At 45.0% G+C, this 144,179-nt stretch overlaps 2 protein-coding genes across 3 annotated transcripts; both read right to left on the bottom strand.

The window, feature by feature from the left end:
• Positions 1-5,947: 5,947 nt before the first annotated feature.
• On the bottom strand, positions 5,948-67,074 carry BTAF1 (B-TFIID TATA-box binding protein associated factor 1). Of its 2 annotated transcripts, none has more exons than XM_066601004.1 (38): positions 66,725-67,074; positions 45,217-45,340; positions 45,017-45,131; positions 44,290-44,436; positions 42,139-42,293; positions 41,867-42,003; positions 38,705-38,834; positions 36,516-36,584; positions 36,332-36,421; positions 35,055-35,150; positions 33,605-33,781; positions 33,314-33,454; positions 31,757-31,881; positions 31,517-31,637; positions 31,288-31,392; positions 31,034-31,183; positions 30,390-30,532; positions 28,967-29,141; positions 28,150-28,353; positions 27,396-27,822; positions 25,104-25,294; positions 20,861-21,008; positions 20,566-20,675; positions 19,749-19,950; positions 18,619-18,767; positions 17,200-17,352; positions 16,892-17,013; positions 16,641-16,808; positions 14,783-14,860; positions 14,376-14,505; positions 13,843-13,984; positions 13,636-13,766; positions 12,354-12,479; positions 12,101-12,253; positions 9,745-9,956; positions 8,678-8,837; positions 7,941-8,111; positions 5,948-7,056 (listed from the first exon to the last, which is right to left on the bottom strand). In XM_066601004.1, exons 1-38 carry the CDS (start codon positions 66,736-66,738, stop codon positions 6,910-6,912), a joined length of 5,538 nt encoding a protein of 1,845 aa, XP_066457101.1. In that variant the 5' UTR covers positions 66,739-67,074; the 3' UTR covers positions 5,948-6,909. The 2 variants fall into 2 exon arrangements, with proteins under 2 accessions (XP_066457101.1, XP_066457100.1); XM_066601003.1 differs by having other exon boundaries at positions 42,139-42,296.
• A 22,496-nt stretch (positions 67,075-89,570) lies between these two features.
• On the bottom strand, positions 89,571-120,605 carry LOC136626180 (uncharacterized). The gene is made up of 10 exons (XM_066601005.1): positions 120,306-120,605; positions 103,343-103,418; positions 102,054-102,185; positions 101,567-101,690; positions 100,604-100,664; positions 99,834-99,880; positions 99,664-99,739; positions 98,302-98,382; positions 94,990-96,528; positions 89,571-90,266 (listed from the first exon to the last, which is right to left on the bottom strand). Exons 1-10 carry the CDS (start codon positions 120,332-120,334, stop codon positions 90,071-90,073), a joined length of 2,361 nt encoding a protein of 786 aa, XP_066457102.1. The 5' UTR covers positions 120,335-120,605; the 3' UTR covers positions 89,571-90,070.
• Between the last annotated feature and the right edge of the window lie 23,574 nt (positions 120,606-144,179).

Here is a 144,179-nt window from a genome sequence, read left to right on the forward strand (position 1 = left end):
ACAATGGTGTGGCAGTGATGAAAATGGTTGGTTATGTTAAGTGATTGAGACAATGTAATGAACAATTGGGCAATAAAAAAAAAAAAAAAAAAGAGTGAAACAGAAAAACATTTTATTGAGCAGAATTTTTCTTTTCCATTATATGTTTTTTGAAATAAAGAACTTGTGGTCTTCCTACATTCTGATTGAAGCTTGTACAGCTCCAATGTCAGAAGACATCTGACAGGGTATTCTTACCGTCTATTGCCAGCCACTCCGCTATCGGAGCCTCTCTGGTGCACACACACTGGCTTTAGCCAGCAGATGGCACCATTGCATAACAGCAAAAAGAGAAAGCCTTTTCGGAAACCCTGAATCCAAAAATGGATTGGAAAGGGTTAAATACAGAGTCTCAAAAGTTTGAAAGAGTTTGGCAGCCCGATTATCCAATTTTGCATACAAGCTTCGGGGTAAGGTTGAAACCTGTTAGGCCATGTGACCAACATAACAGCCATTTTGAATTACATCATCTTGGATTCAGTATTTTTTTCAATAGGAAGGTAGGTGGTTTTTGTTGTTTTTTTTAAATCCTGGAAACCCCCTTTTAAAGGAGTTCTTCCACTTCTGCTATGGACAAGCTATCCTGAGAAATAGATCATGAATAGTTAGTTTAGAGAGGGTCTGCCACTAGGGACCTTCTGGTGATCAGCTGTTCTCCTGAGTCATTGAAGTTCAAGGGACTCTCTGCAGTTGCCTGAGTTGGTACTACAGGCTGATCACAATGTATGGAGCAGTCTGCTTCTGGTAAAACCAACCAAAAAAAAAACAAAAACCAGATCCGTACACACAGACGTCAACTTGGGGGAACAACTGATCACCAGGGATTTCGAATCGCTATTGATGATCCATCCTTAAGATGATAGGTTGGCAATAGCTAGAAGTGAGACATCCTAGAAAAAAAAAATCACTGAAAAGCAGCCATACTTGGTGTTTGCACCTGCCCCTGGACCCTTGTATCAGTAAGTATGGTTGCTTGGTTGCTTTTCGGTGTTTTTTTTTTTTTGTGTGTGTGTAGATTTTATCCCTTTCAGTGAATTGTTGCAAGTAGGACAATCCCTTTTTAATTTGTGTGGCTTTTGGCTGCTGTGCGTGGGCAGGGTTTGGCAATGTGTGGCCAGGGGACTAAAATTTGTTGCCTAGGTAAGGGTAAGAATACAGATTGTTAAAACTACTTGGATTATAGGAGGCCCCCAGGTTAAGGCCCCCGTGTCCAAGGGCGTTGCGGTATTCCGCGGCAGATCTCCACTGCCCCGTGAGCAGGAGACGGCAGACGGATCTCCGCTGGCAGGCTGACCGTGGGGAATCGTGGCAATTCGCAGCATGCTGCACATTGACGGCTGCCAGCGGAGAATCGCAACGAGTCTCTACTCGTGGACAGCGCTTTCCATAGCAATGCTATGGAAAGCTTCAGACGGCGTGATTCGCCGGCGATTTACCACCAGCGAAATGACACCCGTGTACAGGGGGTCTTAGACTGCATAAGTAAGGGAAAAAGTGTTCAAACTAGTTTTACTTTGTGGTCTAAGAAAGTGAAGGGGTTAATCTAGTTCAAGGTAGTGCCTGCATTCTTGGTGTGCTAGGGTAGGAAAAAATATTAACAACCTCATTCCATCACAGTGCTGCCTCTATACCTGTCCTCTTGAATATAAAGTGTGTGATTTAACCCTTTCCAATCCAATTTGTATCCTGGTTTTCCTAGGGGGCTTACGCTTTCTGCCGTTATACAATGGCGTAATCTGCTGGCTAAAGCCAGTACTGCATGAGGTGACACATTGGATAGGCTTCAACAGCAGAGAGGCTGGCAATATACAGTAAGAGAACCCTGACGAACGTCTTCCAACATCGGAGCTGTACAGCCTTAAATCATGTCTTTAGATGTCAGACAGTGGATTGGAAAGGGTTAAAGCAATCCTCCAGTTTTGGGACAACATTCTATTCCGGGGCTGGAAGTTTATTAGCCGCAGTTGTTTATTTTTGCCATCGCTACGATTCCAGGTCCAGTGTTTGGTCTAATATCGCTACTGCAAATTTTTTTTTTTAACTACCTAAAGCACTTTTGGCACCGCTGTTTGATTGTCAGGAGCTGCTCCCATGATCAGCCTTGACCAGAGTACAGGTATAATGCAGTTGGCCATCTTGAACAGCTGATCAGGGCAATAGAGAAGAACTTCAGGTAATACTTCTTTACCTCCCTCTGACCCCCAGCTCAGTGTCTTCTCCAGAAACCAAGGTATTGCCTTAAGGAGCTATTAGGATGCTGCAGTGTGGCTATCACACGAGATGTGAGGGTGCAAACTGTGGTACGATTCAGAGGAAGGCATTGTGGTGGCATTTACTGTCAAGCCCCAAAAGACCATGAGCCTGGTAGGGCAGGTCTGGCGGAGCTGCGGCTGTAGGCAGCTGAAATTAGGAAACAATTTTTACAGTCCGTTGGCTCTAACTTGGGCCTCTCACTCTCTGCTCGCCAACCTCCCGAGCACGCTTGGAGGAGAAGGTAGTTACTTGAGATGAGGGAGGCTTGCTCGAGTAACTGACCTTACCAAGCGTGCTCGCTCATCTCTATAGGAAATCCTACCGTCAAAGCCCTAAACTAAGTCCTAGCTGCAGGAAAAAAAAAAAATACAACTTAGAGGCACTGTCAGCCCCAGTGTCTTCCTCCCTGGCACTGGTCTTCATCATCTCTTCTGGCCGGGGATTGCAAAAATCCCCGCATCGTGGAAGCGCTGCCTTTGATTGGCCAAGTCCTGTGATGCTTAGCCCATCAGAGCCAATGCTCGAATCTTTGAATGGCTGTCACTGGTTCATTGAGCGCTGGCTCGGATTGGATAAGTATCACAGAACTCAGCCAATCAAAGGCAGCGCTTCTAGCAGGCGGGGATTGGTTTTTTTTTTCTTTTTTCAAGAAGAGATAACCAGTGTCGGGGTCTGGGAAGAAGACTCAGGAAGAGCCTGACAGTGCTTCTAGGTGTTTTTTTTTTTCATGCAGCTAGGGCTCATATTTCAAGCCCATGACTTTATAGGACTGCAAAATTGCAGCCCTGCAATGATATTGCAGACTACTGATGCGATTTTCTTGTAGTGATATCGTGTCCTCTGTGTGAAGGAGGCCTACTTCTTTGATCCTCCACCTGGGTTTTGCTTCAGCACCCACATCAAAATACTTGATCAAAACCTGCATGTGTGAATGTGCCCATACCGCCTACGATGTATATTCTCTTCTGGACTGGTTTACCCCTAGGATGGCTGGTTCTTAAGCAGTGTTCATCACACGTTTGGAGTTATCTTACAGTAGATTTCCATATGACAAAAAAAAATGGTGCCATTGGGTGTGAAGTAAAAAGCAAAAATGTATTTTGACATACATTTGGATGTGTTGTGCCAAGAGGCACTCTTTGGGACGTTGCATGCCTGGGGCTACATTCAGCATATGCACAGACTATCAACCAACAGTGATGTGAACACAACCTTGAAGTGACTCTCAGGTTCTGGACAAAGAAAGAAAGATGACCAAATAGCTTTGCTGACTACCCTAAGGGTTTCCCAAAGTCCAGTCCTCCAGGCCATCAGCTAGATCAGTGTGTTGGACGAACCCTTTAGTGTGTAGACCTCTTCTCTCCACTCTCAAATGTTCTTAGCAAATTTAGGCCCACAACACACACAAAAAAAATTCTGTAAAAGATTATAATTCTGTGAACCACCTAAGGCAATAGAGAAAGTTGCCAATAAGAGTGGTTTTAAAAAAAAAAAGTTCTAAACCCACTCCAGAGATGGGAGTAAAACTGTAACCCACCATTAGGTGGCAGCACCACTCCTTATAAGTGTTCCCGTTACTGCATGCATATTGCTATATGGCAAAATTGTCAAATTTGTAAGCCAAATATCTCCCACTTGTGTCCTCTTGTTTAGTGCAGCATATGGTCATAATTCATACACATTAATTTCTGTAAGCCTTTCCTAATTGGTTTTGTTCCCGAGATCATCCACCATTTTTGTAGCTCATCTTTAGACTCATTCTATTTTATCAAATGCTTTTCGGTAGACGAGAGTATTCCGGATGTGATCTAACCTGAGCTCCATGAAGCAGGATCACAATCTACCGTGTTTCCCTGAAAATAAGAACCTGTGCCTCTAAGGGCAAAAAAATTTTTGTAAAAGTTTATTTGGGGGGGTGGGGGGGGGGGGGCTGCAGGCTTCCCTGTACTCCTGAATGCCAACAGAGCGTTTCTTCTTGGTAGCGGGGCTTGAATACCCAGCCTCCAGCAAGCCATTGCTCTGATTAGATCACAGTTCCTGACCCTGGCTCTTCCATCCCCCCCCCCCCCCCTTGCACCCGAGGACAACGTATATCGGCACGGCGTGAAAACAGAGCCGATATACGTTCGTGTGAATGCACCCTGACTGTGGGCTGATTAAGTTGCTGGATTTTAATTGGTCAAATAGCCTCTTTAAATGAAGAGTTTCCATTATTTTCACTAACTATTACCGCTGTCACCGGCCTGTAGTTCCTGCCTTCTTCTCTACTATTCTTCCAGATTGGCCAATGTTTTAACAGAGGAGATTCCTAATTGGAGAAAGGTAAAAAGGGTCTGGTTAAAAAGGTTTTTTTCCAGGGAAATGCGATTGATGACTTATCAGGATAGCTCATCAGTAGTTGATCGGCTGGGGTTCATTGCTCGGACCGACAGATCAGTTGAGTGGGAACATGCTGTTAGCACTGCAAATACACAGAGGTCGGCGCGGAAGCCTATGCGCCGACCTCTCTGTAGTGGTCGGTGCTTGTAATTACAGGCTGGGGTCTCATTGAAATCAATGGGAGCCCTGCACCACGCTTGCCCAGAGATCAACCCCTTCCTGACAGTTACTGTGTGTGCGTAGTTAAATACATTTTATGTATGTAGTCATCTACAAGATATGCAGTGCATGGAGTGGGCTCAGGAGCTGAGCCTGCTCCATACATGGCAGGTATTGGCTGGTCTTTGACAGCCAACACCTACCCACAACAGCTGCAATTGGAGAGAACTCCAATCACGCCTGTCATCAATTTTGACAGTGGCATTTAAATGTTTTTTGCATTTAGAAGGTCTCAATTGAGCAGGATTTTAAATGTCCGGAACCACCAAACCACTATAAGATTGTGGGAGTGTTCTCCAGGGGTCATGGCAGCCTGGGGGCTTCTGATTCATTGCCTATTAAAATGTGCCACCTGCTAATACAGACTTGTAATACTATGGTATTCCATTATACTAAGCTCCCCATTGGGAATACAAAAAAAAAAAAAGTAAAATAAAAGGACCACATTACAAGAAAAAAAAAAGTTGAAAACTTTTCCAGTTAACATTAATTTTAATTTATGCAAGACTGGTATTGCTGCATCTGTAATGGTCTAATTAAAGATCACATTATTAATCCCACATAGCGAACAGTCAGGGCGACCAAAGACAATTCTGGCATTGCGTATTCGTTTTTTTCTATCTCCAAGAAAAAGAATGGATCAAGTCCTCACACCGCTCTATCGATGGATGGAAAGATAAAAGTAAAAAGGGGGGAGGGGGGTTCAAAAATTCTGCTTTTCAAAAATAGTTTTATTTAGTACTACATAGATAAAGCAAACTGTAAATTTGGTATTGCAGTCATTATATTGACGCCTTGTCTTTATTCTATACAGTGACCGCTGCTCCTTGTACTGCAGATCCGTCACGCAGGAGGATTGTAGGTTCTCTGTGCTACAATGTGATCTCTGTTGCAGAGATAGTCAAGTGCGAAAATGTATATCCAATACGTTTGGGCCGCAGCCTCAGTGGGTATACGGCCCAATATATATGAATGCACAACGTGCCATGACACAGCCGAGAGCTCTTCTAAATGTAAACACTAGAAAACACTTGACAGATAAAAAGCGACAACTGAGTGAAAATAAAGACAAGTTAGTTTTTATTTTCGGTTTACATGGAATGATAATTCGTTACAGCACGCCACGGATAAAAGTTGTGACAGGTAATTATTAGGACTGCGATCTCTATATATTACAACGGGGGAGGTCATTTTTCTTTCCCACTCTTCTCTCAGCAAACGCTTGGATCCGGTCACCGTACGGCCAATGCTGAAGGCTGAGCGTTATCTGATGTTTACAACATGAACTACATATACACAGGGTAAGAATCCTTTCTGACATAGTACACATAGCAAGTCTATATGTGCAAGGGACAGGTCATCTATTAAAACATGACAAGCACATCCGTTGGCCTCTTCCAGAGGATAGAATCCTAGATCTGCAGGCAGCTGACGTAGATTAGCAGAACATGTGCATAGCGCTAGATAAACTCCAGAAAACCAAAGTTCATTGAAGTTCAGACTATTAATCCCCAACCAAAAAAAGCAAAATAAGATCAAAATTTGTTAAAATGTACAACCTTAAAAAAAAAAAGGAAAAAACTATACCGCCACATTCATGCCAGCAGCTGAGGGCATAAAACTCAATCTTTAAAATGTGGCTTGTGATCACTGCCATATGTCTACCAAGTGCGCCACAGCCGGTCTATGAGGACTCTGTACGGTGGGGCCATTTATCTAGTGAGGAGTCACAGGTCAAAAAAAAAAATTTCTCCATACAAAAATAGGACATTACATGTTGGGCCAGCCGCCGGCAGTGCAGGACGGCCGCAGCTGTAATGCGCCAAGCTTCAGGGCTCCATCTTTTAAGACTGTATATCGTGTGACACGTTCTCTCCCACTTCTAGTCCCTCCGCCGATTCCATCGGAAATCGAACCAGCCTGGTAAAAATGACACCAATACCCATTGTACCATCTTCCACTCTTGCTGAATATCAGCAAAACAAAAAGGACGACGTAGCAGCAGCCGCATTGGTGGGTTTACTTCAAAGAGTGCATAAAATTGTCAAGACTGAACTCGGAATCGTACTGCTCCTGGTTCCATAGTTCTCCCAGGTTGTCCAGAATCGCCTTCATGGAACTCTTTCCCATGCTTTCTGATGTGTCCATTTTTTCACCCTTTCCGTCCTAAAAACAAAGATAATTCGGAACAGATATTACGACCGCAAAAACACCTAGAAAAACAGAGGAGCTTGAAGACGGGAAGTTTCTGTCTACTAAAAGCGACCATTCAGGCCTGGAGAAAGAAAGATGGCCGCACCGCTCCTGACAACCTGATGCATACTGTGTATTAGTATGCATTATTAATCTAAGGCCTCATGTCCACGGGCATGCACGGATTCTGAGTGTGGAATCCCGCAGCGGATTCCACCCGTGCCTGCAGACACGAGCCAAAAAAGACATTTACTCCTCTTTCCAGATGCGGTGCGAGTCTCCTCTGTCACGGACGGATCTTCTTTCTTCTGCATGGCGGATGTGCTTGGCGTGCCACAAGCATGGTTTTTTGTTTTTTTTAAAAATCCCCTGCCTTCATGCGGCACCGCTACAGTGTCAGTTGTGGGCGTGCCGTGGATCGAACAAGCGGCTTCCATTTAAGTCAGAAAGATGGAGCATGCTGCGTTGATTTGCACGCCGGGAAAAACAAATCTATGGGCATATTGAACCCACATGGATTCAGCAATTCAATTATGCCCATGGACATGAGGCCCAAGACACTAAACCTTCTTCGGTTGTCCACATTAGCAGCGCCGGCCGCTGAAAGCAGCATGTAGTGTGTTAGTATGCATCTGTAGGCTATCAGGTAGTCAGAAGCAGTGCAGCCATCTTTGTTGCTGCAGGCCAGGAGGGTCGCTTTAAATTGAAGACCATTTTTTGCATACAAGGGTTTGTAGGGGGTTCCAGAGTAAGTTCAGGTGAAACAATACCAGATACATCCTCGTAAGTGCAAAGCTTGTTAATGTAGTATATTTTACCGTATCATGCTGGTAAAGAGTAGAGTGCTCCGTGCTCACCTTGTCAAGTGTAAACAGGTCCAGCAGCTGGTCAGTGCCCATACTTTGTAAGCTGGCATTTTCCTGGCTAATTACGGTATTCGCAATACTCATTTTGAACTTCTGCAGCCCCATAATCTTCTCCTCCAGAGTCCCTCTTGTAATAAGTCGGTACACATTTACTACACGTTTCTGCAACAAAACAGAAGGAAATACAGTTTATGGATGCGCAAAGAGACCTTTCTGGTAGAGGAAGCATTGGGCACTTTTACACGGCAGTTTGATGAGCACGGATCAAGACTGGCTCATTTAACTGGATTTCACGTTTCCCTTTTAGGGTTCTATTCATACTGGTTTCTGCTGCATCATGGATCCTACGACATCGGTGCAAACAGAGTCCAAGACCGATTTGCTGAATGGGATACAAGGAGCAGCTCTTTAATAGCTTTACGATTTAAAGCAACATCTGTATAAGGTGGGTAGGAGATGAAGTTTGTGCTTCTCCCCCTCATGCATGGCCATATAGGCCGGAAACTGTCACCGAGTATCCACGCTCCGAAAGGTTACCTTGACATTAATTTAAAATGTTCAGTATCAGAAAACAAAAAGGTGGTTAAACAGATTGCAGTCTTCATCCAGAAGAGTCTTCTCACATTCAGTCTCTCCGACACGCAGCAGTTTACATATATTCTGGATGCAGCAGTTCACAGTCTAAGAATTTTCTAGAGGAACTGAATCCTCGGACATTATGATCTTACCTGGCCAATACGGTGCGCTCTGTCCATGGCCTGAAGATCTCTCATTGGATTCCAGTCGTGTTCAACAAACACTACAGTGTCGGCACCGGTCAGGTTCAGACCCAAACCACCCACGTGGGTGGTCAGCAGCAACACGTCTATAGATGGGTCATTATTAAACCTGCAAGAAATTTTTTTTTGCCACATTAATCATTCATGTCATACCCGCCGTACATGTGGCAGAGGTCACTGTATAGAGCAGGCATCCGAATTGGAGTCAAGCGCGGACGTTGACTCTTTATATAGGTCACTTTAAAAATGACCAATATAGAGAGAGGGAGCTTCCTCTACCACCTGAATACCTGCAACAAGACTGGGCAACCTGCCACTATTGGGAAGACTCCCAAGGCCTGCATGTATCTCTCCCTATTAAGCTGTCCAGATGGCAGGTTTAATAAAGTGCCTTAAGAAATGCTATATACTGCAATACTGAAGTATATTGTACAAGTTCTGTTTGTTGTGAATGCAGGGGGGCGGGCCAGAACGATGCCGGGCCTGCTTTGTCTCCAGTCACTGAGCAATGATCATTCCTGTGTAAAAAGCGCTAAGACTGCGCCTTATGCGGCCTTTTTACATAAGATGACCTAACCCCTTAGCTATATATGAGGGAGTGTGGCACATGTACAGGGAGCATAGAGCTGGCTGCTTTACATGGCTAACACCCGCTGGGAACGGAGGTAATGCTGATCCTAACAGTTTAACCATTTCAGATGCCAGTCACTACTGACTGGGGCATTGCGTTAGAGAAAGCTCCCTCCCTTCATTATCCCAAATCACACACCCTTGTTTTTTGTTCTTCCAAAAACAAGCCCTCCTAGCGGAATCAATATGTGGAAAATTGTATTGTTTCTTGGGGAAGGGGTTGTCAAAAAATACATTTTAATACTAAAAAGCCAACTATATAAATTATCTCCACACCAAAAAAAAAAAAAAGAAATGAACCTATGACTAGGCAGATTACATTAACCAAATGTAATTCCATTCCTAAAACGGTGAGGCATCTCCTCCCATGTGGCCCCTAAACTCACCTGGACACAATGGAATGTCTCTGACCAGCAGGTATACTACCATCCAACCGTAAATATGTAACAGAGGGCAAGTGAGGTTTGAAAAGGTCGTGCTCCACGATATCCAGCATGCTCTTTAGCTGACAGAAGATCAATACTCTGTGCTGGGCTACGACGGCTTCGGTGCCGCTCTCCGGAGTGCCGGCATTACCCAGACCGCAGTCCAACAACAACTGCAGGGAAGAAAAAAAGGTAACACCAAATTTATTTAGGATGCCACACATTCTTGGCTGGGATTTGTGCTTTAATATAAATTCTCTCTTCCCCTTGAATAAAATAGATCTCTTTTAATGCACTTAATTAAAATGACACAACAGTAATGCCAGCGATACTCCATCATCTCCACTCTTATGTCATTTTAAATTATGCAGCGAGACACTTTATTCAAGCAGAAGTGCAGGGAAAAAACACTTCATAATGGAGTCATCTGATAGTCTTCCTAGTACCTATGTGAACACAAGCTCAACTTCTATGTATAAAGGGTTTAAGATCGGACCTCCTGGCGACCTACTTATCCCTTGAACGAAGGATAAGGGCTTCCCAAGTTCCAGCAGTGTCCCTCCTAGCACTCGCCTGCCTTTGAGGAGGTAGGGAGTGCCCAGAAAATAAGGTGAGACACCATGGCTGGAGGGTCACGTTCAGGTTAGAGATTGAACGTGCCTCCTTTTTCTTCTGAGGACAGGGCAGACAACAGAACTGTTAATTCTGTTCACCCTCCTTTGTGGGGTAACAGGGAGAGTCCTGCCTTCCTGTATTCCCCAAATCCAATGGTAGATGAAGACCAGCAATAACTTGTCTGCATCCTACAGACATAAAGCTAAAACTGATTAGCTTGGTGCCTGCAGGGGGTATAGCTAACAGGAGGAGCCAACACTTTCTGCTTTTTGCCTGCCTCCTAGTGGCGGTACCTACGGTCTTCAGCTGTGTCCCCCAATGATTTGGACAAGCAAAAGGATTTAGGATAGTGAGCACCAACTACAACATTTGCAAAATGTTTGCTGCATTATGTGCATGAGCCATGAGGTAGAGCAAAAATGTGCTAAATACCCCTAGAGAGCCAATGTATTTATCATAGCAAGTCAGACAGAATTTCTTTTGGATTACGCCCTAGACCCCACCCACCCACCCCGTTCCAAGTGAGATCACGTTACAATTTAATTTTGGGGTTTGAGCCAAGCGCAGAACTTTTTCTTCATATACCTTCCTTTGATATTTGTCCAAGATCTTAGTGCCTCAGAATTCTTTCTACATTTGCTCTCCTTTGGATGTCTTCTGGACAGGGTCTGCCATAATATCGAAGTGTTTGCCCCCTTGAACCCAAGGCTAACCCTTCTAGGTTGTGCCGCACACACCAGGTGAGTTAAATATCTTTTATTTCCTACATTCCATTATTTCCTTGCAGATGTGCTGTCCTGCTTCCTTTTATGATTGGAAGGGACCTTCTGCCCTCTGCTTGGGATCCCCACCAATCAGCCAATTCCTGGCACAACTGTTAATGCAGTCAGAGCTGGAAGCAGATCAAGAGTACAGTGGCCCGAAATGGTACATGTACAGTTCCCACTGAGTTCAATGGGAGCTGTGCCTGAAGTACCAATCAAACTAGGCAGTTGCAATAAGGACTGTGCAATCTGCTTCTAGAGTTGTCTGTACTGGCAGCGGTGCCGGAAAACAGCTGACTGACGGAAATTCTTAGCAGCAGACGCTCACCGATCAACTAATGATTAGCTATCCTGAGGATAGGTCATCAATAGAAGAACTCTGGACAACCTCCTTATTACTGAGGGGCTATCCTTAGAATAGGCTATGGATATCCCCAAAAATAAGTATATTAAAAATATAGCTTCAACACCTGGTGAACCCTCTGATCAGATGATTGCAGGACCTCAGGGTTTACCAGGACCTCAGGGTCTACAGTAGTATTGCAGCTTTGTTCCACTTACTTGAATGGAACTGAGCTGCAGTATCAGGCACAGCCACTTCAAAATGTACAGAGGTATGACTGGTAGACCCGTGTGAAAGGTCTCCAAGTGAACTGAACAGAGGGAGCGCCAGATTCAGCCCTCATCGATCCAGTATGCATGGGCTTTCTCAAGCATAGGCCATCAATATTAAAGTTTCAAACCCTTTACGCTCTTCATAAAGCTGCTAAAGATTGTGGAAAAGCTGCCGCGGAGAGATGTTGGTTCACGTAAACATGATTGCTTCATTTAACCTTACTTTGTGTACAACTTAAGCCAACTTACCATTTATGTTACCATGTAACTGAACCCGAGGGTTTCTTTTATGTTTTAATGTGCATCTCTTTAGATATACGTACTTGTTTTAATGCCGACAGTTTGGGGGCATGCTGAATATCCCGCAGATTCGAGTTCTGGGTCGCAAGCTGATCTGTGACCTTCTTGTGCTCTGGATGCTGAACGGTTAAAACCAACGCCGGATGGTTGCATAGCTTCCGCAGATATTGCAGTGCCTAAGGAGGCATTATACAATAAAGGTTACTCCAGTGCATGGGAAGTCATACTACATTCTCCATCTTTTAAATCTACATTGTAGAAAATGCACACAGTTACCTGAAACACATGTCCTGTGGCTTTGAGCTTTGGCTTTTCAGTCTGTTCTGCCAGTGAAGTTGCTGAAACGGATTCATCCACATCAGTCTTTGCACGAGACTTTGCAAAATCTTCATATAACTGAACCTGAGAATTAGTGCAATTCAGAAATGTACAGTGAATACAAGTGACATTTACAAGGTAGAAGCAAATAAGAGGTGTTGGTACAACGAAGAGTTCTACTACTTTTCCAAAAACTTCTGTATTGCAGCATCAGCACTATTCTATCATAGGGTCCACAGAGTACTAAAATTAAAGATCTGGGGATTCCACTAAGCCTTTGTCTATTACAACCTTTAGGCACACTACAAAGGGAATGAAGGCATGGCTGATGGGGTTTAGGGATGGAATCTTCTCTAACTGCTTAGATGCCACAGTCACTACTATCCGAGGCATCTACCCCATTTCCCTGAAAATAAGACATACCCTGAAAATAAGACATAGCATGATTTTCCAGAATTTTTGAGGATGCAAAATGATTTTTCAGGCTTTTTGAGGATGCTTGCAATATAAGCCCTACTCCAAAATTAAGCCCTGCTAACAGTTAATTAAAAAAGTCAATTTAAATAGTATCCAGACAGCTCTACATGTAAAAAAGTTAAACCTTTTTGAACAAAAAAAATTAATACAAGACACGGTCTTATTTTCAGGGAAACACGGTATATGGTCAAACTGTTTTAATTAGTGTTCCCTCCATTCCCAGTGAGCGTCAGCTGTATAAAGCAGCCAGCACCTACTGCTTATGGAGGAGGCTGGTTCAGCTCCAGATGCCACTCTGTACACACGACATACACCCCCACACATAGCAGATGCCGGACAGGTAGACCCAGCGATAATAGTTCCTGTGCTTTTACACGGGAGCGATTACCGCTCAGTGACTGGAGACGAAGCAGGACCGGGATCTTTCTGGCCTGCCTGCCTCCATTCACAAGCAGACAGTTGCTCATAAGTGAAAAGATGCCTGTTTGAATATTCCGATCCGTCCTCAAATTTTCTGCTTGCAGAAACTAAATGACGAATGAGAAGCAAATGAATTCTCATTCATCGCTCAGTGGGGGCATTCATTTACACTGAGCGATAGTAGTTTAGATTCTTGCTGGATGTGGAAATCCCAACGATTTATCGGCCCATGGAAAAGGGCCCTTAGATCATCTCCTCTAACTTGATTACATTGGTTTTGCAGAAAATCATTTCCACAAAGCCTTAGATCACTGAGAAAAAGCACAACCTTTTGAATATTTACCTGCAAAGGACTCAAGGAACAGTAGTAATCTTGAATAATCTTGGGAGGAAGATCCTGCAATACATCCTCCTTCATTCTGCGGAGCAAAAATGGTAAAACTTGCCGATGTAATGCCTCCATTGCAAGAACACCTGTTAAAAATTAGTAAGATAAGTAGACAGAAAAAGATGAATCTTGCACAAAACTAAGCCGGTGCGCATTCCTTACCAGCTTCCTGTTCACGAGAAGAACTTTTAGCATCTCTACTTGCTAAAATAGGTTTCCCGTATCTTGCAGCAAATTGCCGTTCTGTGCCTAAAAAGCCCGGCATGAGGAAATCAAACAGTGACCAGAGCTCCAAAACATTGTTCTGTGGAAATAAGAGAAGGCAGGTTGACATAGAATGGCTTTACTAAATGGCAGGTGGTTGCTCTAGGTCAAGATCACTGAAGTGGTCAAGCCGAGTATGCAAGTCACCAAATCAATTCACACTTCCCAACGGAGGATTCTGATGCATGCTATTGAAGAGCCGTATGTTGCAGATATACTGCATTGTGCTTTTTTTCCCCCTCTCTAAACTAGTCTACTTCCATGCAGCGGGGATGGGGTGTTGTATACCGATGGACGTCATCCTGCAGGAGATCAAAAGGATACTCCTGGCTTCCACCAGGGAGTAAATGGGGGCCTATGGCTACATACAGAGCCTCCCTGGAACAGTCACTGTGTATGCAGACTAGGCCTCACACTACGCCTAAACATACCTGAATTGGCGTTCCAGACAAGATTATTCTATAGTTTGCGGTTAACTGCTTAACAGCTTTTGACAATTTGGTCTTTCCATTCTTAATGATATGACCTTCATCCAGAATACAGTAATTAAACTTCATGTTCCTGAAATAAAGTATTACAAGGTTAAAGTAAACATTGCGGCATCACAGCAACGTCTTCTGTACAGAAGTGGTAAAGCGTCATTTGTATAGCAAGAGAAGAACCGATTCGATGCTCATCCACTGTAGGATTGGATTAAAGTGCCAAATTCTAGTCCACTTTTAAAGCTACGCATGATAAATCTAGACAGTTTAAGTCATAAACCCAAAAAAGAATGGAGAACAGCTATAATCAGAAGAGTGGTAACCGATGGTAACTTAGGACCAGTACAAAGACTTACCTGAAGAAGTCGATATCATTCCTAACCACGTCATAAGAAGCTACAATCAGATTGTGTCTCTTCACTTGGTGTTGCAACCTGTAAAATGGGAAGGATAGACTGGTATAAGTAGATTGCACAAGGAATCCCACACCCCTCCCCCACAAAGTAGACTTCCCACTGTATCAGCACAAGACTTTGCAGCCAAAAGAATATTTCTTCCATTTTATAAAATTGCTTATAAAAATGTTAATTTATTTTAACATGTAATTTTGGATGCGTGAAAGTAACAAGTAAACTTGGGAAACCAGCAGCTGCGGTAAATGGAAGCTGTATAAGGCCCCTTCAGCCTGTCATCCTCCCTTCTGCTCTTTACAGTAGCCATGATGGAACCATTTGGATCAAAATACACCACGATCCCCCCCCCCCCTCGACTTGCAAGTGTGTCAGTTTTTTTTTTTTTTTAAAGGGACGTTTATTGGGCATTTTATACATCGCAATACAAAAACATAAAGGAAGCTGCATTTGTCATATTTCACAGTATTAGGCCATTATACTTCCATCAATCCTTTAAGAAAAAGAATGCATTGTAAATCTAACTAAAATACCAAAAAAAACACACAAGTAAGAACATCACAACTCAAGAAAAAAGGAAGAACTCTAAATTTCCCTAAAGGAATTAGGCATGTAGTAGTTTGTATAGGGTGCGGAAAGGGTGAGGTTTACATTATTTCTTCTTACTGGATAGAATAGTAAAGTTACGCTGTTCTGGCCAGCATCACCGACGGAAAACTGGCAGAAAATAATGCAAATGAGCAGAGCTTAAAACAGTTTTCAGTAAAGCGCCCCCTAGTGGTAGCTTCAGTCAGAATCTTTTAAGCTCCACAGCTACAGCAAATAGGGGATTTGGAGCTTTGTAAAGACAAAAAGCTCCATTCCCTAGAGTTAGGATATCAGATGAGAACTCTGAAAGGGAGAGGATATATTTTAAACTTTTCATTCTTCTTTAAGAGGCAAAGATAAGAAAATTGGCTACATATTTTTGAGGCTGGGTTCACACAGGGCGGATTTGCCGCGCGGAATTTGGCCGCAGCAAATCCGCCCGCGGTCGCTAATCTCGGGATTAGCCAGCCATGTGGACGAGATCTCTCAGAAATCTCGTCCACACGGGACGGCCAATCCGCTGTGGTAAGTCCGGCTGAAACAGTGGCTGCGGCCGCCGCAGCCGCGGTTTCAGAAGATGCAGCATGTCTATTTACTTTTCTTTTTTGTTTATTTTCGTCGCGGCCGCGCTCTCCTCTATGGAGCACCAGCCGCAACGGAAAAATGAGCGGCCGGGCCGCTTCAAAGCAGCCGCGGCTTAAACTGCGGCGGTTCTCCCGGCAGAAATCTCGCAGTTTTTGCTGCAGCCAAACCGCGAGATTTCCGACGGGAATACGCCCCGTGTGAACCCAGCCTTAGGATGTCCCAGAAAACCCCTAAGTTTAGGCTATCAATAGATGATCAGAAAGGATCTGCCACCTTGTATCCCCACCGATCAGCTGTCTGAAGAGGCTGCAGCTTTGACTGTGGTCTATCTTCAGGCGTATGATGTTACCATTTATCAAAAGCCCCCGGTGCATCTCCGTCCCATTTATGTGCACAAGCCTGAGGAGCAATAGCAGGCAAAGCCACTAAACAATGTACAGCGATGTGCCTAGTATGGACTGAAGCGGCCGTGGTGTCCACCCAAGTGCCGCTGCCCCTTCAAATCAGCTGATTGATGGGGATCTCAAGCAGTGGATCCTGCTCCTCAGAACAGGTCAATAGTTTAGTCCCAGAAAACCCCTTAAATATCAAGAAAAGTTACTGCAGCCTTGATATGTGGACAATTACTTGCCTGGCTCGCTCTGTCGGAGGACCGGTGTAATGTAACGGGTTGAGATATTCTTTAGAGCAGAATTTTCCCACTTCATCCACCCAGTGCCCAGTTAAGGTTGGAGGACATACAACCAGTGAAGGGAGAGGTATGCAGTCGGCCGACTTACTCCTGCTATACTCTTGAGATCTGTAATGTATATAGAGTGAGACTTAGAATAGTCAATCACCGTACATCAATGTAGAAAAGATACAATAGCGTACAAGTTTTACCTAAGGCAGTGGTCCCCTGCAAGAATACATATAGACTGCAAGGTCTTTCCCAGACCCATATCATCACACAGGATCCCATGGAGTTTGTATTTATTTAGAAAGGCCAGCCAATTGACACCATCCTTCAGGAAACGATAAGAAAAACACCAATCAGCGAGTATAATTAGGTCTTATGGAAACAGAAAAAGTTAGAAGTGTGTGTGAAAGTTAGAAGTGTGTGTGAAACATTTGACGCATACTACAATGATTAAGGTACCGTATTTTCAGGCAGGTTGCAGCAGAAAAAAAAAAATGGTTTGGCATGTTACCTGCTGATATTTCCTCAGCTCAGCTTTTATTGGAACAGGAATTGTATAATTTTCCAATTTCTTTCCGTCCAGCAGTTGTTCCAAGAAGTTGCGCTCCCTGGCTTTTAGTTTAATTAACTCCTCGGACATATTGGGAGGATCTGGGATTCCAGCCTAAAACCGAACACCAAGGTGATCCAAAGAGTAATACAACTTAAGAGGAAGAGACAAAACCTGGATCTTTACCAACATTAATATACCATAATGTATCACGCTTTACAAGAAAGGAACGTGTGAAGCCTAAGTACTTACAGAAACAGATCCTGGCACGCTACCACAAATATGGCTTACAATAATATCCTGCGCTTACATCCGTTATTCCAGCCTCATAACTAATTGTTGAGAGGAACCGAGACTGGAAGCTGGCTTCAGGAATAATGGATGATCTGGCAGGCAGACGTACTGCAGGATCATAGAACAGGGAAAGCCAGCATCCATCTACCCCACTTACTGACAAATCACTATCTGGCCTTGAATACTGAGATAAGTCGGGCATCGTCCAAAGAGTTGTCAAATGCCCATGTGCTGAAGAGGTTTTTGTTAATGTTTATAGCAGCAGTCATTGTGCTACCCTCTGTGGCACCATCCATGTGCATGTGGCAGTGTCTGGTATTACAGCTGAAGCATCAGGCACCGCTACACGAATTAGTGACGCTTGCCACGTACTTCAGAGAGGCCACATCCCCTCTGCACTCGCCTGTGTGAATAACATCTACCACTGATCAGAACTATTTCAGTCAATCCAAAACTGCTTAAAATCGTACCAGTAGACGGCACGCCATGTTTTTTCTCCATCACACACATTGATTTCAATGGCTTTACTTTATGCCGGAATTTAAAACTGCCTGTGTGAATAAGTCTGTAGTCAGACGCTCGCACCTCAGACAAGACAACAACGTTCACCTGGTTAACATCCAAGGGTACTTTTATATGGGACGACTGATCGGGAGTTTAGGCGTCTGACACAGGAGCGATGACTCCAGTCGCCCGTCTCCCTTCACTGGATAGGTGAATGACTACTTGTTTAACAACGATGACTTTCTTTTAGGGTAGCTAAAAACCAAGCAACTCCGACAAGTGAGTGATTCATGCTCACATGGGACAATAGTTGCCCTTTGGAGAAATTACTCTGGTGATCATCTGCTTGCATAGAAAGTATCCCAAAGTTAAACACTGGATTTATTCTAATAGTCACCATCTATGTGGAAGGCCATAACAGAACTGGGTTGAGCCGCTACCTACAATCTATAGCCGGTTACAAAACCAACAGACTAATGTGCGCCTCAGACTCCCGAACATGTTGGTATAGGGCGCAGGACTGAGGCCAGACCTCTGCTGATATAGAAGACAGTGTTCTAGTAGAACACAATACAAACTTACTTCCAGTGGCATTAGCCTGATAAGTGTTGCAAAGCACTGTGTTGCCATGAAGCGCACGCTGTCGGTCTGATCGCTCATTCTTCCCAGAACTGGCACCACCAAGAGGACAATGTAAGGGACGATGCCCACATCCAGCTGCTCCATGACACCTTGTGTTTCAGAGTTAAGGTATAACAAATGATATGTTTTTGCACATGCAGTCAGTAAGACCCATCAATGAACACAGGTCTGATTCCAAATCGGCCTCAGTTCTACCGATACACCAAATGATGGCTGCGGCAAAAATTAAAGACGTAAAGTCAAGTATTTCGCCCAAAATGGATACAACCACACAAACCTTACAAAAAAAAAAAAGGAATGTCATTAGGAAGTGTTTACATCTATTGTGTAAATCATGTTTTTGGTTTAAACATAAGAATTGTTTTTAGTAGCCGATTACAGTAAGTTTATGCAGTTTTAATACCGACCACCAAGCCGTCTCTTATGCTGCATTTAAATGGAACGACTGTCGCTCAAACAAGCGAAAGTGAAGAATCCGTTTAAGACGCGAGGCAACGACAGACGAGAATGAGAACGGTGCGCTTCGCGGTCGTCGTTCAGTTTCAGCTAGCCCAAAAATCAGTGCCGGCTCGTGCAGTTTAAAGACTGATCGTTCACATTGGGAATGTGAAACACTGAACAATTAGTGAAGGAGAACTTAATGATTCCCAAGAATCGTGCAATCTAAACGCTCTGCCGGAGCGCAGACCAGTTTGTGATGAGGAGGTCACCGCCCCGTTTACTCGGGCAAAGAATAGTTTATTGTCCAGTGTAAAAGGGCCCTAACTGTTCTGTAGAGAAAACCTCGGGTCATCTCATATCAGTGAGGATTCCAAAAGAAAGGCAACACCTATCAACACAGAATCCACCATTCACAATAGGCGATCTCACAGCTCATCATCCACCCCCTCCTACCCACACAGTGAACTCCGCATCAAAAACCCATGAATATATTCCCTAACTCAGAACTACAATGCTCAGGCTTCTGGTTTGCATGGTAACATTTACATCAGTGTGTTCTACATGTTAATTTGTATCGTTAAGAGTGCTGAACATTTTCTACACAAGCGTTACAATGAAAGGAAGGATACAAGCCAGCGCTTCAATGGCCCCCTCCTGTTTCGTGTTATCATCAATAGCGCCGAGCCACGGCAAAACTTTTTCCAAAAATCCATTCATGGTTTCCATGGTAGCGATGCGGCTCATAACTCCTACACAACGAGAGGCCATATGCCGCACTGATGTGTAAGGATGTTGCAGACACGTGAATAGATGAGGAAGATGTTGAAGCAGCTGGAAACAAAAAAAAATAAAAATAAATCACTCGATAATCAGTTAAAAACAGCTTTTCTAGATTGAAACGCACTAATATGTGGCATCAAGGTTTTCTCGTTGGTCACATTACTGATGCCTGACATTATATTGCAGTTACATTCTCATAGGGATAGCTGGATCACAGCTAATTAATGAAAAAATATTTTAAGGGAACCTACCACCACAGAACAAGTTTATGGGCTCAGAGCAAGTGCCATACTTACCTGGCCCCTAACCCCTCGGCACAGGAAGCCGCCTGGTGCATTGAGCGGGCTTCATCTCTGCAGTCAGAGCACATGCACTAAAAGTCTGCTCAATGTGCCAAGCAATAGCTCCTGGGCCGACAGCGCAAAGGGAGCCAAGTACACCCTCAGACTCCATGGCACCTGCTCTATGGGCCCATTAAAATAGAAAAGGGAAAAAAAAAAAAAAAAGTTTAATGGCGCTCATAAGACAAGATAAGTTCCCTTTAAAAATGATTGTCGCCATGCTTTTTTTTTTTTTAGGTTAAAAAGCTGCCAGCAATACAAGGAAAGTCTAATATTGCAATATGCAAACTTCCATCTGCTATTTAGATTTTAAGTCCTGACTTACCAGGGGGTGAAGACTGGGATCCATGGATGAGGCCGTGACCTCAAACACTTGCAGGCTGTAGACCAGTTCCTGGGCGTGCTCCTCTCCTTTTTCCAAGAGAAGCTTGCCATCTACAACAGCATCAAAACATTCTGTTTTACCTTCATAAGTCATTTGAGGAATTGGCAATCTCACCTTTTTAAAAAGCTACTGGCTGCATGACAAGCATTAATACACCAACAGTTACACTTCAGATCCTTCCTCGGTGACATGAGCATGCATTAAAAACAAAAAACACTGAAAACTGGACACTTACCAAAGTTGTCAATGTTATTTCTTAGAGGTCCAACCATGGACTCCCAAAGATGTGGCAGGCCTGTGGCTAAATTACATGCAAAGTGTTTTGCAATAGTAGCAAGAGTGAATTCTGCCCCTCGTCTCTGGATTAAGTGTTGCTTATGATTCTAGGGGGGAAAAAAATAAATAAATTATATATATAAAAAAATTAGAACAGGTTAATAGGTGTAACAGATCTATTGTCAATAGACACCGCCGAGCTGTACTGCATGTCAAACAAGTGATTGTGGATGGTGAACCTCGGCCAATCAGCTATGGATGACTCAAATTATTTCTGCAACTGAATACCCATTTTATGCATTTGAAAAAAAAGTGTTTGTTGCACGAGCCGCATCTCTCACTGTTGGCCACTTTTCTCCAGAAAATGCAGAAAATCCTACAGACTGATTAATATGGGCAAGATTTCCTGCTTTTTGGATTAAAAGAAAAAAAATGTGCAGTACAAGCAGATGTAAGGATTTTTTCCACTCTGCATGAATGGACTTTTGTAAAGCCTTATTTATGACAAAATCAGCACGGAGTAGCGGCTATAAATCCACATCTATAGAGAAAGGAGGGGGGGTCGGAAGGTAATCTGTCCAAATGTTACCAAAAACTCTGGTAGGAGCCTCTGTTGCAGATTCCTTCAATAGTGACAGTAAATATGCTTGCAGCGCCATTATCCCAATTAAAATGGCATGCCCCACTGTAAATCAATGGAGTCTTCCGGGATACGAGAGCAGCTCAATGTTGTGTCCGTTTATAATGAAAAACGTGATGCAAAAGGAGCTCAAGAAAGACATCCGTGCAAAGCTTTGTGATATCTTCTATATTTATGCCTTGTATGGTGCAAACTGATAAGGCAGCAGAATGCAGTCCTAAGCTCTCACTCCCAACCTGAAGGAGGGGGGGGGGGTAATAAGTTACCTGAAAACGCTGTGGAATAAGATGGCGCTATACAAATATTAAGTCCCTTCCCCTTTATGCCAACTTCACATGCAAATTTCCCCACTGATGCACTTTAAGTAGCAAGCCTACGAAAAGAGGGAAGAGTATCTCATAGGATTTCCTATTGTTTTCAATGGGAAACCTTGCATTGCACTCGTATGCACCTAGCACGGAGACGCAATGCGATGCTGTGAGGGCATGCTGCAATTTCTCCTCATGCATCGCAGTGTGATCTGGGGAGGACAAAAATAAATTTAAAAAATAAATAAATCAGCTCATGTGTAGGACCCCGTTCAAAAGGAGTGGTTCATAATCATGGGAGATGTGCGTCTCGCCTGTGTGAAGCCGGCCTTAGTTCGTTTGTATTTTTTTTTTTCTAAAAACCTATAACTCATCCTACCCCATCCCTTGGACTTACAGTATTTCAGCTGATAGAAAGCGAAGTAGTGGGAACAAAATACAGACTAGAAGGAGCTCACATAATTAATAACCGCTTCTGCCCATGTCAGGGTACTCAGCAGCCAGGAAAGTGTTGCATGACATGATAGGCTCAGGTCCACTCAGGTGGGCATATGAACATGAGCAGGGGTTGTGTCTTCATACGGCAGCCTAGGTCTGCCTCTTATGGACACCAAGCTAAAACAGATTCAGCCAAGTGCCTACATGAGGACATAGCTGATGGGAGAAACTAGCTTTTTGTATGTAGTGTCATCTCCTAGTGGCAGCAGCTATACCCCAAGGTCTGTGTCTCTTACAGACATGGATAAGAAATGTACTATCACATAAGTGTTGGGCAATCGACCTTTTATGGGAAACTTACAACATACAAGATTGTTGTGAATCAAAAATGGAGAAGGGAAACAAGACAAAGAAGAGCGAGCCAACATGACAATGTTATCAGTAGGATTGAAGTCTGAGGACTCTGCGAGGAACGCATGTTTACATGTCACTGGAATGCAAGCTTCATATGTAAAAGTGAAAAACATCCAACATACAATTAGCAGCTATAACAACGTGTCTGGAGATTCAAGTGAATTAGGGGAATGAGAGCCTATGTATTAGCTGATGCAACCATCACACCCACTGGAGAGGGGAGGCAATTGTAAACAAAAAGAAAAAAAAAAAAGTTTGCCTTGCAGCGGAGATTAATGTGTTCCATTTCACAGATACATTCACAAAGAGGTTTTGGTGTGGATCCACAGTTGATTTCACCCTTTCAGTTGAAGGGGTTAACTCTGCTGCAGATTGTCAAAAATCCACACCGGGATGTTTTTAATGTTATAGATCTTTTTTAGTCAGAGAAATTTTAATGCAACATCTGATAATCCAGCGTCAGACCAGAAAGTCTCCAATACAGAAACTGCAATATGTGGAATATCACTGCATCTGATAATCCAGCACCCAATTTTATGGACGATATATTAACCCCTTAATGATGCAGCCATTTTTCTTTTTCCATTTTTCCTCCCCCCCTTAAAAAAAAAAATCGTAACTCCCTTATTTATCCATCGATGTTGCTGTATGAGGGCTTGTTTTTTGCGGGGCGAGTTGTATTTTTCAATGGTGTTATTTAATGTACCATATAATGTACTGAAAAACTTTTAAAAAATTCTAAGTGGCGTAAAATGAAAAAAAAAACAAAACGACATTTCGCCATCTTTTAGTGCGTCTTGCTTCTACAGCGCACAAACGGCAACAAAAACGACATAAGTTTATTCTATGGGTCGGTACGATTACTACGATACCAAACTTGTATAGTTTTGTTTTTACTATACTCTTTTTTTTCAAAGTCAAAGTTTTTTCAATTATTTTCTGACGTCATTTTGTGCGCGCGATAACTTTTTTATTGTTCGGTCGACGTAGTTGAGCAAGGTCTCATTTTTTGCGGGATGTCCTGTAGTTTCTGATAGTACCATTTTGGAATACATATGACTTTTTGATCGCTTTTTATTGCGTTTTTTCTGGGAGACAGGGTAACTAAAAAAGTGCATTTCTGGCGCTCATTTTTTTTTTCCGGACGACGTTCATCGTGCGGGAAAAATAATGCGCTACTTTGATAGTTCGGACTTTAATGGATGCGGCGATACCAAATACATATTAATTTATTATTTAGATTTTTTAATAATAGATATGGCAAAAAGGGGGTGATTTAAACTTTTACAATTTTTTTTTTTTTTTTTCCATTAAAAATTTTATAGATTTTTTTTTTTTTACATTACTTTGAAGTCCCCCTGGGGGACTTTAAGATGCGATGCTTTGATCGCTCCTGCAGTATGACGTAATGCTATAGCATTACATCATACTGCTTTTTGACAGGCAGTCTATCAAGCCACCCTGTGTGGATGGCTTGATAGGCAGTCTGTTAAGGCAGCCCTGGGGCCTTTCATTAGGCCCCCAGCTGCCATGACACCTGCACGGCTCCCCCGATATCACCGCGGGGGGGGCCGTGCGGGACCCCCAAACATCGTTCGGGGGATTTAAATGCCACTGTCAGAATTAACAGCGGCATTTAAATGGTTAATAGCCGCGGTCTATTGCCCACGGGTGTCAGCTGTTATAAACAGCTGACGCCCGCACTGTATGAAGAGAGGTTGCATCGCAACCTCTTTTCATACATACCCCGCGGCCACAGGACGTAAATGTACGTCCTTGGTTGTGAAGGGGTTCAAGGATATTAACTATATGGTGATTGGAGAAAAAAAAAAAAAAGAACAATCCACATCCGTAGTGCAGGTTGTGACAGTTTGGTACGATTATACGCTACAGAAAATCTGCACCAATTCCGCTACGTCATGTAGAAGATACGCAGCTTCTTACAGTAGAAGCAGTGAAATCTCATTCTTACACACTGCAAAAAAAAAAAATATATAAAAGTGTGAAAGCACCGTAAATCTGCAGCATATGGACTATAATAAATTCACAGTATGTCAATTGTGGATTTTCAGTTTGGATGTCCCCCCTTTGCAATGCAGTCATCAACCCCGACAAGGTAGACCCTCCTTGAGGTCGCAACAGATTGTGGCATCAGAAAGGTTAAACCGCTGGGATCAGTTTCTTCCATTTCAGTAGCGGCTGCGGGGCGATCACAGAGGCACAACCGCTTTGCCCAAACAATTCCAATGCTATCAATGTGTAGACTTATGATGGGAAGGTGTTAGAGGTTCTGTAGTAGTGACGGACGCCCACAGAGAACACTGTACTATTCCTGGAGTATGGAGCGTACACAACTCTTCCATCTGAACTAGAAACCGCAAAACATGAGTGGTTATAAATACCTCGTCTGACTCCGCAGGCGTGTGTCCGCCGCTTCCTGTGGGCAGGTCCGCCACCTGGGACCGTGAAGCTTTTGGAGTTGGGCCTCGTCTGCTAGTAAGTGCAAAAGCAGCTTGCTGATGTCTGTACAGGGTAATGATTCCTCTGTGTTTTGTGACCGTGTGACAAGCGCCATCTTTTTCAGAATTGAATCCTGTATGTGAAATAAAGTCAGTTAGAACACAATGTGGAGCACAGAAGCTACAGCTCTACAGACGCCTACCCAGGCCTTTCCTTATACGGATTTCCAGATTTCCATGTTTAAATAGGAGTATTCATAGTATCTCTATTATACACATTTCCAATTCTTCATAAGATTAAAGACCTTGGCCTTCAGTTAGTGATCAGAAAGACTTAGGGTGGCTTCACATGGATGTATGCGCAATTGCACACATGTATTTGCTCCGTGAACAAGGTTTTGTGCGCTTATCGCATATTTTACTGGACTTTTTGCACACAAGACAACCACACCCCGATTTAATTGGCTATTCAGCCTAATAAGTTCCAGATGGTTTTCTGCAGAATTGTGCATCTCCTTGCACATTTGCACACCCCCTATTCACTAACTGGACCTTTGGCGTACAAACAAAAGTAGAACATGCTGCATTTTTTGTGTGCCCTGCAGAAATGTTAATGTGAACAAACCCATTGACAATGGGTTCTATTCTCTGCATATGGCATGTGTAAAATACACCCCTGTGAAGCTGCCCTTGGGATACCTTTACACTGAGCAACTATCATTTAGATTAAATGTCAAACTGAAGGTCCACTGGCCAAATCCGACCCAGCAAGCTATTTTATGTGGCTCTCGACAAGGTACTGATGCAGAATGACCGGCTTCTCCACTTTCCCGGAGGATGAGGTCAGGGTTTGGCAGAGCGAGTGGTGCTCGCACGGGGAGCAGATTCCATCTTGGATTCTGAGCTCTGCTGCGCCTCCCCACCACTCAGTTCAACAACTTACAGGTTATGGCACAGCCCTGACAGCGTTGGGGGCAGATCCAATGTCATTACAGGTAGTCTGTTGAAGTCATGTGATACATGGAAGATCTCCTAGGTTTCTAGTTACGGACGCTTGGAATAGTAGACACGCATGAAAAAGGAAATTGGCTAGACATGTAGTCATGAAGGGGAAACCGCCGGAGTAACGTATATTGTATGGCCCCCATTTGGGAGTACACTTTATTGTATGTGAGAAATGTCATTATGCATTTGTAGCCTCTTTGGGGTATTTTTTGTAAGTTTTAAAAAAGGGATTGGTGGAAGGTTTTTGTAGGTGGTTATACAGTTAAATATTATGGACTGTCTAAACCATGCACCAATGCTTGAAAGAGGTTAAGAGGAACTGAAACGGTGCTTTTTTTATTATACGTTGTTGGGATTCAATTAGGTATCCACTGGACATGCTGGCATTGTTGCAGTGATTGAAGCAGGAAGCAGACTAGGAAGGATCATCCTGGTATTTTGATGCCCTGTTGCATTCCTCAGGAATTGCATATAAGCGCTAAGGGGACATCTGGTGATGTTCATGCATAAGATTATTGGAGTCAGTCCCTTTAACCCTTCGTGACGAAGCCCCAGTTGCACCTTAATGACATTAGCAGTCTGGCTGTCTGTATGTTGAAGGATAAGTGGTGTATATATGTCTGCACTCTTGTACCAGTATATTAGTGAGTATATGGCTGCCTTCTGTCTGCACCTTCACGACAAAGTAATTTTTTAGGTTTTTTAGTCACATTCCAGAAGCCATCATTTTTTGATTTTATTAATATTTTATACTTTAACTTTTTATTTTTGTCCCAATAAGGGACTAGATTATCAGCACCTTTTTCCATTCTTCTAATATACTACTATACATCAATATAGCAGTGCATTAGAAAGCCTATGAGGTCAGCCAGATACTGAGCCTCATACGTCACTGTTCCTGGCAGACCCCTTTGCTCTAGTCAAAACGCCGGGTGCCAAAGCAACCCATCGGGACCCCGTGATTGCAGGGATTCGATGGGTGACAGGTGTGACCGCGGTGTGTAAAAGGGTTAAATAGTGGGAACTGAAGGTCTTTTCTGTCCCAGCTATTAGAGCAAGTACCCGACTGTCATTCGACAGCCAAGCACATGTGCCCCTCCAACATGGGAGACCTGCGATGAGACTTTTGACAGTGGTGCATAATAAAGCCCCTTAACCGCCATCAAGATGCATTAAGGGGTTAAATGCAGGCTACAAGTGTTACATCCAAATGTGATAACTTCACTGTACCTTTTAGATGATCCGTGTTGTTGAAGGTTGGAGTAGGGCAGCTCACGGAAGGTGTGATACTGGAATCCACACATACTGAACTACAAAGGTTTTTAAGAATTTTAGGGTTTGGACAAGGAGTCCTTGAGATACATTGCTGAAGCAGTTTAGCAATACATGAAGCTGCATAGTTCTGCACTACCGAATTCTCTTCTTTTTTCACAGCCTCCATTAATGGCTTGATGATTGGATTAAGTTTCTCTGGGAGTTGCATGAGGCTGACTATTGCACATGCAGCAAATGTGTGTACTCTCAGCTGCAGGACTTGCCATTCCTGATTGGTTTCTGATACAGTCATCTGTACTTGCTGTCTTTTTCCATCCAGCTGCTGGTAAACTTTAGCACTGGCCCGTAGCGGTGCTGCTGCTTCATTGAAAACGGTCGTTACCTAGGAACACAAACATTGATTTGTTTGGTTGAACAGAAGTGCATTGTGATAAGCGCAAGCTTTAATCTCCTGCCAGTGGAGACAATCCATTAGTATGGTGCTCCGAGTGTACCAGACACACTGCAAGAGAAGAGGGCCAAAATCAAAACCCTGTAGGAATCAGTGGATGTGTAGCTGTAAAGGCATGCAGCCCATTCTGCTGGTCAGATACATGGCTGGTCCTCCGAAAGAACCTCTGAAGAACCGGAGACTGATTTTAAATGACTATTGCAATCATGATGACTATAGAGCCTTTAACCCTATTTGGCAACCCGAAAACACACTCACCAGTTCATTAGCTTGGTCTATTGTAAATACACTGCAGTTTACTTTGCTGCGAATGTCTACGTCTGCATCTGCAAGGGAGGAAATTAGTTGCTTGCACTCGTTCTGCATCCGGGTGAAGGGTATCGCTATTTCATCATAATACAAGTGTTCAGACAAAACCGCAAGCAGACGTGGTTGGACCGCATGGGCTACAGTTTTGCATTCCTGTTTATAAAAACAAAACAAAAGTTGGATATATATGCTCTTCCTTTACGACATCTAACGTACCTAGACATCTGTCCCATAGTAGTACAATTCTATCAGGGTAAGAAAAATTAAATTTTCTGCCATCTTCTGACAGCCATAACACTTATTTTCCTGCTGACCGTTGTGTGTAGGCTCTTTTTTTTGTGGGACATCCTGTAGTTTCTATTTTTTGAAAATCGTAATACGATTTTTTGATCCCTTCTTAAATTTGGGCGTTTAGATGCTTAAAGGGTTAACCGCCACAATCCATATGAGTGGGTGTCAGCTATCAAGGACAGCTAACACCAGTATTTGTATGGAGCAAAATTGACCCTTGATCCCACTCCAAACCTCCATAATGTAACTGTACATTACAGAGCGTTAGGGGTTAAGCATCGGTATTAGCAATCAAACTGGAATTATGTAAGATCCCAGCTATAAGTATTATTAGAGTGCAGAGGATTTCCAGGTCTGTACAATGCGGTCAGGAAATGGTTCTTGAAAAGTTTTCTGATGTACACATTTTGCAATGCAAGAATCCATGGAAGTTTTATTTGTAAATTACAATGATTTAACAAATAAAACACATTACCTTCTGCAATGAAGCCCACTCGCAGATGACCAGGGCTACACTAATCCTTTGTAATGCCGACTTGGAGTTCAGATGGAAGAGCAGCAATTGAGCTAATGATTCGGCAGGCTTTATTTCCTGAGAGGCAGTATTGACACAGGGATCACATATACAGCAGCATAATGATCCCAGCAATCTGGAAGTGAAGAGATGGAAAAGCAGCTTATTGATATGAGCCACAGCAGGACTAAACCGTGCAATCTTGTGGTCAAGCAATGCAGTATTCCTCACTGACTTAAGAGCTGACTGTATACAATAAAGGGTACAACACATTAAATCGCACATATTGCTTTAACGTGGCAAGTTAGGGACTCTCAATAGGACCAAGGAAATTCAGCTCTTCACATTCTTGTGAAAGTGCACATCCAGTAGGTTTTCTGGCACTTCTCCGTTAAAATACCACAAAGATGCATTCAGCCAAATAAGACAAACCCCAACTAAAACCCGACCTGGAAGGCCTTGTTCACATCTTACTGCAAGTGTCAGAAAATATGTCATATAAACAAAGCCCAAGAGGACTTTGATATAGGCCAACAGTCACCAGAGTAAGCACTCGGAAGAGCGATCATGGCCAACTGCTGACACAAACACTAGACTTGACAGGGCAAGGGAATGTGAATAGCTCACTTGTTTGATCCCTTACTTTTAGCTCACCTAAAAACAAAGTGACTGTCAGCCCGCTTAAACCATGGAAGCCGGTGGCTGGAAGATCTTCCCTATGCACTCTGCCTCCATTCAGAGAATGATTATTGCTCGGATGACTGTGGGAAGCTTAAAGGGGTTGTCCCGCGCCGAAACGGGTTTTTTTTTTTTTCAACCCCCCCCCCGTTCGGCGCGAGACAACCCCGATGCAGGGAGGTAAAGAAAGCTCACCGGAGCGCTTACCTTAATCCCCGCGCTCCGGTGACTTCTCTACTCACCGCTGAAGATGGCCTCTTCCTCCGTGGACCGCAGCTCTTCTGTGCGGTCCACTGCCGATTCCAGCCTCCTGATTGGCTGGAATCGGCACGTGACGGGGCGGAGCTACACGGAGCTACACGGAGCCCCATAGAAGACTGCAGAAGACCCGGACTGCGCAAGCGCGGCTAATTTGGCCATCGGAGGCCAAAAATTAGTCGGCTCCATGGAGACGAGGACGCTAGCAACGGAGCAGGTAAGTATAAAACTTTTTATAACTTCTGTATGGCTCATAATTAATGCACAATGTACATTACAAAGTGCATTATTATGGCCATACAGAAGTGTATAGACCCACTTGCTTTCATGGGACATCTCCTTTAAGCGCCTGACAGCCATCATGTGTAAGAATACCCCACCACCATCTAGACAATTTCCGCACTACAATCTGCATATCAAAATGAAAATAGTTAAGTGCTGTACTGACTTTGAAGCAGCCATACGAGCCCGGGTCACCAAGTAATCCCTGGTGGCAACATCTTCAGTCACGCTGTCGGAGCCAGCAATATATTCCTGTGTAACCTCTTTTATTTGGCTTTGGCCTTGACGGAGCTTTCCAACAGCCCTTTCCTAGAATAAAAGTAAAATTAAATTAAAGTCTAGTAACAATCTTCCATCAAAGCCTTAAAAATTAAAACCGTTCCATGCCCTTATGGTAGAAAGAAAAACAAACAAAAAAACAAAAACCAAAAACAGGACATCCCCAGTCAACAAGTATTCCAAACTGTTAATCCCATCTATAAACTAGGCTGGAGAGAAGCTGAAAAAAAAAAAAAAAATTTGATCTCAGCATAGATAACATGATGGAATCCTTTATAGCCACAGTCACTTACTGAACTTAATGTGAACTATTGTAATACATTTTCACTGTGGCAAGAGATAGTGATGAGCCCACAGCTTCTGCTGACTACTACGGGGGATTTCTGAAGATTAAGACATTAGCATCACAGATGAAGTAACTCAAAACACTGAGAAAGCTTTAAAACCAAATGTGCAAGCAATATTTACGTGTGTAGATAATACACTACCAACACTACTTGAACAAAGGTAGATCAATATTTAATAGCTCACCTTTGATTTGGGCTTCACTTCTATCAGCATGTTTAAATCAATCGGCAGATGAGCAGGCTGCATCATTAAGCAGAGCCAGGCTCCCATCCAAGGACACGCAGCAGCCACGACATATTGCACAGAGGCTTTGTGTATTAGCTCCTGCCACACCTGAGGAACAGAATAGCATAATGCAGTACAAGCAAGCTGAAATGGGGAAGAGGCAAGAGGAAAAAGAAATGCCCACACAGGAGCATATATCAAATAGATCCTACCTTGTGGATAAGGTCAAGAATTTCCTGGTTACTCTCCAAAATGCAGATCTGAAATATATGCCGCAGCATGTCCTGCAAGATAGGGGTCAGCCAACCTGAACAGTTCTGGAACAGAGAAACATTTTTTTGCCTTTTACACCAAGCTTGTCAGATGGGTTTCAAAGCCGTAGTACCCAAAATAAAAAAAAAGATGAAGAAGTGTGAAAAAAGTTTAATAGCAATTGCCAACCTGATCCTGTGTGGATAATAAAGTGCATAATGTTTCCAGGGCTGCCCTTCGAACGGATGATATAGTATGACGCAGGAAAGGCCATACCCGTGGCACCAATATAGTAAGTGATTGTTGAATACTGTGAAAATAATATTTTATACTGTTTGAGACAGATGTAGAAATTGAATAAAGTCATATCAGTGAAATGCTTGCATAAAGCCCATAGAAATCTGTCATGAAAAACTCTTATGCACTTACTTGCACTGCTGAACCTGAGAATACATTAAGAGAGAAGAAAGGAGGGTCATGATACTATTGGTAGAAGCTGTTAGGTCATCTAATTCCAGAAGAGCATCCCATAAAGTGCTAAGAATGAAGGGAACCTAAAACGTAAAATGTTACAGCATTAAATTATGTTGTACATCATCAGCATATACCAAAGCGTGTTAACAGTAATGTTGGTACCAACACATTGCAACAAGTAAGGTCTGCAAGGAGAATCCACATTCAAGGGAAGCACTGTGGGCTTCATTCACCTGATGGAGGTGAAGAATGTCTTTTTAGACATGGTCAATCCCCCTTCCCTCTGGTGGACACTATGTGATGAGGTATTACCGTGGTTGATTAGGAGTAGGTGCTATACTAAGGGTTATTTAACCCCTTCATGGATCCCGATGTGTCATCACCATCTACCTGCAGGAGCTGCATACTGATACCTGTTGAGTACCTGATGTGTTAAATGTGTAATTAGTCTGACTCCACACATGCTAATTTTTTTATTGTTATGTGTTTTGTATATATGTGTGTTACAATGTCTATGTGACTAGGCTTGAGAAAGGCTTCAGGCGAAGCCGAAACGTCGCCAGTCTCTTATTATGGAGGAATAAAAAGCTTTTTACTTTTTACAATACATCACATGCTGCCTGGCTCCACTTTATATATTGATCTACTTTGCTGGGTCTTGATCCGGAGCTTGCTGGGCTACTGCATTATTTACTTCTTACTGAAGTTTAACCCAGGTTGGTGAACCCTGTATTGAGTGCTGCGCTGCTATACGTTTACTATGGTCAATCCAGTAAAACATTAAGCTTATGTTTTATTGATGTAAAGGAAAGAGCAGCAGACTGCACTCCTCATACATACAGGGCTACTGCAAAGAAGGGAGGGGAGAATTCTACCACAGGCTTTACGTTTTTGATATTCTTTTCAAATGGGACCCTATACACAGGTTGGCAGTATACAAGTATACGCCTGTGTAGTTGTATGGAACACTGTGCACTGAGCCTTATACGGACAAAGTTATTTTCCAGTTTCTACCAGAAGTGGGTAACCACAGGAAATTTAAATGCCTCTTACAGCCTACTTGCCAGCCAATCAGGGCACTTAGGCCTGTGCTTCATCCATAAGCTCTAACCTGCAGTAAAATAGCATAAAATGTAGTTGTCCGGGACTTTTAGGATTTTTTTCTATTGATGTGAATGCAATGGAAGCTTCGCCTGCAATACTAACTCAGGCTGCTGCGCGATGGTCAATGGGATCTGCTTCCTGCACAATTTGTAGAAATAGTGGCGCAAAAAAAAATATTTCAATTTGCAGGGATACTAAATCATCTATTGTTGATTTATCCCAAGGATACATCATCAATAGAAGAGGGGGGGGAGGTCCAAAAGTTCAGAACCCCTTTAAATATAGCCTGCCGACAGGATTTCACGGCAGTTCGAAAATTACAGGATTAACTATTCTAGGCAGCATACACGTTTTACAGCCACATACAAGCATATAGGTAGAGGGACACACGAAAAATGTAGCCTTTACCTGCTTGAACTGCAGCTTCACTAGACTGTCCACAACAGGCACTAAAGATGCTGCAGCTACAGCTCGCACATCATCATCAAGGTCTTGAAGACCTTCAATTATTGCTGGAAGTGCTTTAGGTAATAAAGTCTTAATTAAATCCTGCAAAGCAACCACAACGAAATACCAAGTCATTTAAAAAAGTGATGGAGTGAAAGACACAAAGCAGGAAGCCAACTTAAAAGGCAACAAAAAAAATAAAAAAATTTGACAATATACAAAGAATTACAAAACAAAATAGCTGGACAATACCTGACGTATAGCTAGGGCATACTTTATTCCCAGCAGGCCCCCATGTCTAACTTCCCACTGTTCTTGGGTAAGTAAGCGCAGCAGGATTTTGACTGTACTGTGGACTCCACTTTCATTCATGTGCTTCAGAACTACTCCCAGCGTCTGAGCACATGTTTCCCGTACTGGGGCAACCACCTATATGTTAAAAACAGTAATAAGTGCCAACGTAATAGTTAATGTAAACAAAGCACTAATAAAATGGAAGTTTTATTGTAACAGATCAGTTTACAGCACACAGCCAGGGAGCAGAACCAAAGCACTTTACATGAATGCATCATAAAACTTAATTCATGAAACGAAAACTGGTTTTGATGGGGGAGTGGGGTTCCTATAACAGAAAAATACTTCATTTCCCTGAAGGCTGCCATGTCAGAGGCATACACTTCCCGCATGGTCTGTATAGGAAAGTGTGCAGGTGTGCACAGCAACTGCAATGAAAGGGAGTTCATGGTCAGAAGAGTCTCCATAGGCTAATACAGTCTCCAGGGAGAGATGAAGTACAGCCCCTTGCCAGGAGAGAAAGGAGCCAACGGAACCTGCATATAGCTGACCCATCTTAAACTGCCTGCAGCAGTAAGGCCACTCAGACTTTTTTTTTTTTTCTTACAGTGTTTGAACCGCCTGCTGAAGCCACTGTACTGAGCCTCCATCAATTTCAATGGGGCTTCTCAGACGAGTGTTTTAATGAGGTGTTTCTAACACATGCTAAATCGAACACCATGTTCTATTTTTTCGGCGCTGCAGTGCTTTTTAAACGCGCCACATCACCCATTGCAATGATGGGGTGTGTTAAAAACACTGTAAAAACGGCACGTTTTTAAATGTTGCGTTTTACAAGCGCCTGTGTGACAGGCCTAAGACAATTGCAAGCAAACAAAAATGGACTTTTCCAGGGAAGTCCTATTCTCACTATAGGTCATCAATAGTTCAGTGGCTGAGGTCCACAGCTCGTGACACCAGATGATCAGACGCCTGCCGTCAGCGCCGCTATACAAAGCAGGCGCAGCTCTCATTAAAATTAATGTACTGAATGGAAGCTTTGACACTAGAGATGAGCGAACGTCCTCGGTAAGACCGATTTCGCAATCGAGCACCGCGATTTTCGAGTACTTCACTACTCGGGTGAAAAGTACTCGGGGGCGTGGCGTGGTGGAGCGGGGGGTAGCAGCAGGGAACAGGGGGGAGTCCTCTCTCTCTCTACCTCCCCCCCCCCCACTCCCCTCTGCAACCCCCCGCTCACGCACAGCGCCCCCGAGTACTTTTCACCCAAGTAGTGAAGTACTCGAAAATCGCGGTGCTCGATTGCGAAATCGGCCTTACCGAGTACGTTCGCTCACCTCTATTTGACACAGATAAGAAGGGGGTTTAAGAACCAAGTGGAAACTGACTTATTGGCAAACAAGCTTACTTCATCGGAAACAAAGTCCCCAAACCGATCCAAAGCAAAGACGCACAGAAGACGAATAGCCAAATCTTCAAGCCATTCTTGATGCTGCTGTTCCATCTAAAATAATCACAATATGGAGGGTGAGGGGGAACAAAATAAAAGGACTGAGTTTTCATTTACATAAAAAATAAGAATTTATATATCGTTATACAGCTGCATATGGTCATCCACTGACTCACTGAAAGGAGCAGGGGAAAAAAAACAAAAAACATTGAGAACAAAAAGTTCTCTCTCTTTTTGGCAGCATTTAATAATATTGAAAAGATCATACAATGCTGTTCAATAAATAAGGAGAAGGGGGTGAAGAACACACCTCACAGATGCCGCCAAATGTATTCCAAGATGTCAGCGGAGATGATTGTTATACAAAAAGTATGTCAATGTACATTTTGGCATACATGTTGGGAAGTGAAATTTACTTGAATGAAGTTGTGCAGCTTTGCCCAGCGGGTGACTGGGAGCAGGGATTCAATAAGTCAATTTTCCCCATAAGCAAAAGGTTATGGAATAGTCTACTGAAAACCTGACATTTTCTAGTATGTTTGTATGGTCTTTTCAATTCTCCATCTAATGAAATCAATATAGAACTGGAGGAGATGTAGATTTTCAAAGGGTTACATACACAGCAAAAGTTCTCTGCCATGCCTGTACTCAAGTCCACAAGAAATAAGAAAGCTGCCTTCTTCACCCTCACCGATGTATTAGATGCACGCCCCGCCAGGACTGGATTCAAATCCAAATGTCATTCCAGGAAAAAGCAGCAATGCAGGACAGCAAACTGGTGCAAGAGCTGGTATTAAAACATCCAAAGATGTGTCTCTATTGGATCACATATCATTAAAAGATAGCGACGTTTCGGCTACCCGCTGCAGCCTTTGTCAAGCTCAAGGGTAGCCAAAACGTCACTATCCTTTTAATGATATGCGAGCCAATAAAGACACATCTTTGGATGTTTTAATACCAGCTCTTGCACCAGTTTGCTGTCCTGCATTGCTGCTTATGCCTGTACTCAACTGTGACCATTTCCAAAGACTTGACAAAGATATGTCAAACGTTTTTGGAAATGACGGTTACATGAACCCTTCTAGTGCATATAACCTACAAAGATACATATCCGTGTCTTTGGAGTTAGACGTGTTTGTTTTGCAACAATTCATTAATTTCTACTCCTCCTGTATAACCGTCAAATGCTAGATTTCTTCCAAAAATGATGAAACTCCATAAACATAGCATTTTACCTCTTCAAGTGTACTATCAGCAATTTTGCCACCACATCTACCATGGGCTTTGAGTATTTCCCTGAGACCAGTACCTGCACCATGACGGACCTTAAGAGAAATGATAAATGCACAAGTGTAAAAAGAAGCAAAAATCATTCTTAAATGCAAAAATGTAAAGAACTGCTTTCTAGCATGTCCTCACCTCCCAGGATGGATTAAACAGCTCATTACAAAGTTCATCACAAAAGCTCTCCAGAGGCCACTCGTTTGTCTAAAGAAAACAAATATATATAGTAAAGATCTCTGCCATCACAGTAATTTACACACGTGTGGAGCTGCATTCATATGCTATGGACACAGCTCAAAATGTATTCCAATATAAGGGGAATAAGGGTTGCTACCAGAAACACACCATCTAGCCAGAACATGAATATCAGAAAAGGGGTGTTTACACCATCTTATAGCACACCAGTGAAGACATAACTGAAATTACCCAGTTACGCTTTATGAAACAAATAGACCAAAGCACTTAAAATGGTGTCATAAGACACTAACAAAGGAGGTCAGAAAGGGGCAGGTAAAACGAACTGGAATAAAAAAAAATAAAGTATTTCCTGTATATATGGTCTATTTTAAGCTTGATTAGATCTGCAGGAACTTAAGCTGCCTAGACCACCACAAAAATAATTTGGCAACACTGATCCAGGAGAGCCAATTATGAAAGCAATGCAAATTAACTCTTCAAGGAGGAACAAAGAAGTTTATAGGCAGCTGCAAGAAATGGTCTACTTTGAACTGCAAGATTCAAGGACAACAAGACAGACTGCATTCGGAAAATTACTGGCAGTAATCTTTAGGCTACACATGGAATGGAAACCCCATAAGGCACAGAGACGGACAGTTTTAAAAGGGGTTATCCACGAAAAAACATACTCACATCCACAGGATTGGGACTAAGTATCTGAGCAGTAGACTTCGAACAATCATGAAAATGGGGGTTCCAAAGGTGCTCAAATGAGAAAAGTGGTGGTCGTGTGTGCACTACTGCTTCAAGTGTACAAGTGCTAGGGCTTGTGTGCACAGGTTACTACCGCTCCATTCAATTGAGCATTTTCAGGATCCCTACTCTGGTGAACAATAAAGAAAATATCTTGGAATATTCTAAATATTCTGCTCACCAGAGCAATCACAATAAGCTGATATTTCCTCATAAAGACAATCAGCTACCCTGCGTTCCAGGTAGAGAATAGTTCCTGTACCTAAAACGTAACCCCAAATATCCAGATGGGATCTTGTGAACCCAGCCCATCCTTGTACTACACAGATGGCCATTCATTTGAATGGTCAGTATGCAACACTACACTTCCTACAGCAGTATCTGCTTACACTGCTGATATATGCTGTTTGATGGGGATTTCACAGCCAAGACCTGTGGCGATCAGCTAATCCCCAGGACTGCTCAAAGTTAAACAAATAAGTTTCCTCGAGTTGACAAGCCCTTTAAACTGTCTGGGGATGTCTATAGACCAGTGCCAGATTGAATGGGGAATCACTGCGGCATTTCAGAAGCAAGCATATTTTGAAGAACCACTTTAAACAGAGCTCAAGTCATTGGGGTGATGCCATGCTGCCCTCTCCCCACCCACATGTAGCGTGATAGCCCTTTCCCTATATTCAAACAGGATACCACTCTAGGAGGGCAAAGGCCAATGTGACACCACCATGACTTGGAGCTCTGTTCACATAGGATCTTCAAAGTGAGTTAGTTCAAAAACACTGCAGAGTTTCAGTATAAGACATGCATGACAGCATTTACATACTAGTGCCAGGTTCGTGTAAGGTCTCATGTCCACAGGTGGGATTCCGTGGGCAGGAGCCCGCAGCGGAATCCCACCCTGCTCGAAGCTGAGGACATTGTTTTAACTGTTCCATGTTTATGCAGGTCTTCTGCGTCCCGGCCAGATCATCTTTCTTCTGCACGGCAGGTAGATCTGTTCCGGCATGCCGATGCGTAATGCGCCTTTTCCACGGAACGTCTGCAGGGTCAGCTGCTGGTGTGCCGCGGATCGGACATCTTCCATTGACTTCAATGGAAGCAGTCATGGCAGGATCCACAGAAAAAAAATGGAGCATGTAGCGATTTGTTTTCTGGACCAAAAGGTCAGCAAAACAAATCCGCATGCTTAATTTATTCTGCGGGCGCGCCCATGATTCCCTATGGGTGGCTTGATTTGCAGATCTCCTGCAAATCAAACCCGCCCGTGGACATGAGGCCTATCTCAAGGTTCAGGCAGCATGAACCTAGTGACAGGTTCCCTTTACAATGGGAACCACCAATTGTTTCATAACCCCATCTTACATAACCAATTAACAAGATGAAGTAAAGCATACCTCGTCAAACAAAGAAGAGTTGTCAGGGACATTATCAATTAACACTTTGGATTCTGTAGCTGGCTGAGGGATAATGACATTTGTCACCTTCCTTCTCTTTTCCTCTGGCTCACCATCTGTACTGTCACTGCTAAAACAGCAAAAAGAACAAACATTCAAGTAATTGAAAAAGGTAAAGTGCAGCCTTATTCACCCCAAGAACCCAAAGCTCCATTTAAACAAAGGTTATTGGTGAAAGGGATCTAGTCAGTCATTCTGGAAGTTACTTTTTTTTAGTTTTTTTTTCTTCATTAACCCCTTCGAGTCTACAATCTGCCCATTTAAGTCAGCAATTTGATGGCCGATAAGTTGAGCCCCTTAAACACCAGGGTGTTTTAGTCCTAAGGGATCCCACACTTGGGTAGTGATTTTACCTATTTGCTGGTTTTCCTGTCCTACTTTCTTTCCCCTTTGGCTACTAAAATTTAACTTTTGCAGCTTTTTTTCCTCATGCCACATGGGGCTTTTAATTTATTTTTCTTCAGTTTTTTTTTAGTTTTGTTAGGTAAAAAGCTTCAAAAGGGAAAAAATGTTTTTGAATTTGCAGTTTATTTTTAAAATTTGTATATTTATGATAAAATAAGAGTACAGGAATGGGTTACTCATTTTGATATATAAAATTTGTATAGTCTCAGAATACATATGGCGACCATTTAAGTTGGAGGTGGGTCATATACACATATATTAACACAAATGACTACCATGATGTCGTAAGACCTCTAGGTATCATTCACATTGTCTTTTAATTTCACACTTTTCCACTGTAGCTGGGGCATCCATTGGAGCCACAGTTACAGGGAAAAACATCCTCCAGTAGTGACAGTCACTAAGAGCTGAGCAGAGTCTGCAGGGACCTTGCAGCTCTGTCTTGGCAGGGCCCCCTGTGGTCACATGATTGCCAGGTTAAATAGCTGAAGTAACATTTCTCCTCTCTCTATACTACATAGCACTCATTGACCAACAGCCAAGGACTCAACCTGCTGCATTGTAAGAGCTTTAATCTTGTGCCGTACTTTTACTATTGGCCAGGTTAAAACACTGGATCAAGTGCCGTATATTTCGTGTGCCTGGTCCTTAAGGGGGTTAAAATAAATGTAAGTGTCCAGTTCCCAAGCAATTACTTTTCGCTTTTTAAGCAAAGAAACCACAAACATCCCAAAGCCCCTCACCTTCCTGTAAAAGTCACTCATTCACCATTCATTCTGGAGTAGAGATGCCCTGTAGGAATGCCCCAACTTGATGCAGAATGGAGGCTTCCTGAACCACAAAAATGAATCCCTTTTCTTACTTTTGCACTTGATGCCTTCCTACTATCTGCTTTTATTCTTAACCAAAAGAAAACTTGCACCAAACTGCTTTACCCCCCTGTACAAACGCCAGGTAAGGGAAAATGATCTTAAGGTTGCAAGCCTCTCACACATGCATTAACACTGCGCTAAACACTCTCAAACGCTATCATTGATTTCAATGGGGCTTCTCAGACATGCGCTAAAACGCAGCGCTTTTAACACTGCGTTTTACAAGTGTTTCAGCATTTTAAAACACAATGTGTCGCCCATTGAAATGAATGGGGAGCGTTTCCAGTGCTGCTGAAAGCATGGTAGAATGTGCTGACAAGAGTTTTTACACACAGGGTGACCAGCAGACTTTTTCTCAGCACATATACACTGACGCATGTGCGTGTCTCAGCAAGTCAGTCCGGAGAACACAGCCTTCAGCAGATTGTCGCAGGTGGGCACCGACATACGGCTGAAGGAGATAAACTTCTCCGGGTGCTGACGCAAATCTGAGTAGAGGCTTGAAGATGTAAAACCAGAGGATGAACCCAGAACCTCCGCTTCTTCCTTCTGGGCTCTTCCTCCGACATCGGATAGGGCTGAACTTTGGGATCAGCCACAACCCAGCCCAGAAGCACGTCATCCCAAGAAAAAAAAAAACAAAAAAAACACGACATCCTCTCAAGACCACAGCTAGCACTGAACTAAGCTCACTTATGGCCCCCGTGTGCTCATCTAACTGGGCTGGCCCAGTTCTGGCATTATCAGCTTGGTTGGATGCGTTTATAACTGTGCTGAAAATGCAGTCAAACACGTCAACGCGGCTGAAAACGCAGTCAACGCAGCAGATATTACAAGCGCATGTGTGACAGTGGCCTTAGGCTAATTTTGCATGGGCGTGTGCGATAGCAGGCCGGGAAACTCGACATTGCACTTGCCAACATGCGATGTCCCCGTGGATGCCAGGCATCTAGTGTTAAATACGAGTCAAATCACTTCAGGGAAGTAACTAAAAGCCGTGGTGGAGGATTGCAGATACTTTACTATTGTTTTCAATGGGAAATCTCGCATCACTCGTGTGCACCTAGCAAGTTGTGCAATGCTTTGCTGGCCCCACTGGGTTATATGATGCGTTCCAACAGAGAAAACATGCCACGATATTTTCCTGCGCCACATGAGCAATTCTCTAACATAGATCTTTGGTTTAAACAGTAATGTATGCATCAGCCCACAGGTAATGTCCATATATCTCATCTTTACACTCAAGAGAATATGTGGTATATTAAAGTGATTGTTCCCAGTAAGAGAAACCAAGTAATCCTGTAGATATGAAATCTTGTAATGGCTAACAAAAATAGATGTTATAGCGAACTTTCCAACCTACTTTGGGTTCTTCCTCAGGCACAAAACAAAGATTACTTGGTTTCTCCTACTGAGAGCAATCTCATTTTGCTTTACTGGCTAACACGGGACAGAATCTTTTTTTGCTTTACCGTGTGGTATATTATTTACACCAGATGAATTGGATAACAAGGGGAAAGAACGGAGGCCCATTCTCCCTAAAACTGCAGAAGAAAATAGAAAAGATAGTTCTTTTGATACTGTAAGAAAGGCCTAAATGTCCCCCCAAAAATCTCTATATCTATATGTATAACACACAGATACAGAGAAATAGATTTTTTGAAGAATTTAGGCCTTTCTTACGGTAGCAAAATAACGATCTTTTCAATTTGTCTATTTTCACAAAATTCTAATATAAATATATATTAATATTATGCACAATTTCAGAATGTCTTAACCCAAAATGCTTTAATGCCCATTGGAGTAAAGAGACCATGTCCAGCACCTCTTTTCATTGGTGTCGGTCACATCCCGGGATTTCTGTTTAGCAATCAGCTTTGCCATTCGCTTTGCTTTGTTTCTCTGTCTGTTACTCATTCCTGGGAGGAATTCTGTGTCTATAAACTCCGCTGCTTGAAGGGCCTGTAAAATAACACAATTAAATATAAATGTAGAATATATGATGATAAAGCAAATTAAACATTACACACAAAGCTCTTCCAATAGAAAAAAAAAAAATCTACAGAAGTTGTCCTCTTATATCAAAGTTTTACCTACAGGTTTGTTTACAGGTGTGTTGCTTGGCAGGTAGTCTAAATCCTCATCATTAAATAGCTCCTCGGTATTCATGCCTATGGCAGCTCCCATGTCGAGACCCAGTTTTCTCTGTAACAATTTCCTTTGCCGAGCTATTCTTTCCTTAGGGTCCACATCTCCTAGAAGGTAAGAGGTTGCACTATTTATACCGTTAGAACAGGGATGAACAAAATTCCTGCCAACTTCCAGAAAGTCGTTTAGCCGGTGGGGTTTTTATTTAAATTTGTTTATTTTTTTGAGTGGTAAAGCATATGAAAAACAAAAAAATTTATAATATCAAAGCTAACAGAAGACCTGAAGTCAGCAGCAAACAGGTTTATTGGATCCCTTGTCCAAAGACTTAACCATCCCTTCATTACGACAATAGAGTATTACACCCTGCTGGCCATTATAGGAGTTCTATATGTACTTCGCACCATTTTTGCTCCTCTGCAGCCTCCATCTCCCTAGTTATCTTTCCCTTATCTGGTAGGTGTAGACTAGCTGCTACGTCACCTCTTATGCCCCAGACAACTGCACGAGCGCCGATGTCACCGCTAAGGTAGTTAGCGCCCATGCAGAGGGTTTAGACAAGCAGAATTCACTGCTGGATCGCATTCTATGTGATGCGCTGCGCAGAAAGCATTTACACTGAGCGAGAATCCCGTGACCCAGCGATGTTTTTTGTGCTGACTGAAAGTCAGGGATAAGAAGTGAACGAATATTAAACTTTTTTATTTTGCATTTTTTACAGGACAATCATCGCTCAAAATTCGTTCCCTGTACAATAAGTTAGAACGAAGCAAGACCCCGCAGTGGATAGCACTGAGCTACATAAAGTGATCTGCACTTTTGTTAGTTATCACATAAGTACACGTCCCTTGACACATTATAGAAGAATTTGGGAGTACAAATTTAGAACACCACGTTTGACACTTTCAATAGAAGGCTAAATTCTTCAAGGCGATTCATGAGTGAATGGGAAGTATGCAAAATCTATAGCACACAACACTCTGGCCTGGTAACCCCCTAACACTAATTCAGAGACGAGACCATAATATAAAAAAAAACAAAAAAAAACAAACAACTTTTACATTTTTATCAGTGACTATTTAAGTATTTCTCTACTCATCCTGTTGCGGTAATCTTTTAAGTGCCAATTAATCACCTCCATCTCTGTGCCTTGTCATTCGTACCCATCTACCTATCTATGCATGCCTCTTCGGATCAATTTCATTAAGCATGAGGAAGAACCCTGAGTAGGTTGGAAAGCTCACTATATCATCATGTATTTTTGTTAGCCATTAAAAGATATATCTACAAGATTACTTGGTTTCTCTAGCTGGGAACAATCACATTTTGACAAGTTGGTGACCATTTAAATATTTTGCTTGGGAGACAGATTTACATTAACCAGATGCAATACTTTTCTCCTTACTGAACTGTATGGTGCCTATAAGAATTTATTTATCTAGAGGTAACACCCTGCCAGAGTTCACATATGTATCAGACATGAAATATCCTGGGGATATGCCATAAATGCTTGAGGTGGGAATATCTCTTTAAAGGTAGCCAGCTAAGCACCACATTTCATCTTCCAGCTACAGGCTTGCAAGAACAAAATGTTATAGCCAAGCATGAAACCTACAGGAGAATATAAAGAGTGCAGCATGTGCTCCATGCTATATCAGCAGTCTTATGCAGTAAGGCAACAAGACAGGCGGCTTTCTGAAGAAAGCAGATGACACATAAAGAGCAGTGATGGGGATCAGTGTCAACACATTAGTAAATACTCTGAGCCGCTGTGTCATAAGGCTACAGCCACCGCAGAGAGATAAAGGGAACAGACAGCTGCTTGCTGCATCTCCCAGAAGGATTGCGATATTACATGTTTATATAAATTTCATCATCTCAAACACCTCAGAAGACCATTAATCATCTTACTGCATGAAAGTCTGTCAAATCCTGCGATAGTGTGGAAATCATGTTTGTAGGCTCCTGTCACACATGCTGTAGTAGGTGGTAGCCTCCATGCAACACGATAGAACTCATGGTTATCCCGTCACATATATACATATGAAGCAAGAACACTGGTGTATCTTTTTTTTTTTATTACAAGTGATAAATATCTACCTGATTTATCATCCTGGACTTCAAACTCAACACCAGCAGAGCCAAGGAGCGAGGCACCGTGTTTTAATAACTTGGATATATCAAACCTTTCAAAGCTCAGCCTGTCTGATGCAGAAGACTCATCATTCGAACACTCGGATCCGGCTTCTAAAAACGAAATGAAATACATATTAGTTATAAACTTCTGTTTAAAAGCACATACATGCACCTTTGGTCTCACAGCTATTGCCTTTGGCAGCAAAAGAGTTAGGAACGGCTTTTTCATAAGGCGATCCTCCTCTAACATAATGCAAGTCTATGACAACTAAAGAGCATCCAAGAGACTTGTGGGACATTATCTGGCAACTAGGTACAGTAAGGGTGGGGGTGGGGTGATAAAACAATTAGCTTTCCAATTTCCTCATGGGAAACTATTAAATGGGAATACCTCTGTATGAGAAAGCCGGAAGTAGCCAACTAGTCTTCAGACTACCTCACCTCCATGGTGCATTGGTAGTGTTACACTATACCTGCTCTGATTGTCCAGTGCTACTTAGGTGATCAGCACCGGCCAGTCAGAGAGCCATGTACAATAAGCATTAGCTAGGCAGAAGGTTGCAGCAATCATCTTGACTGTTGAAAACCAGGACCAGCTGATGGGACAGGTGGCAGAGAACAATAAATACTCCCAACCTCGGAAGAACAGAATTTTGCCCAGAAACCAGAGGGTCCCTTTAATAACCCTTACCTTTTTTAATTCTAGCTGTTGGATTCCACTCTGGAACATTTTTTACAACGGCTTCAATAGCTTGCCCGGCTGCTATACGTGTATCCCAGTTAGGACTACGCAGGTAGATCAGAACCTGAAACGAAGCAAAGTGGGTATTAGTTGTAAATGCACGCATCGGTCCTCGATCTATCATATTGGACAAGAAATAACAGTCTAACCTTATTTAACAGGTTGCCGAGTTCATGGGGATGCAGTTTGACCACTTCTCCGAGCTGCTGTGCTGCCGCTTTTCTTGTTACCGGGGTCGTCCCAGTGTCCAGTAAGATAAAGAGACGGTCTAGTCTAAAAATGGACAAAAGTTGTTTTCTTGTTACTCGCATTGAGAAAATATAAAATCAGCACAGACTAACACAAGTCACTTTAGTAGAGGGGGCCATCGGTATGGAAGGCCTGCGGACTCATGTGCTCTTCTCCAGCCCTTCATCCGCATCTCGGAATACTGAAACAGATTCCACTAGGTAAGGAAGACTGTTTCCTCGGTGATGGGGCCCTTACTTTCCTCTAGTGGGATAAGTTGGCATGTTTGTCAGACAGACTACATCCCTGTTCACAAACCAGATTGAGATTCAGTGCAAGAATAGGCTGCCTGCTTCCTCAGCCTCCCTAAACTACAGGGCTACTACAAGTGACCTTCCCGATATGAAACACTCACCTCGTGTTAAACAACATTAAGATACATAAACCTGATATCAATGGAAACAGAAACCCCATTTGGTTGCACATCAAACATGTTTTCCACCTCAGGTGATCAGTGTGGCCCCCTTTGTTACTCCACATACATCGAACCTGTAGTCAAGTTCCTGCCATCCGCGTTGTGGCGTATGACGCTGACTGATGCGAAGACTCGCAGATCATGCATAGTGCGTGGTAAGAGGGGATGTAGACTTAACACTCCCCCACTGTAAGGTCCAGGGAACACAGAAACCAAGAAGACGACATTCACCATTGTCACGACCAAGCCATCTGTTTGGCAGTTGCCTATTGAGCTCACTTCGGATCCTTCAGCAGAGGCCTGAAGATTTTGCTAAAATGGACTGGTATTGGGAACGGTTCATAATTCCTCCTCACCTTGACTGACCAAAGCCCCAGTTCCAGCAGCAGAAGCCCCACACAATGCTGCACCAAACATACCTTTAGCAATTATGGCCAAAAAGTTCCCCCTCGGTCTCATCAGACATAACACGTTCTCCTACAGACTTTATGTAGGTTTTGGCAAAACATAGCCGGGCTTGGAGGTTTTTCTTTGTTAGAAAAAAGGCTTCTATCTTGCCACCCTACCCTCCAGCCAAGACATATGAAGAATGCGGGAGACAGTTGTCACATGCTCTACACCAGGGGTCTCCAACTCCAGTCCTCCGGGACCACCAACAGGTCATGTTGTCAGAATATCCTATGGTAAGAACACCTGTGGCAATGTCTGAGGCACCGACAATAATTACATCACCTGTGCAACACTGAGGAAATCCTGAAAACATGACCTGTTGGCGGTCCCTGAGGACTGGAGTTGGGGGAACACTGCTCTACACAACCAGAAATTCCTGCAGCTCCTTTACTGTGGCTGTAGGCCTTTTGGCCCCCCAGACCAATTTTCTTCCAGTCTTTTAATCAATTTTTGAGTGACGTCCAGTTTTTGGTAATGTCACTGTTGGGCCAAATGTAATCCACTTCTTGATGACCATCTTCACCGTGCTCCATAATATATGTAATGCCTTGGACATTTTTTGTTCCCCTTCTCCTGACTGGCGCCGTCCAACAATCAGATCCCTTTGAGGTCTTGTAAACTCTTTATGGACCAACTAAGAAATTCTTTTAGAAGAGCTGAACTTTACATGGGGAAAATCTGAATCCCTTTAAAACCACAGCGGAGCGCTCACTATTTATCTCGAGTTTAATATGATTGGCTGTGGAAATAATTCTGAAAGGATTTTTTTTTTAACACGACAACTTGGCATGTGAAGAGGGGTGTTTGGCGTTTTTATATCCACTGTATCCGAGTGTCATAGGAGGAGAGGTCAGAGTTTTTCATATCGGGAAGGTTTGTACTTTACTGGGTGTAGTCAGACGGATCTCAATACTGCTGTTCTATATTGAAACAATAGCATATTTGGCATAGAAAGGCATGGATGGGCTACACGATGGTACGACGCACAGACCCCTTGGGGCCCCAGAACCTGGACTACAACTTCTTGTTGTGGCCCTTGTAAGAGTGTAAAGCTCAATTGCAAAGTTAAATAGTATGTGAAAATAAGAAATCCGCTTTCCACGTCTCTAGGTCCCATGCGACAACCATTATGACCGAAGTAAGGAAAGCACTGGAAATGGCCTCCTTCTGCTACAATACAGGCATGAAGCCATTTGTCTACTGCTGAGGCCACCATTGCAGGACTGCGTTAAGGTCCTTTTACACGCCTGGCAGCTCGTGCCAGTGCCCTTATACAGGAGCGAGTATCGCAGGCATTGCTCACAGCGCTGGATCCGTCTGACTACCCCCTGTATAAAGGGACAGAACCATTTCAGAATTTACTGTATTTATTCATTTTAAGAAATACAGACAAGTGTTCAAATAGGAACCCCTCTCCACAAAAAAAAAAAAAAGTCCTGCATCGGCGGGTAAGACACACGTTTGCAAGCACCATATCAGGCCAAGTTTCTCAGCCCGTGCGAATGTAGCTCAACATTTCATTTAGTCTGCCATTCAACAGCCCTACAAATCTGACAGAGCTCAATGTCTTACAACAGGTTCCTCCTAAATTTGGGTGCTGCCACTCCTCAGCACATCGGACGCAAGATCACAGGGGGGTGGACATAAAATCCAAAAGATCTCACTAAAGCCAATAGCTTAGGAGTACTAAAGGGGAGGTGTACTAACTTCCACGAGGACCTTCCTGAGCCCTAGAGGGATGAACTGCAAGGCTGGGCTCACATGGGATGGATTTGGCGCAGAAATTCTGTGAGGCAAATCCACCCGCGACTCCTAATCCCAGGATTAGCCAGCCATGTGTACGAGATTTTGCAAAAATCCCGTCCACACAGGGCTGCCAATCTGTAGCGGCAAAGCCGGGCGGAACCAGCGATGCAGAGCGGAATTGACAGCCGCAACATGTCAATTTTTTTTTTCCGTTGCGGCCTCACTCCTCTTCATGGGGAGACAAAGCCACATCGGAATGCCATCAGCCGAACCGCTACAAAACCCGCGGGTTTTGAAGCTACGGCTTTTCAGTGCAGCCAAGCCGACAAAATCGCGGCTGTGTGAATAGGAATATCCCCTTTAATGGGGTTGTCCCACGAAAGCAAGTGGGGTTCAGCACTTCTGTATGGCCATATTAATGCACTTTGTAATATACATCGTGCATTAAATATTGGCCATACAGAAGTTATTCACTTACCCCCTCCGGTGTTGGCGTCCCCGTCTCCATGCGCAAAAGACCTGTGCGGTGCGAGCACGCCGGAGCGAGCCCCATTCAACAGAACAGAAGAGCAGACTGCGCAAGCACGTCTAATCGAGGGAGAAGGCGGCTTCGGTCGGCGCCATGGAGACGGGGACGCCAACACCGGGGGGGGTGGGGGAGGGGATATATCACCTAGAAGTGCTGTTTGGGCTCCGCCGCAGCTTCTTCCCAGTCCCTGGCACTGATGATCTCTTCTGGCCGGGGATTGAAAAATACCCACCTCCTGGAAGCACTGACTGTGATTGGCTGACTCTTAGCCAATCACAGCCAGCACTGGAATGGCTGCGATTGGTCCATCGAGATGGAGAAACAGTGCTGGGGACCAAGAGGAAGCTGCAGCAGTGTTGGATGTATACTTTGTTCCTGCAGCTAGGGTTTAGTTTAGGCTTTGACAGTAGGATTTCCTACTGTCAAAGTTGCATCGTACGAAAATCGCGTTTTTCCGCGATGCAACAGACAGGAAGGCTCCACAGGGAAACATGGGCTACAAAACCTCGCTAGTTACGGGCATAGCGCCAGGCTTACAAGGTTTGTGTGTCGGGTTGTTGCACACTACAAAATATCATACATGTGAATTAACCCATAGGAAACCATGGGCTTCACATACATGCGGTTGGTAGCATTGTTGCAACGCTACAAAATCGCGCGACTTGGTTGCGTGTGTGAAGGAAGCCTTATACAGTGTGCCACAACCTACTATACACATCCAGGGCCCCCCCTTCGCAGTATAAGGCCAGATTCACATAGCAATGTGAGCGTTGCACTTAAGAAACCTGAGCGCAATTTGCGATAGACCGCACACGGACATAACGAAGACCAGATTAGATGTGCTGCGTTACACTTTTTCCTGGGCGAGGTCATTGGTCTGCAGCAGAGACTCCTACCAAAACCTCTGTTGCCAATATGAAGGAGGCCATAAGTTACGTCCATGTTTGTATTGGAGGCTCCACTTAGGGTTTATGATGCATATCCGGTCCAAGATCGTGCAGCCACTTCACCCTGGAAAGTTCGCTGCAATTTCCTGTATTTTAGCGTTTGGCTGCAAGAACAGAGCCGAACACTGGAAGAGACAATGGAGCCAGGGTGCAAGTGTGAAGGAGCCAGGTGGAAATGCCGCAGTGCACTTCTCAGGCCGGGCTCACACAACCGTATGCGTAAAACCCTGTGAGAGTCATGCAGCGTTTTACCGACGGAGTCGGCCTATCGCTGTGATATTGTACTGCGCATGACCGTCTCTCACGCACGCTGTCACGCGCAGTCTTCCATTTTTCTTTTCTGGGTTTACATTTTTTGCGCTGTCGCTTCGCAATAGTGAGTATATACGTTGCCCATATGCAACGTAAATGGGTAGGGGCAGAGTGGATTACACACCCATAGAGAACAATGTGATCTCTAGTGTGTAAAACAAAGCAAAATGGAGCAAAACAGCCAGCGCATTATCACGCATGCCGTGTAATCTTACACTCATGTGAGCCTGGTCACAGCACGGAATAGCGAGCTGTATGGTAAAATGCAGTATTTACTAGACTATGGCCTTATGCCCACGGCACGCGGGGATTCAACCTGTGCCCACAACCCTGCATATCTGTCTGTCTTCTTCTGTACTGCTGATGTGTGCGTATGTGCCAGCCGTCACATGTGTAGTACAGAATTTTAATTTTTTTTTCTAAATCTCCCGCTCTTCTCGTGGAATCCGAGGCCCGTCTGCCATTGGGTCGGATGCTTCCATTGACTTAGTCAGGCTTAATGAAACCAATTTGGATAGGATCTATCCATCTATACACACGTATAAATGCAGAGAAGACACCCCTCTTAAAGTAACTGCTGTGTGCAATTGGAACAAGTCTTGTTGCCATTTGAAAAATTATCGGTTGCATTGAGAGGCATTAGGTTCGCCATCTAGAACCCTATGTAAAGTCATGATAGTTCCTGATCTGGAGGCAATCAGGCTTTTTTCTTCAGCTCCTGTAAGATAGCGCTTGGGTTTCTGTCAGTCAGAACTATTAGCCATCACCTGCCTGATGCAGACGCATATACATCTACCGTACTTCAGCATTTTCACCAATTGCATCAGACCACCACGAAAGGCTTCACATTTTATGCTTTGGAAGGAGTCCCATAAGGCTGGGTTCACATGGGGCGTATTCCCGTCGGAAATCTCGCGGTTTGGCCGCAGCAAAAACCGCGAGACTTCCGCCGGGAGAACCGCCGCGGTTTAAGCCGCGGCGGCTTTGAAGCGGCCCGGCCGCTTGCTTTTCCGTTGCGACCGGCGCTCCCATAGAGGAGAGCGTGGCCGCGACGTAAATAAACAAAGAAGAAAAGGTAAACAGACATGCTGCTTCTTTTGAAACCGCGGCTGCGGCGGCCGCAGCTACGATTTCAGCCGGATTTACCGCAGCGGATTAGCCGTCTCGTGTGGACGAGATATTTGAGAAATCTCGTCCACATGGCTGGCTAATAACGGGATTAGCGGCTGCGGGCGGATCTGCAGCAGCAAAACCGCCCTGTGTGAACCCAGCCTAAGGGGTGCAGGCCACAGGGGGGCTTTAGTAAATACAGAAGCAAGATGGATTGCAGAGACCCACATGGAGCAAACCAAAGGTGCGCTATCCGCCGGCGTTACTGGACAATAACCCTTCACACGTGTTTGGTACATCCGGCTTTAGAGCGATTCGGATTGGTGTATTGAATAGCCCATGTGACGGGGTGCTCCTCCTTATATACCCTGCATGTCATTGATAGACCTGGTTCAGTCAGAAACATGTTTTGTATACAAGTCCGTACCACCGGATCATCAGTTGTTAGCCAGTTTTGGAATAAAGTTTATCATTTTATCGGACTATTAGTGCCAGATATTTTGCAGCCATCGATGGTCTCACAACACACAACGTTTGGAGAGGTTGCATCCAAATACGGAGAAGCAGCAATCCATATGGGGAAAAAAACAAGACGCAAACCACACAAACATATTAGCATTCATTTATACTTAGTTTTTTTCTCCTCATGCACTCCATTTTCATAAGTTCTGAAATAGTGTTGCTAGCATATATGGAGGTTTAAAAAAAAAAAAAATTGCAGCTGAACTGTGCAGAAATCACTCTACTTCACCCTCTGGGAGCTGACACTATAGCCCTTCTGAGTTCCTCTATAGATGGGGTTTTCTCTACCATGTACTGCAGAGGCTCCTCCTCCTGACAAGCAGGGCAGAGTACTATGACTTGCACTCTAAGCATGTCAGTCCATTTAACCCCTTAAGAGATGTGGCAATTTCCCCCCCACCCCCCTTCCTTTTATTTCTCCTCCAATGATACCGTAGTATTTACTGTGCACTATATTGTAGACCATCTAAGTAATATGAAATGGAAAGGGGTGTCCCAAAAAAACCAAAAAACAAACAAAAACACCCCCCCCCAAAAAAAACGCATTTCTGGCAATCTATTTTTTTTTTATGACGATGTTCATCGTGCGGGGTAAAAAAAAAAATCTAAAAATACGGCAAAAGGTTTTTTTTTTACTTTTATGGTTTTTAATTAGTAAAACTTTGTTCTTTACTTTTTTTTAGTCCCCAGAGAGGACAATAACTTACGATGCTTTGATCGCTCCTGCAGTATGATGTAATGCGATAGCATTACATCATACTGTGATCGGGCAGGCATTCTATCAAGCCTCATACCAGAGGGAAGGGCAGTATGGGACGTTTGGGGGATTTTAATGCCCCTGTCAGAATTGACAGCAACATTTAAAGGGTTAACAGCTCAGATGAGCCACGCGACTCATCGGAGCTGTTGGCTGTAAGAAACAGCCGGCGCCCGCGATGTATGGAGGGAGATCGCTGTGCGAACTCTTCATACATAGCCTGCCGATACAGGCTGTCTAAAGGTGTATCTTCTGTCGTTAAGGGGTTAAGATGCGCTGTAGGTACATTTTAATAGGCAGGAGTGCAAGTCAGCCCTGGGGGCCTTCAGAAGACTCCCAGCTACCATCCCACATGAATACTGATTGTGGCTGTTACAGCTGGGTGCCAGCTGCCTGACACTAGCCATGTACGGAGTGGGCTCATAAGCGGAGCCGACGCCATATTAACCCTGTGCACTTAGGCCGTACATAAATACGCTACAGAGTGAGGGGTTAAAGAGGAACTCTTACTGCATCGTATTCCCAACAGTGACCAAACTGGTCCTACTACAGATCACTGGTAGTTGTGCAGCTAAAGAGGGTGATACACGGTGCGACCAACTACACAGCCACGCCAGAAGGGGAGCGATTAGGATGCCACACAACATGGAAGATCAGCTAGTTACCAACCTGCCAAGTATCTACAAGCATCAGCTAAAACTTCCAGCGACATTATAAAACGACACCCGTGTTTACTTAGCAGTAAAAGCAGAACATTACACCCTCCGTCAGCACTTCCGGCTTCCCATGGTAAATATACAAGGAGGGAAATAAAAGCACAAAGGAGTGGAGAATCAAATGAAACTTTACTAGATCAGAACAAGAAGGATGATTTAATGGAGGCTCTAGTACCTCGGATGTAAGATGTGGTACAGTGTGGCATGGAGGTACTAGAGCTTCCATGTCCGCCCGTATCACTAGTACCCTGTTGTACCGCCTCTAGCTTGGATGTAATATGTGATACAGTCTTGCATGGAGGCTCTAGTACCCTGCTGTATCCAAGCTAGAGGCGGTACAACAGTGTACTAGTGATACGGGCGGACATGGAGGCTCTAGTACCCTGTTGTAGCCAAGCTAGAGGCGGTAGAACAGGGTACTAGAACGCCCATGCCTGCCTGCATCACATCTGGTATCCAAGCTAGAGGCGGTCAAACAGGATACTAGTGATACGGGCGGGCATGGAGGCTCTAGTACCCTGTTGTAGCCAAGCTAGAGATGGTGCAAGATGTGATACAGGTGGGCATGGAGGCTCTAGTACTTTGTTGTACTGCCTCTAGCTTGGATACAAGATGAGCCTCAATGCCTGCCCGTATCACATCTTCTATCCAAGATGTGATACGGGCGGGCATATAGGCTCAAGTACCCTGTTGTGCCGCCTCTAGCTTGGATACCAGATGTGATACGGGCGGGCATGGAGGCTCAACTACCCTGTTATACTGCCTCTAGCTTGGATACAATATGTGATACAGGAGGGCATGGAGGCTCTAGTACCCTGTTGTACCACCTCTAGCTTGGCTACAAGATGTGATACGGATACGCATGGAGGCATACAGGTTCCATATGATATCCTGCAGCATATCGGTACACATTTGTTGTAATGGTCGAAGTTGGCGTCCCATACATGTTCTATTGGCAATAAATCTGGTGACTGGGCAGCTACAGAAGTGCGGCATTGCTATGGAGGCATTCCTGTGACCCCCTTGTGCTGGAAAATGCCTCTTGGAAGCCGCCATGAGAGGAACACATGTGTCTGCAGGATGTCCTGAACATATCGCTGAGCTGTCATTGTCCCTCATACCACTACTAGGGGTGACCGACTGTCGTATGCGATGGCCCCCCAGACCATCACACCAGAAGGGGGCAGTGTGCCACTCCACAGCAAAGGCAGGATTGAGGCGCTCACGCTGAGGTCTCAAGACACAAACACAGCCATTGTCAGTGCCCAAACTAAACCGGGATTTGTTGCTGAGGACAAGCCGGTTCCCCTCCGTAGCATCCAGTTTCATTGTTCACGACACCACTGCATACAGAGGCAACGGTGGGTGTCAAAGGCAATACATATAATGGGTGCCATTAGACCAAATGTCCTTCAGATGAGCACTTGGAAATGGTTTCGGCATACACAGGGACCTGGAGCCACCTGTCTCTAGATGATGGACAACTAAATAGTTGGAGCTACATGTGCTTGTCGAACGATCAGACACTTCTCTGTACTGGCAGTTGTTGAGGGTATCCTCAGCCCGATCACCTTGTGTGCCCTCACACATCCACTGGTCCCAACACAGAACAGTCTGGTCAGAACGGCTCAGGTGGCGGCAATTTGTTCATACGACCGTCCAGCTTCATTCATCCCAATAAATGTGCTCCTCTCAGACTCAGGTAATGGGGTGAAATCTCTTCTCTGCGTCGTAGAGGCGTCTAGTGGCCAACAAGTTCTACACAAGCGGAAGAGGTCGTACGTTCAGCAAAGGAGTGCCTGCTCTCTACACAATCCACACTTTGAATCACAGGAAACTGGGCTGCAGTACGAGACACAACCAAATAGGCGGCACGGTGTCACTCAGACCCCACATATCAGAATAAAGCCATCAATGGTACAAGGGTTTTGGTGTATCTTGTCTCCACCGAAAGAATAGGTGGGGACGCATGTTATACTGGTTAATGTATGGGGGAGGGCGAGGTGAGGAGCATAGCAGCGGATTGGCTTAGCCACACATTCTCTCTCACACACCCTAACCAACCCTGCTAGCATATACGCTGTCGTGGACAGTGGTCGTGTCCCCGGCCGCCTAACATCTGCAGTTAGAGGGTGTGCTACAACTGTGAACCCGGCAGTCTGGCATCTCCGCTCCTGCCGCTGCAGTCCCTTTCCCCCACGGCCTTATTCTCTCAGCGCTGTAGACCCCGCTTTTACCTTCCCTGTAGGTCTGAGCTCCTGTCACTGTGGACGCTGATGCCTTCTCCCCTGGTGCTACGAGTGTCTCTGGCGGTCAACCATCTGCCGTTCTGTAGCCGCTGTGACAGTCCTAGTCGACTGCTCCCCTCCCCCGCTGTCACTGCAGGGCGCTGCACTGTAACTGTCCGCCTCCACAGTGCGATGCCTGCTCCGCTGTCACAATCTTCCTGCTCGGACATGCTGAAAGCACCACACTTCCATGTGGGCTGGTCGCGGCACACTGTTGCCAGGTAGGCGGTCTGTCTCCCTGTCGGCCTCCACAGTGTCCTGGCCAGAGAGAAATGCAGCCAATCGGCAGCTGGGGGCGTTCCCTCCTGCTAAGAGCTGTTAAACCCCTAGCTTCCGGTGTCGACAAGATACACCAGTACCCGGTACAAGACCTGGAAAATCCTTTTGAAGGATGTATATAATACCCCATGAATAGCAAGAATCTATTTTAGAAGATGTTCAGATTTTCTCAGTCATCGGGATAGTGTGTCCTGATACTCATTACAAGACAGCAGCAGAGGGAACAGGAAAGTCTCAAGCAAGACGCTATGGGAGAGAGAGAAACCGCCAAATATAGCAGTATTAGGTTAACCCCTTCACAACCACACCACATAAATGTACAACAACCAAGAGGGCCATTCTGCAGAACTGTTGCATATTTACATTCCCCCTTCTCCCTGTGATCGCAGGTTTCCTGCTCAAAAAAGGTCCTGCTGTGGCTATAACCAACAGCTTTTGGCCTAGGTGTCGACATCGGGACCCAATGGTACCTAGATCAGAAGCTGCTTGAAAGATGGCCGACACTCCCACACTGCACAAATGTCACGAACGATGGGTCCCTGCAGCACTTTAACATTAGAACCAGATTTAAAAGTAGTAAAAAAAATAAAACTAAAAACTATGCATAATTGGCATCAATCATCCTAACCGTATAAATGTAACAGGTTATTCAGGCCACATTGTGAATGGGGCAAAGTTAAAAATTCTAAGCAGTGATGACACTGCTTTATTTTCCCTTTATTCTTCAATGGGTTTTCCCAATATACAAATTTTTTATTTTTATTTTTTAACTAGCTGGGCATGATATAAAACAGGAGACGTAATACTTACCTTTCTTTAGCCCGCTGGGATAGAGCTGAGCAGCTCTGGTGACAATCCTGTATGTACGCCAGTAGGAGTCAGGTGACAATTGCCGCCCAATCTGCGACTGCAGCATCACCGTCCCAAATTCCCGACATCATAGCACCCAGGATGTGAGTGCCGATGCCAGGTGAATGGTAGAGGATGCTGTGGACTCCGAATGGCGAACGTCGGATGACCGCTGCAGCCAGATGTACAATTCAGGATCATCGCTGGAGCCGCGCAGCCATTTTCCAGTGGCAATGGAGAGGCAAGTATTAACCCAGCTGTTAAAGGTTATCTTGAGAAAACCCCTTTAATAGAAGTTAAAGGGGTTCTGACACGGATAATGTTGTTATGCTTTCACAGCCATTGTTCCCTGGTTTGCGCCTAATGGACACAGGGAACCCATGATTTTCGGCTGTTAAAACATAAAAACATAATACTTACCTTGTGTTCTGTTGTCGTCATCAGGGGGTCATCTCCCAGCGGGCAGTCTTCTTCCTCCAACGAGCCAAGGACGGGCCGCTCCCCCCTCCTGGAATTGCGCGCATGTGCAATGGAGGGGTGCCCTCTGACAGCAGTCAGGACGGGCCGCGTCTCCACTGCGCATGCGCAGAATCTCGGAGTTCAGCCAGGACGGACGGGTCGCCCACAGCAAGCACTGCTTGTGACGTGCTTGCTGTGGGCGGCCCGTCTGTTCACACTGGAAGTGGCTGACGGACAGAGCAGGAAGCGGCCATTTTGACTGCTCCTGCTCGGCTTCTAGAAGCCGCAGAAGATGATGCCCAACGGAGGGGACATGCCTGGCGATCGGTCCTGGCCAGGCAAGGCGAGTAAAAATTTTTTTTTTTTCACGTCAGAACTCCTTTAATGTATTAAGAACTACATTGATGGAAAACAAAATGTAAGAGTTCTAGTTTTGAGGAGAGAGGCGACAAAGTAAAAATTTCTGAAGGACATAATAGACTTGACCCTGAAGGGGTTAAAGAACAATAATCTTTATGGATAAAAAGGTGCATTTACACACAGATGATCGATCAAAATTCATCAGAAACTGACAGTTTTGAGCGATCATTTTACATTAGCTACTGATGGCTAATCAGCCCTTTAGTACTTTATTTGTATGCCTTTAGAGAACAGCGGGTGGTCTGTTCTCTAAATACATCGCTATTAGAGATGAGCGAACGTACTCGGTAAGGACGATTTCGCAATCGAGCACCACGATTTTCGAGTACTTCACTGCTCGGGTGAAAAGTACTCGGGTGCGCCGGGGGTGAGCGGGGGGGGGGGGGGGGGGGGTTGCAGAGGGGAGTGGGGGGGGGGGGGGGGGGATAGAGAGAGAGCTCCCCCCTGTTTCCCGCCGCGCCCCCCCCCCCCCCCCCCGCAACCCCAAGTACTTTTCACCCGAGTAGTGAAGTACTCGAAAATCGCGGTGCTCGATTGCGAAATCGCCCTTACCGAGTACGTTCGCTCATCTCTAATCGCTATTGTTCTCCAGCGGGATAGCAGCTGTTAAAGAATGTTATCAGCGCTGCCCGCAGAGAACTCAGCCTGCGGTCCTGCTCATCAGGGACGAGGATTTCATGCTGACCTGAAGTGGAAGAAAAGTGCACACATTTACACACAACCGTTATCACTCAAAAGATGGCTTTTGAGTGATAATTGTTATGTGGCTTTAAGTCAGCGTGGCAAACAAACATCGTGTATACAAGTCACAAGTAGATACTGGTTCAGCCAACAATCATGTTTGCTTGTACTGAGAAGAAACAGACATAACACGCTTGCCCTCCAGCCCGCCGGCAGCCAATACAGGGACTGCTTTCTCAAAACTCCTCCTGGCAGCACAAACTATTTGCTTCCTTTTGTAAGTTGCTTCCACGTTATGCCGAGCTGCATGTCGCTTCAGCTGCCACAACAAAGTTACTTTGCATTAAAGCAGATTGTATCAACTTCAGTAACCGGTCAGAAAAGTGTTCCTACAAGTGGAACTAATCCTTCACTTCTTAGCAGGACTGACAGATTCTCAGTTCATAACCCGACAGCGATGTACAGCTCACACGTGGGTTTGGCCGGTTGTTGAAGGGGATATCAGAGTTATTTAATTCTTAGTTAACAAGTCTTATGTAATAAAGGACCGTATACTCCCCTCCCCCACATCCCGCTGCATCTAGCATAGTGTTAAGGCTGCAGCGGCCTTGCGGCGTGCCATACACAGGCTGCTGCAGCAGCCTTGCGGCGTGCCATACACAGGCTGCTGCAGCAGCCTTGCGGCGTGCCATACACAGGCTGCTGCAGCAGCCTTGCGGCGTGCCATACACAGGCTGCTGCAGCAGCCTTGCGGCGTGCCATACACAGGCTGCTGCAGCAGCCTTGCGGCGTGCCATACACAGGCTGCTGCAGCAGCCTTGCGGCGTGCCATACACAGGCTGCTGCAGCAGCCTTGCGGCGTGCCATACACAGGCTGCTGCAGCAGCCTTGCGGCGTGCCATACACAGGCTGCTGCAGCAGCCTTGCGGCGTGCCATACACAGGCTGCTGCAGCAGCCTTGCGGCGTGCCATACACAGGCTGCTGCAGCCTGTAAACACTACTTGACAGGGAATGACCAAGAACTGCAGGGAGGCAGGAGGAGTATGCCATCTGTTATTTTTAAGACATGGACAGCCTGTTTAATAAAGATTTAAATAATGGACAGCCCCTTTACGCGTTTTCTAGTTCTGCATGTAGGAGTCTTTGGACGATCTGGGTACTGCAGTCCTGTTAGGTGCAGCCACATTGCAGCTTCCTAGGAGGCGCCTTAGGGCATGTTCACATGATGAAAAAAAACCTAACATCCATTTGCAGAGGAATACGAAGCAAAATCCCGCAGGTCTGACAGATTGCTGCAGCAGTGTTGAAGTTTATATGTGTTCCACAGAGCAGCCTAAAGCTCCTTTACATGGGACGACTTGGCCGAATGACAGCTTAAAGGAGCAAATTCACTAATAGTTCAATGTAAACATGGCCACCGACAGGGTGACGAGCGACACGTTGTTAGTGGTTTCGCTTCAGCTTACAAAAATAAATAGATTTGTCAATCAACCTTTAATCCGAAGTATATTGAGCGAGCACCGAGTCATGACTGACTCCTAAGGTGACGTCACATTGTGGCGTTTTCTTGGCAGACTGTTTTTGCAGGGTGGTTTGCCATTGCCTTCCTCAGTCATCTTTGCTCTTTATTACACCTCAACAGCCATTGTAGTGATGGTGTGCGGTAAAAACAAACAACAAAAAAAGCACACACCGTCAAACGCGTTTGTAAACGCCACCCATGAAAGCAGCCTCACCGTAAGCCGCTTTGGTACAATTGTATCTTGTCTCCACCTCAAGAGTGGGTGGAGACCTAGTGATGGGCTGTACCCGCCTACTGTACGCCCAGCAGCAAGGTCCTAACAGCGTGGGGATTTACTTATGGCTGGGATGGAGGGTTAGTTTCAGTGTTAGGCTTACATTATTAGTTGTACATGCTTCCATGTGAGAGTGGACCGGAATTAACATGGAAGCATTTACAGCTATTAATGTAAGGCTTACACTGAAACTAACCCTAACCCTCCATCCCAGCCAAAGCTCATTCCCGACACTGCTAGGAGCTTGCTGCCCGTCTAACATCATCTTCCCACCATTGGCTGATGCACTATGTGAGTTTCATGGCTGGCGTCCCATGTGTTTTCCTCAACCACAGACACACATGTACCCAGGTGCGCTGTCACTACACTGTTCGTTACCTTTTCCTGCCAGAATGCCAGGTGTGCTGCCGCCTCCGCTGTCACGCTAGTCCGTGCGTTTCACCGTTGGCCTAAGATGTACACAGCCCTAGCCGCAGACACTGTCCTGGGAGCTGCAGTCCCATGTCAGAAGCCACCTACGCTCTGACTGTAGCGGTCGCCTTACCATGTACGCAAGCCACCTGTCACTGTCTGGCGGAGCCTGTTCCAGTACCTCGACGCCCAGCATCCTAAAACACGAACGCCCGCAGCATGACAGCTGCAGCCACCTCAAGCGCTCTCTGCTTCTGGTGGCCGTATGTGCTTGAGGTGGAGGGTGTTGTAAGAGAGGGCAACAGTGGGAGGCGTGGCCTAAATGGCCAGCCCAATGTGACAGCAGCCCCAGTGACATTTTAGTCTGGTGTTCTCTCTGTTCCTGTGCTTGGGGGGTGTAAGAGTGCCAAGCGGCAGTGGCCTAAACACTGCTACATTTTTGTCTGGAGTTCACATGTGAGGGGCCACAGGAAAATAAAAATAAAAATCACTTTGTGCATCAGCCAATGAACTCCTGGGGGAGTCACCTGCCCTTCCCCTCTATGTCAGGCCTGTCTCCACCCATACATCTGGTGGAGACAAGATACATCACTACCAGCCCCTTCTATGGTGTCCTTATTCCCCAAAGGGTCCTCGTCACTGCATAGCTGTAAACTAAAGTGCTACTTGGGTACAGCCAACTGGCATAGAGATGTGGCGGATTTTTTGTGCAAAAAGTCCACATTTACAGCAGCGAAGCGGATGAGATTTAAACAAATCATCCATATGCTGCAGAGGAAAGGAAAAAAAAAAAAACAAACTGTGTGCACTTTACATTCACCGATGTCTATTTACGCTGCGGATTTCACCCTGAAAAACGTAAAGGGTCAAATCTGCAGCATTTCCACAATAAAACGGACAAAACCGCAGCCATTGGAGGTGGTCTGCGTCTCTGGATTTACAGCGGATCCTCACCGTGTGACAGCACCTTATCGCTGGAGGCGTCTGCCATAATTACAATGCTTTCACTCCTGGAAAGTCGTTCAAGTTTATTTCCTCACAAAGTAATCTACTGAGTGCAACATCTGTAGGGTGATTCACATGTCACATCTTATATATGGCTCGGATTAGTATACATGGAGGCGTATAAACATAGCTAGCACCATTGGGCTCCTAATAGGGAATATATGCAGCACTTGCTCCAATTCTGAGGGTTATCAGTGCCAGGCTTGGCAGAGGATTAGAATCAAAGACACATCCGCAGCTGCAAAAATTATCTTACATGCAAATTAATTATGCATCCAGAAGTCGGTAATAGAAGTAACAGAAGTGTCCCTTATATAGAGATCCGCAGCAACACGGCTGCCAAGGACAGCCACTTCTGTAAGAGATTAGCCCACTCTAATAAGACGCTACTGGCATCCCCTCACTGTCCGGCTCCATTATACAAGGAGGACCAAGTAACTGATGCCCTTCCAGGCCAATTTGCTGGATACAACTCCCAGCGGCAAGTATCAAAGCAGAAGGCAGAGCCACACGAGCCGGGATCATTCATTCTGCGGAGCGATCATTCCAGACATTCTTCAAAGGAAGAATCAATGATTCAAAAATGGTAAGAAGAACTAAAGTCATCCGAGCCGAGGAATCAGGAATCCGAGCTCTGCGACTCATGTGCTGCACCTTCCGCCCGCTCACCGATTTCCCCTTTAATGGTACTTTTTACACATAAGAAAATGGCGTGGCTTTTCCAAAAGCAGAAAATCTGCACCAAAACGCATCATTCTTCCCCACCGATGTGGATCCGCAGTAGATTTAGGCCAGTTTCTGTAACACGGATGCGCACTAACGACACGTTACAGAAGACATTACAGCCTCATGTCATCAGTACTGGCCTCCTTTACTGGACCAATATTGATCTGCACTCGCCCAATACAAGATAGCAGCAATACGGAGACAGAAAAAGTCATGCTGTTTATTTGTCCCCCCCCCTCCCCAAAAAAGGTGAAGAAAAAACAAGTTATCGCCGTGTAGATAAATAAGTTTACATGAGCTCCATATTATATAGTCCACAAAACAGGGAGCGGATACGGAGCTAGAATACGCTGGTGTGAAAGCAGCCTCATGCCACGCTCACATCCAGTCACTGCTCAGTTTAAGGCCTCCTTCCCACGAACGGATTTCCACCGCGTAATTCGCGGCGAAAATCCGCTGCGTTGCCCGCAGCTATTAGGTTCTATTGAACCTAATAGCTCAGGGCACACGGTGTGGAATTCCACCGCGGAATTCCGCACCGTGAAATCTCCCGTCCTCACCCGCGGCATGCTCTATTTGCCGAGGGTGTACGCGCTGACGGCTTCCATTGCAGTCAATGGAAGCCGTCCGTTCACGCTATCTCCCGCTGTAACACAGCAGAAGATAGCGTGAAAACGCTTTCCCGCCTACCGCCGCCGCGTCATATGACACGGCCGGCGCGACACGTGACACAGCCGGCCGCGACACATGACGCGGCGGCGGTGGGCGGGGAAGCGTCATGCGGGCGCGAAGAAGACGGATCCGCTGGTAAGTATAGGGGCTCTGGGGGGCGCCGTGACGGGCTTCGCCGCGGAATATTCCGCGGCGGAGCCCGTCACGCTCGTGGGCAGCCGGCCTTAATGCGGGCAAGCGACTGGACGGGTAAACAGAAGCCAAAAAGATTGCCAAACTGAAAAAGCGCTGAAGTGTTGCCATATGTCCCATCAAAAAACCCCTATCCTGCACGGTAGTTTGAGACAGATACCACTGTATAGCCTAGACAACTATGCCAAGAGTAGGGGGGTATGCCAACATACCTCAGGTCACTGGAGCCCTAAGAATACACTGAGCATATATGCTGCCGAACATACACCCTTATCCTGCCCATTATATAATGAATATGTTGGGTTCAGGAATCACAAGTGTAGCTTTCCAAATGGAGCTGGTGCTGACAGACGGGTAACAGTATTGCCCGCAGTTACCAGTCAGACCCCAGCTTTCACTTATTGATTGCAGGTTAGAAGAGGCAACAGATCTGGTTTTTGCTGTCCTTGTGCCATCCCACCAGCTTAGGTTCCCCTGTCCATCCCTGCAGCACCCGCGGGTGAACATCAGTACCAACATCACCTAGACCGCCATTTACTTGCAGGGAAGAGGCGGCGAGCAGCGGCACGTCCTCCTGCATCACAGACGCCCGCGGCACGTCCTCCTGCATCACAGACGCCCGCGGCACGTCCTCCTGCATCACAGACGCCCGCGGCACGTCCTCCTGCATCACAGACGCCCGCGGCACGTCCTCCTGCATCACAGACGCCCGCGGCACGTCCTCCTGCATCACAGACGCCCGCGGCACGTCCTCCTGCATCACAGACGCCCGCGGCACGTCCTCCTGCATCACAGACGCCCGCGGCACGTCCTCCTGCGTGTTTGTACATGTGGGACTAAACCACTTTCAGGTGTGATTTCTTGATGTGGAAACACGATTTCCCCTGTAGGAATTCCGCATGCAGATTTTGCCCACTGGCAGGAGAAATGCCAAGTACGGATCAAGTACGTATTGGTCATCAAGAGTTGATTGGCATAAACAGTAGAGCAGAGCCTTGGCCACCGCATGGTGATAGAGCCCATGTCTGCGGCCACACAGCAGATCACAGGGACAGGAAACAGAGTGCTTGGATCTTGTACACCCATGTAACATCCCTAATGTCTAACCAGCTGTAGGGGATGTTCACACCGCAAACACCACCTCCAAAAGCAGCTTTCAAATCTGTGGTTTTTGGAGAGGACCCGCACGCGATGGGCACCATTCACATGCAGAAATCTGACAGGGGAACATCACCTTCCCGCATGAAGTACTGACAGATCATCGTGCGGTAAAGAATTTTGTGGAATTCCATATGTGTTTAACCATTGACAGGGCAAATGTCATGTTCGGATCCACGCAAAAAAAAAAAAGCGGATTTTGATGCAGCTTTTGAGGCAGAAATAACTGTAGCAGATTCCCCCGTGTGAGCGAGTACTTTAGAGGAGTCTTAAGGGTCGTTCATCGGACACGAACATTCCTTTTCCCGCTCGTCTGCCCATGCAAGTCTCTGATCAGCTGCAACAGGTTTTATTCTGAATCGCTGCAGCGTTTTAGAGTCTACACACTCTGAGTGACAGCTCACGCCTCTCGTGTATATGGAGAGCTGTCACTCTGAACGCAGCGGGGAGGAGAGGCTGTCACAGCTCACCTCTGACTCGGAGCTTCGTTACCAGACCAACTTCAGAGTGTGTAGACTAAAAAGCTGCAGCAGTTCAGAATAAGGGTGGACTCACCCAAGCGTGTCTGCGTACCCATCTGAAAAGCACCCATTGATTTCGATAGGTTCCTCCTTGTCACTTGTTTTTGAGTGCAAAAAAAAAAAATGCAGCTTGTTATACTTTTGCGCACCAAAGGCCCATAGGACGCTATAGGAGGTGCGCAGAAGCACAACTTCACTGGGAAAACGAACACATCTGGAACTAATTAAGCTAATGCCAGGGTGGCACGAGCGTGTTGTAAAACAGTGTATATAACGCAGCGCGCCCCGGCGGTGATATGGCAGCATATTTCCCCACTCTCACTTAGCGCCGTTGCAATGTAATTGCGCATGTACAGCACTGCACGCCCATAGAGAATACGGCTCTATCGCACGTGGTACGCAGTAAAATAGAACACGCTTCGCTCTTTATGTGCGCGCTATACGCAAATTATACGTGCAAGTGCGAATGGGTCAATGAAAAGCAATAACTGTTTATTCACCGCATATTACACGCACAATTTGCCATGTGAAGTCGCCCAGCGAGCGCAAAAAGTAAAGTAACATGCGCAAGTACGCGTGAAAGCACTTGTGCCATCATTTTTGCACATACGCTCTGAAGCACACAGAAGTAGGGAGTGCGAGGATACCTCACCAATGCCAGCCATGTCCAGAATCGGACAGACTATCCCATGTGGATCGGCCCCACACAACACAAAAGCGGCAGTACTTGCTATTCGCCCCGTGCCCACCATCAGGAGCGGTTCTGGTGAAGATCCCATCAGCCTAGACCAAAAGTCAGGTGACCTTTGCAGCAAGTCAGGGGCCACAATGCCACCATTCCTATCATCATGGCAGCCAGGATGTGAGCGCGGATACCCGGCCAGTGACGCTGCGGTCTCTGATTGGCTGCAGCCATCACCCGAAACTTGGTTTGAGCCGACAGCAGTACCTTCACCAGAGCCGCGGCGCAGAGGAGAGGCGAGTACTGGGTCTTGTTATTATATCGCCATCCCGGCCATTTACCGTTTCAGGGCTCCGTCACACGGGCGGCAGCATATTACGCCGGTTGTGACATGTAACTAATCCGCCATATTGACGCTCACACATTGCGCAGAATAGGCGTGCAAGAAAGATGGCAGCATGTTCTACCTTGGCAAGTATTACACACACACGCCAAGAAAGTGCGTGGCGATTGGCGGCACACGGCAAGTACATGATGTCATCGCCTTCTTGCCGCCTCGTGCGCGGCATACTGCTAATTACGGCGCTCGGCTCAGCCGTAGGCGCTAAACGATGAGAAGACAGTGGGAAGGTCAGCTCTGGCGCATGATGTCACCGCAGGCTGCGCCATCTGTAACACGTGCCACTGTGTGCCCACCATGGCATCCGCAGCTTCACCCCAGCATTACACCGTACCGGATCTCTGCTGCAAGCGTGATCCGAGCCTAATGGCTCCTCCTCACGCGCGAGTGGGATATCAGTCCACAAAACTGACCAACCGCGCTCGTTAACGTGCCACGTACCTGCGGGCGCCTCACACCCCTTCAGAGAAGCAACGACCTAAAAGTCGCGGCGTCGGGCCGCGCAGAGCTTCCTATAGCTTAACGGGAAAACCTTGCATCGCACGCCGCGCCGGCCCATGCAAAACACTGGATGATGCAAGGCGTTAGGTGGGACATGCCGCCATTTTTTTGCGATGGCGGGGGGCTCATCTATACGACCCCGTGACATGTGTCCAGATTCATGCGATATTTTTGCGTTTCGCGTCACACGATTTTCTCATCTGTGCAAAAACCGCCCGACGGCTCCTTCACACGGCCGTGTCGCTGCGGCGTATTCCACGTACGGGTTTTCTCACGGAATGCATTGTACAAACCTGCCAGAGTCTCCCCTGCAGCGAATTGCGTGATGTGCGCAAAATACACACAGCGGGGAGAAGAAAAAAAAAAAACAACACGTCCTATCTTGGCGCATTTTATGCGAGCGCAGACGCCAAGACAAAACATGGCGATGAGCGCGCCGCGTGCGTACATCCGGTACCTACCATGTGCCACGCGCGTTTCACAGCGCGATTCACTCGTATGAGCGGCACGCAGCATCGCGGCGGATAAGCGCACGCTGTAATAATTTTTCCCGCATGCAAAATTAAAAACCCGCTGGTCTGAGCCCCCCGAAACAGATGGACGGTTATTGGCGTCACGCGCAGGAAAATAATGGCGCAGTACGCGGGTGAGCGCGGCCCTAGTGGTAGAGAGTGACCCCTCATTACTGGGGGCGGCCAGTAGGCTCAAATATAGCAGGATTTTTTGGGGTAAGTCTGACAGGAAAAGGGTAAATGAGCAGTAATCCCGTCCCCTCCCGCGGGCGGTGATGGCGGCCCGTCCGCAGCCGCCGGCCTCACACCTACCTGGACACGGCCATGGCGGCGCTCACAGCCGCCCTCCCTCACACACAGCGCCGCCCGACGAGCCGCGGGCCGGGACACAGCCGGGGCCTAGATTCCACCTCAGCCTCGCCTCAGCCTCCGGGACGGCGGATGCGTCTAGTACATGTCCGCCCCCCTCTCCAGCGGCCACACCCAGCCGGCTGTAATGTCCTCGAACCCCCCGTCACTAGGGCGATGGTCACTCCTCGGGGCCGCAGCGGAAGCGGCTTTGCCGGTTAAACCGAATTAAAGACGTTATTTGATCGTGGCGGCGGAGAAGGCAGATGCCTGGCTTTATATGAGGAGCCATCTTGTATTTATTCCTTCCACCATGGTAGCCGCGGCCTGATTGGCTACCTGGCCAGCGAGCGACCAATAGGAGACGGCGTTACAGGGAGGTTCTCGGCGCGGATTGACAGGGATTCCACGATTAGGCTGGCGGCGTGAGGCGGGGGGCGTGTCCGTGTGGGGGCGGGGCTAGCGCGTGGTGGGGAGAGGAAGGAGATGGAGGCCGAGAAGTGGTGACATGTAGGAGATGAGGAGAACAATGTGGAGGGAAAGTTCTAAGAGAAGAGTCCTTCTCCCTCAGTGCTGGAGCCTGCTTACAGGACGGCCCGGCCGTAGATGGTTCTGGAAGGCGGATATTTAATATACTGACTCATTAAAAGCAGATATTCTATTTTCCTCCATTGTTTTTCATTCCTGTTTGTAGATATTTTTAAGTCTGCCGCTGTGTAGGAGGATGAGGCGGCCATCTTGCTGTTAAAGGGGTTGTCCATGATCGGACAACGTTCCCTACTGTGCTACAATCATAAAAGGCGCGGTACGCACCCGTCCTTTGGCGCGGGGATCCAACATGGTCGCCTCGCCGCTCTCAGCGCATCGGTTGTTGAAGATGATATCGCGTGCGACCAATCAGAAGCCACGGTGTAAGCGCCTGTTCTCTTGGCATTAGCGCTCACACTCCAGGGGTTTAGAACAGTGACATGGCGGCCTCTGATTGGTCACGTGATATCCAGTGACATCATCCTCGACAACGAACAGGGAGGACGACGGGGTACAGCGCTGGGCCGTAGCGGGCGGGGAAGTACCGCTGGGTTTGTTATTTTAGTGCAGTTGGTAAGTGGATATCCCCTTTAACAGGATTTAGAGAGATGCCATTTATTCCATAAGACAAGCTTTAGAATATGGTGAGCTTATACCGTAGAGCGGCTCAGCTATAGTGTACCGTATCATATACTCACATAACAGCTCTACCCAGTGATAGTGATAACAGTGCAGTTACCTCCACCATTGCTGTCATCTCTGGAGTCATCTGTCCTTGGGTTTCTTCTCTCCTTGGGCCAAGACCACCATTGAGACTACTTCCAGCCACAAGGCACCTTGGCCTTTAGTACAGTTACCATATAATGCACTCAGATAAAAGCTCTACGCAGTGATAGTGATTACAGTGCAGTTACTTTCACAGCGGATGTCATCTTTGTCTGGAGGCATCTGTATTTGGCTTTCGTCTCGCTGCGCCAAGACCGCCAATGAGACTCCTTCCACCCGTAAGTCACGTCTGCCTTTAGTACAGTTACCATATAATATACTCACATAACAGCTCTACACACTGATAGTGATTACAGTGCAGTTACTTCCAGAGCTGATGTCATCTCTGTTTGGAGTCGTCTGTATTTGGCTTTCTTCTCGCTGGGCCAAGACGGCGGCAATCAGACTACTTCCAGCCACAAGTCACCTTGACCTTTAGTACAGTTATCATATAATGTCCTCAGATAACAGCTCTACCCAGTGATAGTGATTATAGTGCAGTTACTTCCACAGCTGATGTCATGTCTGTCTCGAGTCATCTGTATTTGGTTTTCTTCTCTCCGGACCAAGAACGCCATTAACACTCGTTCCTGCCACAAGTCGCCTCTGTCTTTAGTTACCATATAATATACTCACATAACAGCTCTACCCAGTGATATTGATTGCAGTGCAGTTACTTCCACAGTTGATGTCATCTTTCTTTGAAGTCATTTGTATTTGTTTTTTTCGCCCTGGACCAAGACCGCCATTGAGACTACTTTCAGCCACAAGTCACCTCTGCCTTTAGTACAGTTATCATACAATTGACTTACATAACAGTGATGGTGATTACAGTGCAGTTACCTTCACAGCGGATGTCATCTCTGTTTGGAGTCATCTGTATTTGGCTTTCTTCTCGCTGGGCCAAGACCGCGCCAATCAGACTACTTCCAGCCATAAGTCGCCTTTAGTACAGTTATCATATAATATCCTCAGATAACAGCTCTACCCACTGATAGTGATTATAGTGCAGTTACCTCCACAACTGATGTCATCTCTGTCTAGTCGTCTGTATTTGGTTTTTTCTCTCTGGACCAAGAACGCCATTAACACTCGTTCCTGCCACAAGTCGCCTCTGCCTTTAGTACAGTTACCATATAATATACTTGCATAACAGTTCTATAAAGATAGTGATTACAGTGCAGTTACTTCCACAGCAGAGGTCATCTCTGTTTGGAGTCGTCTGTATTTGGTTTTCTTCTCGCTTGGCCAAGACTGCCAATCAGACTACTTCCAGCCACAAGTCACCTTGGGCTTTAGTACAGTTACTATACAATGTACTCAGATAACAGCTCTACTAGTGATAGTGATTACAGTGCAGTTATTTCCACAGCTGATGTCATCTCTGTCTGGAGTAGTTTGTATTTGGTTTACTTCTCTCCAGGCCAAGAACGCCATTAACACTCCTTCCAGCCACAAGTCGCCTCTGCCTTTAGTACAGTTACCATATAATGTACTCACATAACCGTTCTATACAGTGATAGTGATTACAGTGCAGTTACCTCCACAGTTGATGTCATCTTTCTTTGGAGTCATTTGTATTTGTTTTTTTCTCTCTGGGCCAAGACGGCCATTGAGACTTCCAGCCACAAGTTGCCTCTGTACATTTTCCCGATCCTGCTCCCGTAATCCCCTAATTATCTCCTCAGTGTCCCCCCATAATAGCTGTGCCCGCTCTGGTCTCACTTAGGACCTTTTTACACAGAATGACCATTCAAGGAATCTGTGAATTGCATAATAATGACCGATAAATGTTCAGTGTGAACGCGCCAGCGATTAAACAATGAACAATAATTAGTTCGCTTATCATTTTATGAAGGCATGAAAATCATCGTTCGCCATTTACCAGTCATTTCATGTAAAAGGTGATCCTTCAGCCATTCACGGACCATTCCCAGACTCCCCAGATTGACCAACGATGGACTGCGTGATCTATGATGAAAAAAATAGCAAAAAAATTCAAGTAATTAATTATCTGCTGGTGCAAACAGATGTCATTTAAAAGCATTCGACTTGGTCATCGTTCGCACATTCTGACGATTAATTGCTCAGTGTAAAAGGACCCCAAGTAATTTTGCACCCCATGTGATCCCAAAAGATAATTGTGCGCCTACTGCGGAACCTCTGTGGTCCAACTAAGTGATGGTCACCCCCTCTGCGATCCCACTAGGTGATGATGAGCCCTCTGTGGTCCCACTAAGTGATGGTCACCCCTTTTGTGAACAGTGTGACCTCATCCTCCCCCCCCCCCCCTACACCCACAGTGATGTCAGAGCCGATGGGGGAGAAAGTGATGTCATGATATGAGAGACTGTACGATCATGGGAGATTTGGGCTCAGGGTTGCTGCCCCTACTGTCCCTCTGTAGATGCATCATTGTCTATAGACAATTGACAAAACGGAACTCATTGACATATGTGTTGTGGGCATGCTCTGTGGCCAGTGCAAAGTCATTGTGCAGGGAGAGGGAGGAGGTGAGCTGTAGCCATCACCTATTATAAGAGCTGTATCCTGTGTGATCTATATATAAGTGTTACCTTTCATGGTAATCCTCCCTGTGCACTGGTGTACCACTGGGCGGGGGGGGGGGGGGAGGGGGGGTTGGAAGACGTTTGTCAGGGTTCTCTTACTGTATATTGCCAGCCTCTCTGCTGTTGAAGCCTATCCACCGTGTCACCTCATGCAGTACTGGCTTTAGCCAGCAGATTATGCCATTGTATAACGGCAGAAAGAGTAAGCCCCCCTAGGAAAACCAGGATACAAATTGGATTGGAAAGGGTTAAATCACACTTTATATTCAAGAGGACAGGTATAGAGGCAGCACCGTGATGGAATGAGGTTGTAAATATTTTTTCCTACCCTATTCCAATGTTGTAGCACCACGTGCGAGAATTTTTGGGAGGGGGACATGGGCTACAAAACCTCACAAATCACGGCAATATTTCGCAACCTGCTATAGTGGTCAGTGTGAGAACTGCAGGACTTTACAATCTTTTTTCAATGTACATTATTATATTACCAGCATTGGCCGCTACACAAAAATCAACGTTATCTGCTTCCACTCTGCATACTGTATTGTGACACTGACAGCGGGCACCGAAACAGCTGATCGGCCAAGGTTCTGAGTGGTAGACCCCAGCCGATCAATTATGGATGACCTATCCTAAGGACAGGTCATCAATAGAAGTTGCCCAGAAAACCCCTTTAACATTGTTGCCTTGCAGCACTGGGGTCCAAGGTTGGAATCTGATTAAGTCCAACATCTTCATGAAGTTAGCATGTTCTGTCTTTTTTTGCATGGGCTTCCTCCAGGTACTCCAGTTTCCTCTCACATACCAAAAAATACAAATAGGATATATCATCTGGGGTTTAGATTTTGAGCCCTAGTGGGGATGGGTACTGGTACTGAGCCATAACTATCTATATCACTATAAGCAGCCACAAAGGGTCACGTCCGATTTATGGCTAGCACCACTTACCTCTTGTTTTCTATCTACCTCATTTTTCTTAGGTCCCATAGTTTTACAACTTTACAGTTTCAGATTACTTGCTAAGGCCAATTTCTCCACCATTTCCCTGTTCTGGTTTTGATGAATTGTCCCCAGAGTGTCTCTGTTCAGAAACTCCGTATACTTGACTGCGTTGTACAACACTTGTGATACTTAGTTATCTGCATGTGCAAGTATTATTAAAACTTGGTTAAAATGCCAGTAAATGTGAGTCTAGTTCCCTTTTGGTTTTATTTCTTCTCAAAGCCTTTGTAACAAAAATAAAGATAAGTTCCTGTATTGGGATGTACAACGTTGACAGTTTACGGAATACATGTACATACTTCTGCAAATGATGTCCCACACCATGTATGCTTAGTGTGTATTTTGTGCTTTCTTGCATGGTAAAGTTACAATAAGGCGTGAAGTAGTTACCCTGAGCTCACTCTAGTATGATACTATAAGGATATGTGTCTACTGAAGTCCCGTAATGGCAAGAATCTCTTTTATCCACTGCTCACAGTAAGAGAAACAAAGTGATCTTGTAAATGGGATACTTTTTAAAGGCTGACAATAAGAAATAATAGTATAGCAAGCCTTCAAACCTCAGGGTTCTTCCTCAGATTTAATGGAATAAATCCAAAGAAGTGTGTGTGTGTGTATATATATATATATATATATATATATATATATATATATATATATATATATATATATATATATATATATATATATATATATATATATATATATATATATATACACACACACACACACACACACACATACAGAAAGGCACAGGCATGGTGTAATTAATTTGCATTCGTGATTGTTCTCAGCAAAAGAAATCAAGTAATCTTGTAGATATGATGCCTTTTGATGGCTAACAAAAATGCATGATGTTATAGAGAGCATTCAAACCTACTAAGGGTTCTTCTCCAGACTTAACGGAATAGATCCGAAGATGCATTCAATATATATACACACATACATACACATTTTTATATATATATATATATATATATATATATATATATATATATATCTATATATATATATATATATATATATATACACACATACACATACATACATACACACACATACGCACATTATATATACCCTGTTTCCCTGAAAATAAGACATACCTCAAAAAAAAGCCCTGGTCTAATTTTTGGGAAGGCTTAAAATATAAGCCCTACCCTGAAAGTAAGACCTAGTTACACTACATTAAAAAAAGGATACATTACCTATCAGGCTCCTCCCAGGTCCCTCCTGCTGCTCTCTAGAGGTTCAGAGCGGTTCCCACAGTCCTCAGCCGCTCGTACAACATCACTTCCTGGTTGGGATATTCATAAATCCCACCTCCAGGATGCGATGACTGGGATTGGTTCTTTGACCGTTGCTCAGCCAATCAATGCAGCACTAGATGATCCAATGCGATGACTGTGATTGACCTCGGCTCAGCCAGTGATGGCTGTTGATTGGTTCTTCCACCGCTGCTCAGCCAATCACAGCCATTGCATTGGTTCATCCAGCACTGCAGCAATCAAAGAAAATCACAGCCATCGCTTCCTAGAGGCGGGATTTATGAACCCATAACCAGGAAGTGATGTTGTATGAGCTGCTAAGGACAGCGGGAAGCACATCAGAGCTGTGGAGAGCAGCGGGAGGGACATGGCCCGAGCCTGCTAGGCAAGAATAACACGACCTCCCCTGAAAATAAGACCTACTGCCTCTTTTGGGGCAAAAATTAATATAAGACAGGTTCTAATTTTCGGGGGGAAACACGATAGATTACATACACACACACATATATATATATATATATATATATGAAAAGGCACATACACAGTGTGATTAATTTGCACTCAAAACAATACCAGAGCAGGATGAGTAGAGGAGTAAATACTTAATTAGTCCACTCATAAGTGGTGTGAAAGTGTTATGGTCTCTGAATTGGTGTTAGGGGGTCACCAGGCCTGGGGGTTATCTCTGCTATAGATTTCTCATAACTCTCCAATGATGCATGAAGCAACTTCCAATATTTATTCCGGTCTTGAGAGAATCAAAGATAGTTATAAACTTGTACTACTATAATACCCATTATACACAACATCTACCCTACAGGACTTCTGAGAGACTGCAGAACCATCTATCCGCAGCACTAACAAGAAGGCCCTTATGGAGATACAGACTTTAAGGAACACACTTACAGAGGACTTGAAACTAAAAATGCAATGCTATTACACAACACTACGGTTGTACCAAGTAAAGAACAAGAAAAAGAAACTCCAAAGACTTCAACTCAGAGCAGGCCTGTACTCAAACACCGAACAGGAGCACCCCGAGTCCGGCAGGGTGGAACAGAATCCCCAACAGGACACGGACACAGGTAAAAAATAGTTGTGTAATCAGTCATCTGTAATGTGGAGCTCAGTGCCCTCTCCAGGGGACTTACATTCTGTCCTACTAAAATGCTTGATAAGACGGAACTCTGCAGTGACATGGAGGAATATTTCAGGAGACCAAGACTGAGAAAGTTCTTCCATGGCAAAGAGGAGACAGGACTTTCAAGCACCCAGACACAAGAGAAACTAGGGGACAAGAAGAAATCCGATTGGACACCCCCTCCAGGTCGCAACCCCACTTTGGACAAATGTATAGACTCCTTTAGACGTGGTGTAATCCACTATACTGGACAAGCAGAAAAAGGAAGCATTTAATATAAATATGCATCTATTCACTTAAAAACAGCAAGCCTGCGGATAAAGGTGGTGCTATAGTCCTCATGAATACATTGGACTACACCAAACTGGATCAAGACCCGACTCAAAAATATGTGAGGGAAAGAAATGAAGGTTTATTTGCAGGAGAAGCAGAATTTACCGACAAAATGTAATATTAGATGAACTGTCCTTAATTCTCATAATTGCATACTAACAAGGTTTCAAGAGATTTGGTTTTTCTATAATGTTCAAATACAACTGTACAAAAAATTGTATGTTGCTTATTCTTTTAATAAAAACATCAATGAAACAAAAAAATATGTGAGGGAATTGAGAAGGGTCATCAGAAGCCTGTCTGTAGGATCCACAAAACTTCTGGACTTGATACCAGAGAACCCCAGTGTTCGAACATTCAACATGCTTTCCAAACTACACAAAGCTGGAAATCCAGGGAGGTCAATTATCTCAGGTGTGCGAGCCCTCACTGAAGGAATCTCAGGATGGGTAGAAGGTGTCCTCAGACCACTGGTGAGAAACACAACCAGCTACTTGCAAGACATCATGGACCTACTGAACAAACTGTCAACCATAGGTCCCCTCCCCGATGGCGCCATTCTGGCCACCGTGGATGTGGAATCATTATATTCCAACATCCCACATGAAGATGGACTGACCGCCTGCCAGACACACCTTGAGGCCAATGGGGTTGCCTCTGAATCCGTGTTACAGCTCACAAGATTCATTCTCACACAATTATCTCTCCTTTGGCAAATAGATATTCCTGCAACTCACCGGAACCGCCATGGGCAGTAAAATAGCACCGCAATATGCTAAGCTTTTTATGGCAAAACTGGAGAGTGACTTTCTGGCCTCCTGTTCCAGCAAACCATTAGCCCACTTCCGCTACATGGATGACATCATAATCATCTGGACCCACACCGAACAAGAACTAATAAGATTCCATAAGAAATTCAATGCATTCCACCCCACCGTAAACCTGACATTAAGCTACTCATATACTGAAATCAACTTTTTGGACACCACCATAAAAATTTCAAACAACTCAATACTGACATCCCTATACCGAAAACCGATTGATCGACTAACATACCACAGATGGGAAAGTTTCCATCCCAAACACATCAAAAATTCCATCTTCTACAGCCAGGCCATCAGATACAACCGGATCTGCTCCAACCCAACACACAGAGAGGAACATCTATACCATCTTAAAAGGACATTTTTAAATCAGGGCTACCATCCCACCTCAATTGATGATCAAATCACCGCAGCCACCAGGGTACCCAGAAATCAACTACTCAAATACACAGAGAAGGAAGAAAGCAGTCGTGTACCTCTAGTAGTGACCTACAATCCACAGCTGGAGGTACTAAGGAAAACCGCAAAGAGTTGCCCACTGGAGTCTCACCTTTCGGTTTCTCTTACACATAATGGCATAGGAACTAGTTATCTGCTGTTACAGCCCATTCATGCTAAAGAATGATGAGCTGTGTGTTTGGACACATCAGTTGGAGCACCAGTGTTGTGTAACGCTGCCATCTGCTTGACCACTCATTTGTTCAATTTTCCCATTCTAAGATAGATTTGGATAAGAAAGATTATATTATATTATTATAGAGAATGATCCACAGAAAACTTGTTATATGATTTTGTGCTGCACTTAGGGGGTCATATGTCTAATTTTTATACAGGGGAGCAGCAATCACGAAAGGTCAAGTGCCTCTAATGAAGTTGAGAGTCGATGTATGTTTTATGGCACACATATTTGTCCTGAAACCAACAACTTTTTAAAACATTACTGTATATACCAAATCTATTAGTTGCGAATACCATCACTTTTGCTATGCAAGGGCTCTCCAGCAGCTGACTTACTAACCCAGCTGTCATGAACAACCATGCGTGTAGAAAAAGGTGTGCTGAAAAATGCAACAAAGATGATCATGTTTTTGGAAAGTCTTTCGACAGGAGGGCTGTTGGAGTCCATATAGTGCTTCCCAATCAAAGCTGATGGGGCAGAGTTCCCAGCTTGTTTTAGCGTTCAGCACGTGGACTCCAACAGATACAGAATCTGCATAACTCAGTTGTCCTAAGTCAATAGTGCTTTAAAAAAAAAAAAAAGATCTGTAAGGGCTCTTATCCACTGGCGATAGACTTGCGTACGATGCGAGAGAAAATGCATGAGAATGAAACCAATTATTTTCAGTGGTTTTATTCTCATTAGCGATGTCTTCACTCAGACCTCGCAGCGCTATAGAAAATCTGCGATATCGCCCATTGTATTCAATGGGGCCGGCGGCGGCGGCAGCATCGGCCCCATTGAAATCAATAGAAGATCGCGAAGCAGGCTAGGAATCCCCCCAGAGAGAGGAGAAAGAGGTGGTGGTACGCCCAACCTCTCTCTGGCAGATTCCTAGCCTTCTTTGCGATCTTCTCTTATTGATTTCAACGGGGACAGCCCTGCTGCCGCCGGCCCCATTGAAAACAATGGGCGATATCGCTGATTTTTCTTAGCATGCGAGGCTTGAGTGAAGACATCGCAAATGAGAATGAAACCATTGAAAATCATTGGTTTCATAATCATGCGCTTTCACTCACTCACATCATCGGAAAGTCAGTGATCGCCAGTGGGTAAGAGCCCTAATATGGATGTATGTGCTGCCTTTCAGGGGACATTTGGACTACGTGGCTATTTTCCTGAGAGAGCAGCAAAGAATTTGTTTTACAGGATTTTTTTTTAATAAGATGTAAGTCGCAGGTATGTTGGTGGGAGGGGGTGGGGAACACGCTGTCTTTCCTCTCATTTGTCTGGGTCCTAAAACTATACATAGTTGTGCTGCCAGTACTTGTAACACATATGTTTGAAGTTGTGATAAACTCTTGAACTCTTACAGCATATTCAAGGAATTTTAGCCCACTGCTCTTCATTTTACTTTTTTTGCTTCTTTGATGTTCAAAGCATTTCCTTAAAGATCCAGCCTGAGCGTGTCAATTGAGGTGAGGTGCTCATCAACAATCTTAAAGGAAAACTTCCTGCTGGTTGGGGTTACTGCATGTTGAATGATCCGGGAGAGTGGGCACAATGTTTCTCTGTGGAGAGGGTACAACAGGGGAGACCACCGCAAGTTTTATATAGGCCATGCAATGCTTCCTGGGAAAAAGCTTATTTACATTACATGATCTAGTGACACAAAAGCAGGTGGTGTTCTGGCATTTTCTTCCATTGCCGCTTGGTATGCAGAATACAGTACCAGCCAAATGCGTAACTTGAAGCTTCTGGGCCCCAATGCAAAACCTGTAACAGGGCCCCCAACTATAATGCTTTATTCATAGAATTGGGCTCCCTATATGGAGAAGATAGTCCTTGTGGGCCCCCTAAGGGTCCTGGGCCCGGGAGCAACCGCACCCCCTATAGTTACACCCCTATAGTAGATGAGCAGGTGCATTGACTGCAAGGATGAGTCTGATGCATGGACTGCCTGCTGATTTCCAGGGCTGACAGGGAGGGAACAGGGAGCCAGGTAAGTATAAAAAGGATATACCTAGACTCAGCAGCCCTTGTCATTGCTAGCCAACCATATCGAAAAATCAGGCCCAGGGTGATGCCACAGCATCAGCCCTGACCAACATGGTCCACATGCCGGGGCATGCTCAATGTCATTATGGCGCTAGACTCTGCCAAAGGCACTTCTCTGCAGGTGTGTAGATAGATTGGTTGGTGGGCTGGGAGGCATGTCTCCTCCTTGTAAGGACTGGATGTGGAACCACTGTGTCAACCTACCGGGTAGGTGAAGATCCGATCCAGCACGGCTGGCAGCCAACCTCAGCGCGGGAGGTAAGATACAAGATGAACAGCCCTGTATATGGATGGCAACTAGGGAAGGTATCTTGCCCTGAACTGATACGCAAGAGAGGAAGACCCCTGCCAACAAGCGGAGCACTCGTCCCGATAAGGACGCCTCAACGGTCTTCCTCTAGGCGCTGACTTACCCTGGCGGGCCATAACACCTATAGGACAAAGATAGAACAACACCGGGAAGTACAGAAACAGAGAAGGAACGAGCTGACAAGGATAAACAGAGAAGCGGAAAACGGGAATAACAGACCACAGAGTACACGAATGAAGAACACAGAACATAAGCAGACAGCAAGGTAGCAAGGTAACTACCGAAGCAGCAGCTGGACATGAAGTGATAGGACCAAACTCTCAACAACACTGCAGCAAGGTCTGAAAGTCCCAGGGCAGCTATATAGGGCGGTGATTGGAAAAGGTGCATCAGCTGAACAAAAGGCCTAAATTAATAAACAGAATGAGAGGACTGGAATGCCCGGAGAGGCTAACAAAATTGGGATTATTTACCCTGGAAAAAAGATGGCTAAGGGGCGATCAAATAACTATGTATAAATACATTAACGGGACAATACAAGGATCTCTCCCAGGATCTGTTTATACCCAGGACTGTGACAGTAACAAGAGGGCTTCTTCTACATCTAAAGAAAGCAGGTTTCATCACCAACATAGAAGGGGGTTCTTTACTGTAAGAGCAGTGAGACTGTGGTAATGGAAAATCAATAGAGGAATTTAAGAGAGGACGAGATGTCTTTCTAGAGCACTATGATATTACAGGATATAGACATTAGGTGACCAGCGGGGTTGTTGATCTCAAATGTTGATCCAGGGATTACCTTGGCTGCCATTATGGAGTCAGGAATTTTTCCTCCAAATGAGCAAAATGGCTGCTTGGGGTTTTTTGCCTTTCTCTGGACCAGCAAGGGTGGGGGGTGGGGGTGGGGGGGTTGGAACAGGCTGAACTAGATGGACATTGTCTTCATTCAGCCTAACATATTATGTTACTATGTATTAACCCTAGGAGTGCTGGAAGAGAGTGAATATAGGCTCGGGGAACAGTTAGAATGGGATGACACCCATTTTTGCAAGACACAGAAGCAGAAGATTGTGTCTGAACAGTGCATCTAATATTCCTTAGGCTAATTCCATAAGGGCGGTCGTGATTGTGCCGCAAGAAAATCGCATATTTATTGACTGTGTTACAATAAAACGAAGGCTCCATAGAGATACATGGGCGTTAAAAAAGGCAAAAGGTAGAAAGATAGAGCATGCCATGATTTTTTAGCCTCTCAACATCACGAGTGAATATATCGCATATGGGAAGGAAACCATTGTAAAGCATTAGTTTCATAATCTGCTTTTTACTGACTAATGCACAAGGCAAAAATCGCACAATTTTCTCACCTGTGGGAAACCACCCTTATAGAGAACACCACTTATGCCTCTAGTCTGTAGATTTTTCTATCCTGCTTCGTTGACAGATTAGTCTGTTTGTCGTAAAGGATATCTTGGGGTTTTGTGACATCTATCACTTGACTATTTTGTTATTGTATTTCATCTAGTTCATTGCGTGCTTGTTTCTATCTATACTATATCTTTAGTTACCATCTACAGCAAACTTTGTCTCTGTTTTCCAATTAAGGAGAGTCAGGGTTGCCCTCATCAAGGTGGGTGCTCCGTTTTTAGTTGAGTCTTATTGTGTTAGTTTGATATGGTCAGATTTCCCATTCCCCACTTTGGATTTCACTATTCATATTTTGTGTCCTCTTACGACAGCTAGTTACATCTGAACCAGACAAGGCATTTGGTATCCGGCTCAGACGTAACACCCTGCAGTACAAGCTCATAAAAACAAGATTTTTGTAAGAACTTTCCGTAAAATCGTTCTTGTCCTGTTCATTGGTGGACACAGCAAGACCTTTGGTATAGTTTCTGCCACTAGGAGGCGACACTAAGAATAAAAAATGTTAATTTCTCCACTAGCTATACCTCTCCTGCAGGCAGTTTGCATGCAAGCAGTAGGAGCAGCCAGTGGGATATGACAACAATGCTTAATAACCGTAACTCATTGTATCACCATATGCGACTGCACTGAGAGCACTCCAACCAAGAGGAGTATATGTTACAATCCTAATACCAGACTGGGTGGGTGCTGTGTCCCCAATGAACAGGGCGAGAAAGAATTTTTATGGTAAGTTCTTACAAAAATCTTGTTTTCTCGTCTATATCATTGGGGACACAGCAAGACTTTGGGACGTTCCAGAGCAGTACCCAAGGGGGTGGGAAAATTATATGAAGCCGCATGTGTAAAGCAGTGTAAGCAGGTCTTTAACCACCACTAGCGTTAATGGATGCCTAAGCATCCAGCCTGCTCAGAGACAGAGCATCAAGGGGCCTGAGTAATGATCCTATCTACCCACTGGGAAAGAGCTCCCGATAAGGAGGAGAACAATGCACCTGCTGTCTGAGTAATACGTGTCGTAACATGGCCTGAAAATATAACGCCACTGGCACTGTAACCCTGTACTGCTGCGCAGCAGAGACAGTGCGAAGAGTCCACCTAGGAAAACTAAGGATACAACCGGAGTTGCCAGGATTACCATCAAAGAGCCAGTGCGACTGAAGAATGCCACCTGAGAAAGGTACTCTTGCGCCATCACACTGAGCCCACTTGAAACTCGGGTTCCTCGGAATGAACCACCACCACGAAAAATGCCCACTGAATTCTTCACTGGAATGAATTACAATACCAGCAGCAGCGAGAGAATATACAACAGGTTGATGACGACCGTCCCATGATGACGACCTTCCATACAAATAAGTATCCAGAATAGAGCTGTGGTGCTATCAGTGCTGAAAAACTTCAGAGAACTGGGGCATTCTGACTGTCAACCTAGTTGTACGCCAACTTCCAACGAATACCAGACTGTCAATATCCTTGTCACAGTCCCGCTGTGAAGAAGGAAGCGGGTCGATTCCAGACATCAATGAACAAAAAACTCGTGGCATTCCACAACCACTTCTGGCCGGAGTCCCGTGTTAACCATTGCTGGAAAGCTTGCGGAGAGAGGTTATTGGTTTCCTGGTTCGACTATCTTGAAGAAATGGCATACACACCTCACTACCACCAGAATTTGGGGGATCTAGGACACCGGCACTGCTCTCTGACCCCAGGCCGCATAATTGAAGCGCAGCATGGTCCTGATGCTGCGCATCCTGACAGCTGCCTTCCGTTCTGGTTAGCTGTAGAACGAAAAGGACTTAGGCCGGCTGTCCACGGGCGTTGCGAAATCCCGCAGGAGCCGCCACCCGGGAGGAGCCACACACGTTTCTCCGACGGTCAATTCAAACGGCCACGTGGCGCCAAGCCACCGGTGGAGAGACTGCATACCGCCCAGCGGCTACGCTGCCGTGGCAGTACTAGATAAACAGCTGCGCGCCAAAATTGGACGACTGACTACACTGCATAACGGACGCGCAGTGGGGCCAACCGCCTGAGACATATCACGGCTAAATCTGGCAGCCTCATGGCGCCAACTACAGCCCGGCCACCAGCACAAGGGGCATGTTGGCATAGAGTTCCTGTTGGCACAAAAACACTACCTGAATCTCATAGCGCACAGCGGCAACACAAGCCACAGGCGGCACAAAATACAACTGGATGCATGAGTACAAACACATGGCGGGCACGGCTAGACAGGAGGGGGCTCCTGTTATGGGGGCATGGCAGCAAGGGCAGAGATACTCACCTACCGTAGCTACTTACCTACTCTGCCGGTGTCCTGAGGCTGGGAGATGCTCCCTTATTTCCAGCAGTGAACCCCATCTGCTCGCCGTCCTTTAAAGAGGACGGGAGTGCTCCAGGATGGGAAACCCTATAGCTGGCGGGTTACTATCAACTTAGGCAGAGTTGATGCGCCTCCTTTTCTTCTTGGAGAAGGAAAGGCACGTGCAGTCTGTACTCCTCGTGGGGAACAGGGAGAGTCCTGCCCAGCCTGTGTGCCCACATTCCTGTAGTCCTGAAGGACCTTGATTGAAGACGTCTGCCTCCTACAGACACTAAGCAAAAAACTGAGCTAGCTTATGCTTGCAGGGAGGGGGTATAGCTAGTGGGAGGAGTTAAAACTTTTTTTTTAGTGTCGCCTCCTAGTGGCAGAAGCTACACCCAAGGTCTTGCTGTGCCCCCCAATGATACAGACGAGAAACTAAGTTTATGATGCTTATAGGTGATGACAGATGCCCTTTAATTCTGGCCTCCAGGTTACATGACCAGCACCTTGACAACCTAGATCCCGCAGTTAATGGTGCAGTTTTAGGACAGATGCCAAAAAGAAAAAAAAAAAACTGTCTTTCTTGCCCATAGCAACCAATTGCAGAGCAGCTGTCAAAATGAAAGTTGCACTGTGATTGGTTGCTATGGTTTATTATTTCAATAGCTGTCATAAAACGGCCGCATTAACTGCAGGACACAAAGCATTGTCAGAGTGCTGGTCATGTGACCTTGAGGCCAGAAGAAAAGTGCAGAATATACAGCCTGGAGGGGATAAACTACAGAAGTGGATTCTTCACTGCAGAAGTCAGTGATATCATAATGGCTTTCCTAAAAATAAAAAAAACACAGATTTTTTTTTTAAAGAAATCTCCTGTACACACTCCAAATATTTTCTCTGTGTGAACTGACCTGCAGTGCAGATTTTGAAAACCACAGCATGCCAATTCTTTCTTTGGATTCCCCCCACTGATTTCATCTTTTGGAAAGCATAGGTTGAAGTCAACAGCAAATCCATGACAAAATCCTTGTATAACACATTCAGATCCGCCATGGACAATCCACAGCAAATCCCACTTGTGTGCAGGAACCCTGATTCAGATTCAAATCAAAAGTACACACAGGAGTAAAACACTCGATTATCTGGGATACACCTCTTAATAAATTTGGTGTATCTTTTGGCTCTCTGTGTGTCAGAAAAGTGAATCTTTGCCAGCTATGAACTAGTGTAGATTTGCTGTTACGTCCATGCAAAGCACAACCACAGCGACCCACATGGATGTAAATATGTCTAAGAGGACAAATATACATACAGAGTACAAACACATAACACAAAATAGTATATAAGGAATCAAAAATGGGTAAAATGAGGAAACTTACACTGACCAACTAATACAAGCAGACCCTACCTATAAGCGGGGTAGTCGCCCTTATGAGGACGGCCCCACATCAGTAACCTGGGGTCAGCCTGACTTTCCCTAAATAGTGACAAAGGCAGTTGACACACTGTAAATAATAGACCACGATAGCATAGTTAGTAAGATGTAACAACACCCCAGCTAAAATAGATCTCCAGACTTATCTGAACTAAGACAATGGACTAGTCCATAAGTTGTCGACTTGACCAGAAACCACCTTCAGATTGAGAGTCTTGAGGCAGGAGTCAGACGGGAGTCAATCTGACAGGAAGCTGCAGGGGAAACCAGATCTTCAATAGTATGATCAAACGGTAGTCAGACCAGACCGAGTGAATAACCGGTTCCCTCTGTGGGGGCCAGAATAAAATGTTTAAAAACTAACGGCGACTGGCTAGCTGGGCTGTCCCATCCCTAGCCAACTCATCCATCCATACACAAACAGAGAAGTGCTCATGCTGGTGTCCAACACCAAAATGACAGTGAGCATCCACCGAGGAGGGGCAGGTCATGTGGACTGGGTCTGACACCGTGACATCACCTCGGCCCCATTATTGAGCTCTGGACATCTGCGCTACAATTTAGACCAGGTTCTGGCATAAATTCTAGTACATCTTTGGGTCTGAGGTCATGCCTACTCTGCAAAGCCCCATCTAAGTTTTTGAAAAGTGTCAAGAACAGTGGAATAAACAAGGCAGATGCAAATGTTTGTGCAGCTATGGTGTTTTTTAAATGCTGAGAAAATTGTGTGCATGAAAGAGGCCTAAAAGGAAAGAATTCTCTCAAATGCTACGGAAACAGCAGTCAGTTGAAGTGATTATACGTCACGCTGAGAATGCAAATGAGGCTGGAGAGGACCGCAGCCTTGCGCAGGAAACGTGACTGCAGAATAAATCAAACAGTCGGCAGATTACAGTATCAAACCTCTAACTTTCTATTTTCTTACCATCACAGACTCTACCCGACCTGTAAATGTGAAGTTAGACTGTTGGGTTCTTCATACTCGGCGCTGCCTCTCGTCTTCTTCTCAGCACAGGATTTTAAGATCATTTCACAAGTGCCAGATTATCAGACTTCCTGAATGATCAAATATTAGAGAAAAGGACTTTCGTGGTACTGAACTGGAGCGGATAGATCTCCCTGGCATAATACAATTTGCTAAGTACTAATTTGAGTGCAAATAAAGCAAAACACTCACCTGGTGATGCTGGGCACATCCATGTAGACTCGGACAGTAGAATAATCCGCTGGGCTGTTGTAGCACCATAAAGGAGTGGATCTCCTTGCATCAATCCAAGGCCAATTAATGGTAGGACACCTGTTTTACCGAGAACATGTTTGCTGCTCCTTGATGTTAGGCGCTCCTGACTACTTTCCAATGATCACAATGGGTTTAACAAAGGAAGCTAAGACAGTCTTTTATGTGTCAAGTGTACAATTGATGATGCTAGTCCCAACGAGTAAACTAAATTAAAGGGATTCTGTCACCAGTTTCCATACTGCCCAAACCATGGGCAGCATGAACCCAGGACAGGTATACCTGGGTATGTTGTCATATTGCCCCTGTGTATGTTTTATTCTGAAATGTTGAAACTGTTAATTTTGATGCTGTGGGCATGGATAAGACCACCCCGTGACTCTGCTCTCAGTCAAACTTCAAAGTATGTTTATTCTGAAATGCCACGGGGGCACTGTGTATACCTATCCTGGGTCAGTGGTTCAGGCAGCAGGAACCTGGTGACAAAATCCCTTTAAAGGTAAAATGTGCGTGCAAAAACATCCTAAGGCTTGTTTCAGCGTATTGATTAGAGATGAGCAAGCACGCTCGGATAAAACAGTTACTCGAGCGAGCATCGCTCTTCTCGAGTAACTGCTTACTGGTCCGAGCACGCTCAGGGGGGCGGCGGGGGTGAGAGAGAGCGAGAGAGAGAGAGATCTCTCTCACTCTCCCCCTGCTCAACCCCGCCGTGCCTGCTCAGACCAGTAATCAGTTACTCGAGAAGAGCGATGCTCGCTCGAGTAACTGCTTTAACCGAGCGCGCTTTCTCATCTCCAGTATTGATGCATCCATAATACAGATGAGTACCCTGGCTCGACCACGGGTTTACCGATCCCTATGATATTCTGAGTTCGGGTCAATAGACCCGTTGTGCTTGTGTAAAACTGGCTACAAAAAAAAAAAGATGGTCGTTCATAAGACCATTGAAAGCAATGAACATCTGCAGAAACCGTAAATGTACCCTTCTGTTTCATAATTTGTAATTAAAAAAAAGTTCCATATTAACCACGTCCTTGGGATACCTCGAAATAAAGCTGGATACTTGAAACAAAAAAAAACAAACTATGCTTAACTATAAGAGCCAAAAAGGTCATGGCCGCCATCTTGTGCCGTTTACCCTCTTTGCTGGTATGTACTATCCCCCCCAAAAAAAAGTAAAACAAGAAGGTTGTGTAAACAAATGGTACTTATTTAATAATACAGAAGCAGGGAATACAATAAGGATGATGCATTTTATAACTTTGTTTGAACTACTTTTAACATATACCCCCTCCTTGTTTTTTTATGCTGTGAAAACCACATGTAATCTGCATAAAAGACAGGAAACAAGACCATTTCTTAGAATTTATACTAAACCCCTTTAAGTGCTCATTAATATGATCCACTAAATACTGCAGTCAGGCACGCACTTGCAACAGAAATCTAGTATTACAAGGTGGCCAATCACAAATATATGAATGGCCAGAGCCTACCAGAGTGCCTCCCTGTTCTGGCTCATTAACAGGGCTGTCTTCATGACACAATCCCTTTAAAAAGGGGTTTTCCTGGCTTCTCATCAGCATAGGTCATCAATAGTTACCTGGCAGGGATCCAATGAGCTTCTCCACTAATGTAGAGAGCCAATATGTTGCCAGAAAAACACAGTTCCATAAACACATCATTGGCCTGGCATGGTATTTCAGGCACAGCTTGCCTGCAATACCAGTACAGACCACTGCAGTGTGTATGGTGTCTGTGCATTTCTGGTAACACATCAGTTTCATATGGCCCGATGAATGGCTGATTGCAGGGCTCCTGTGTGGCAGCATCCCACTATTCAGATATTGATGACGGATTCTGAGAAGAGGCCAGTAACTGTACAATGGTGGAAAACCCACTTTAATAAAGCAGGGTTTTCTATTCAGGATCCTCATCTCTTGGCGAGCGTAGAGGTCTGGGCCTGGAGGACCGGTCCTAGGAAAGTTGAACACATATTGTCAGGTTTCCCCATTACAGCTGATCATTGGTAGGCGGAGCAGGGAGACATCAGCTTATGGTCAAGGGACACTTCTACGTAGTGCTTGCCCAAAGTGGAGAACCCTATAAAGTTCCTCTAAGATTTGAGGCACCAGTTAGCCCTGACACAGTTGGAAACAAAGATCTCCTAGAAAGTACTGAACCCAAGAATGTCAAGACGGATAATAGTGATCCAAAAGTGTTCAGGTTCATTTACTTGAATTTCCATTCATATATAGTCATTGTATTCAATTTCCAATTGACGTGCTCTATAGTTACAAGCAGTAACCTTTATCTGTCTAAGGCCTCATGTCCACGGGCGGGTTGCATTCCGCATGCTTTAATTCAGCTGCGGACGCCCATATCTTCCTATGGGTGGCCTGAACTGTGGATTCCGCAATTCAAATCTGCCCGTGGACATTGGGCCTTAATATGCAGATTTCACGCATTAAAAGATATGCTACCTAGAGTAAAGGCCTATTTAGACACAACCATGTGCCCATCTTTCAATTTTCTGCTGAACGTTTTTCAGTTCTGATCGAAAACCATGGTTCAGCAGAAAAGGGGGTGTGGTTTTACATAAAGGGGAGTGGTTAATCAGGAAATGAGCATGACCTAAATGCATCAATGTGCCATTTTTGGTACAAAAACTGGTGTAAACTAAGCCAACTAATAGGTGATATAAAGGTGTAAAAAGATGTGTCAGATGTATCATCCAGCACGAGTCATTGTGATAAATTTAAGATTGTGTAATCTAAGGGTAACTTAAGGCTCACTTACAAGCAATGACAATCTTTCAAATAACTGAAAGATTTGACAGTTCTAGTGATCATTTTGCATTCATCACTTTATTAGCTTCATTTGCATGTAAATGAGCCTCCTGGAGCTGCTAGCAGAACACAGCAGGTGGTCTGAGCTCTGCAATCAGCTCCTTTGTTCTCGTAAGGGCTGTCAGCTGAATACAATGTTATCAGCTGCTCCCGTGCAGAACATAGCATGTGGTCTGTGTTATCTGCTCTCCAGCTGAACTATGGATTCTAAGATCATCGTCCAGCTGAAGAGTGAACGAAGGTAGCATTTACACACAATGATTTCGCCCATATGCCATCATTTGAACAAATTTTGAGCGATAATTGTCGCATGTAAATGGGGCTTTAGTCGCCCGAGCTATCGCTTAAAATATTGATTACGTGTAAGTACGGGACCCGACATGATGGGTAAGAATCGCTCACTTGTCGGAGTCACTTGGTTTTTAGCTCACCTAAGAACCAAGTGACTGTCGGCTCATCTATGAATGACTGTCTGTTAACTCTGAGTGGAGGCGGACAGCCAAAAGAGATCTCCGGCGTGCTCGGAATCCATTCACTGAGCGATTATCGCTCCTATTTAAAGCACTTGAGTAATAATCACTGCGGCGCCCAAAGCGCCAGACAGTCGTTCTACGTTAAAGCACCCTAAGTTTGCTATGTCAAGCAGCCAGGTTTAGAAAATCTGCCCGATATTTTTAGCACTTGTCTGACCAATTATAGGATGTAGGTTTGCTTTTTCTCTCCTAAGACACAGTTGTGTGTTTGTCTAGTAATTCTACTCAGTCCCGTTCACTTGAACGGAACTGAGCTGCAATACCAGATACAGCCAGTAGACAAGAGTGGTGCTGTGAAGAAACTATTTCTTTTTTTTCTACTTCCATACAAGCAACCACTTCTACATTTAACCCCTTAGTGACGGAGCTTTTTTGCTTTTTTTCCCCATTTTCGTTTTTTCCCTCCCCCCTTTTAAAAAAATCGTAACTCCTTTATTTATACAACAACGGCACTGTTAGAGGGCTTGTTTTTTGCGGGACAAGTTGTATTTTTGAATGGTACTATTTAGTGTACCATATAATGTACTGAAAAACTTTAAAAAAAATTCTAAGAGGAGAGAAACTGGAAAAAAATGACATTGCGCCATCCTGTTTCTACGGCGAACAAACTGCAACAAAAATGACTCGATCACTTTATTCTATGGGTCAGTACGATTACTATGATAACAAACTTGTATACTTTTTTTTTTGCTGTACTACTTGTTTTTTTTAAAGATATTTAATTTTTTAAAATTATTTTCGGTCTCTATTTTCTGCGCACAATAACTTTATTTTTCTGGCGACATAGTCGTGTTAGGGTTCATTTTGTATAGTACGTCCTGTTGTTTCCGTTGGTACCATTTTTGTACACAAACGACTTTTTGATCGCTTTTTATTCCATTTTTGTTGGAGACATGGTGATCAAAAAAGCGCATTTCTGGCGTTCTTTATTTATTTATTTTTTTGGACGTCGTCCACCGTGCAGGGTAAATAATGCATTACTTTCCTAGATTGGACTTTTATGGATGGCTTGATGGGCAGTTTCCTAAGGCAACCCTGGGGCCTTTCAGAAGGCCCCCGGCTGCCATGACACCTGCACGGCTCCCCCGATCTCAATTTCATAAAAGTTGGGACACTGCGTAAAATCCACCTGGCCTATCTGCATTTATTTTTCCTTACATTTACTTATATTTTACCAATAGTGACCCAACTTTGGGGTTGTAAGCAACAGGGTACCATACTATTTTTGCTGGACATTGTTAAAAACACGCTAATAGTGACACTATATATTCTGCATACTTTTATATTTTTGGAAAGCGCTGTGCCTTTTTCTTTAACCAACTTTTTCTGGGCGCCTGCATGAACGGCCATTAAAGCGAAAGCCCGTTCATGCTGCCTCCAAGAAAAGCTGACGGGAGATTATTCATAATGCCAGTTGCTGAGCGCCGCTGCCAATTTGTTCTAACAACTAGCAGGGCTCAAAGTAACCCTGTTTTTAGGGTCGCTGGTGACATATCCTAGCAATGAGGGTGCAAACCCTAAAGACAGAAAACACACAAAAAAGATCAAGAAAAAAAAACAACCACTAAGCACTTAGGAAACACAACACCGTCACGCAGTTTAATAAAGGATAACATGTTACAGTGAAAAGTGCATTGAATTCTGCAATATGGTCTCCGTCTTATCAAAGAAAGAGTTCTACGTCCTTAAAGAGAAAGTAAAAAGTACTTATCAATATATAATATGCTGCAAACATTAAATGCATGTAAACTATTAACAACTTTCTTACATACTACGGACCAGTGGCACCGTCCTCCATACAACGGTGTTAATGGAGATGCAGCCTTCCCCGTTCGGCGACTGGCAGCGTCCTGTTCATAGGGAGAATGGCTTCCTGCGTTGCGTGACAACGGAGTATTGGTTAAATGAAGAAAAAATGAATTTATAATTGTATCAGGAGAGGACAGAGGGGAAAATCGATTACAGATAACACTATGTCTAAGACACTACAACATTGTACAAATGGAAGTACAAGAAATCTTTACAACCACTGACAACTATCACTAAAATAGAAAAGGAAGAGCCTGACAGCTTCAGTTAAATCGGTTTCTTGGTGGGAAGCGGGAGGCCTCCTGCGATGGTGGAAACATGTCCCTGCCCTCTGGCTGAGGCGGTCGTCTCGCGATCTCTGCAGGTTGTGCTGGTTTCATAAGGGAAGGATATGGAGCGAATCTGTTGGTTCCTCTAACCAAGTCTTCGGAAGCGTTCATCTTCCTTCCTTCGAAAGATCTTAGGACGGAAAAGAAGACAAAAAGTCTAGTGAAAAGGTAAAGAGGATAAAGCGAAGGCATGCAGTCATTTAAAGGGACATCAGAGTGGGGGGCTCTCCACTGCCAGCAAGAATGACAGACTTGGCACAAATGGGTGTTCGACCCTGTTCACATTATTTTGGGCATCCGTTAACATATACACTGGGAAAAGCTCCAGTCATGGCCAAAGCTTGGCTCCTTTTACCCCTTTGTGGTACAACCACTCCCTTCCTGAAGAGCTCTACCCTAAATGTCGGGAGTCCATTGGCTCCTTCTTTCATTTGTTATGGGCATGTCCTGTCCTAAAACGATTTCTGGAAATTCCTACAAAACTTTATGGGATGACCCCAAACTCTGTCACTTATTCGTAGGCCCTGAGAAGTTTCCCTTCTGACCGCTCTTTTGTATGAGAGACTCCCTACCACACTAGAAAGTGGTGTCCACATTTTGGATGGCGGCTCCCCCTATGCTTCAAGATTGAAAGAACTTAAAGGGGTTGTCCGGCCATAAACATTAGGTCTCATTACTTCTGTTTGCCCAATACAATGCACTTTGTAATATACATTGTGCATTGTAAATTAGGCAAACAGAAGTTATTCACTTACCTCTTGGACTGCCCCCCCGCCCGTGTTGCTCCTCAGTTGCCATGGGTTCCGCCAAGTCTCTTCTCCTCTTCTTGTCGGAACGACGGGGACAAGCTTCTCCAGCACAGCTCTGCGCATGTGCAGAAGAACTTCAGCCGCTCGGAAGCTCAGTTCTGCCTGCAGGGGAGGCGTGGCTGCTGGCTCTTCATCTCCAAGGTAAGAATGAGTGGAGGGGCGGGCTCTCGCAGGGGGGGGGGTGGGGTGGAGAGGGAGAGATGGATGGATGTGTGCAAGGGGGGGGTGGGGGGGTGGGGTGTGCAGTGATGTGTGTGTGTGTTCGTGGTGTCTGGAGACCCGGCTGTCAGAAGTCCCGGGGGAAGGAGGGGGGGGGGGGGGGTGTTGAGGGAGAGATGGATGGATGGATGTGTGCAAGGGGGGGGGGGGGGGTGTGCAGTGTGATGTGTGTGTGTGCAGGGACCCGGCTGACAGAAGTCGGGGGGGGGGGGGGGGGGGGGGGTCATTGTGAGAGGGGTCGCTGTGGGAGGGGCACTATGAGGGCATGTGTGTGTGGGGAAATGTTTTGTTTTACTTTACTTTAGCAGGGTGGGGGGGGGGGGGGGGGCAGTAGGTAGCCTTGCAGTGGGGGGCTGCAGGAGAGTTCTCTCTCGGCTCTCCCCAGCCCCTCTCCATTCACTATACACAGTGCTGCTGATTTTATCCTGAACCATGAGAGTATAACAGTCTCCCCTGGCCACACCCCCTCTGATTATAGTATGCAGCAGGGGGCGGGGCCTGGGCGGGGAGAGACTGTAGATCAGTTCAATAGAGGTGGGCGTGTCTAGGACGTGAGCTGAGGGAAATCCTGCCTTTTCATGTCTTACTACCATCGAGAGCACGCACACAGAAGAGGGAGAGCGCAGAGCATTGTGGGAAGGCAGCACAGAGGCGCCATCTTTGAAAGCTGCAGTGAAGATCAGAATCTAAGGTAAGAAACTGACATTGCAGCTGATCTGCCGGCCGGTTTGAGCCCCTGTATGCTGTCTGTTACTATCCTTACTGAAAGGAAAGCAGCAGCATTATAAAAATTTTTACCCTGTGTGGCCGGACAACCCCTTTAAGTTAACCCTAAAGAAGAGGATTTATATACATAGAAATAATTTTATTAAATTTGGCGTAGATGGATAAATACCCCAGACACATTTTGGTCCCGCTATCCCTCCTGTGACACCCGTGGAGTTTCTCCTTACCAGATGTCCGATCAGGCCTTAGACTATGCCTGGATAACACTTTTAAGCCAATATAACAATTTTCAACTAGACATAACAGTACAAAACTTTTAGGCAGTTCACGTCAAAATAACTGAACAAAAGTGAAATCTGCATCAACTCCATACTTGGTGTGATGGTTCTTCACCTTCACAACAGCATCAATTCCTCTGGGTACACTTACACAAAGTCAGGGATTTTGTAGGATTATAGTCAGGGGTGTAATTAACCATTTATACCAAAATAGGTGATCATGATCATCATCTTGGAACCAGGTTGATATTTTCAAATAGTAAGGTTGCATGCGACTTATGTATCTGATGGCGAACTTGATGAGGAATCCAAATATGTCCTGACAAGGTTCTTATCAGTTTTCTGTTTGTTATGGGTCATTTACACGGGACTATCATCGCTTACAATTCGTTCAAATTAATTTGAGTGATAATCGTGCCGTGTAAATGCACTGAAATCGCTCACTTTTTGTTTGCAGGTTTGTAAGTTGACTTTTCAGTCAGCATAAAAACCATCGCTGGATCGTGGTTCCATGTAAACGCTCCCCGCGTCACGTAAAAGGTGAAGAACAGCAAGAAGCCAGCGATCCAGGGGTGAAGTCTGTCAGTGTAAACACTCTATGCGAGCGCTAACGCCCTTAGCGGTGACGTCAGCGCTCGAGCAGTCGTTTGCCCGACTGTTGACCCGTGAAAAAGGGACATTACAGAGTGAGATATGGCAGCGAGATTAACATGCGAGGAGAGCACAGAAATTGCACTGATCTCCGGGAAACACAATACCAGAGTAATTGTAGCGGATTTCAATGCTCGACAACCTAACGGACCAGACAGATTCTGTGATGGACCTGACAAAAAGGGATCATATCAAAACTGCCGCAGACAAAGCAACAACCATGGCCGTCCCGGCGTCTTGTGACAGGAGAGCGGGATAAGTTGAACCTCCATCGGGCGGATACTGGCTAGGTACAAATGGCACCCGTACAAGATCCAGTTGCTGCATTATCTCATTGAGGACGATCCCGATCGGCCATGTTAAATTTGCGGAATGGGTGTCACAGCAATGGCAACAGGACCCACATATCACAGAGATGGTACTCTTGACACAACCTTCTATGAGTTTGGGGAGGTGAACTAAGAAAACCTTCCAACTGGTCCGACAAAAGCCCGCACAGGACAGATCCCTCAAAGTGGATGGTGCGGGGTATTGAGATAGTGGGCTCCTTCTTCATCTACGTAAACCTTACTGCTATCAAGCATCTGCAATGGTTATGTGACGAGGTGTTCCCGTCACTTTGCAATGAAGGTGGCGCATTCCCTGTGTTCTTCCACCAAGACGGTGCCCCCCCATATTAGGGACATGATGTCCATAGGTTTTTTGGATCAGCAGTTTCCGGGGAAGAGGATTAGGTGTCGTAGCCCAGTGGAGTGGCCCGCACACTCGCCGGCTCTTACCCCCTTGAACTTCTACCTGTGGGGTGATGTCAAGTCCAGGGTTTATGTGAATATCCAAAATTGTGTGGCACATGTAACGGTGGATGCTGGATGAATTTCCGCTGAGGTGTTGCTCTCAGTGTATCATTGATGGGAGAAGAGGATAGCCTTGACTATTCAAATCAGGTACATGACATTTAAACACAGATTTGGATTCCTCATCAACTTCTCCATCAGATACATGTGTCTCATGCACCCATCCCATTTGAAAATATCAACCTAGTTCCAAGACAATGGCTTTCAAAATGGCCACCATGTTGGACACCCCACACAGGATGGTGACCAAAAGCACCGTTCTCTATTTACTCAGGTGTCTCCATACCTTCGGACCACCCTGTATGTTTGAAAGCATTCTTACTCTTCAGAATTTTTTTCAACACCTTCATAAAACTTTTGCACAGTACCTTTTATGATGATGACCCAAGTATTTATGCAAAAAAAGTGATCAACCCTTGGAGGTAGATAGATGTCACTGGCAATCTTTTGGGCAGTTTTTTCTTGCATTATTGGCTATGGATTTCTCATTAGTCCATTTGTTTGTCTCATAATACCTTATGGGCCACCATCAAGATGTTATAGAACTTCACCAGAGGCAAGTTTATCTATGGTTTATCTATGGGTTGCATCATTGACTGTTGAGTAGATACATTAACTTTCAGACACCTACTAGTGAAAAAGGATCCGGGTAAGGGATGTTTAAAAGTCTACATTAGGGTGAAAGCTGTCCATCGGCATGGCTAACGGAAGTTGAACTCACAGAATTATTCCAGAGACTTTTCCCTGATATCATACAACCCTTTTAGAACGCGGTTGTCCGCGTGAGGGTCTATATTTAAAAATGGAGCCAAATCTGTTAAAGCAATAAAAGCAGTGGTACTTATCCATCCTCTGCCCCAGCAATTCAGCTCTGCCATCCCTTCAGTCTTTGTTTCAGAATGGGTACCACCGGACCGCTGTTCTCTTGGCATCAGGACCCATGATCCTAGAAGAACAAGACCTGACAGCAGCAGCCTCTGGCAGTCAAGTGGAAGCTGTTCCTTTAAGAAAGACTGGAAGGACCACGGGGCTAGAGTGCTGGATCACCAGGGAAATAGGACAGGGACGTACAACTGCTTTCATAATGATTTGGCTCTGTTTTTACAATGTGGTCTACCATCCCGACAACCTCCATAATGGTCGGAGCTCATGCATTTGAAAAGTACCTGGCTAGTGAAAATAAGCCATAATGTGTAATAAATGTATATAACACTGAGTCTGCAGTAAGCCGGTAGCACTGGCAAAAAAAAAAAAAATATTATAGAAGAAATGTATAATTATAATATTATGACTGGAGAGAAATAACTACATTTTACCTGTTGTCATTCACGAAGTCTCTTTGTTGGTTCATCGAGTATTCAGTATCATGAGAGTACATACTTTCATTCATGGAACCCTCCATAGGTCGAGCATAGGTCGAGGTTTGTTCATTCATGGACCCCTGCATGCTGCGTACATCCCTTTGGTACATTCGCTCATTCATGAGCCCCTCCATGGGTCGTGTATCTCTTAGGGACATACGTTCATTCATGAAACCTTCTCTTGAATGCATTTGATCATTCCCAGTCCCTTCCACTGCTCGATCAATCCTTGGATGCATTCTTGCACTCATGGGTCCCTCCATGGATCTTGCATCTCTGGAAGTCATCATTTCTGGACGGTTTAAGGCTCTTTGGGGTAGTCTATCATTCATAGAATTTCCCATAGCCTGTTCCTCCCTTGGGTTCAATCTATCAGTCAAAGGAAGGTCCATGAGTCTTGCAACTCTTGGCTGCATCCGTTCATTTGTCGAAGCCTCCATTTGTCGGGGATCCCTATAATTCATTTGATTATTCACTGGGCCTTCCATGAACTGTGCATCCCTGGACTGTATCCTTTCATTCATTGGTCCACTCATGGTCCTCACTTCCTGTGGGTGCATTAGGTTTCTAATACCTTGGGGAAATCTTTCATTTACAGACCCTTCCGTAAACCTCGCATCTCTTGACTGCATTCGTTCGTGTATAGGACCTTCCATTCCTCGTCTATCTCTTTGGTTTATTGTTTCATTCATAGGCTCATTTACAAATTGTGTATTCCTGGCATTAATTCTATCATTCATAGGACCTTCTAGGGTTCTTACACTTCTTGAATGCATCCTTTCCGTAATAAGACCTTTCAAAGAATGGATCATTTCCCTTTCTCTCGGGTTAAACCTCTGATTTTCGCTTTCCATGCTTTGAAGCTCCTGGCGGCGCAAGCGCTCTTTAAAATCTAGACCACTGTTTGAAGACCGCATTCTGCTTTCGGCTTCTAGGTCATCGTATTCGTCATCGTTCATTTCTTCAGATGGCATATTATAGGACAACGACTCATCATATTCATGAAAGCCTTGCACTGGGCTCTGCTGTCCTCTCATTCTATCATCGTAACCCATCTGTTCTTGCTGCATCCCACGAGGCCTTTGCATGTCTCTAGGTCCGTAATTATCTCGAATATCCATGAGAGGCCTTGGTTCAGAACCATGAAAGTCTTGTCTGTTTTCTAGTCCAGAACTGAATCTGCCATCTGGATTGAAATCAACTGGCCTCCGAAACCGTTCAGGGGCATTCATACGTTCTGGCATATTGGAAGGGAAACTTCGACGTTCCATTGGCGAGCGGAGATCAACATCATCACTCATATCCCCGAGTGGTAACCTCCCTCGAAATGCAGACCTCAAGTTGAAAAATAGTCTGTCGTCATCTTGATATTCATCTGACCGAGCTCTCATAAGGGGTAACGGTCTCCTATCACGAGCATCAAAATCTGCATATTCATTTCCTGGAATAAGCTCCAGTAATGACTTGATGGTGTCATCGCGTTGTCCTCGACCCCTGCAAGAAGTATCACGTTAAAGGAGATATGCAAACATCTTGTACATCTGAATACTACTTGTTAATCCTATTAAGCCTTTACGTAAAACTAAGTTAACATCCCTGGCAGTTTTAAAAAGAGCCAGGCATGGGGAAAAGTGTCAGCCGGGCTGCTTTCCTCCAGCTCAGTGTGATTATATGCAAATAGAAATAAACCCCATAGTCAAGCCGGAGGGCAGCTGCCCAGGGAACACTTCTCCCCGTGCCCGACTCCTTTCAAGATAACACAGAGACTTTATTAAGACTGACGTTTGCTTAAATACGATGCGACAAAGAGTTGTGCCCAAGAAAATGAATCTATGCAAACTATGAGTTGGAAAAGATTTGCACCCTAATTTCTACCAATTTATGGTGTAAATTATAGTTTGTCGAGTTGTTGGAGGCGCCTTCCCTTCCTCCGAGCCCTGGCAAAGAGTGGCAAATAGTCTAAAATTGAATCTAGTCACAAAGTTTTGTGCAAAATAGGTGTGTGTCAAAATATGAGACCTTTTCTACAGTAGAAAACTGAAGCAATTTGCATCAAATAGGGGGGCGGACTAGTAACATAGTATGTAAGGACGAAAAAAGACATGTCCATCCAGTTCAGCCTATTACCCCCCCAATGTTGTTTCAAAGGAAGGCAAAAAAATCCCCAATGAAGTCAAAGCTAATTTTACCCATTTAGGGCTGCCTGTCCATGGGCACTGTGATATCCCGCGGTGGAGCCAGCAGACGGATCTCCGCTGTGAGCCTATCTGAAGAGATAGGCTGACCGCGGAGAATCGCGGCGATTTGCAGCATGCTGCGATTTGCTGGCCGTCGGCGGTAAATCGCTATGATTCTCCGCTCGTGGACAGGGGGGCTGCGCTTTCCATAGCAACGCTATGGAAAGCATGCACTGCGTTCCCTGCGGCCGGATTATCGCTGCGGGGAACGCAATGCAAAAACGCCAGTGGACAGGCAGCCTAAGGAAAAAAAAAAGTCCTACCCGCCTCCAGCCTGGCAATCGGAATAATTATTTGCTAGAAGCTAGCTTGTTGCAGTTCCCTGTTGCCTGACGTTGGGGTAGCATGAACTGATATAGTAAATATCTGCAAGCTTGGGGAGTTGACAATAAGCCATATGCCATTATTAAGGTGTGTCATGCCAACAATTCCTTCAGGCCCTAAACTGTATTTGCCGATTTCCTACAGGGCCACATGCACATTACAACATCAGCTGACTTTTGTTTAATGTGTATGGGGCCCTCCTGTCTACTGCACAGTGGCAAATGTTAGGCCTCCCTCACACTGATGTTTTTGTACAGTGTTTAGCGCTGCCTTTTCAGAGCAGCACTGAACACTGTACAACGCTCCCATTCATGTGGGTGGGATTTCAACTTACCCGAATATACCACTCTACACGTTCGGCTGAGCCCAGCACAACAGAAGACAAGCGGTGCAAAAGTTTTCATTAAACACTATTGAAAAACTAACTGTCAGCCCAAAATCACGCATGTAAGTGAAAAGAAGTTTTGCCCTCAAAAGGTGTCCATCGTTTTGAAGTCTGCTGAATTTTGCCAGCATTTAACAACATGGGAGTTAACTGCAGAATGAAAGCGTTAATAATCCTTCTAATGGGTTATGAAACAGATCCCTTTATAAAATCAGTATACTCTAGTAGTAAGGTGTTACAATTCTTCCAGGTCATCGGAGTGAAAACTGCTGCTACGATCAAAGACTCTGCCTGTTAGCAGCAAGGCTTGTAGACACTCACCTGGACAGATCATCATTGCTGGATCGATTTTCTAAGTCTCTTATTTCGTCAATGGTCGGAGGCAAGTCTATACCGACATTGCTAAGTAATAAGCAAATATAAAAACAGCATAAAAATACTAAGACGAAACGGCTACAGAATTAAACATTGAAGAAATAACCTTTAATGCTACTATGTGTTTAGAAGCCATTAAACAGGTCCCCTCTCCTAACAAGAACGATTAACACTATAACGGATCCTGATGGATCCCATAACCAAGTGACTAAAGACCGCCTGGCGCTGGTGGAATCTGCCATACGACGGATCTGGCACGGAGTCATGGTTTCCAAACAGAAACCACAAGGCAGATATGAACAAAGCCTTAGAAGGGGTTGGAAAAACATGGCTGCTTTCTTCCAGAAACAGCACCACAACTGTTCATGTGTTGTGTTTGGAATTGCAGCTCAGCTCCATTGAAGTAAATGGAGTTGAGCGCTATACCACGCACAACCTGTGGACAGGTGTGGCGATATTTCTGGAAGACCGTAGTTGCGTTTTTCCAGTCCTGGACCGTGTCAAGTGGCATACGCGCAGCAAATCCACTACTAAAACTAAAGGTGCATTTAGACTGAAAGATGATTGCTCAAACAGCAGTTTGAGTGACAGTTTTGAGCGATCACCTTTGCATAACTCTAAAGTAGTTAATTAGCTACTTAAAAAGTTCTAAATGCAGGCGGAGCGGGACACCGCTGATTGCGAGAACAAAGCAGCTGTTTGCGTATACAAAACAGCCGCTTTCTTCTCGCAGTTATCAGCGGTGTCCCGCTGAGTTGATAGCGTACCTGCTGTTTCTCAGAGCTAGCAGCTCCTTTGTTCTCAGAGCTTTCAGCTGATATCTGGCTGGGAAGTCCCAGTCGGATACCAGCTAAAAGAACACTATCAGCGCCGCCCGCTGAGAAAAATCAACGTGCGTCGCCGATAAGTCATCGTTGAATTCTAGCTTGCTAGAAATCAACAATGAACGAATAGTGCACGAACAGTGCATTTAGATGCAACGATTATTCCTCAAAAGATGGCTTTTGAGCACATTTTGAGCGATAATCGTTGTGCCTAAATGGGCCTTAACTTACTGTGGATTTAAATTTGGCACTGCAGGTCCATTTCCGCAGTATTTGGAAGAGACTTTGAATATCTTACCCACATGGAAAATCCGCATCAAATCTGCCCCCTGTGAACATAGCCTTAAAGGGGTTATCCAGGCTGCTCCAATCCCTGTATAATGGCCGTCGCAGCTCTCATTGATATCAATGGGAGCTGCACTTATGATTACACGTGTAAATCTACCCTACCCTGTGCACAGTAATACAAAGCTATGCTGAATACCTTCGAGGAGCTCCTTTCACAATATCTTCAATGTAGACCGTCCCTTCGATTGGGTGGCCTCGAGCCTGGGAAAATGCTTCCAGAGAAGAAAAAAAAAGTTTGTTATTTTCACCTTTTTACCAGCATATACAAGTAAATAAATATACATACAAATATATCTGTAGACTTACAACATAGTGCATGCAATGGTCTCCATCCATCAACATCAATTAGGTACCTGATTATAGCAAATGGGAAATAGTATTGAGATATGAGGCGGAATAAGCTATAAAGCTACAGTCGGTATTGGCGCATCTTGTCTCCACCGGAACTAGGGGTAGAGATATAGGTTGGGCTGAGTCACTGAAAGGGAAGGTGCCGGTGACGCCCCCATCAGTGGATTGGCTGTTAATATTCCAGCTGTGTTAGCCATTACTTCCGAATAGAAACACCCTCCCCATCCCGCAGCCGTCACCGCCGCCATGGACTTCCATCTAGCCATGGAGAGAGCAGCCCGGCTTTAGTGGCGCAGGAAGACGACAGAAGCAGATATGGCTTTCGGAGTAGCAGCGCAGGAGGACAACCAGAGCAGAGATGGCTTCTGCAGCGCAGGAGGAGGACTGGAGCACATATTCCTGCGACGATGCCACTGCGGCTGCGGAGACTGACAGCGCAGGAGCCAGGAGCAAACAAGGGAGACCGTCAAGACCCGGGAGGCCAAAAGTGACAGGAGCCGTGAGAGGAGACAGGAGGACAAGGGAGAGCGGTGGGAGGGGGAAATCATGCAATCATGTCGGGGACAAGTAACATGAGGAGAGAGTGAATCCATTGTTGTGGCCGTCAACAGCCCCTACCCTAGAACTCCGCCCGGCCAACCCATGTCTCCACCCCTAGCTCCGGTGGAGACGAGATGCACCAGTACCGCTACAGTCTTCTGCTGTGAGCTCTGCATACACCTTACCTGCATATAAGATATCCTGATCTGTTGATTCCAGTTGTACAATGAACACCAATGAGTTTATCTAGTGGAAGATAATAAAGAAAAAAGTGATTTACAGCATTTTAGCAGGACTCCGCAATTGATGACCTATCCTTAGGATAGGTCACATTAATGGGGGTCCGACTACGGGCACCACCAATCAACTGTTTGAAGTGGGCATAAAGCTCAGGCGAGCGCGGTGGTTCCTTCCTTGGCCTGTGATGCCATGTTTATTGGCCACATGAACCTTCTGCAGTTCTGTCCGATTCAAATGAATGAGATTGAGGCAATAGCAGGGGCAGCCTTTGCAAAATGTATGCCACAGCGTTTGCTAGAGCACAGTACCACCTTCAAACAGCTGATGCCTTGGACTGAAAACCTCCTACCAATCTGATATTGATGAGCTGTCCTAAGGATAGGTCATCAATATAAAAGTTTCGAAAAACCCCTTAAAAAGAGGGATTCTGGTAAGAGAATAGAGCATAATCGGGGCATTTATATTCTTTGTGGGTACTCTCTGAAAACTTGAGCAACTTTTACAACTTTAATCATAAAACTTCCTAATTTGCATATAGTATCCAGACGCTCTTCAGCACTTCTCAGGAAGTAAAGGAGAGCATGTTTGGGCTCAAACAGGTATTTCATTAGAATTCCCCAATATCTCCATTGGTAAACTAGTTTTCACTATTCTTAGCCGCTCTTTCTCCCTTACAGCACACACACGGGGTGCACAGTATCCATTGCAGCCCCAAGTGAGTTGGTAGCTCTGCATTGCAGACTAAATTCTGGAGCAACGATAACCATACTTCATTATAATAATTGCTGTCATTTCAGGACAGACTCTGCAGCAGCTACGGATCAATCACTTTGCAAAGGAGAAGCAAAGGGAAGCAATGTAGATTGTGAAAGTTTTCTAATCAAACTTTGCAGCCCTAATATTCTTACCATTATCAGAATTAGCAGCCAGAAATTTCCAAGCAACCCTCTTGAACTGGTGAATAGTGGCGTCATCTGGAATTTTGAGTCCGGCTGTGTGCAGTTTCACATACTGCACGCTTTTCGGTAAATCCTGTATGAAAAGGGAACATAAATGATCACAGAGCAGTTCCTTAAAGGAGTTGTACTAAAATGGAGTTTTATCACCTATCCACAGGACATGTGACAAGGTCTAAATGCTGGGTGTCTCACTGCCGAGACCCCTAACCGATCCCGAGAATGGCGGTCCTGTGTCCCTTAACGGCAGGCCCACAGTGATGAGAAATTTAAATGGAGCGGCAGACGCCGTTCAATTTAATCTCCTAACTGGGTGCAGTGAGGAGGAAAGGGGGGGACACACATACCCCATTCCTGGGATCCTGTGGAAAGCTGATTAATACTGATTTTGGTACAACCCTGTAAAGTGTTCCACTGATAGAGATATAGTTCCTCTTGCCTTGGTGGTGTAGTAACGTTCAGTGTTTGTCAAGTCTACGATAAGTCCCAGCTCTTCATTTTGGGAGCGGATTGCGGAAATTAAATCTTTAGGGGTGAACTTCTGGTTCTGAGTTACACGCTGATTAGTGACCTGTAAGGAAGACACATGGCATTTAGAACTGCTCTCCTCACAGCGTGAAAGGGCACAAACTAAAATTCAACATTATATGGTAAAAGGCATCATGTGGAAAATTAGGATGTTTCAGCTAAAACATTACTTGATTTACCCTCAACATACACATTCAGACCCTACGAAAGTGGAAGGGGTGAATGCTTGTTATATGACTCACTTTCCATCAGACACCAAGAGTGTGTCATAGCAACCCATACACAATATGCTGACCGCGAGATAGCGGTCGGCTCAACAAAAGGGGGCAGGAAAAAAGGTGCTGCCAGAGGCGTCCGACAGCAGATAAAGTACATGTTTTGCTGCAGCGGCTACTTAAATCTGAAGCTTTATCCAGGTCTGTGCAGTGTTCCCACACTATGTTTGCCATTACCTTATACCTTACAATTTAAAGCGATTTTCCAGTCCTGGACAAACATAAGATGGCCGCACCGCTTCTCTGACTACCTGATGCATACTAATATGTATCAGTAGTCTAAGTCACTACACGCTGCTCTGACTGGCCAATCAAACTGGTGTAGTGTCTTAAGCCCCATTTACACTCAACGACATCGCTCAAGATTAATTCAAACGATGGCTTTTGAGCGATAATCGTTGCGTGTAAATGCTTCCATCTTTCACTCTTCGGCTGAAAGATGATTTTTAGGTGAGCATAAAATCCATTGTTCAGCCGGAGAGATAGCAGGGACCGCACACTGTGTTCTTCACTGGAACAGCTGATTACATTGTATTCCGCTGAAAACCCTTGCAAAGATAATGCAGCTGAGTGCAAACTCCAGACCACATGCTGGGGTTTGCAAACAGCTGTTGGAGGCTCATTTACATGCCAATGAAGCTGATAAAGTGCTAATGGGCATTAGTGCCCATTAGTACTTTATGCAAAATAATCGCTAGAACTGTCAATCTTTCAATCATTTGAAAGATTGTCTTTGTGTGTAAATGAGCCTTTAGACTAATAAAGCATATTAATGCACAGTGTGCAGAAGGTAGTCCGAGAAGCGGTGCGGCCATCTATGTTTGTCCAAGACCGTAGGGTCACTTTAACAGTTACCAAAGGAACAAACTACTGTATTTCAATGAACATGCCACCTACTGTGCATTGATAATTTAGTTATTCTTACCCCTTTCAGTGGTACTTTGAATGCAATAAACCGTGACCCGGGCACCCGCTGCCCAACCGCTGTCAAAGAGCGCCATCTGTATTAAAAAAAAAAAAAAAAAAAGGGAATTTAGCATTACAGCAACATACTGCTTGTACTTTCTCTGATTGTGTAGCACAAAATACATTGCCCTGCCAAACTAAATAGAAAGTCTCATCTAATACAAGGTTGAAACTGATGACTGTGGAACACCCTACACCCTCTGAGGTGCGCAGTGACTGAACATTTCCAGACATATCTAAAACCAGGTCTTCAAAACAAGGCTACATCTAGTTGGCTTAATGTAGGATACGCCATTCTCACAAATCAAGCCTTCCAAGAAACCACTAATGTCCTTCTAGAACTGCACAGTGAATGTCTACGCAATAGAAGCTACATAAACCTAATGGGTTACATGCACAGGTTGAGTCCATTGGACCGGAGGTAGAGCAGGGGATTTTTAGACCTATGTGTTCTACATGTGTTGTTCTATGATCGAGATTGTATGCCCATTTACACGCAACGATTATCGCCTAAAATTCGTTCAAACGATCGCAGATGAGCAATAATCGTTGCTTGTCAACACGCATATCGTGCACTTTTCATCTGAACAATGATTTTAGGGTGAGCCTAAAATCCATCGTTCAGCCGCAGAGAGATAAAGTATCTCTCAACAGACCGCACTCTGTGTTCTCAGCAGGAGTCAGGAGATCACATTGTATTCTGCCGGCAGCTCGTGCGAGAACAATGCTGCTGTGTGCAGAGGCCACCCCAAACAGCTCCCAGAAGCCCCTTTACACGCAAATGAAGATGATAAAGTGTTAATGAACATTAGTGTCCATTATCACTTTATGCAAAATGATTGCTAAAAACTTTCACTGGTTTGAAAGATTGTCTTTGCGTGCAAAAGGGCCTTAAGGCTGTAGTCTGTGCGGGTGTGTGTGTGTGGGGGGGAAATAAATAAATCAGACAACCAAACTCTGCACCGATCATTAGAACAGGGGTCCGGGATTCCCGAATGAATGGAGCAGTGGCTACATGTGCACACTACCACACCTTTCATTGCAATGGGAATTCTAGAGAAGGTTTAACACTTGTATTATGCTATCTCTGGCAGCCAGCGATTGTATACCAAGCCCTTATCATGTGGATTTTTTTTTCTTATGGGACTACCCCTTTAAGCCAGTAAAAATAAGCAAAGCTTTTCAGAAAATGAAGACCCCCATCTACTCTTCCTTGCAACAATCTACTGTTCCTAGCAAAAGGTAAAACTGAGCGGCAAAACTGGAAGCACATTATGGGCAGAGACTACCATGCACAACCTAAACAGTCACTTGACTCTGAAGCAGTGGAAACATATAATGTTACCCTAAATATAGTCTAGGTCTCTTTAAATTTATGAACCTCTGCTACCACCATTCCCTTCCTCAAAACAGGTACGGAGCCATCGTCAACAATTCCTACTGGAGAAGGCTAACGGTCAGCTTCCTATAACATACTTATGTGCGAAGAGGAAACATTGTGAAGGACACATCTACGGATACTACCAACCACAACACAAGCTCTATTGTGTATTGTCATGGACCGGGGCAATCAGAAATTACATTCTGCATGTTGAAAGTTACTGGGCAACATTCTTGCAAAAAACTGAAGAAACTCAGTCTCCAACTCAAGTCATTATGTTTATTAGGTGCTGGAAATACATTGTTCTAACTAAAGTTGGTTACAATATGAATAGTTCTGGGAATTTCCAATCTTTGGGGTCTTTCGGCTTTTCTTCACTGGTATGTCCATGATATTTGTAAATATTCTTACAACTTGATGTGGTCATCCGCTTCGGCTTCTCCCCTTCAACTTATCTCCAATGAGCCAATTTTTAAAGTGAACTAGATCTTCTCAAAAATATCCAAAAATAAGACATAGTTCTGGTGTGATCGAGGAGCTACACGTTTACTTTCTTTGATGTCCGCTATAGTCCGAAAGATCTTTACCGACAACACAGTTCAAAGATATAGATCATTTTCTTTACACCCATGCCTATAAGTGCAGAACTCTGATCTCAGCTCATCAGTTGGTCAGCTCTTCACCGGCCAGCGGTCACCCTGCAGCACCTGTGGTTAGATCATAAATTTTGATGAGCTGGAATCTCTCTTCAATACAAGTTCTCACATATATTGACCCGCAGACTAGGGTTGATAAATGAATGCAGAATTTAGCAAGTCACTTGATATCAGGGTTGATAGGGGGAATTTGTTTTTTTTTGTAATATACTGACTAAATATAAAGCACCTAGGCAGACCCCTTCACGTGTTTTTTCACTGAGGAGGGGCTTCTTTCTGGCCACTCTACGATCAAGCCCAGATTGGTGGAGGCTGCAGTGATGGTTGACCTTCTGGAAGTTTCTCCCATCTGCACACAGCATATGCAGAGCTCAGCTAATGACCATTGGGTTTTTCGTCAGCTCTCTTACTATGGTCCTTCTCCTCCAATTACTTAGTTTGTTGGCTTGGCCAGTCTTCGTTGTTCCAGACTTTCCTCTTAAGAGTTATGGAGGTTGCTGGGCTCTTGGGAACCTTCAGTGCAGCAGAAACTATTTTGTAGCCTTCTCCAGATCTGTGCCTCTACAGAACCCTGTCCCTGAACTCTACAGGTAGTTCTTTCCTCCTCATGGCTTGGCTCTGATCTGCATTGTGAGCAATGAGACCTTATATAGACAAGGTGCGTCTTTTAAAGTTATGTCCAATGAACTGAATTTACCCCAGGTGACTCAAATCAAGGTTTAAAACCTCTCCAAGATGATCAAGAGAAACTGAAGGTCCCAGAGCTAAATTTCAAGTGTCATATCAGAGGGTGTGAATACTTAGGTCAATGCAAAATGTTTTTTTTTGTTTTTTAAAGATTTCCAACACTCTGTTAATTATGAGGCACTGAAAGGCTGAAGACATTCCAAATGCATTGTACATCCCCAGGAATACGAGTGTTAAACAATGAAGTTCTTCTATCTCTGACATTTGGCATTTTGCTGGTAAAGCTCCGACTGAAATAGTTTAAAGCTTGCCGTCAACCATTAGGGCATCCATAGTGAATGTAATGTTTCCATGCTATCCTGCTCTTGAAATCCCCTCTTCTTGCAGTATTACCAGTAGTAGCAAAGATGAATCATATGAGATCATTACATCTCTTTATTGGCCCCTTTTAGTGTTTTTGAGTTTTTCTTTTTCCAATCACGGCACACACAAAAGGTATGACATTTTTCCACCATTGTTATAGGACTTCAAAAAACACATTTCAAAATACAAAAAAGTGCCCCCAAACTGCTTGAAAAACACAGTTTTCAGAAGTGTTTTAATAAAATGTAAAAACTTCATGGAATTCCAAGCAGAAAGATGCAATGTAACGATGGGTGCCGTATGACTCCTCTCTAAGGAGCTAGAACACAGTCACCTGCTTACTCGGTTATGTTACACCTTGTTAAATAATTCTTTGTACATAAGTTGAGTAACTCTGCAAATATTGTTACCGTTTTTACGTTTCTCGTTAACTTAAAAAAAAAACAAATTGCAAGGTAATATTTGTTAGATACATGATTGAAAGGGGTTGGAGAAGGTTCTATCAGGACACATTCAGCAAAGACTTGACGTTTCTGGGACTACGACAATCCAATTAGGTGGTACAGCAGTACCTACTTCAATTGGGACAGCGGTGAGGGTTCATGAGAAGGTACCAACCAATCATTCATTTTTGGGCGTAGTTTTTCATAAAAGAACTCTGAAATGGTTGTAATCACTTAACAACCCCGTTTTCTAACACAAAGGCATCTCCATTGCGGGAGAACATTTTACTGGATGCAGAACTTGGAGAATCTCTAATATACAGGGAGCCCGAGGGGAGGACCCGGTTTCGATAGCTCTAACAGAACATAAGTAATGCTGTCACAACTTCTCTTCTTATAGTCACCACCTTATGTGGTAAAATAATCCTTTTATAAGAGACAAATGGACAGGGGCTATCTTCATATCGCAACCCTTTTTTACTCTCAAAGAGTAGAAGTAGGTGCTAATCCTATCATTTTTTTAGTAAATTAAACCTAATCGCTCTATAAAATTAAAAGTTTTGGTTTTAAAAAAGACTTTACAGAATTATAAAAGCAGTATAAAAAAAAAAAAAAACCCCGCTGTGGACGCCCTGCAGCTCCCCGATTTTCCTGGTCTCTGTTGACAGCAGGAGTCAGGTGACCACCGTATGCCAGTCAGAGGCCACAGAGTCACCACCCACTCTTCTAGCATCAGCACTCACATTGTGAGCGCCAGGAGTTATGAAACGTGAGACTGCAGTGTCTGATTGGCAGGCAGCGGTCACCTGACTTATGTCAGAGGCGTTGAAAAGAGCAGGATTTCAGTGCTGGATCACCGGGGCTATTGTTTTTAGTGATTTGGCTCTAAATTTAATAAGTGAATTTCTAATGGACAACCCCTTTATGGCTGGCATCTAACATGGTGGTCTTAGTAAGTTCCCCCCAAATACAGGAGCCGTCAGTCGATAATCCGGGCCGGTAGAGGCCAGCACTGCTCCGGAGTCCCGCGCCCTTCTGAGTCAAACTTCAAAGTATATTTATTCTGAAATGCCACAGCGTTTCAGAATACAACACACATTGGCGCAGTGTGCCTACCTGTCCCGCGTTCATGCTGCCATCGGTTTGGGCAGCATGAATATGCTGACAGGTCCTCTTTAAATTGACCCATTAACAGGTTTTTGGAGAGTCGGAGGAAACTGGAGTAGCGAGAGCACACAAACAAGTGGGAAACATACAAACTCCATGCAGATGTAAACGCTTGGTCAGATTTGGACCCAGAACCCCAGCGGTACAAGGCAACAGTGACTTCTGTGCTTCACATGTAGAATGCAAATATTGACTAAACCAGATATGCCAGGAGAGGTAAAAGATCCTCTTTAGAGGGTACACCGCCATTGCTTGCTGTAAGGTTTTACTTTGCAATATAACCGAATCCTTCTAATTCCTTTTTGAGCTTATCCCCCTCTGCAATTTTCAGAAAACCTCCAGCGGGAGACAGAACTGCAAGCCTTGTTTCCTGGGCATCCATACAAAGTAGACCATCTCAGTGCAGATGCGGTGATACTTTAAGGTACTTTACAGTAGAAGCTTGCTTTTCAGTTCCAGTAGGCATCTTTCGGAGAGCTAAAGTGGATAATAAACTGTGTGGCACAAGTAAACCTGACCAAAGCCCAACATGGAGGTCTCTGTACCTGCATCTTAACTCTCCACTGATGAGACCGTCTGACATTTATAGAGGTTCACTTTTTAGAAGTCTGAAGTAATTCAAGAGAATATTGGGCATCGTATCAAAACTGCCCTCGTTGGCCACTGCAACCACCGTAAGGCCTTAGCAGAGCAGTCAATACTCATGTGCCGAAAGTCATGGGATAGCAGTATGAATGGTACACCCACTCCTGTATAAGTTATGAGGTGTTATCGTGTCAGTAAGGTTAACAATGGCAAGGGGACATAAAGTTCGAACAAAACTTGATAGTGGGCGCCAGACGGATGGGACACTCCTTTTCTGACATTAGGCGGGCATTTAACATTCCTCAATGCAGTGTTGTGTGTGCTGGGAATACATCCTTGATGGCAGAAGCAACCCACAGTGGTCCCCCATGAGTGCATAGTGATCGCGAACTTCAGCGTCTGGCTAGAATTGTCCATGCGACTAAACGAGCGACTCCAGCAGAAATCACATCGAAATTCAATGTAGGAGGACCCACTTGCATATCCCGCAGGTCAGTGCAGCGTTCTTTAGCTTCCATGGGATATAGATGACCCGCCAGAGTGCCTCTGTTAACACCACAATAAACACAACACAGTGCCCCACCTGGGCTTGTCAGCCCGCTAACTGGACCCTAAAGGACTGGCAGCATGCAGCGTGGTCCGAGTAGTCATGGTACCAATTGTTCTAGAATGATGGTAGGGTTTTTGTGTGGCGTAGACCCCATGAAGCCACGGGTGGCGATTCCATACTGGTGTGGGGTGTGTTCTCATGGCATGGGTCCACCTAAACATCATTGAACGGTGCCTGCTGAGTTTCACTGCTTGATAACCATTTGCAGCCCTTCAGGGACTTCATGTACCCCCACAATGATGGGATATTCAAGCTGGATACTGTCCCAAGTCTAGAATCGGTTCACCTGACATGAGCCCAATCGAGTAGTTATGGGATGTGGTGGAGAGGCCGATTCACATAGAGCTGTGGGTGGCTACCCAGATGGGATCTCTCAACATTTCTGCAGTTGTCTTCCATTTACTTGTGGAATCAATGGCATGGTGAGTACCTGCACAATATTCATTTCTATCCAATGACTTTTGGCATGTTAGTATATAGAGTACCATTTATGCAGTATGTTCTGCCAGCATGCTATAGAGCAGGAGGAGCTGAACAGATAAACAGGGTTGTGTTATCCTTTAATTCCTACTCTAAGCATAGGAGTCCAGTGGGTAGTCTCATCTATGCCTGTATGCAATTTATAAAGAGAATGCTGTCAATCACCGACTAGGACCACCCACTGGACTTCGAAGCATAGAACATGCAAGTGTTTAAATGAGTAAAGGATAAGTTAGGGTATATGCATACGGACGTTTAAAAAGTGGTGCCTGAAATTCTCAGGCAGTGCTATGATGGAAGGCATGTCGGCGTACTGTGCTATGTGTGGTACATCGCCCATTGGTACATGTTATATTTGACTACGAATAGGACACATTGCACTATTTGTCCCAAGGTAAACGCCATGTGAATACATCCATTCAAATAAATGGGGCCATCCTAGTTGGTTTTTGAACTGAAAATCGTACAGAAAAAAAAAAAAATCTGTTCAGCTACTTCTGCTCTAGAACGCGTTGCCTACAGATCACACCCTGTATTCAGTATTACAGGCTCCCAGTAACGATATGAAAGCCACATATTGATTGGTCGCTATCAGCGTTAAGTTCCATTAACATCACAGTTTTTGTTCATGTTCAGCATACACCCCAGAAAAGCTCCCAACAAAGATTAAAACCTGAGCATAAGGGTCCATTAGACAGATGAAGGCCAAAAGAGGGTCCTTTCTCTGCCATCTGACCAGGAAATGAAAGTATATTGAATTGAGAGAAAAAAAAAAGAATAAAATTTACAATTTTTTTTAATATGGGGCCAAATGAGTGGTGGATACCACCATATGGCATCCGTAAAACTCACAAGTCCTGAGCTTTTCATAACGCATCTGTTAAAGAAGAACAGCCCAGATAAAGTCAGCAAGGATTACTGCATGCCTTTGCAGCTGTGGTCCTGCTGACTATCCCCATACTTCCCCTCCCTTTGGCCAGACGAGTTCCTAGATTGGGCTCTTGCTGAGGCCAATGTGTCAACTGGGTGATCCCCACTGCTCACTCAACACCGGATGAAGTCCAACTACCAACAGAGTCCAAAGTCACCTATGAGAGTGACCAGTGGGGACCAACCAGTTGAGACATTAAATGGCACTAGGAGTCGGATCTAAGAGGAGCTTAGATCCGTGTAAAGGAAGTGGCTGGAGTCACTTGAGCTGCTGAGGTATAAAGCTAATCCTTCCGATTTCAAGGTTAGCTTTTCCGGTTCGTTTAAGGGGTAGCGAAGAAGAACAAAACCGAACACAATAAGGTTTTGAAGGATTTTATTACCAAAAACTACAGATTTTTCACATTGTTTGCTCTGAAGTAGATTTCAGTGATGAAACAAGGTTAGTTATGCAACCGGCACTCATCACTTGATTGTTTCATAACCACTTCAATACACGAGCTCTGATTTTTCGGTGGCGATAGCAACTTTGTATGCACTTTTCTTCTAAACTGTTCCTATACGGCAACGCATACCACATAAATCTACGCCAAAAGGACACTTCAGGCGTACGACAGGTCAATAGGTACCTATAGCTACCCAAAGTATGTGTTAGAAGTACTCCCTAGTATACATGCCACATTTAAAGCCAAAGCATGATGTGAACACAGCCATACGCGGCTTGCGCTGTCCAGGGGTTCTGTCATAAATACTGGGGAAAAATAAAGATAGCGCAGCATGCCGCTACTTCTTCCGGTAAAACCCCCACTGGCTGGAATTCATTGTAGTCAATGGGTTCTGTCAGGTGCCGCCAATTTCCATCATTTTGACAGATCAGGCGGCCTTTTTATTTTCGTCATTCTACTCGATAACAGGTCAGAAACACTGTTTTCTCCTTAGGGAGAGTACCTAGACGGTGAGGGAGGAGACTCAAAAGGCCATGCACGCTCCTCTGGGTAATATGCAAATAAGGGAGATTGAGGTATTATTCCATCTTCCTTATTTGAATACTCCATAACAGAAAAATGGGAGATGTGAATACAGAGCAACGTTGCTAATACAGACCGTGTTTCCATTTTGTAATATTCAGAAACAAATATAGAAAAGAAAAAAAAAAGTCTTGCACACCAAACAATTTCTTAACTTAATAAATATCAGCACGTTTCCCACACTAGAGCTTTTGCCTCATTTTACAAAAAAAATAATTTTTTTTTAAATGCCATTTTGTGATTGGACACTGCTGTCCCTTGTCTCACGCTGTCAGTGCAGCCTGCACTATATAGGGGTGCGCTCCCTGCAGGCCTAGCTTGTGGTCGGTCATATAACCCTCCTACAGAGCGGGTCTACACCTTTTTATGCATTCATTTTCAGCATGTGTGCGGTTCGTTTGTACTTCGTCTCCCTATCATTCGCAGGTGGATTTGTGGTAATTTATGCTATGGCACTTTGCTTTGATGTAGATTTTTTTTTTGTGCGTCACTGGTTTGTATTTTTCTATTTCGAGGATGTATCCACGTTCAAACTTGCACTCTGTTCACATCTGTGTTGCAGCCTCCATAGCAGATCTGGTCAAAAATATCAGACAAAGCAGTAAAATGCTGGGCAGCAGGACAGAAACCTGACGGATCCCACTGCTCAATGGGGGAGGTCAGACGCTCTTCGACTCCATGATATGGCACTTCTATGATTTTCATTGATCAGCTCCTACAATGGTGCCAAACTATGAAAACTTAAGGATGTGAACAGAGCCAAACCCCAATACTGGATGACCAACGGGGTGGGTTCTTCTTATTGGGAAGAGCCCAGTGTAATGCATGTTGTGTATTGTTGCCATCATTAACAGTCTTGGGCACAATGGTTTTCCTACAGAGCTCAGTCCTTTTTCTTCAGATACACAAGCTTTGGGCATAAGTACGCAACCCTCTAATACCTTGTGACATTCTGGTTTGCTCACACCAAATTCCTAAATTTTGTCGTTCGGTATGTCTGAAAGGAACCTACTGCAATTCACATCCCAATCTCACATTAGAGGGTCTCTAGTGAGCATGGTGCCCATGAGTGTGTGAGAAAGTGTGGCATCAAAGGAGTCTACAATTGGGGCAAGGGTGGAAATCCTGATGTAATTGAACAATTCTGTTACTGTGTATACGAAAAAAACACCCGTATCTTCACCCGATTGTATAGCACACTGGAGGTCTCCTCTGTGTATTGTAATCATTTCCATGCAATGCAGCCTCCTGTCTGATACTTATCAGGCAGAATCTTCATGCTGCTTTCAGATTAATCCCATGATGCATTAGCACAGCATTACATGATCAGCTACAGCCTATACCAGCTCTGCAACACTGCCATTACATAAGCATACACTACAGACCAAAGGCTTAGTCAGGAGGATGAGCTATGATCTCCTCTATTATAGTATAACAGGAGCTGTGTGAGCATCAGTAATTGTAAGAGTAAGTATCTGTGTCCCCCTCTAGCCAGTTTCTATGGTACATTCCATGTAATGGCATCACACAGACTGAGAAACTGACTAGAAACTGAACACACAAACCCAAGTAAATCTGCAGGACTTTTCACATTGGCATTTTACTTGCTTTTTAGCTGTTCCATCTTGGAATATCTATAGAGACTATTGATAAGAAGCAAAGACCAAGAGCTTTTGAATTCAAGGAAAATTGATAGCTCAAGATCTTTTATGATTATTAGGGAAATCATTTGGCTAAACGAGTTTCTCTAGATGGCTACTAGTTCATCAGGAGCCTAATGAGGTTGGACCACCATCAGGGCTTAATATCAATAGTTCCATTATTTCAAATGGATGTCTGACTTGAATCTATCTTCTCTTTAACAGTGCCACGCCTGGATCTGAACGTGGTTACTCTATGGGGATTTGACTGACCAGACGGTTATCCATCTATCACTATTTGATCTTGTTTAAAAATTGCACTTGATCTTTGACCTTTATTTAGGGACCAGGTTCTGAGTTGAGGAATTTATTCTAGTATAAATCTTATGAAGCATCTAGACTTTGACCATTAGTTTTTGTTGAGGTACCTTTTGGTTTTTGCAACCAGCAGGACAGGATCCTACAAATCATCCATTGAGCTATCAGAATTAGCTTGAGGTTAAGGCTGGGTTCACACGGGGCGGATTCCCGATGGAAACCCCGCGGTCTGGCCGCAGCGAAAAACCGCGAGACTTCTGCCGGGAGAACTGCTGCTTCAAAACCTGCAACGGTTTTGAAGCGGCCCGGCCGCTCGCTCTTCCGCTGCGGCTGACGCTCCCACAGAGGAGAGCGCGGCCGCAGCAGAAGAAAAAAACAAAAAAACATGCTGCGGTCGGCAAAACCGCACCGCAGCGGCAGCTTCTGCCGGCCTAGCCGCAGCGGATTTGCCGTCCCGTGTGGACAAGATTTCTGAGAAATCTCGTCCACATGGCTGGCTAATCCCGGAATTAGCGGCCGCATGCGAGTTTGCCGCGGCGAAATTCCGCACAGAATTTCCGCTGCAAATCCGCCCCGTGTGGACCCAGCCTAAGGTAGCCATCTTTCCAAATATCAAGAGTGTGATTGGCTGAGGTGTCTAGTAGGTACAATTATACATGTGTCCTGTTCGTTGCGTAGTCCTGATATTTTAATATATCAATAAAGTTGGTTTTCAGGGAGTTTTCTGCGAACTGCTGTGCCCTTCATTAATCCTCATATATGCATGCCCTGCATCTCTGCGATTGAACAACGAACACAAAGTCTTTCACCCGTCGTTCAGTTTGTGCATACAACAAACTGATCGACGTATCGTTCTGTGTAAAACAGGCAGTCATTGGCTTATGAACAACTGCCCGCTTACTGGGGATGGAGGCGGCCGGAACGATCCATCTCTATTCACTACCGCACCTCCATTCAGTCAGCAATGCTCATCCCTCTGTAAAAGCGCTGGGACGGCCTGTCTGGCATCTGTTACCTGACAGATCATCCTGTGTAAAAGCTCCAATATTGTTTTGCTTTAACCCCTTAAGGACCAGGCTGTTTTGTACCTCAAGGACCAGACACTTTAGGGATTTTACCCATGCGGTGGTTTTACTGCCCTATATTGTTTCCTTTAGCTACCAAAATTATTTTTTGCTGCGTTTTTCCGTGACATATAGGGCGATTTTTAAAAATTTCTTTTTCACTGACTTTTTCCCCCAGTTTTTTAGTTTTATTGGGGGTAAAAAGCTAAAGGGAATTTTTAATATTTATAGGGATTTTTTTATGTAGTATATCTATGCTGAAATAAAGGAAGGGAACGGGTTCCTCTTTGTTTCAGACGTTTTGATAAATTATATGTATGGTTTTGGTTAACAAAAGAACGTGTGCGCGAATATAAAATTATTTGGTATCATAGTATTCGTAATACACAATAAAATGCACACTATCAAATTTGTAAAATAAAGAAAAAACTAAAAAAAAAACACCACAGCCAAAATGCTTATTTTGTCTCTCAAAAACAAACCCAATAAACGCAAATAAAAAGAAAAAAAAAAAAAAAGCTGTATGTACCGCAGTATGGTACCATTAAAAACTACAGCTTGTCATGCAAAAAACAAACCCTCACAGAGCTCCGCAGAAAGAAAGATGGAGAATAAAAATTCTTGAACTTTGGATGCGGCGATGCAAAAAAAATAATTTCCCCCAAAAAAGAGGTTTTATTGTGGAAAAACCTTAAAAAATTATTTTGGTTAACTGTACCAACCCACAGAGAAGGGGTGAAGGGTGGGGGGGGGGGGGGGGGGGGGAGTATGCTCTATGATTAACGCTCTACAACACTAAAACACAGTGGCAGAATTGGTGTTGTACCAATGAAAACTACAGTTCGCCACCCAAAACAAGCCCTAACATGGCCATGTTGATGGAAAAAAAAAATAAAAAGCAGTGCTATGGCTTTTGAAGGATGGAAATGACTCCCATCCCTAAAAAAACAAATCACATCCTTATGGACAAAATAGGCCATATTATTAATGGCTTCAGGTTAAAAAAAAAAAAAAAAAAAAAAAAAAGCCAAGTGTTATTGCTAGGGAAAAAAAAAATAAAAACTCATCCAAGCATACACAAGAATACAAATTAATATCTGTCGCTGTGATTCATGGACACGAGGGCTGCATATAGATACGAGGGGTGTCTGAGAAGTGAATGCAGGGCATAAAAGTTTATGCATCAGGGTTTGTCTCACAGTCATTTCTACTAATGCTCCAGAGATCAAGTGACGGCTCTCGGATCCTACATTATTTCATACATCCGCATTACATGTTGTGACTTCATCAAGCAGGAAAGATAATCCACGAGAAAGGGATGATATGCCACATCCAAGAGTCAACATCTCACGGCGCATTGCTTAATGAAACCTCTCCTCGTGTTCGCAGCGTCTGTCACCACTCTTCTGGTTTTATGAAAGCTTTGAGTTTCCGCACTCTTCAGGTACGGAGATCACCAAATCACATCTCACACAAACTATGGGCCGAGACAATATCTCCATCGGAACCAGTCAACTACATTTACCTCCACTTCTAGGGGACATCTACAATGAGATTCCCTCAGTACAAACAGCAACATTACCCAAACTCAATCAGTGCTACTTAACCAAAACCACCAAAACCAACACTGCTAGTAGAATCACTGGACCGCTAGTATACACCCTGTGTGCACAGCAAACCCCACAGATAGAGGTTGTCCAGGATTAGGAAAACATGGCTGCTCTCTCCGTAGGTTGTGTGTGGCACTGCAGCTCAGCTCCACTGAAGTGAATGGGAGCTGAGCTGCAATACCACTTACACCCCTATGGACAAGGGTGGCGCTGTATTTGGAAGAAAGCAGCCATGCTTTTCTAACCCTCGACAACCTTTTTCATTTTCTCGAAGTGACTGTGGAAATGAAAACAAAGGCCATCTACGCTGCCTGCTACAGTCCGCTTCGGACCACACAAGTCATCTGCTTCAATCATGAACATGAAAACTTACCTAATACCATTTCCACGTATGATTTACATACCTTAACTTGTCAACATTCAGTAAGCAACATACAGTTGGTATCCGCTTCTTCCCCGATACGTATCGCTATACTGCAAGTGTCTGCAATCACCAGACACTTACACATAGCTCAACTTATGGGGAAATCACTGGATCAGGTTAAAATCCTTAAAATTTGACACAGTCTACACGGTTACACATGGATCTGCAGCGCATCAGTAATCAAGAGTTTAGTTACATACTAACCAGTAAATTAATCTAGGCACAGGTGAGGCGGTAATTTGGCTGATATGACCAATAATTCATATTTGTACGGATATCTGTGGTGAGCTATCAGATTATTGGATATGCTATAGAAAGTAATAGACAATATAACCAAAGTGCGGGGGGATCGAAGATCTTGTATGGAGTCTGTCGGCATCACGCTATAGAGCCGGAGGAGCTGAGCATGTTGTATATAGTTTTATGGGAAAGACTCCGTATTACCACATGAGTGATGCTGGGAGTGAAAAAAAACCAAAAACCTGCCCTATGTTTTCGCGTTCCTCGGAATGCATCACCTATTGTTTTCAATGAAACCTTTCAGGCTGGATTCAGACGGGACGCAAATCCAGCGGCTTGACCGCACCGAAAAACCGCAAGATTTCCGTAGCTTCAAGACCTACGGCATTTCGCCACGGGTTTTGGAGCGGTTTGGCCGCCGACATTCCACTGCAGTTTTCTCTCCGCATAGAGAGGCCGCAGCAGGAAAAAAAAAAAAAAATTGACATGATGTGGCTGTCAATTTCGCGCCGCATCTCTGGTGCCACCCGGCTTTGCCGCGACAGATTGTCCGCCCCATGTGGACGAGATTTTTGCAAAATCTCATCCACATGGCTGGCTGATCCCAGGATTAGGAGCCGCGGGAGAAATTAGGTGGGATTGGAGATGGCGATTTGGGAAGGGTGTTCCCCTCCCACTGTATGTATGTGGCTGGTGTCACCTGCAGATCCGCAGGCAGATTTATGCTTTCGAATGGGCAAGATTCCCAATGTAGACCCACTTTAAAGGAATTGTGTGGATTCAAATACATTTTAACTAGATAGGCAGGGGTTAAAATAAAAAAAATAAAGCCCACTCACCTGTCATTGCCCCCCCCCACCCCAGGGCAAAGCTAGCTGGCTCTACTGCCCCACTCTCCACAGCCAGAAGTCAGGTGACTGCTGCAGCCAATCAGAGCCTGCAGAATCACCTCCCAGAACTCCTGGCATCATGTTGCCTGAGGATGGAAGCACCGATGCCCCGAGTTCAGAATGTGACCGACTGGTCACAGAGGTCACCTGACTTCTGGCATTAGGGGACGGGGCAGGAAAGACGGTTAGCGGTGCCCCGGTGGGGTGAAGACAGGCGAGAATGCTTTGCCCAAGCGGTAAAGAGTTTTCACTTGAAACCACACAACCCACTTAATAAGCGTCCGGTCACCATTTTCAAGTCTGCAGTGGAAAGATCTGGAATCCCATCCAAATGAGTGCGACGCAGCATCCACAGTCTGGACATATTCTCAGGCCAGATGCACATCAGCGTATTTGGGCACACGATATGCAGCGAACAGAACCTACTGCTTTTGATGGGGTCGTTCATAAGCGAATATTTTGCGTACGTAATTCAGTCATGCTTAAAAACAGGCAGGTTTTATTTCTGCACAGGTAATTAGAACACATGGAACTTATTACATGAATCTGCTGTTTAAAGGGCTTAAACTGCGGTTGCTTGTTTTTTCGTGCGTGCACAAAAAGTCCAGTATAAGACGCAGTTGGAAGCCCAAATACCAACTGCTGAAGTGCAAAACCGCAGCGCAAACACGCATACGCTCGTGTAAATGTGGCCTAAGGGCTTCTTCAGACGACCGCATATCAGACGGGTATTCATGCCGGCCCTCTCTGCAGGGCAAGAAGGCTGGAAGAGCCGGGATCAGTGCTCTGAGCTCCCGCCCCCTCTCCACTATTTGCAATGAGAGGACGGGACCGTGGCGGGGCCAAGTTCCAGGATTTAGCTCCACCCCGTCCCGCCTCACCTCATTGCAAATCGTGCAGAGAGGCGGAGAGCAGGTGGAGAGGAGGCAGAGAAGGGGGTGGGAGCTCCTGGCTCTTCCAGCCTCCTCCCCCTGCAGAGAGGGATGCCGTATATCGGCTGGCGTGAATACGCGGCCGATATACGGTCGTCTGAATAAGCTCTAAGGGCTCATGTCCACGGGCAAAATGTGATTTAAAATCCGCAGCGGATCTCCCGCGCGCGGATCCGCACCCCATAGGGATGCATTGACCACCCGCGGGGTAGATAAATACCCGCGGATCGTCAATAAAAGGCATTTAAAAAAAAATGGAGCATGAAAAAATCTGGACCATGCTCCATTTTCATGCGGGTCTCCCGCGGGGACGGCTCCCGCGGGCTTCTATTGAAGCCTATGGAAGCCGTCCGGATCCGCGGGAGACCAAAAATAGGAATTTAAAAGAATTACTCACCCGGAGCGGACCGGGAAGGTCTTCTCTTCCTCACGGCCGCATCTTCCTTGCTTCGGCTCGGCGGATGTGCCCGGCGCATGCGCGCGGCACGTCGACGACGTGCCGCCGGCATAAGGAATTCATCCGCCGGCCGAAAGAGAAGATCCGGCCGCGAGGAAGAGCAGAGCTTCGCCGCCCGCTACGGATAGGTAAATGCTTTTAAATTCTTATTTTCAGCCCTCATGTCCGCGGGGCAGGAGGGACCCGCTGCAGATTCTACATGTAGAATCTGCAGCGGATCTGATTTTCCCCGTGGACATGAGGCCTAAGGGTGTATTTACATGGGGGAGCAATATTCATTGCAATGCTAAGTGGTTAAAAAAAAAAAAATCCGCTGTGTGTCCTATTTTTTAACGTCCAGTGGAACGCGTTTTTAACGGGACAGCCAAACATATCGCAATGTGGTTTCCCATTGAAATCAACAGGAAATACTTGCCGATCCTCCGACGCGCGTTAAACAAGCGCCAGAAGATGGTAACATCCCGCTCACCCGTGTGAACGTGGCCTTTGGGTATTATTCACGCGACATTTCAGTGTTGGAAATTCGCTACTGGAACCGCTCGAAATCCGCTGCGTGATTAACGGCCACGTTCAGAATCCGCACGCAGCGCTACCCATTTAAAAAGCCCAAAGACGTAGCGGATCCGAGGGGAAATCCGCCTAACCGGGAAAAAAACGTACTGAAAAAAAAACAGCGACAGAAATCCAACTGCAAGTTTTTAAGTGGAATTCACGTTAAAAAAAATTACTGCGGTTACGATTCCGCACGGAGTCCCTTTTGCGCAGATTATCAGCGTTATCGCTTATGGTCCATACCAGCCAAATCACCAGCGCAGCACACGGCCGCCATACTACCGCGGGCAAGCTTATACTTACCTCCACGCTCAGATACCTACCTTGCGGGGACAGAAGCTGCCCCAGACAACCCTACACTGCAGTCTGTGCTGAGACTTGTAGTTCTACACATTACATAACAAATGGCCCTCACAGCATCTAGCAGATCAATGTGTAACGCCATGGCGGACTGGCCATACTCACCTATCCGGGATGCTGTTCTTCTTCACCATGGCAACAACAGGCTGCGCTTGTGGGGGCCTCAACCTCCCCGAGCCGCTTTATATCGGGTGCGAGAATGGACGACGGTTATGTCCTGCCAACGCGCATAAACCAGCCGAGGTGTTCCCTAACGACAAGAGCTGAGCTATCACTGTGAGGTGGCGGTCTCCTCCGACAAATACACCGAACACAACGGTCCTGAGCGGAAGCACTAGACGCGACTAACGGAGAGAACTGACCGGCCGCCAGCTGCTCGCGGAAGACGGAGAACTAGGCCTTCCGGTGACGTCAGCGCTTCGGGGGGAGACGCCAGTATCAACGGCGCATGCGTACGAAGGTCGTACGTGTTTAGCGTAAGAGAAGATTAGAGCGCTATGCGTAATGTAGTACGGCTATTGGCGCCAGGCGCTGTCGGTGTACGTGAATCACAGCAGAGGCGCAGTGACACTGAATAGCTGTTTCTCTGTAGCACAAAAAGAGCGGGAAATGTGTCCGATCTCGTGCTCATAAAAGACTGGAGTAGTTGTTGCCCATAGCAACCAATCAGATTCCACCTTTCATATTTCAAAGGCCCTTTGGTAAATGGAAGCAAAGATCTGATTGGCTGTTTTTTTTGGAAGCGCGGCGATAATCCGCACGCGGGGCATGCAGTGAACGCCTTCCATAGGATAAATATGGAAAGCGCAGCCCAATGTACACGGGCAGAAAATCGCTTGCGATTTTCGCTCTCGTCAAAAAATTGCGTCAGGCAGCTATTTGCCACGATTCTCCACGATGAACTTATTATTAGATAGGTTCATCGCGGAAAATCGCGATGACAAAGTGCTCCCTGGCGGCAGCTCCCACAACAGAAATCCGCGGCAGTATATCGCACCACCCATAGACAGGCGGCCTTAATTTACTTGATGGGCCTAAAAAGACTTCATTGCATTGAAGGGCTCATTCACACGACCGTGATTTTGTCGCGCATTACATATGCGATGCACAGCTGCGTTATACGCAGTGAATGCAGTCAATGATCCATTCATATGAGGGCTATTTCACACGGACGCATTTGCGCAGCTATTTCCGCACGTTAAAAAGTCGTCTGTATAACGCAAGCAAGCGATGCCTTTTATTTCAATAGCTTCATTCAGACGAACGTGTTTTTTTCACGCAAAATATTAGTGCGATTAAAAAAATAGCACCTGCTCTATCTTTCTCGGCTGTGTCTTTTTTTTTACGGCTCGTGAAAAGATGGGTATTGGCCAATCTTTCGCCGTGTTATGCAGATTTCGTCCGATCATTGCTCGCTATCGCTTCAGCGTGTTTTTTTTACATGCGCGTTGCAGCGCCCTGTACGTATGGCTTTAAAGCTAGTTAAAAAGTAATTCCTGCAGCTATACTTTCCATACGGGCAAACGTATATACGCGTACACTCGTCTGAATGAGCCCTTAGAACGCAGCATGCTCTATATCACGCAGCTTGAGCCTTATTGTTTTCTATGGGCTTCATAGGCAACGCTGTCCATACACAATGCATTGCGAATGGGCGACAATACATACGTAACCCCGCTATGAAACACAGCAGGGAAATCTAAAAAAGACAAAGGTCACACTGACATGACCGCGTGCGTGAGATACGCGGTCAAACGTAGTGCATTCGCTGCCATACGCAGTCTCTGTTGGCTCACACCGACCGGTAAAATGCTGCGTATCCCACACAGCGTTGTACACACACGGCCATGTGAATGAGCCCGAAGGCCGGTCCCACATGAATGTATTTGAATTGCGTATTACGCACGCAACGTACGTGCACAAGTACGTTGATTTTTATTGTTCCATTCACACTTGTGTATATTTATTCTGTATATTACGCAAATAAAAAAAACAGCAGGTTCTATCTTACCGCGTAATACGCACGTACAGCCCTATTGTTTTCTATGATTGCTTTCGGAACGCAGTACATATGCAATTACATCACGTATGTACAGTGTTTTTTCAGCATGTTGCTAGGAAAACATGAGAGCAAAGTTAAAAAAGAAGAAGCCAGTGCAGGACAGCGCGAGTAAGGCTGCCTGTCCACGGGCGTATTTTCATTGCTTTCCCCGCAGCCCCCCTGTCCACAAGCGGAGAATCATAGCAATTCTCTGCTCGCAGGTGGCAAATCGCGGCTTGCCGCGATTTACCAGGGTGAGCCTATCTGTCAGGCTCAGTCTGGAGAACCGTCAACTGGCTCCTGATCCCCGGCCGCGTCTCCTGCGGCGGAGATCCACCGTGGAATATTGCTACGCCCGTGGACAGGCAGCCTAAAATACGCTATTCATGCGCCAGCAAAAACGCAACAATACACAGTTCCCTGCGCCGGTAAAACAATACGATTTTCTTACACAGCGTATTACCGTACGGTCGTGTGAGCCTAAAACTGGGTATTGTGACTTCATCTATAATCGCAGTTCACCGTTGGTTGTGGCTGATGACGCACACTCATATATTATGTCTGCAGCCTAAGTACCGACCCTGTTCCCTTGTAAATAAGACACTGTCTTATAATAATTGTTGCCTCAAAACAGTCACAGTGTCTTATTTTCGGAGGGGTGTCTTATAATACCTAGTAGCCGGCGCTCGGGTCCCTCGGGATGGTCTCCGGCGCTGCTGCAGGCTTCCTTGTCCTCTGACACGCCGACAGAGACGTTCTTCCTGGCAGCAGGGCTTTGAATGCCCCACCTCCAGTAAGCTAATTCTCTGATTGGTTAATCGAGCGCCACGTCAGCCAATAAGAGCCAGCGCACGATTAACCAATCACAGCCATCCATTGAATGACATCATTGAATCACTGCGATTGGTTAATCCAGCGCTGGCTCTCATTGGCTGACGTGACCTTTGATTAACCAATCAGAGCATTAGCTTTCTGGAATCGGATTATTCAATCCCCGCCCCCAGAAAGAACTGCTCTGTCGGCGTACATGGAAGCCTGCAGCAGCGCCAGTGTTTTAGGAGTTTTTTACATGTAGTGCAGCTATGGCTTATTATCGGGGAAACACAGTAGTTGGGGGGCACTTTTGACCCCACTAAGTGCATTACGTTCATTAAACACTACATGGGGGTCAGAGGTGATGGAACGGGGGGTTCAGAGGGCTGTGTTTCATACTCACCTGACACCCCAACGCAGTGCAGTTTCCATGCCCAATCAGCGTGCGCCAGCAGCTTAATTCTTCCCTAGGCACGCATCTCCCATTTGTCTCTATGAGAGGTGCACGGTCAGGAAGAGTAAATCTGCTGGCGCACACTGACTCCGCGGGGAAGGAGTGCTGGAACAAGACACTCGAGGCGTAACTTGAAGCGTCTGCGCCCCAATGCAAAACCTGGAACGGGGCCCCCAACTATAATGCTTTATTCATAGTGCTGAGCCTTATGGGCCCCTCAAAGCTGCTGGGCCCGGGTGCAACTGCATCCCCTGCATCCTCTATAGTTACGCCCCTGCTCGGTAAGTATAAAACATGGCTCTCCGGACTCCCGTTCCTTAACCCCTGAGCCCCATAACATAGTTTATAAGGGTCAAAGGTGATGACCGTGTCCTTTTAAGTGCTTGTGCAATATTACTATATATCGTTTGAATGAGCGAACAATGTTAGCCCACTCTCACACATCCGTTTTTTATCCCGATTTTACAACAATTAACGCTCTATTTTACCACGATTACCGCATCTCATCACGCAATGATGGGGGTGCGTTAAAAACCGCTATTGATCTGGATTATGGTTTTCTCCAGCAGGTTTCGGGGTATTTTGTAGCTTCCAAATTGTATAGTGTGCACACATCATCAACCAGATCAGACACAAGCTATCAGTCTCATATCCAGAAACACCCAGACAGCCCCTTTTATTGTAAAGCATAACACCTGCCCTTTAATGGGCGTGCAACAGATTACATCAGTAACATATAGAATTCTCATTTGTCGGATCATATAGAATCCCCCCTCCTTCCTGCCCACCTTCTCTCAAGTCCAATGTATAAGCAAGTCTTTGTCTTACGTACTTTCAGTTTTGAGCACATGTTTGTATCTCTTTGTTGAAGAAGATTCTGTGTGGGGGGATGGGGAAGGACTGGGAAAACACTCAAGATGAACACAAGCAGTAACATATAACACTGTGATTTAACTCTTTCCTTATGCAGCAGAGTTCCACATTAGGCTGAAGTCACAAAACACATATCTTTTCACCATGCCATTGTCCGGCAATTACTATAATGAAATTATGCAGTCATTAGCCTCTAAGAGTTAAAGTCACTACAGCTGCATAACATATCTAGTTTAGTACAAATCAATAGACATTTTATACTGACTAATCATCATGTCTATCACACTATCAGACGCAGTAACCTGCGTCCGAAAACAACAGTAGAGTTGCAGTGTTTGGCCAACCTTCTGTGTGAGAGTGGCCTTAGGGTGGTTTAGCACGGGCGAGAAAATTGCATGATGCGAAAGTTAATAAAAAAGCAGATTATCAAAACCAATGATTTTCAACGGTTTCCTTCCCATCAGCGATGTTTTCACTGATGTGATGTTGAGAGAACAAAAAATCGTGGCATGCTCTTCTGCATCTTTCTGCAATATGTGATTTTTTTTTTTTTTATCTCCCATGTTTGCCTTTGGCCCCCTACACATGGGCGGAAATTCCGCGGTAAGATTTCCTGCAGAATTTCCGCCCGTGCCCGCTGCCATAGGATTGCATTATAGAATGTAGTCCTATGCACACAGCCGCGATTTGTCTGCGTGAAAACACGCGGAAAACAAATCGCGGCATGTTCTATTTTTGTGGGGGCCGAAAAGTCAGTAGTGACAGGCCGGCTCCGCTCTGCACATGTGCCGACTGGCCGGTAGCCGGGGCATAGCAGAGATGGAAGACACCGGGAGTGGGTGAGCAGGGGCACGGGTCTGCATCCCGCTGCGGGATCCGACCCGGCCGTCTGCAGGTGGCCTATGGAGCCGCCTTCTTAATACATTGCGATGCGATTTCAACATTAGAAAGTCCTATTGACTGTCACTTTTAAAAAAACCTGCGATGCTATCGTGGGCAGCAGCAATGCAATGTTTGATTATGCTAAAAAAAAAAAAAATGAAAAAAAAACATTGTTGACACCCAAAAAAAAAAAAAAAAATCGCAGGGGCAAAAACGTGATTTTGCAGCGATTTTCTCACTGCAAAATCGCAATCGCCCGTGTGAAACTAGCCTTAGGCGGCTTCCCATGGCCGTGACGGGCTCCGCTGCGGTATTCCGCAGCGGAGCCCGTCACGGCTCCCCCCCCAGAGACCCCAATACTTATCTCCGGATCCGGCGTCCTCCATCCCGCATGACGCTTCGGCGCGCATGCGCAATAGAGCGCGTGACGCACCGCCCGCGTCATATGACACGCCCACAGCGTAATATGACGCGGCTGGCGGTGGGCGGGGAACCGGTTTCACGCTATCTTCCGCTGTGCTACAGCGGAAGATAGCGTGACGGACGGTTTCCATTGACTGCAATGGAAGCCGGCTGCGCGTACACCCGCGGCAAATAAAGCATGCCGCGGGTGAGGATGGGTGATTTCACGGTGCAGATTTCCGCGATGGAATTCCGCACTGTGAGCATTGAGCTATTAGGTTCAATAGAACCTAATAGTTGTGGGCAACGCAGTGGATTTTATCCGTCCGTGGGAAGGAGCCCTTAGGGCTAATGCCCACGGACGGATTTCCTACCTAATAGCTTTCTGCCTTTCAATGTTCACGCTGCAGAATTCTACCGCGGAATTCCGCAGCGTGAAAGAAATCGCAGTATGTTCTAATTGCGGTGGGAAAACGCACGGCCGTCCTCCATTCTAGTCAATGGAAGCCATCCGTCACGCTGCAGTATTGTGTGATTACGCGCCACCGCCGGCTTGTCGTGTGCTGCACTGCACATGCGCAGGCTGACCGGACAGGACTTACATGGCGGGTCCAGAGAGGTGAGCATGGGGTTGACGCTGCGATATTCAGAGTCCGACACGGCCATGCGCAGTAGGCCATTCGAGTGAATAGGAGCCAGCTGCAATACCAGGCACAGCTGCTATACAATGAACGGCGCTGTGCCTGGTACAGTCTAAAGTGAGCTCCGCGGTCACTTCAATTTGCTGATCTGCGGGGATTCCGAGCAACAGACCTCCACTGATCAATTATTGATGATGCGTCATCAATAGTTTAGTGCTACAAAACGTCTTTAAACCCTCAGGCCTCTTTCACACGGGTGTTGCGATTTTCAGACACCCACATCACGGCCAAAAATTGCATGAACGAGAAACAGCCGCGACCAAGTTGTGGTTAAATCTCTTTTTCTTCTCAACCATTCACACATATGCGCAAGCCCGGAATTCCTTCGGCCGGGGGTGGGGAGATAGTTTAGGGTTTTCCAGGGAAATACTATTGACGACCCATCATCAGAATAGGTTATCAATAGTCGGTCGGCCAGGGTCCGTCGCGTCACAAAACTGCATCGATATAAACATGTTTTTTAAGGGTATTTTTTTAAGCAATCCACCATGAAAAAAAAAACCTGTAAGATTTGGTATCGTTGTAAACATGCTGACCCACAGAATAAAGTTATCATCTCATTTTTACCTCATTTAGAACACCGTAAAAAAAACCTCCTAAAAAAAATGGCACAATTTTTTTTTTCATCTCAGTGTTTTTTAAAAGTTCTCCAACTTTTATGGATGATTCCTCCTCATCGGCTGTGAACACTCCCCGATTGGCTCTTTCTTGTCCTTGTTTAACTACTTGCCATACTTGATTTCAAAGGTCTGCGGTGTGCTCAGCCAGCTTTACTGCTCTTTTATCTCAATTACTGTTAATGGCGCCCAATGGAGCGAACATCCTGCATGGAATTGATCCTGGAGACATAATTACAATAATATCAGATCCATGAAGGTTGAGGGTCGTATCCTAGATAACTATGTGAGATTGCCATCTACTGGGGAAAAAAGTTATCACACCTTAAATGTATGAATTATGGGGACTTTAAACTGGTGGATATGAAATCTATCACATATGAAGTTACAAGAAAATGTAAGTGAACCCTTTGGACTTACCTGGATTTCTGCAGCGATTACTAATAACAGATTGTCTGACTGGTATGTAAGTTAGGGCTGCTTCAAACGGGTGTTTGGTGACACCATATTATATACGCCATAGGCTCCCATGTTGCTGCTCACACATATTGCAGCACGTTCTACCTAGGCGCGCATTACATGTGCATACACATTGAAGGCTCCTTCACACGAGCGTATGTGTTTTTATGCCCGCATGTCCGCGCCGTAAATTCGCATGAACGGACTATTTTCCGCGATCAGGTCCCATGCTTAAGTTTTTTTTTCAGCGTTGGACGCTGCTAAACTCTCTCCCCCTCCCTATTTTTTTCCAGCACCCTTAGGAGTTTATGGGAGTCGCCAGCGTAAACTCATCAAAAGATAGAACCAGAACTATTTTCTTACCCAGTGTATAATCGCCGACGCACATATCGGTTGCGTATGTTCCATTTTTCACGGTGCAACGTTTTTACCCAACCAATGCCTCAGATGGTCGTGTATATCGGCCGTCCGTGAAAACATGGCCGATATACGCTCGTCTCAATAAAGCCTAAGATAGTGCATGGCAATTGGTGGCGCACAGCAAGTACTTAAAGGGGTTGTCCCGCGCCGAAACGGGTTTTTTTTTTTCAACCCCCCCCCCCCCCGTTCGGCGCGAGACAACCCCGATGCAGGGACTTAAAAAAAAAACCGCTCAGCGCTTACCTGAATCCCCGCGCTCCGGTGACTTCTTACTTACCGGTTGAAGATGGCCGCCGGGATCTTCTCCCTCCGTGGACCGCAGCTCTTCTGTGCGGTCCATTGCCGATTCCAGCCTCCTGATTGGCTGGAATCGGCACGTGACGGGGCGGAGCTACACGGAGCCGGCATCCTGCACGAGCGGCCCCATTGAGAAGACAAGAAGACTCGGACTGCGCAAGCGCGGCTAATTTGGCCATTAGACGGCGAAAATTAGTCGGCTCCATGGAAACGAGGACGCTAGCAACGGAGCAGGTAAGTGAAAAACTTCTTATAACTTCTGTATGGCTCATAATTAATGCACAATGTACATTACAAAGTGCATTAATATGGCCATACAGAAGTGTATAGACCCACTTGCTGCCGCGGGACAACCCCTTTAATGTCATTACGTACTTGCTGCATGCCGAACACGTGACCGTCGCGGACGGCATGCAGTGAATTACGCTTGTGTGAAGCTGCCCGTACAGTTATAGACAAACACCAATAACACACAAACTGCTCAATAAAATACATGAACAAACATCCACAGTGACGGGAGAAAAAGTAAGTGAACCCTTGCTACTGACTTCTCCAAGATCTAATTGTTAAAAAGTGTTTCAATCAAAAGGGATGGGACTATTACTATGATTGAATTATTGGCAGGGATTTGCCGCTCAGGATCCCCACCAATCAGCTGATCGCCGGGCCGGCTGTGTGGACAGCGCTGGAGGCAGACAGTGCTATCTGAGAGAATGCTCTTTCAGCACTGAGGACGGCAAGGAAGAATGCCGGCACGCTTGGAGAGCAGCGAGAGGGACGGGGACAGCGCCTGCAAGGTGAGAATATCTTTTTTTCATGTAGTGTAGCTAGGGCTTATTTTCAGGGGGAGGGCTTATATTTCAAGATGACCCTACTGCACTGTGATAGCCCTTCAGATATTTGTAGACAGTTATTAAGTCTTCTTTCAGCCTTCTGTTTTGCAAGCTAAACATTCCCAGATCCTTTCCCCGTTCCTCATAGGACATGATTTGCAGACGCTCACCATCTTGGTAACTCTTCTCTGAACTAGCTCCAGTATGTCTGTGTCTTTTTTTAAAGTGGGTGCCCAGAACTGGACACTGTATTCCAGATGAGGTCTGACTAAGGAAGAGTAGAGGGGGATAATGACCTCATGTGATCTAGACTCTATGCTTCTCTTAATACATCCCAGAATTGTATTTGGCTTTTTGGCTTCTGCGTCACATTGATGATTCGTGTTCAGTCTATGATCTATTACTGTGTTTCCCTGAAAGTAGGTCCTACCCCGATAGTAAGACGTACCAAGGTTTTCGGGGAAGGCTTGAAATATAAGGCCTCCCAATACTCACCTGGTCCATGGCAACCCGATGGTCTCTGGTGGCGCTGCAGCAAACTACAGAGTCCTCCTCATCTGCCATTTCAGCTTCTTCTGGTGACGGGGCTTTGAATACCCCGCCTCCAGCAAAGCCAGCTCTGTACTTAGCGTATCAAGCGCCAGAAGCCAATCACAGCTCGCGCTCCATGAGCCAATCTCAGCCATTCAGTGATGCCAATCACAGCGCTCGCTTTGCTGGAGGCGGGGTATTCAAAGCCCCGTCACCAGAAGAAGCCGAGATGGCAGATGGTGAGGACTCTGCAGTTTGCCGCAGCGCCGCCAGAGACGATGGGGATGGCGCGGACCACGTAAGTATAAGCCCCACACCCCCACCTGAAAATAAGACACTGTGCCTCTTTTGTGGCAAAAAATTAATATAAGACAGTGTCTTATTTTCGGGGAAACACAGTAGTATACCCAAGTCTTTTTCACAGGTGCTGCTACTTAGCTCAATTCCTCCAATTCTGTATGTGGTTTGTTTTTCACTTCTCTTGCCCAGATATAGGACTTTGTATTTCTTAACTCTCTAGTTGCAGACCCCCAGAGAAACCAGTAGACCACGATCCAACATGAATGATGTAAATGGCTTCAGAAGACATCAGTAAGAGCTGAATTTGCAGTACTGCTGTATGATGCTGACCAGCGCTCTACTGTGCTAGACAATAGTAACTGAATAAGCTGCCTGGCATCTCTTACACCTTTATAAATAATTAACTATTGGTGTGCTGTATCTTATTGTAGTGTGACTAATAGAGAAGTAGTATGAGTTACCTTCTTTACTTACTATATGCAGTCACCCTTCCCTTGCATCTAGTCACCATTGTTGGGAATGTCAAGTCGGCATCAGCTATAAGTTCACTATCCTGCCAAAAGTAATTGTATACCTGAGCAATAATCAAAAGTAGTATTTAGTTACATCTGTTAATACTTAGCGGGGCTCATATGGCCCTAAAACATTGACTACTCTCCGTGGCATGCATACTTTCTAATGTTTGATACACTTCAGCTGGTATTTCCCTCCATTTATCCTCTAAACGTCTGAAGTTCTCTCAAAGAAGATGGACCATGCCATGTAAAACCTCCCCAGACCATAACAGGACCTCCACCATACTCAACTGTTGGCACAACACACCCAGGCAAAAGGCAATCCGCAGAATCCTCCACACCAAGGTACACCCATGTGATTTGAAGATAGAGTAGCGCAGTTTTTCACTCCATAGAACATTCTTCCATTGATCAACTGTCTAAAGACGACACTCCTTGCAACATTGTAAATGGGCTGCATTATGCTTTATGATGGACGGCGTGTATGCAGCGGCATAACCTTAATATCCAATAGCACTCAGTTCCTGTCATATACTATAGCTGACACCTCTAAATGGCAGCATGTTATGTAACTTGGTTTAAGACACGCAATTTTACCCTGTTTCCTCGTAAATAAGCCCTACCCTGATTTTCAGGATTTTTGGGGAGGCTTGAAATATAATCTCTAACCCAAAAATAAGCCCTAACTTCATTACGGGAAAAAAAAGGGAATACATTACCTAGCAGTCTCAGTCCCGCTTCTCCCGCTGCTTTCTGGAGCTTCGCCATGCATCCTACAGTCCTTGTTTGCCCACAGAAGGTCACTACCTGGTTACGGGATTCATAATTCCTCCAGGAAGCAATAGCTCTGATTGGTTATCGAGCGCTGCTCAGCCAATCAATGCAGCGCTCAATGAACCAATGCAATGGCTATGATTGGTTTATCCAGCGCTGCACTGATTGGCTGAGCAGCAGTGGAAGAATAAATCACAACCGTCACGTTGTGGAGGCGGGACTTATAAATTGGCCAATGAATTTCGCTGCTCAGCCAATTCATAAATCCCTCCTCCACAATGCGACGGCTGTGATTGGTTCTTCGACCGCTGCTCAGCCAATCAGTGCAGCGCTTGATGAACCAATCACAGGCATAGCATTGGTTTATGGACGGCTGCATTAATTGGCTGACCAGTGCTTGAGAACCAATCAGAGCTATCACTCCCTGGAGGTGGGATTTATGAATCCCGTAACCAGGAAGTAATCTTCTGTGGGCAAGTGAGGACTGCAAGTCGTGTGACAAAGCTCCGAAAAACAGCAGGAGGAAGCGGACTGAGCATGCTAGATAAATAAAATAAGACCTAGTGTCTCTTCTGGTGCTAAAACTTATATAAGACAGGGTCTTATTTTCAGGAAACGCAGCAATAATACAACACCCAGTATGTGACCATACAATTGTAGTATTGTTAGCAGCACATCCCTTTGTTATAGGATGTGCTGCTGATAAACTATGATCGGGGATGAATGTCCTTAGGAACGTTCCTTTGGCCGATTATCAGCCCATGTAAAAGGGCCTTAATTATGCTCTTAATCACAATGAAAATAACAATAATATGGAGGCCAAAAATCACAAAAAATAGGTCATGCTGTGCTTCAAAAAAAATTAATTGGCATTTAAGTAGCTACTCAGCTACTTAAATACCAATTAGGTATGCAAATGAAGCCTTCCCTGAACACAGCTAATAGCCCTAGGCTATTATCTGTGCTCAGATCCCTTGTTCTCTACAGGGAAACAATGGCATCAGGGACGATTTTTATGTTGGACTGAATTTAACGATCAGACGCACATTTACACGCACCGATTATCGCTAAAACGATCGCCGATTAGCAATTTTTTTTGTAAATAGGCCTTTACTCTTTATGATTTGATAGCTCTCTTCGTGGTTTATAGGGTTAACTTTTTGACTCCCTTACAAGCTGAGATATAGGGTGTTGTCTGGTGAAGTTCCCTAATGGTAGATCTGTCAGTTTTAAACCTGCGCCAAACTATTACATTTAGGGAAAACTGGGGTCACCTGTGATTTACTGTCACTGACAGGCAAAATGTTGACACAGAATATAAGAAAAAATCATCTATTTCTGACCCCTTCACCCGGTTTTACCACTTTTTTGTTTAGTCAGGCAAAGAAAATCACAGGTGATTGCCTTCTTTAGTCTATTTCACAGGCAAACATGGGAACAGCTAAATCAACGACCAAGTGTGAAGACCCCACCAAATGGCTCCTATGACCTTTCACATGGGACAGAATTGTCCGCAGATGCAGATATTGTCAATTAGTGTGTATTTGGTTTACTGCGGAATGCGTTCTGCGGAACATATAGCAGAATTTCCTTTGTTTTTTTTCCCCTACAGCCTTTAATTGCAGAATTATACCTCGTCTGTGTTAGACATCCACCACAACAATTTCACAAGATGACTTTAACCCTTTCCAATCCACTGTCTGACGTCTAAAGACATTCTGATTGAAGGCTGTACAGCTCCAATGTCGGAAGACGTCCGGCAGGGTGGTATTACTGTATATTATTGGCCGCTCTGTTGTTGGGGGTGGGGGGGGCCTCTCCAGCATGTCCTATACTGCAGTACTGGCTCCAGCCAGCAGATGGCACTATTGTATAATTGCAGAAAGAGAAAGACCCCTAGGAAACCCTAAATCCAAAATTGGATTGCAAAGGGTTAATTCTGCAGCAGAAAGCTTTTCCATTGTGGAATAACATAGCAACATAGTATGCTAAACTGAAAGACAAATGTCCTCTGTGATTGGATCCGACGATTTCCAGGCTCTATTTTCGGGCTTTTAAGATGGCCATTGCAATTTTTTAACCACCAAATGTACACTGTGCATCGATTGTCCAAGGCACTTCACATTGATCTCCGATTGGCCAGTGCTGATCATGTGAACAGTGCAGGCCAATCAGAGAGATAGTTTATTAAACTACCAATGTATTACACCACCGATGCATAGTTTGCAAAAAGACCCAGAACTTGCTAAAAACCAGCGGGAAACGACAAGAGAACAAATAGTGCACGACTGGACACGTTTACACATTACGATTATTGCTCGCTTTCGGACATTTGAACGAATTTTGAACGATAATCGTTGTGTGTAAAGGGGCCTTAAGGGCTTATTCAAACGACCGTATATCAGCTGGGTTTTCACGCCAAGCCGATATATGGTGTCCTCGTCTGCAGGGGGGAGGATGGAAGAGCCAGGAGCAGAAACTTAACTCCCACCCTCTCTCCACCCCTTGCCACTATTTGCAATAGGAGGGGGTGGAGCTAAGTGATGGCACTTAGCTCCGCCCTGTCCTGCCCTCCCAGTGCAAATAGTGGCGAGGGGCAGGGAAGGGGCGATAGCTCAGTTCCTGCTCCTGGCTCTTCCACCCCCCCCCCCCCTGCAGACAAGTGCCCTGAATAAGCCCTTAGTCAAGACGATTCTGGTAGCCATCGTGGAAGATTGGAAACAAGGCCAGGGAACCAGCATATCTGAGGGACATCAGATGGGACAGATGGCACTTAATATTGTCCTGGGACCAGAGAGTTACTTTAAGTCATTTGGCAATGATATTGTTGGGTCACTGTATAATGCTATTGTTACATCCGCACAGGACTTATCCTACGTGGCCTTACAGATGTAAATATAATGTCCTAACTGGACAGCTATAACACACATTATACAAATGTGGATAACACAAAATATATAGAACAAAACCAAAAGTGGGAAAAAGGGGAATACTGATCATAACCTACTAGAGATAGCTACCTATAAGCAGAGCGACTGACCTGATTAGGGCGGCTCCATGTCAGAGTGATAATGACTTTCCATAGTTCATGGCAAGAATATAGCAAAAGATAGGTGGAATATAAAAGCCACAGATGTAGAAGGATAAGATCAACCACACGCCAGATAAAGTAATCACTGTACAGACTTATCTTGACAAATACAAAGGTCAGGATCAGGAACCACTTCAGACAGGAGTCAAACAGGTTTTTAATGCTGAGTTCACACAGCAAGCCAGACAGAAGTAAGACAGGAGTCAGACAGGTTTTCAAAGGAGAGTTCAGACACTAAGAACCTTTTTACATAGGCTGATAAATCGTTCAGGCTCCCACATCCAGCAGGAATCTGAATGATCATCGTTCAGTATAAATGCATGCCCCGAGTGAACAGCAAACAAGAAATCAATCGCTACTTGTTTTGAGCCACCCCCCAGCAACCAATTTGCCCATAACATAAAGAGATATGTGACACTGTTGGCACCCAGCACCGAAATGACAGTGAACATGCGCAAGAGTGATGACGTAGAGGACAAGGGCTTATAGCATGACATCAACCCAGACCTGATCCTCACTCTGCGGCCAGAGCCATGATGGCTATTATTCAGTCACTGCATGGCGGTATTATTCAGTCATTACCATGTGATTTTATTCAGTCATTGTATGGTGGGAATTTTTGATCACTGGATGACCTTATTATTCACTCACTGCATTTCAATATTATTCAGTCATTGTACGGTTGTATTTAGACACTGTGTGGCAGTAATATTCGGTCAGTATGGTAAATAAATATATAGTGGTATTAGGGAGAAAGCTGTCAATCAGTGGTGAGTGGGCAGGGAAGCCTAGAGCTCATGAATATCGAGGATCCGTGTTGCCGTTGATAAGTAGCGATCTAATGAAAACTAATGGATGAAGACAAGTAAGTGATATGCAGCTATAATGTATCACCACTTCGTGCTGCCCTCAGAATCCTGGTGACAGATTCTCTTTATACCACCACAAAGTCCCAGTATTCTGTAACTGAGTATAAAACAACTAGCGGTCAGAAATCCTAGGCACTTAATGAAGGTGTATATTTCTCAAGAAGTTCATAATATGTGTCCTCAGGAATTCAAAAGAAGGCAACGAAACTTAATGGGAAAGTTCAGAATAATGATTCTTCTATGTCAGCCAGATAGTTATAATAATGATATCTAGAGAAGAAGCTTTACTTCATTGCTAATAGCCCCAAGGAGACCAGTAAACTTCTCCCATAAAAGCTTCTGCGCCTCCCGTTTCTACCCTGCTGGGACACAAGAGTCATTATTTAGCATGCTCCTTGCAGACAAGAAGGTAGTGATTGCAATCTGCTGCCTTTTTCTGTGCAGTATGTATGGGACAAGGAACAAACTCTACCAAGGCTTTTTTTTTTCGGACTGGAGCAGCTGCAAAAAGAATTTGACTTTGTTACTGAAGGAGAAATGAAAAACTCTAAATGATTCCAGCTGCTCATGATAAGGAAAGCCGGGCAACGTATATTAGCAGGAAGTTAGAGAGCGATCTGTCCTGTGCACAGATACGGATTAAAGAGATCATCCAGCCAAAAAGAAAAAGAAAACTTCCCAATGTTCTTGAATCCTAAGGCTAATTTCACACGGGTGAACGTGATATCAGGCAGAGTTTCACGAAACGCTCAGGAATGTGCAATTTCCCTGCTGATGCGAGGCCTTTTTGTTTGAAAAACGCCTCGCATCACTTCAAGGAAGTAGCGATCCTTCAATTGAATCTACATTGCTCCATTCGAAGGCTTCATTCAAACAAGCGTATATCGGTCGCACTTTCACGGCCAGCCAATATACACTGCCCATCTGATGCATTAGTTTACAATGCATCAGCTCAGATGGGCGTATTCCCGTGGCGTAAAAATGGCTGGCCGGCAAAGATAGCGCATATGGTGCGCATTCTGGTTGGATGTTTTTACGCTAGTTTAGGAACTATTTTTCAGCTAGAATACGGTGGCGGCTCCCATAGACTCCTATGGGAGCCGCCAGAGAAGGGAGGTAGGAGGGAGTTTAGCAACTTGTCTGCTTAACTCCCACCCCCTTCCATCCACCTCTCCGTCCCTTGCCGCCGGCTATTTGCAGTGGGGCAGGCGGGAGCTAGTTGTAGTGACAGCAAACAAGGTAGTGGGAGCTAGTGTGCTAAGCGCCCTGACCCGCCCCCTCCCCTTTCCAAGAGGGGGCAGATAGGGGGACCCCCTGCCCGACAGTATCCCGGGCTCGGCGTATGCTCGCCAGACCCGGGCCTTTTGACGGGCGCAAAAAACAGGAGATGTAGCCATGACTTGGTTGCACTGTGGCCATGTCACAGCCGACAAAAACTCGCCCTCACTCGTGTGAAAGAGCCTTAAGACACAAAGTATTTTTATTTTTCTAGCAATGTGATCGCTTGTTTTTTGCAGAAAGAGTTGTAGTCATTACTTGTACCATTTTCAGTTACATGTAACTTTCGGATTGCTTTTAATTGTATTTTTGGGGAGGCAAACAGAAGAGAAATACTCTGTTTTCCCCAAAATAAGACCTACCCTGAAAATTAGCCCTACCTTGATTTTCCAGAATTTTGGGGGAGGCTTGTAATATAAGCCTGCCCCCCCAAAAAGCCCTAGCTGCATTACAGAAAAAAAATTAAAAAATGCATTAGCTAGCAAGTACGGTCCAGGTCCCTCCCGCTGCTCTCCGGAGCTACGAAGCACTGCTTGCAGTCCTCGGCCGTCCACAGGAGATCACTTCTTGGTTACGGGATTCAAAAATCCTACCTCCAGGAAGCTATTGTAATTATTGGCTGAGCAGCGTTCAATGAACCAATGCGCTGGCTCTGATTGGTTTATCGAGTGCTGCATTGATTGGTTCTTCGACTGCTACTCAGCCAATCACAGCCATCGTGTTGTGGAAGCGGGATTTATGAATTGGCCAACCAACACCACGGCTCAGCGCGTCAGAGCTTCAGAGAGCAGTGAGAGGGACCTAGACCAAGGCTGCGAGGTAAGTATAATAAAACATCCCCCAAAAATAAAACCTAGCGCCTCTTTTGGGGCAAAAATTAATATAAGACAGGGTCTTATTTTCAAGAAAACAAGGTAGCAATCTGGCATTTGCTTTTTAAATGACTGTTACCGCGTTCACCATGTGCGATATATAACAATATATTTTCATTGTCTGGGTCATTCCAAACGTGGAAGGCCAGCGTTTCTCCTCTCCTGGCAGTTACAGGCACATTTACGACGGCACATTGATTTGCGCACAATAGGTCATGTACTGTAATTTTTCACGTGATCGCACATTGTATGAAAAAATATGCTCATGTGAATAAACCCATTGAAATGAATGAGTACTATTTACTGCCTATTATATGCGCAAAATTTGCTTATGAAATACGCCGTGTTTACACTTGTGTGAATGAGCCCTAAAAAGATGTATGTGCGGGTTTTAAAGCCCATTAAGGAGGTCAGTAAAAAGTCGTATTAGCTGTTATTAAGGGGTTAAAAAGTTCTCAATTCACGAACTATTTGGGTTCCTTGATGGATGGACTGGAGTAGAGAACCACTGATCTGGATGAGAAGCTATAAATCCGTGTAGTCATTGGAGTATATTTACAGCAGTGGATTTATGGTTAGAACAGCGAAAATGAAAGGCAGACAAGTCAGTAAATCCAAGCGGTCCACATTCTCGAAAGCAAAATAATGCTTGTGGAGACATTAAAGGGAAGCCGCAATAACCACATAAAACATAATTAGCATCTTTAAGACTTCAAGGAACATAAATTAACTGCTGTAAGTCAATTCAGAGTCAGTCAAGAAGAGTTCTGTGGCAAGAAAGTATATGGTCTACGGGAGCGAGGGGCAGAGACCGAAATATCCTCACTCCAGAATATTCTTCACTTATCGTTCAGTATATGTATGCATGAAAACTGAACGCCGATCGGCCCGTGAAAACAGGCAGTTGTTCATCTATGAACCACTGCCTGGTTACTGTGAATGGATTCGGGCGCGCAAGAAAAATCCCCAGCCCGCTCCGCCTCCATTCACTGAGGGAGGATCGTTCCTGTGTGCAACCCTAATTAAAGCTGAACGACAGAACTTAGTAAGTAGCATGAATGGTGGAAGAAAAGCTATAGGCAGCTGAAGGTCCAGCTAGAAAACCAAAATAGTCACTAATAATGCCCTATTAATGCTAGGGATAAGGATTCTACTTTGATTTCAGTCATATGTGCTTCTTACAGAACACTATGGAAACCGGATTGTCCTTAGCAAAGAGTTCGGCCTATGTATCAAGACCACCCACCTTACCATACAGAATCTCACTGGTTCACAATATCTTAAACACAACACTTTGGTCTGCTGGGTGGAAACATATAGATGAGTCACAAAACAATCCTTAATTTGGTTCTATATGTTAATGAAAAACTGACATTTAGCCCATTTCTTATATACAGCCCATCCCAATTCTGCCTCTTGGGAGGGGGCAGTTATGCAGATAGACAAGGGTCTGCTCTAAAAAGTGATCTCAAATGTGTAGAAGTGGACATTTCTCTCTAAGACCACAGTTTGAGTGACAGTTTTGAGCGATCATCTTTGTATAGTCTATAGTAGCTAATCAGCTACTAAAGAGCTGTGCAGGCAGATCCGGACACCGCCGCTATTGTTTGGCAAATATGGCTGTTTTGCATAAGGAAACAGCTGCATTCTTCTCGATGCTTACAGCTCGCGTCCTGCTGTGATCTACCAGCGGGACACGAGCTGAAAGAATCTTATCACCGCTGCCGACTGTGATAAAAGCCTGCACTGCTGATAAGAGTTCATCGCTTAATTCTAGAAAATTGGAATTGAGCGAGGAAGAAATTGTGCACGAAAACTGCACAATGTCCGTGCATTTAGATGCAACGGTTATCACTCAAAAGAGGGCTTTGAGCGAATTTTGAGCAAGAATTATTGAGTCTAAATGGGCCTTTAAAAGAGGCACAGCGAATTATTTTCGGGGGATGTCTTATCATACTTACCTAGCAGCCACGGCCAGGTCCCTCACACTGGTCTGGTCAGAAGTTCCAGCACGCTTGCTTGCAGTGCTTAGCGGCCGACAGAAGATCCAGGAAACAATGGCTCTGATTGTCTCTCAAGAACCAATCACAGCCATCATATTGGTTCTCAAGCACATAGGATGAGCCAATCAATGCAGCTCTCGATGAACCAATAAGATGGCTCTGATTGGTCCTCAAGCACTGAGGCTGAACCAATCAGAGCCATTTCTTGCTGGGGGTGGGGTTTACGAACCCCGTTACCAGGAAGAGGTCTCCTGTTGGTGGCTGAGGACTGCAAGCAAGTGTGCAGGAACTCCGGATACCAGCAGGCGGGACCCGGACGGCGCCTGCTAGATAATGTTTTGCTTTTTTTAATGTATCGTAGCTTGAGCACGTAGCAATCAATGGAGCCATATAAAAAGCATGGAAGAGCGGAGGCTGCACCAACAATCCCATGTCTGTCATCAGAAATGGGTGGCTTCCTCAGGGGTCCTCAGGGTTTTGTTATTTTCTACCTGACAGCCCATATCCACCCTGGAAGCAATTAAAGCTCTTCTTTTTCAGCCTGTATATCCAATATACTTTATTCCTGATGTGTGGACTTAAACGACATCACTGTAGAAAAGCAAATAAATGAGAATTAATTATTTTTTATGAATTATATAGATATTTGCGTTCAAAAATGGAGTCCTGCAATATTTAGCTAAAATAAGTCTATCATGTGAATTTCCTGTTTTGTATTTTTTAACCATTTCTGAGTAACCAATATTGTGTTAGAAGTTATAATCTCCTGTGCCACTACTTCTTCCTCATGTGAAGATAAGTAAATTATACCACTACCACTCATGATGCCATAACGGAATTGTTAGAAAACACTCATTAAGCAAGAATGAAGTTGTCAGAATTCCCAGACGGTTACTACAGCAACAATGGCGCAGGGTCTAAATGTAAACACCCAAGAAACAAGAGAAAAAAATCAATTACTGGTAAATGTTGGACATAACTTGGGCAACAGCTGGCATCTTCAGACATGTCACTATGTGAACTCCTACTCTATGCCCTCCCTTGTGGGACATCATCGTACTATGTGACACTTTGGGTTTCTTAGGGTTGACACTTTTCAGTAAGAGACCTTTCACATGGGACGGAATAGCCCGCACGACGCACCAACATCCGCAGGCTACCCGAGCATTTTGATGCAGAATTGAAAATGGCTTTACACCTGCCTGCAGTTCTGCATTAAAATCCACAGTTAGGCCTCATGTCCACGGGCAAAATAGGATTTTAAATCCGCAGCGGATCACCCATAGGGATGCATTGGCCACCCGCGGGTAGATAAATACCCGCGGATGGTCAATAAAAGTGAATTTTAAAAAAAATGGAGCATGGAAAAAAATGGACATGCTCCATTTTCGTGCGGGTCTTCCGTGCGGACGGCTCCCACAGGCTTCTATTGAAGCCTATGGAAGCCATCCGGATCCACGGGAGACCTAAAATAAGAATAACTTACCTGCAGCGGACCGGGCAGTTCTTCTCTTCTTCACGGCCGGATCTTCTTTCTTCGGCCCGGCGGATGTGCCTGGCGCATGCCCCGGCACGCAGCCAGGGTGCCGAGCACATCCGCCGGCCGAAGAAAGAAGATCCGGCCGTGAAGAAGAGAAGATCTGCCCAGTCCGCTGCGGGTAAGTAAATTCTTATTTTCAGCCCTCATGTCCGCGGGGCAGGAGGGACCCGCTGCAGATTCTCCATGTAGAATCCATAGCAGGCCTGATTTTCCCCGTGGACATGAGGCCTTAGACCTGCGGATTTTGTTGTGGAATTCTGCAGCTGCGGATTTGACGGCGTCCTGCGGTGTAATTCCGTCCCGTGTGAAAGGTTCCTAACAGAACGAATAAATAAGCAGATGGATCTGGCTAATTGTTTCATTCAGAAAAAGCACCAAAATAATGATTTTGTATAATAATAACAAACACCATAATAATATAATATGTCTTTTTCTCCCCAAAGACTAAACTAAAGTACATAAGAAAAGTCAACTTGGATTATAAATAAATGACTAATAATTAATAATAATGACATAATAATTATATAATTTTAGTTTTAAATTACTTTTTTTATTACTTTATTGTTTTTTGTTATTTTTAAGTCAATTTATCATTAGCATTAAGGAGTCAGGTCACATTACCAATATACAATTACTAATATCTATCTAGGGATTTATTATTGTCTTGCATATATAGTTACTAGTTCAGTTGTGAGCCTAATCATCTTTAATCCGTTTGAGACCAGGGACTATAAGGCTGGCTTCACACAGGGCGGATTTGCTGCAGAAATTCTGCGTGGAATTTCGCCACGGCAAATCCGCCTGCGGCCGCTAATCTCGGAATAAGCCAGCCATGTGGACGAGATTTCTCAGAAATCTCGTCCACACGGGATGGCCAATCCGTTGCGGTAAGTCCGGCTGGAACCGCGGCTGCGGCTTCAGAAGATGCAGCATGTCTATTTATTTTTTCTTTCCGTTGCGGCCGCGTTCTCCTCTATGGGAGCGCCGGCAGCAGCGGAAGAGCGAGCGGCTGGGCCGCTTCAAAGCTGCCGCAGGTTTTTCCGCGGCGGTTCTCCCGGCGGAAATCTCGCGGTTTTTGCTGCGGCCAAACCGCGGGATTTCCGGCGGAATACGCCCCGTGTGACACCAGCCTAAATGTATGGCGTCTGGTCCTCGGGCCAAAGCACCACCGATAGTAAAATTACGGCGGCGCTTTAAGCCTCCTGACTCTGCAATCAATTAGAGGCAGGAACGGGATATCAGCTGTTAGTGACAGCTGATAACCTGGAGGAGAAGGCAGGAGGGGTTTTTAACCCTTCCTGCCTTTCCTTTCCCTAGTAAGTTGCTTTCCCCTGTAATTGGGGCTCCTATGGATGCCCCAGCTACAGTGGGAAAGTGTCAAATAAAAAAAAAATGAATGGCCCCCAGAGGTCTTACATGACGTCATGGGGGACATAGATAGTAAAAAACATAATTACATACACAAGTAAAACAAAATTACAGAAGTAAACAACAATACATACATAAGAAAGAAAATAACATAAAGCCGACACCAACAAAAATTGTCGCTGTATGCGCCCTATAAACCAAAACTGTACATACTATATATCAAAACATCCAAAATAAATAGAGGAGCCCGTTCCCATACTTTATTTTAGCATAAATATACTAAATTACAAAAAAATAACTATAAATGTTAAAAACATCTTTTTTTTAGCATTTTACCCCCAAGAAAACTAAAAAACGGAAAAAAAAGTCAGTGAAAAAGATATTTTAAAAATCGCCCTATGTCATGGAAAAAATAACGCAGTAAAAATAATTTTGATAGCTAAAGGAAACAAAATAAGGCAGTACAACCACCACATGGGTAAAATCCCTAAAAAGTGTCTGGTCCTTAAGGTACAAAACAGCTTGGTCCTTAAGGGGTTAATGCACTAATAGTTTACATATCTGATGAATTATTCATGTCACCACTCCAACAGCACATTGACTTCCACGGATGGATCCAGGGTGACCTCCATATGATAGTCCCTGACCATGTGATGTGCCTAGCGGTGCATATGGGTCCTTCCCCACTGGACACTGAAGGAGTAACATTTTTCCTTGCCAATGTCGATAGGCTGGCTGGTTTGTCTTTCAGCCCCATCAGCCTATCAGTTACCTTGTTAAGGTATTTAAACTACTTGATACCAAGGTTGCCAATTATACTTATTGTGTACTGAACACATGTGCCAGAGAATTCTCTTTGTAGTCCTCAGAGATCCTGGGGTCAGTAGCACTGTTATAATTAGTTTAGTATCTAGATTCATTTTCGGTTTCTCCTTCCCACTTTCAAAAAATCTAAACTCTTTTATTTATCCATCGATGTAGGTGCTTGAGGGCTTGTTTTTTTGCAGGGCAAATGTTTTTTTTCAATGGTACTATTTACTGTCCATATAATGTAGTGAAAGTGTAATGGAAAAAACATGCGATTCCGACAAATTAGGGAACCTCGTGTTTATGGCGTACACACTGTGGCAAAAATGAGATGATAACTGTAAGCTCTGCCACTCGTGTCTGCCGCCTTCTGCTCTCCCTGTGTGTATGGATCCTATTTGTCTGTTTTTGTCCAGCACTGAGAGGGTTAACCAGTTCTTTGGCTCTCAGCTCACCTATGGGGTTAATAGGCATTATTCTTCTATTTAAGCTGGGTTGTGGCACTTCCTGTTTGCCTGAGAATTGATGTATGTTAGGTTCTGACACTCAGCTTTCCTAGGTTGCCTACTTCTGTGTGCTCAGTCTTCTCTGTGTTGTAGTCTCTTTCATCCTCCCTGTACAGGCTTCCTTGTATATATTTCCATGTGTATGTTTGTTTTCTGTCAGTTCCCATTCCTGTTGTATGGTTTACTCCTGTTCTTTCCTGTATTTGTGTGCACATCTGTCTGCTGCCAGTCCCTGCGTTTGGTACCCCATCAGGGATAGTCAGACCTGAGGTTCCAGCACAGGGCCGTCCTTATCAGAGTGATCAACTTGCTTGCAGGTAGGGGTCGTCCCATTCCCTTTGCAGCCAAGGGTCAGACTCTCATCTCTCATTTCCTGGAAACAGCCCCTCTTACTGTAGGAGTTAGCTACCAGCCACACCAGAACAGGACTATGCCAGACTGGTTGGTTGGTCTAGTGGGTCCACATTCCTAATCCATAACAATAAGTTTTTTCTGTGGCTCAGTACAATTACTATGATACCAAATTTATATAGTTTTTTATTGCTCTATTACTTTCTGACAACCATGACTTTTTTTCATTTTTCCATGAGCATAGTTGTGCGAGGGCTTGTTTTTTTTGTGGGACGTCCAATACTTACCCCTCCAGTGCTGCAGCCCTACTGTAGTCCCGGAAGTCAGGTGAGCACTGAAGCCAAACAGAGACTGCAGTACCGCCACTCATTCTTCTGGCATT

Source organism: Eleutherodactylus coqui, chromosome 4, assembly GCF_035609145.1.
Source record: "Eleutherodactylus coqui strain aEleCoq1 chromosome 4, aEleCoq1.hap1, whole genome shotgun sequence".
NCBI lineage: Eukaryota > Metazoa > Chordata > Amphibia > Anura > Eleutherodactylidae > Eleutherodactylus > Eleutherodactylus coqui.

Bases quoted from the DNA above. Each gene is read 5' to 3' on its own strand.
- BTAF1 (XM_066601003.1), bottom strand. The intron at 17,014-17,199 runs GTAACATGCCAA...CGTTTCCTGAAG, and splicing joins AGCTGAGGAAATATCAGCAG to GATGGTGTCAATTGGCTGGC. The intron at 8,838-9,744 runs GTGAGTTTAGGG...AATTTCTTGCAG, and splicing joins AGACATTCCATTGTGTCCAG to GTTTAATAATGACCCATCTA.
- LOC136626180 (XM_066601005.1), bottom strand. From the start codon at position 120,334: ATGGTGAAGAAGAACAGCATCCCGGATAG. The intron at 103,419-120,305 runs GTGAGTATGGCC...TTTTTAATACAG, and splicing joins AAGAACAGCATCCCGGATAG to ATGGCGCTCTTTGACAGCGG. The intron at 99,881-100,603 runs GTAAGGTGTATG...TGCTATAATCAG, and splicing joins TCAGGATATCTTATATGCAG to GTACCTAATTGATGTTGATG.